Genomic DNA, 144,179 nt, shown 5'->3' with positions numbered 1-144,179 from the left:
CCTCCAGATTCCACACTACAACACTTGCAGCCACAACACTTGCAGGGATTGCTTGTTTGTTAGGCAATCTTCGCATTTGTTGCAGTTGTCGAACAGCCACGAGACATGCAGTGGGGACTCTAATTTATTATCTGAGCACGCCAAAAACACTCGATTAGCACACGAGGATGCTCAGATAACACCTTTTCCAAGCATGTTCGCTCATCATTATTTACTATAAAGATCTGCCTGAAGTAATTCCTAACTATCCAAAAAATCTATATACTCTTTCATTGAGCAGCATTGAAGAGGCAAAATAATATTTTATAGCACTTCACTTATTTATAGCGTTTAGCAGATATGATAAAATTAGAATTTGACAAATCACTCTATTTCCAGGGAAATACAATTCACAGTGAGGTTATTCTTTGTGAATCAAGTGTCCTTTATTATGCTCTGGGGTCTCTATAGACCTCATGCACAATAAATGTAAGATGTAAAAAAACCACCTTATGCTCACCTCAATGCTCACCTGCCCGTGGCATCCCACTGCTTGCACCCGTCGTCTGGTCCTCAAAGCTGCTTCTTGTTCCCTCCTTCACAAGTCGCATCTCCCAGACTTTTCATCTCAGGCTGGTCCTTCCATCCGTGACTAGGCCTTTGAGTTAATTTTGTGTTGCCCATCGTGATGCCATGGAATTGCCACGTTCAGTGACCTCTGAGGCCTAATTACAGCAAAGAATCTCGACCTGAACAGGCTGGAGCGTCAATAGCATAAATAAGAGTGCATAAGAATCCTCTATCATCATTCTGTAAATACAGGCAAAATGTCATGTATTATATGTAGACCAAATTGGACATGGTGTCAGCAGACATTTACATTGTAAACCAATAAGTTCTCTACTTAAAAATTTGATCTGATAAACACTGACATTTTCTTTCCAGTTTCCCTCGTACATTTAGTTTGACTTGTTCTCTAATTCTCAGAGGCTTATAAATATATGTATATTTTTAAACCCAAAGTGTGAAGCACCTAATTAATGAATCTGGCTTTGAACAGATGGTATGTTTTATTCATTGTGTATTTTTTTTTCCTGTTCTACCCCCGTTCTGTGTAACTACCAGTTGAAATCCTTATAATTAAACCCTTTTGCATTCGAGTCGATGGGGGTGAGTATTTTAATGAGACGAGTAAGGGGTCACTTTCTTGATCATTACCTGCAGATAGTGTTTTCTTTTTTTTTGTTACGTAGTGATAAAGAACAATGAAACTGTAACATAGCAAATGTGTGAAAATGATAGAATTGGAAAATGGGATATGAGGAGTGAACAGATGGAGATAAGAAATAAACATAAGTCAGTGCTACATGATAAGATCATTTGTTAAGTTTCTGGAAAATATGTGTAATGCTTGTTGTTATATCCAAGCCCATGCCTTGGCACTGAAATTAAAGTGCATAATTGTATGTGTATGTTCGTGTGTTTCAGTACTTCTTTTGGATTTGTTGTATATTTTATGCAGCCCTAAGAATAAGTACAAGTAATTGAATTAGCAAAGATAATCCATTTTGGATATAATCAATAATGACTGAAGTTCAGATTGTACAGTATAGTTTAAAGGGGTTGTCCACTTCTTGGGCCTTCTCAATCCATATACTTTTCCCCTAGTAAAATAATAACACTTACACCATTTCAGCAGTGTAGGCACTGGCTCTCCTAAGGATCACGTGACATTGTTATGGCTTCCGATCCATGTGGCCAATTAGCGTTGGCTTCATTCTCCGTAATTGGCATCCAGAGGAAGTAAGAGAGCCTGCCACTCTCACTTCTTCCAGATGTCTTGATTTGTCCGAATTGGGCAAGAGTATAGCCACCCCTGATTTTTATGCCATGCAAGCCCCTGGAGAGCCATTACTGACACTGATGGAATGGCCTTGGCACAGGATATGAATGTAAGGGATATTATTTTACTGGGTGGAAACATAGGGATACAGAAGGAGTTGTCTGAGTAGAGGACATCCTCTTTAAACAATTATGTAGCTAGAGCGTTGTAGCAACTCACCAGCCCGTTGTCCCTAAATGGAAGGAGTATATGTTTATTTATTTACCAAGCCTAGGACTGGCCGAGAGGAGAACAGGGGAATCCCCCGGTGGGCTCCAGTGCAGAAACGGGCCCCCAACCCCAAATCTATGGGTAGTACTTGACATAAGTCACATAATTTACTATGTACAGAAAAAAAGCAGCATGTCATTAACCAAACTACCCAGAGATATAGGCAAATTTGTGACAGGGTAGCATTTGTATGCAGGTTAAAAGTCAATGTTACCAAATGGCCCTTGCCACCCCAGTTCAACATTGTATTTAACTATCTTTCTTACAGCTATCTATTTAAGGTGTTACTCTGTGCATTTGCAGGTTATATAGCCAACCCGTAGTTTGTCAAGACACATGAACGTGGAACTTTTTCAGATTCTGCCATACTGCATAGACTGCTAGAGATCTATTCCCATGTGAACTTATATTATGCAGCTCTGACATACCATGTGTGTATTTATGCTCACGTCAAACAGATCATCCAATTTGACCTCTTCTGTTGATAGTTACCCTTTAGGCTGCCGTCACACTATCAGTATTTGGTCAGTATTTTACATCAGTATTTGTAAGCCAAAACCAGGAGTGGGTGATAAATGCAGCAGTGGTGCATATGTTTCTATTATACTTTTCCTCTATTTGTTCCACTCCTGGTTTTGGCTTACAAATACTGATGTAAAAAACTGACCAAATACTGATGTGTGACGGCAGCCTTATACTTACCATCATGGATTATTTACATGTATAACCCTCTGGTTATTATTATCACATAAGCAGTGCTCTCGGTCCCTTCATCTCTGGATTATTTGTCACTGCTTTACCCTTATATCTTTTTGCCCATCATTAACGTATTTTTGTGTTTGTAATTGTTATTTTAATAAAATACATGTTTTTATCAAGTAGCATGGTCTCAGGTTTCTCATTTTTTTTGCATATCTAACAGCATTGCTAACATATTCATTTTGGGGATTTATTTGCATATCTATATACAGTATGCATATTTAACAAAATGTTTTATTAGAGAGTATTCAGTATGTATAAAAAAAAAGTACACATATTTGATATCATCGCATCCAAAACAACCAGGCCTATAAAACTGTCACACTAATGAAAGTCGTCAGTGAACATCGTAAAAAAAAAGTTTGAAAAAACTATGCTTTTTCATCATACTGCAAAAAAAAGTAGTATAAAATGTGATCAAAAAGTTGAATGAAAATAAAAATGGTATCTCTGAAAACATCATCTTGTCCCACAAAAGAGAAGCTGCCATACAGTTCCAACAGTGGAGAAATAAAAAACTATAGCACCTTTGAAGGTTTCTTCTGTTTTGGCATTTCAGGGGTCCTTGAATGTAACATGACATCTGCAATCTATCCAAGCGAAAATTGCTCTCCAGAATTCAAATTGCGTTACTTGCCTTTTGAGCCTTGCCGTGCACCAAAACAGTAGTTTATTACCACATGTGTGGTATCGGTGTGCTCAGGAGAAATTGCACAACAGATTTTTGGTTCATTTTCTCCTTTTACCCTTGTGAAAGTGAAAAATTTAGGGTAAAAGCAACATTTTTCTTTTTAAAGTAAAATGTTCATTTTTTTTCTACCACATGTATTGTATTCCTAAAAAGCACCTAAAGGCTTAATACGTTTTATTTTTTTAATGTGATTTTGAGGACTTTGATGGGTGTAGTTTTTAAAATGGTGTTATTTGAGAGCATTTTCTGGCATATAGGCCCCTCAGAGTCACTTGCAATGTGATGCTGTCCTTAGAAAAAATTGCTTTTATGAATTTTGAATAAAAAATTAGAAATTGTTGGTAAACTTTAAACCCTTTTAACTTTTTAACAAAAACAAATTACCGTATATACTCGAGTATAAGCCGACCCGAGTATAAGCCGACCACCCTAATTTTGCCACAAAAAACTGTGAAAACTTAATGACTCGAGTATAAGCCTAGGGTGGGAAATGCAGCAGCTACCTGTAAATGTCAAAAGTAACAATAGATACCAATAAAAGTAAAATTAATTGAGACATCAGTAGGTTTAGTGTTTTTGAAAATCCATATTGAACCAGGAGCCTCATATAATGCTCCATAAAGTTTATGCTAGCCCCATAAGATGCTCCATATTAAAATATGCCCCATATAATCCTGCATAAAGGTTAATAATGGCCCCATAAGATGCTCCATATACACGTTTGCCCAATATAATGCTGCACAAATGTTGATTATGGCCCCATAATATGCTCCATACAGACACTTACCCCATATAGTGCTGCACAAACGTTATGGCCCCATACAGACACTTGCCCCATATAGTGCTGCACAAACGTTATGGCCCCATACAGACACTTGCCCCATATAGTACTGCACAAACGTTATGGCCCCATACAGACACTTGCCCCATATAGTGCTGCACAAACATCATGGCCCCATAAGGTGCTCCATACAGACACTTGCCCCATTTGCTGTTGCAATAAAAAAAATAAAATCACATACTCACCTCTCTGTCGCTCAGGCCCCCGACACTTGCAATATTCACCTGCTCCTTGTTCCGGGTGCCGCTCCATCTTTAGCGTCTTCTTCCCTGACGTTTGGGCAGGGGACGCAAACTAACCACGTCACCGCGCCCTCTGACCTGAGCATCACTGCAGAAGATGCTGAAGATGAAGCGGCGCCGGAACGAGGAGCAGGTAAATATCGTGCAGTGCTCCTCTATCCGTTATACTCACCTGCTCCTGGCGCTGTGTAGTCCCTGCTTCCCTGGCGCTGCAGTTTCTAACTGTACTGAGCTGTCACAGTTACCGCTCTTTACAGTAATGAGTATGCGGCTCCACCCCTATGGGAGGTGGAGCTGCATATTCATTACTGTAATGAGCGGTACCATGTGACCGCTCAGTGCAGGAAGAAGCTGGGGCGCCGGGAAGCCAGGGACCTGCAGGGACCATGCCAGAAGCAGGTGAGTATTATTAGACAGCCCCCCGCTCCCCCTTCCCTGCCGACCCCTGGGTATGACTCGAGTATAAGCCGAGAAGGGGACTTTCAGCCCAAAAAAATGGGCTGAAAATCTCAGCTTATTCTCAAGTATATACGGTATGTTTCAAAAATTATGCTGATGTAAAGAAGACATGTGGAAAATGTTATTTATTAACTATTTTTTGTGATATAATTATCTGGTTTAAGTGCATAAAAATTAACAGTTTGAAAATGACAATATTATCAACATTTTCATGAAAATGTCAATCTCTTCCAACACAGAGCAGTCACAGATCACTCCTGCCGGTGTTTCAGCAGCGTCCGCTGATGTCACTTCAACAGGGCAGTGGCTTCTCTTCTGTGGCTTCTCTTTTGCTCTGTTGATGGGGAATCACTGCTGATGTCATGCTGATTGACACTCAGTGGCAATCTGGCTGCCAACCATCATGACATTGGCAGTCATGCTCCATTAACAGAGCAACTCAGAAAAGGAAGAGCTGCTCTGTTCATGCGGAGCAGCTGAATTGCCAGCAGGAGCAGACAGTGACCACAATGTGCCGGGGCAGGTAGAGCAGGTAGGTAGTTGGTCACTACCTGCTTGTTAGTGTCTAGGGCCATATTGAAAAAAAAAGTCCTGGACACGTCCTTTAAATGAGCGCCTAACGACTTGTTATATAGTCAGTCAGTGCTCTCTAAATAGGACTTGTCACCAGGTCAATAGTAACCAGTTTTTTTTAACTTATTTTATTCCCATTGCTCGTCTGTGTATTATTCTTTTATGTTTTTTTTTTTCTTTTGTACTATTACAAAGAAATGTGCCTTTTTATTTAGTGCTAATTTAGTGCAAATTTTTATGGTATTTACCAATGGGGCATGCTTCGTAGGATAAAAATAGAGAGGAGCCTAAAGACATGCCCTCAAAGAATTCTGTGAGCAATGCCACATTGGCTGAGACCATAAAAATTAATATAAAATATAAAGAATAATATCTCTGGAATGAGCTAAAAAAATAAAAAGAAGATTACGTAGGGTATCAGGGGATCAATAAGAATAAAATTCTAGCAATGTCCAGCCACTTTTGATCTGATGACAGGTCTTTTTAAGGTAAAATACAAGACAGAACCAACACGTGTAACCTCACCATAGGGCTTTGACCCTACCTACAATTACCCATAATTGTGTATTATTTTTAAGCTGAACATTTCAAAAGCTTCAATTGCAAAGAAACACATTACTGAAATAAGAGGCTGATATCATAGCTCCTTGATTTTCTTAAATTCTTTGTTCTTACATGTGGCCAGCCCAGGAGTAACTGGCTCTGTTTTTTTCATGGAGGTCACTGTAATAAATCCCGGAAGATTTGTCACTTTGCAGTTTTATAACGTAGAATCCCATGAAAGTAAAATGAGCTGCAGAATGCCAGTTTTGAACTTATTTCCTTATTATCTCCCTTAAACAGTATTTTTACAGGCGGTACAAACCTTCACTAAATACAGGCTACAATACCTTCCTTTACGCATGTTTGCTGAGGTAGTGTTAACTTGAAAGACCATTTTTTTCAGTGACCTACAAATTATTTCCTTATAGACTGAATAATATTTAAACAGAAAACTTTTTGGCTTTACTTAGCTATAATCCAATGCTGCTTGGACAGCTCACTAGCTGCTGCTTGTAAGAGGATTACTTAGAAAAAAAAAAGGAAAGGGGGAATTCAGATACACTTTTTGATTTCTAAAGCTTAAGAATCTATAAGAAAAAGAAACAATGGCATTATATTAATTCATGTACAATATAGAATACAATACATGTCTTTCCAGTAAAAGAGGCATTCACATTAGCAGAAATTATTTATCCAGTAGACAGTTGATAACTTCAATATCAATGGAGGTCCAACCATTTGTAAAACTATCAATTTCCAGAATGTGAAATTTTTATTGTTAACCCCTTTCCGACGTTGGACGTAATAGTACGCCCATTTCAGATTCCCCCTGTTCTGGGCACATGTCAGCTGATCTATACAGCTGACATGCGCCTGCAACAGCCGCGGGTGGAATAGAGGTCCACCCGTGGCTGTTAACTAGTTAAATGCCGTTGTCAATTTCTGACAGCAGCATTCAAATTGCCTCTTCTGAGAAAAAGAGGACTTAAACTCTATAGCGCCACCTGTTGGAAGTAGCGATCCTACAAGTCACAATCAACCCTTTAACCCCTTAAGCCCCGAGGGTGGTTTGCACGTTAATGACCGGGCCAATTTTTACAATTCTGACCACTGTCCCTTTATGAGGTTATAACTCTGGAACGCTTCAACGGATCTTGGCGATTCTGACATTGTTTTCTCGTGACATATTGTACTTCATGTTAGTGGTAAAATTTCTTCGATATAACTTGCGTTTATTTGTGAAAAAAACGAATATTTGGCGAAAATTTTGAAAATTTCGCAATTTTCCAACTTTGAATTTTTATGCCCTTAAATCACAGACATATGTCACACAAAATACTTAATAAATAACATTTCCCACATGTCTACTTTACATCAGCACAATTTTGGAACCAAAATTTTTTTTTGTGACGGAGTTATAAGGGTTAAAAGTTGACCAGCAATTTCTCATTTTTACAACACCATTTTTTTTTAGGGACCACATCTCATTTGAAGTCATTTTGAGGGGTCTATATGATAGAAAATACCCAAGTGTGACACCATTCTAAAAACTGCACCCCTCAAGGTACTCAAAACCACTTTCAAGAAGTTTATTAACCCTTCAGGTGTTTCACAGGAATTTTTGGAATGTTTAAATAAAAATGAACATTTAACTTTTTTTCACACAAAATTTATTTCAGCTCCAATTTGTTTTATTTTACCAAGGGTAACAGGAGAAAATAGACCCCAAAAGTTGTTGTACAATTTGTCCTGAGTACGCTGATACCCCATATGTGGGGGTAAACCACAGTTTGGGCGCATGGCAGAGCTTGGAAGCAAAGGAGCGCCATTTGACTTTTCAATGCAAAATTGACTGGAATTGAGATGGGACGCCATGTTGCATTTGGAGAGCCCCTGATGTGCCTAAACATTGAAACCCCTAACAAGTGACACCATTTTGGAAAGTAGACCCCCTAAGGAACTTATCTAGATGTGTGGTGAGCACTTTGACCCAACAAGTGCTTTACAGAAGTTTATAATGCAGAGCCGTAAAAATAAAAAATCATATTTTTTCACAAAAATGATCTTTTCACCCCCAATTTTTTATTTTCCCAAGGGTGAGAGAAGAAATTGGACCCCAAAAATTGTTGTGCAATTTGTCCTGAGTACGCTGATACCCCATATGTGGGTGTAAACCATTGTTTGGGCGCAGGGCAGAGCTCGGAAGGGAAGGAGCGCCATTTGACTTTTCAATGCAAAATTGACTGGAATTGAGATGGGACGCCATGTTGCATTTAGAGAGCCCTTGATGTGCCTAAACATTGAAACCCCTAACAAGTGACACCATTTTGGAAAGTAGACCCCCTAAGGAACTTATCTAGATGTGTGGTGAGCACTTTGACCCAACAAGTGCTTTACAGAAGTTTATAATGCAGAGCCGTAAAAATAAAAAATCATATTTTTTCACAAAAATGATCTTTTCACCCCCAATTTTTTATTTTCCCAAGGGTGAGAGAAGAAATTGGACCCCAAAAATTGTTGTGCAATTTGTCCTGAGTACGCTGATACCCCATATGTGGGTGTAAACTATTGTTTGGGCGCAGGGCAGAGCTCGGAAGGGAAGGAGCGCCATTTGACTTTTCAATGCAAAATTGACTGGAATTGAGATGGGACGCCATGTTGCATTTAGAGAGCCCTTGATGTGCCTAAACATTGAAACCCCTAACAAGTGACACCATTTTGGAAAGTAGACCCCCTGAGGAACTTATCTAGATGTGTGGTGAGCACTTTGACCCAATAAGTGCTTCACAGAAGTTTATAATGCAGAGCCGTAAAAATAAAAAATCATATTTTTTCACAAAAATGATCTTTTCACCCCCATTTTTTTATTTCCCCAAGGGTAAGAGAAGAAATTAGACCACAAAAGTTGTTGTGCAATTTGTCCTGAGTACGACGATACCCCATATGTGGGTGTAAACCATTGTTTGGGCGCATAGCAGAGCTCAGAAGGGAAGAAGCGCTATTTTACTTTTCAATGCAAAATTGACTGGAATTAAGATGGGATGCCATGTTGCGTTTGGAGAGCCCCTGATGTGCCTAAACATTAAACCCCCCCACAAGTGACACCATTTTGGAAAGTAGACCCCCTAAGGAACTTATCTAGATGTGTTTTGAGAGCTTTGAACCCCCAAGTGTTTCACTACAGTTTATAACGCAGAGCCGTGAAAATAATTTTTTTTTTTTTTTTCACAAAAATGAAATTTAGCCCCCAGTTTTGTATTTTCACAAGGGTATCAGGATAAATTGGACCCTAAAAGTTGTTGTCCAATTTGTCCTGAGTACGCTGATACCCCCTATGTGGGGGGGAACCACTGTTTGGGCGCATGACAGAGCTCAGAAGGGAAGGAGCGCCATTTGGAATGCAGACTTAAATGGATTGGTCTGCAGGCGTCACGTTGCATTTGCAGAGCCCCTGATGTACCCAAACAGTACAAACCCCCCACAAGTGACCCCATATTGGAAACTAGACCCCCCAAGGAACTTATCTAGATGTGTTGTGAGAACTTTGAACCCCCAAGTGTTTCATTACAGTTTATAACGCAGAGCCGTGAAAATAAAAATTATTTTTTTTTTCACAAAAATGATTTTTTAGCCCCCAGTTTTGTATTTTCACAAGGGTATCAGGATAAATTGGACCCTAAAAGTTGTTGTCCAATTTGTCCTGAGTACGCTGATACCCCCTATGTGGGGGGGAACCACTGTTTGGGCGCATGACAGAGCTCGGAAGGGAAGGAGCGCCATTTGGAATGCAGACTTAAATGGATTGGTCTGCAGGCGTCACGTTGCATTTGCAGAGCCCCTGATGTACCCAAACAGTACAAACCCCACACAAGTGACCCCATATTGGAAACTAGACCTCCCAAGGAACTTATCTAGATGTGTTGTGAGAACTTTGAACCCCCAAGTGTTTCACTACAGTTTACAACGCAGAGCCGTGAAAATAAAACATATTTTTTTTCCCACAAAAATGATTTTTAGCCCCCCAAATTTTTATTTTCCCAAGGATAACAAGAGAACTTGGACCCCAGAAGTTGTTGTTCAATTTGTCCCTAGTACGCTGATACCCCATATGTTGGGGTAAACCCCTTTTTGGACGCACGGGAGAGCTCGGAAGGGAAGGAGCACTGTTTTACTTTTTCAACGCAGAATTGGCTGGAATTGAGATTGGACGCCATGTCGCGTTTGGAGAGCCCCTGATGTGCCTGAACAGTGGAAACTCCCCAATTCTACCTGAAACCCTACCCCTAACCTCACCCCTAACCGTTTACTGAACATTTTCTGACAGTCATAAGTGCCACGTATATAAGTGCCACGTATGTAAGTGCCACGTATGTAAGTGCCACGTATGTAAGTGCCACGTATATAAGTGCCACGTATATAAGTGCCACGTATTTAAGTGCCACGTATTTAAGTGCCACGTATTTAAGTGCCACGTATTTAAGTGCCACGTATTTAAGTGCCACGATATTTCAGTGCCACGTATTTCAGTGCCACGTATTTCAGTGCCACGTATTTCAGTGCCACGTATTTCAGGCACTGAAAAATACGTGGCACGTAAATACGTGGCACGTAAATACGTGGCACGTAAATACGTGGCACGTAAATACGTGGCACTTAAATACGTGGCACTTAAATACGTGGCACGTAAATACGTGGCACGTAAATACGTGGCACTTAAATACGTGGCACTTAAATACGTGGCACTTAAATACGTGGCACTTAAATACGTGGCACTTAAATACGTGGCACTTAAATACGTGGCACTTAAATACGTGGCACTTAAATACGTGGCCACTGAAATACGTGGCCACTGAAATATCGTGGCACTTATATACGTATATAAACGTATATTTCAGTGCCACGTATTTCAGTGCCACGTATTTCAGGTTAGGGGTAGGGTTAGGGTTTTTTGTTTTTTTCTTGTTTTCTTGTGTTTTTCTATAAAAACGCATGCGTTTTACCGCGTTTACATGCATTTTTTCACACATGCGGTTTTTTAAAAAAACGCATGCAGATAAAAACGCAAGTGTGAAACCAGACTAAAAGACGCTTTTTATAGCAAAAAAGTTTTTGCGTTACCACATTTTGAGACCTATAATTTTTCCACATTTTGGTCCACAGAGTCATGTGAGGTCTTGTTTTTTGCGGGACGAGTTGACGTTTTTATTGGTAACATTTTCGGACACGTGACCATTTTTTATCACTTTTTATTCCGATTTTTGTGAGGCAGAATAACCAAAAACCAGCTATTCATGAATTTCTTTTGGGAGAGGCGTTTATACCGTTCTGCGCTTGGTAAAATTGATAAAGCAGTTTTATTCGTCGGGTCAGTACGATTACAGCGATACCTCATTTATATCATTTTTTTTATGTTTTGACGCTTTTATACGATAAAAACTATTTTATAGAAAAAATAATTATTTTGGTATCGCTTTATTCTCAGGACTATAACTTTTTTATTTTTTTGCTGATGATGCTGTATGGCGGCTCGTTTTTTGCGGGACAAGATGACGTTTTCAGCGGTAACATGGTTATTTATATCCGTCTTTTTGATCGCGTGTTATTCCACTTTTTGTTCGGCGGTATGGTAATAAAGCGTTGTTTTTTGCCTCGTTTTTTTTTTTTTTTTCTTACGGTGTTTACTGAAGGGGTTAACTAGTGGGCCAGTTTTATAGGTTGGGTCGTTACGGACGCGGCGATACTAAATATGTGTACTTTTATTGTTTTTGTTTGGTTTTTTTAGATAAAGAAATGTATTTATGGGAATAATATTTTTTTTTTTTATTATTATTTATTTAGGAATTTTTTTTATTTTTTTTTACACATGTGGAAATTTTTTTTTTTACTTTTTTACTTTGTCCCAGGGGGGGACATTACAGATCGCTGATCTCACAGTGTGCACAGCACTCTGTGAGATCTCCGATCTCACTTACAGCCGTGCAGGCTGCAGCTTTCATCTGCAGCCTGCTCCGACCCGGAAGTGCTCCCTGCAGGACCCGGATACAGCCCCTCGGCCATTTTGGATCCGGGGCCTGCAGGGAGAAGACGTTCGGTACGAGGTGAGTACATCACCTTGTACCGATCGTCTCAGGGAAGCCCGCAGGGAGCCCCCTCCCTGCGCGATGCTTCCTTATACCGCCGGTACACTGCGATCATGTTTGATCGCGGTGTGCCGGGGGTTAATGTGCCGGGGGCGGTCCGTGACCGCTCCTGGCACATAGTGCCGGATGTCAGCTGCGATATGCAGCCGACACCCGGCCGCGATCGGCCGCGCTCCCCCCGTGAGCGCGGCCGATCGCGTATGACGTACTATCCCGTCACCGGGAATTAAGGCCCACCCCACCTCGACGGGATAGTACGTCATACGGGCTTAAGGGGTTAACGAGTCTTGCAATATGACTTAGGATAAAAGCCAAATCAGTATCTCAATTCGCAGACACGGTGTTTCGGGCTGTTGGCCCTTGTCAGTGCGAAACATGAGAACTGATTTGGCTAGGTGAGAGGCTCTTTACTGTGGTCTAAGGGGTAACGTTTCTCCTTATGGAGAGTAACATACCAGCTGGCTTGTCAAGGTAAGGAGGCTTATTCGCCGTGCAATGCTCCTCTGGGAAATCAAATATTCAAATTGCCTCTTCTGAGAAAAAGAGGACTTAAACTCTATAGCGCTACCTGTTGGAAGTAGCGATCCTACAAGTAACTCACGCTTTTTTGTTAGGGAGTTATAAGGGTTAAAATTTGACCAGCGATTTCTTATTTTTAAAACACCATTTTTTTTAGGGACCACATCACATTTGAAGTCAATTTGAGGGGTCTATGTGATAGAAAATACCCAAAAGTGACACCATTCTAAAAACTGCACCCCTCAAGGTGCTCAAAACCACATTCAAGAAGTTTATTAATCCTTCTGGTGCTTCACAGGAATTTTTGCAATGTATAAAAAAAAATTAACATTTAACTTTGTTTTCTCAAAAAATTTCTTAAGATCCAAATTTTTTATTTCCCCAAGAATAACAGGAGAAATTGGACCCCAAAAGTTAACCCTAACTTTAGCCCCGACCTTAACCCTAACTTTAGCCCTAACCCTAGGATGTATTTTGTGAGGACAAAATACTTTTCCACTTCTATATCTATGTGTAAACATTTGTTCATTTTGTTATCTAGCCCACTGAAGAGATATTTCATGCCTTAATAAGCTGCACTCTGTAGACAGTCTTGGCTTCAAATGGAATTTGAATTAGATCTGTCACTTCCCATTTATACGTAATTTCCTCTATATTAACTGTTTAAATGGTACTAAATTAAATAAAATTTAACTTTTAATATTAGTATTTAAAATCAGTATAGACAAGAACAGCAACACAAAAAAAACCGCACACCACCAAAGGTAGTAAAAGATACCCACAGAATAAAATCACCTATTGGGTGTATCAACAACAGTTCACTCGGATAAATTAACAAGTCTCAATCTCTCAGCATGTAAATCCTTATAATCCGAGCAGTAACAACAACACAGCAGTGTCCTTGGGCGTCATACGATTGGTATCAGTAACCTTAAAAACAGAGAGTCTAACTGTACCATGTCAATATCATATATCATATAGCTGCCATAATGTTAGAAAAGACATCTGCTTAAATAATGGAACAGTCTCACCCAGGTAGATAGTGCATATGTTCCTCCTGGTCTCTCAGACAGTTCCAAAAGGATGCTCCAAGTTGATCCCAGAATGTGGGGAAACGGGTGTATCACAATCCCCGTAATATTGAAAACCCACCATTAGGATACCCAAGCTTCCAAGATTAACCCCGTTGCCTCCCGACGCGTTTCATTGTTCCAAATCATCAGGGGAGGAATAGATGAAAAGATACATTGCCAATTTGGGGACTGAAGGGGTTTTCCCCGCAAAGAATAAACCACCTCCTTGCTTACAATCATCCAGCGATCTCCCAGATTGTGATACACCCGTTTAAAAAAGTTAAATTTTATTTAATTTAGTACCATTTCTATCCTGCTGTATTTAAAAATTTATTGGGATTGGTAGAATTTTTTTGATTAAATAACCTCTATATTAACTGGGCAATTCTATTTTAAGGCAACTTAGATTGCAAGTGTGGCACCCCAGGAGTTCAGGTACCACAGTGGTATTGCCTTCCTCTTGGGGAGGGTGATGCCATGCCTGGAAACGAGGAGGATCCCTTTGACAGGTAATCTGTACATGCAACATGTTCTGACTCCAGGGCAGAAGGGGGAGCTCTAGACCTGGTTTCAGGGGAGCTTCCCTATATATATATATATATATATATATATATATATATATATATATATATATATATATATATTCTGGCTTGGAGGAGGAGTTTGTTAGTTCAGTCTGGAGTTTGTGTGAGACAGAGAAGGAGGAAGGAGTGCAGGAGAAGTGAGGAGCAGGAGGGGAGCTGCGACTAAGCTCCCTCCACACTGGAGCACAGGAACTGGACACCGGGAGTCCGAGGCTGTGTGGGACTGTATGCCCCACAGCAGAAACTGGAGGGCAGGAGATTGAAAGTAACTTGCCCACAACTACACACTGAGGTACAGCAACATACAGAGCCCAGAGTCACCTTATATAGAGATTCCTATAAAACGGCTCACATTGCCTACCATGCAGGAACTGTCTGAGGACAGAGAGTGAGAGGGGACCTTGAAGGAAACCGTAGGCAACAAGGGACTATCATACAGTGCGTAGAGGAAGGCTCCCAATCTGACCTGGCAAAGGGAATTCAACTCGTTACAGGCTGCCTGGACTCTACCGTCACCTGTTGCTCGTACCCTGGACTGTGGCCGTAAAACATCAGTAAACCAGGTAAAGAGACTGCAACCTTGTGTCCTCTGCTTTTTTCTGGCACCACACCATCTTTGCCAAATAAATCGGGAGCCCTGAGGACCCAGCTTCACCTGTGGAAAGCCAGACCATCCTTGCTGCAGTGCCATCACTCCCCAGAAGACCCCTTTAAGCAGAGTTGGTCACCCTGACTGAATACCACAGGTGGCGTCATAAACATTCTTATTTCTAATAACCCCTTTAAAGACATTTCCTTTAATTTGGACTCCCAGGGCCAAGGACCGGGTTGCTACCACTGTGACTTCCCCTTTAATGACCACCGGACCCGGTACCGAGTACCCCTAGGCCCTGGCGGGTGTTCCATAATTTCTTGTCCTAATGAAAAAGATATAGAGGAGGAGAGAGGGGGTGAATGCCCCCTCACTAGCGGCTTCAGGGATCTTAATATTTTATATGACAGTATGCAAAAAGAATTTAAAAAATGTAGATTATTTGACAGGACTACATTAAGGACAGTGAGGAAAAAAAGAATCACAACCGTGCATGTGTCCTACGGCAGTCGAGTGCTGATCACTGACAGTCAGGTAGCATATGCCCTAAACCCATTCCCAGGAGACCTGCATGCTGTGCGCAGGTCCTGGGAACAGACAGATGTCGAGGGAGCATGGATGGGTAAGTCTCTGCAGGGGAGAAGGAGAGGACACGAGCAGGGACGCCGGCGATGTCCTATTAGATAGTTTGAGTACTGGCTGTTTAATTTCTGGTCTCTAAGCAGTTGACAAGGTAAGAGTACTCTCTTTACACTCTATCAACCTCCAAGAAACAGTAGCCTTTGTGTCTGATTTAAGGAAACCTATTAGAAAAAGATGATATGACGGGTAGAAGCTATACTGATGATTTAAAATCACCCAGCAACTAGAGGGGTTACAATAGTTACAGTAGACAGAGAGTGATAAGCCCGGGCCCAGGTGATACTGGGAAGTTAGTATGTGGGCCCCTGAGAGATGCAGGTCAGGACACAGGACTAATGGAAGTGCTAGACCTGTCTGGCTGTAATGGCTAGTGCAGAGCAGCTATTGGCAGAAGTGGAGAGACAAGTCAGGAGCAATCTGTTTTGTAACAGAAAAGAGTGCTAGTTATGACTCAAGGTGGACTCTTCCTCCCTATCTCACTGCCTATAAGGTATTGTGCACTGCGCTATGTATGGACACTGAAGAGAAGTGATTCTGTGTGATAAAAAGAAGTTTGAATAAAATCCATGCGATCCATTTCAGCTCAGAACCATGTCTTAGATGTGAGCCTGTAGGCTATTGTTTCAACTCTACTGTGAAGGATTCTAATTAATGATCATCTTGAGTAATATTCCCATGTTCCTTTGCATTGTCTTCATGTATTGAGCGGCATGCATGCAACAATGAGAAAATCAATTCACAGGACCCTGGTCCAGTGGCCATGCCAGTAGTTCATAATGACAGATGAAAAACCTGCGAGCCTCCTTCTATCCGACCGAATCCCGAGAAACTCTTCTGATTAGTTGGAGATACAGTAGACAAAGATTGTGTACTTTCTAACAAGACTTTTGCCTCCCTCCAAAGTTGGATTTAAAGGCACACTGAACAGTGACCGCAGCCCAGGTACTACACATACACAACCTATTGACTTGAATAGAGGGCAGATGAGCTGTACACGGCCACTATACAGTTGGCAAATCTGTTCTGTGTAGCTCCGTAACTGAGCAGTTCTGGCCACCACCAACACCGACAGCAGATTGCTTTGGGGATCTGAAGCCGGCTAACCAATCTATCTGCACATTTAGGTTGGTTAGCCCTGCACTGAATAGCTCCACTCTAGGCTGGGCACATTTACATGGACACTCCTTTCTCACTGATGCCGCTCACCCTCTCTTCCAGCCTGAGAGGAGCTGAGGAGCTTCTGGGCAGATGCCATTAGAGACTGCCTGCATGGAGAATGCTGCGGAGATGGAGAGGTGGCTCATTGGCAGTGGTAAGATGATCAATCCCTTACTGAGTAGCTGCATTTTTCATCACCACTATACTTTCAACGGAATGGCTATGCAAAATGCGTCCAATAGGGCAGAAGTGTCAATTAGTAGCTGACTATTTACAAGGGAAGTGAGGAGGGAATTAGTGTGGTCTTACTTCCTGGCCCATACAGAAGTGTCACACATATGGATTTCTCCCAGCCAGTGTATGAAGGTTAGAGGAACTTACCCGATTCAGAATATGTAGACATTTTTAAAGGGACTAAGGGCCCTGGAAAAAAACAATCAGAACCTCCCTCTCCTCTGCTGCACACATTAGGGAACCAATGGAGTAAGCTGATGGAAGGATGAGGGATTGATTAATAAGAAGAAAGAGGAACAACGCTTGTTTTTTGCAGGAGGAAAATTAAAAAGAGAGGTGCAGGAAGGGAGCAACATATTTAGGACCACACTGCCAGAAGATGCTTTAGAGCATGTGTGGCTCCCCTGAGGGTTCAGTCGCCACAAAGTACTGCACCTCACCCAAAGGTGTGGTAATCCACTCTCAGGTAAGGAGGGGACATCACCCATGACTCTAAGGGTACTGTCACACAGTGGCACTTTGATCGCTACGACGGTACGATCCGTGACGTTCCAGCGATATCCATACGATATCGCTGTGTCTGACACGCAGCAGCGATCAGGGAACCTGCTGAGAATCGTATGTCGTAGCAGATCGTTTGGAACTTTCTTTCATCGCTGGATCTCCTGCTGTCATCGCTGGATCGTTGTGTGTGACAGCGATCCAGCGATGCGTTCTCTTGTAACCAGGGTAAACATTGGGTTACTAAGCGCAGGGCCGCGCTTAGCAACCCGATGTTTACCGTGGTTACCAGCGTAAAAGTAAAAAAAAAAAAAAGACGTACATACTCACATTCCGGTGTCCTTCAGGTCCCTTGCCGTCTGCTTCCCGCTCTGATTGACTGCCGGCCGGAAAGTAAGAGCAGAGCACAGTGGTGACGTCGCCGCTGTGATCTGCTTTCACCGGACACCGGAATGTGAGTATGTACGGTTTTGTTTTTTTTACTTTTACGCTGGTAACCAGGGTAAACATCGGGTTACTAAGCGCGGCCCTGCACTTAGTAACCCGATGTTTACCCTGGTTACCCGGGACCTCGTCATCGTTGGTCGCTGGAGAGCGGTCTGTGTGACAGCTCCCCAGCGACCACACAACGACTTTCCAACGATCACGGCCAGGTCGTATCGCTGGTCGTGATCGTTGGAAAGTTGCAGAGTGTGACAGTACCCTAACACCCGCATCTAACACATATCAGTTCAGTCTGGGCATTTGGACGTACCCTAAGGGAGGAAGGTCTCATATCAGGCTGGATAGGAAAGGGTGTTGGGAGTGGGTGGGGAATGTAGGTAATGGGAGGAGCTGACTAGTGAGTTGGAACAATCGAGAAGCAGACAGTGAGTCTTCAGGGAGAAGGAGAACAGAGCAGATGTGTGACAGCAGTTGGTCCTGAGGAGACCAAAAGAGAAAAACATTGCAAAATGGAACTAAAGAACGAACAGAGAGAGATAAACAGAAGCAAGCTCCTGGGAGGAAAGAAGGGGTCCTGGAGGCACAAGTAGTGAGCAATCCACCAGTGGGGCTCGTATCCAGAAGTGGAGGGACCAGGTCACAGTGAGGGACCGGCCCTCAAAATAGTGGAGAAACTAAGGACTCAGCTAGCTAACCAGAGGCTGTGGTATCTATATATGCCACAGTCACATCCACCCATACTTCGCCAAAAAGGCAGCCATATAGAAGCAAGGGGACTCAGAGGAGGTTGCCTGACAAGGTCTGCGGCTGCTGGCTTGGGACACTGTGTGGAGAGATGCTGGGCAGGGAAGTGAAAGCAGGTGTAGTGAGACGGCCAGTGAAAGGCATATGAAAGGAGTTCTGGAAAGGTGCATCCCAAACTACCTGGGAGTTTGCTGGACCACTTACCCAAAGAACATAGCTTCCAACTGGCATGTGTATGTGTACTATGGATATAGCAGTCCTATATAAATGCACTACGGATGTAGTAGAGTTGTGTGAGCGAACTATGACTGTAGCAGAGCTGTGTGTATACTATGGCAGTAGCAGAGCTGTGCTGGTATACTATGACTGGAAAAGAGCTGTATGTGTGCACTATTGTTGTACTGTGTGTACTGTCACTGCAGCTGAGCTGTGTATTGGCACACATGCAACAGATATAGACTTATTTGTGTGCAGGAGGAGTTTACACTTTTCTGACAGTAAATGGTGATGTTGTTACTGTTATATGCTTAGTTGAATGTAATGCATATACTTGTTGTACTTTGGTTTCATTTTCTCTCTGGTAAAAGGTCTTTCAGGCTTCCTGTTATGCTGTATTAAGAAGCTGATGCATGTACCTCATGTGCTGTGTGGATAAATGTTGAACTATCCCATATAATCTACTCTCACAAGTTTCTTCTGCGACCAAAGTATGCAACACGTTTCCCCTTGAAGACATGAGCACAATGAGCACAATTTCCAGGAGGAATGTCTGGTAGGCATGAGCTTGCAGCAGTAGCAGATCTCAGGTCAGATTGAGAAGCAGAACCATGTGCAGTAGGTGTCCTGTGGCAAAAGAGAGAGACAACTGAGCAGATAGTAAGGTCCTACAGAGACGGGAGTCGCAGCCCAGAGTTGGTTCAGAGTAAAAGGAAAGTATGAAATATCGGGAAGCAGGAAGCCTAACGGTAAAAAGGAAGGACAAGTGAGATGAAAAAGAAAATCCCTGTCTTGTGGTCCAGACTCCAGAGGCATCAATAGATCAAGAAGCTCAGTAACAGGCATGTTGGCATAGAAAACACTCCTAAGGGGAGTAAGACATGGAACCGCAGTTGGAAGTATAGAGCTCTTGCTTGCTGGACTGCAGTGCTATAATTGGGGGATGAGGAGACTCCAGGAGTTGTGTGCTTAGCTGTATTGAGACAGAAGAGCTAAGAGAAATGAAAAGCAAATGAGACTCCAGGAAAAGAGAGGAATAATTGTATGACAATGTACCATGTCATAACTAAAACGTCCATGAAGATGAATGCCTGCGACCTGCTGTACATAGTTCCTCAGAAATTTTCAGTAAAATATGTTCATTTATGAACTCTCATTGAACTCTGCAACACCAGGTCCTGGCTGGCCAAAAACAATGGCATCATACAGTGTGCAATGGCCCAGCTGAAGTTCACACACCCAGCCAGGACCCACATTTTCATGTAGAATGCTGGGGCGTAAAATACGATTACTTAGTCCACAGCTAGTGCCCCGTGCCATGTTACACAACCATATAAAGCTTTACTCTTTTACTGTATTGGCAGCGCTTGAATGCAATGGATGTGGACCACAGAGCTGCAGAACTGTTCATTGTAATCAGTAAAATGGTGCCGCCCTGACACTGTATGTTACTGTGCACAATCCTGCTGACAGGTTCCCTTTAAGAGGTGTTTATCTCCCTTGATTGATTCCCCACCCAGCACCAGCCACTTTAGCATGATTGACATCTCACTGTAAGATTTTTCTGTCACCTGCCTTTCTTGCCTGGCCCTGATATTACACAGACAATGAGGAACAAGTTCTGGAGGCAGAGGATCTTTAAGTGTTATGTAACACCCAAAGCACTTTAAGCCTCAACATCCTTTTTGTCTCGGGAATGCATCAACAGATATACATCTTGAAGACCTATATGCACTTTTAGGGGGAGAAGTGGGTTGATCTTATTGATAGGTGTCATTCATACCCACAATATGCCCAAAGGGGGAATAATGTCTGATCACTGAATACAAAAGGTTTAAGGATTTAAAATAATGTTAACAATAAATGTAGTAAGGGAACAAGAACTGAGTATTCCAAATGGCTAAATGGAATTTACTTTGTTACAAGAGGCAGTGAGTACACCAAACAAAACTAATATTGTGCTTGATTGTGGTGTTAAGTAGAGCAATTCACTCAGCAAATCAGTGTTACCTTTAGAAACATCATTAGCCCAAGGCTTATGCTTAAAATATGTACCTTCTTGGTGAAGTCTACCACCTTCTCATTGTCTGTCTCGAGTGCATTAGTCAACACACACCGCCTGGCTGCTGAGCAGTTATAAGATGGATGTATTTGTGCTCTAATGGCTGAAACTAAAGTCTCGGCTTTTTTCTTTGTTTTAAGGAAAAAAGTTAGATAAATTATAGGAAATCAGATGAAGAATGTGAAGAAAGTTTTTGACATACCATAAGGGGAAAACAGTAAACAAAAATTAATAAAAAATACCCTAAGGGAAGAAGAAGCAGATGAAATTGTAGCACTGAATTAAAAGGCTGAAACCACTGCCAAGCATCTAAGTGTATCATTATAATGCATGGTTTTATGTTAAAGTTCCTTTAAGTTGAAGTAATTTGAAAGTTGGTGAGTGAGCCTAAAGTTGCTTATTGTTTTGAAATTGTTCTTTAAATTCTGCCACTTTTTCAATACATTGTTTCTCATTGAAAACTTCCTTTGCTACCCCTTCACACTGAGGCCATTTTTCATTTTTTCGTTTTCATCTTTTCCTCCCCTTTTTCAGAGAAAGTGCAATTTCACATTTGTTTTTTCGGATTTTTGTTTACCATGTTCACTTCAATGATAAAAGTGAACTTGCGCTATGATTCTCCAGGTCAATACGCCTTCCTCAACGCATCCAGTACCTCCTGGATCTTCTGCTGATGACTTACCCAATCCAAGCTGAAAATCAAAATATCATCCAGATAAGCAGTGGCATACTTCATGTGAGGGGCTAGGATCCTGTCCATGGCCCTCTGGAAGGTGTCTGGGGCTCCTTGGAGCCATAAAGCCATTTTGGTATATTGCAAGCAACCGTCAGGTATGGAGAAGGCTTTCTTCTCCTTGGCATTTTGGGACATGGGAATTTGGATTAAAATAATCAGGCTTACACTCACCCATGTGCCGGTGCCATTCTCGCGGTGTTGGCACTAGCTCTCTTCAGGGCTGTGATGTGTTCTGACACATGACGCGGGCGCCCAATTAGCGCTGGCATCACTGTCTCCACCTTAGTACAAATTAAACACGAATAGGAAGCCAGAGCTACAGCTAATCCCAGACTTCCTCTTCATGTTCAGTTTGTCTGAAGGTGGAGACAGTGAGGCCAGGGCTAATTTGGTGCTGGGCATCATGTGTCATTTCACTGCATCACAGCCATTGGACAGCGAGTGCCAACACTGCTGTAATGGAGCCAGCTTGGAAGGGGAGTATAGGCTTTATTATTTTATCAGGCTGAACAGTTAGTTTCAGAAGGGGTTGTCCTAGTCGTGAACAATCCCTTTATGTTGAGTGTGGTGATGTATGTGGCTGATCCTAGCCTCTCAATGAGTTCATTGACATAGAGCATCGGATACTCATCGAACTTGGACACCTCATTTCACTTCCTATAATCATTACAAAAGCACCATTCTCCATCGGGCTACAGCACAAGAACAATGTGACTGGACGATCCACTCTTTGACTCCTCAATGACGCTCAGGTTCAACATTCTTTTCACCTCCTTCAAAATCACCTAGCAGCAGGGTTTGGGACTTCGATAAGGCTTTAGGTTTATCTATACATGTGATTTTTATCAGGATTTTGTGATCGACGATCTGTGTACATCCTGACATATCTGAAAACAGGTCTTGGTTCCACTAAATCAGTTCTCAGCACTGATTTTCCTGAGGCAGTGACAGTGTCTGCCAACTTGGTTTCCTTGATCTTGACTTCGGAATTAGCCTTCAGGCTCGTAGTTTCCACCAGTTCCCTTTCTTGCCGCGGTTTAAGCATGATGACGTGGTACACCTGATAGGGTTTTATTTTCTCTGGCTGATGGACCTTGTAGTTGACGTTGTCTAGCTTTTTGACCACTTCATAAGACCCCTGCCACTTGGCCAGAAATTTTGCTTCCACTGTGGGAATCAGCACTAACACCCTATCTCCATGGCTAAACTGTCTCACCCTTGCTGACCGATTGTAGACTCTTGACTAAGCTTCTTGTGCGTTAAAGAGGCTCTCTCTCACAATCTGCATCACCTCCGCAACCCTTTTCTGCATCTAAGCCACATGTTTAATTATGCTCTGGTGGGGTGAAACCTCTGTTTCCCATGTCTCCTTTGAAAAATCCAGAAGTCCCCGAGGGCCCGACCGTACAACATCTCTAATGCTAAAAAACCTACAGAGGCCTATGGAACTCTTCTAACAGAAAACAGCAGATACGGGAGTAGGCATATCCAATCTTGGCCATCGTTCTCCATGACCTTCTTGGGTATGGACTTCCAGGTCTTCTTGAACCTCTCCACCAAGCCGTCTATCTGTGGATGGTACACCAATGTCCTCCTTTGTGTAATCTTGAGAGCCGGGCGCAACTTCTTCATCAATCTGGACATGAAAGAAGATCATTGGACTGTTAGAATCTCCTTTGGCAGGCCGCATCCGAGGATAAATATGAACTCACTCTTGGGCTATACTCCTGGTGGAGTAGTTTCTCAGTGACAACACCTTTAGGTATGGTGTTGCATAGTCCATGACCACCAGGATATATTAGTGCCCTCTGGTGGACTTAACTAGGGATCCGACAATATCCATGGCAATTTAGTCAAATAAGACCTCTATAATGGGTATTGCCACTATGGGACTATATGATTGAGAGACTGGAGCAGTTAGCTGACAGGTGTAACAGGACCTTCAATAGTTAACAATCTCTCTTTGATATCCAGGCCTGTAGAACCTCTTTAGGACCCATTCTTGGGTTTTGTCTACTCCCAGATGACCACCAAAGACATGATAATGAGCCAGGTCTAACAATGTATGAAAATAGGGTCCTGGTACTAACAGTTGCTCTATTACCTCCCCACCTCAATTTAGTAACCCGCTATAGCAAATCCTCATTTAGCACAAAGTATGGAAACCTGGGCTCAGCCATTGGCTCTTAAGCAAAACCACTTAGAACAGTAAAATTATCAAATCTCCATTTTATGTAAGGTAGTTCATTTAAGCAAAAATTCCCTCCAGAAACCCCCAACTCAGGAATGTTGGCCTCATGCATTAGTCTCATCCTCATTGCCAGCAATAACACACAGCAGGGAAACTCATCCGCCTCCACCTCCGCCTTCAATGGGTATTCTTTATAGTTGAATGTGCTCTTATCTTAATAACTTGGCACTACTACCTTTCATCATGAGTCCCAGAATAAGCTAAATTCCCACCCTATTATTGCTGGGTGTAGCAGGTCTTTAACTATTCTAATCTCATGGAACTCAGTGCCACAGTTCATTTTTATTTTTAGTATCACAACAGGGTTTTCCTTGGCATCCTTGTGAATATAATGTATGCCCACTAGTTTTCAAGGGGTTAAACTGATAGGAGTGTGTGACCCTTACCAGGGTTATCAGACTCCCTGAGTTCAAGAGTTCTGGTTTCTGAACTCTTATGATCACAGGACATGCCTGTGGCACCTCGACAAGCTGATAGTCTACACTGCAAGCTGGATAAGGATAATGCGAACAGCGCCTCCAGCACCAGCATATTACTCCAGCATCTCTGCCCAATCCTCCAATGGCAGCTTCTCCCACTCTGCTACCCTTTCAAATATGGTTAAAATTGCCTTGAAATCAACACCTGGGGTCATCTTTTGCATAGCACGTCTTACCACCTTTCAGACCTATGAGTCCTCAACTGTACTTGGGAGAGAGGCAGTGCGATCGGATAAAGTGGGTCACCTCAATCAGGAACGCCAACTGCTACTGTTGGAATTGTTCCTGCTGCCGCTGCTGCTGTTGGAGCTGTTCCTGCTGACACTGCTGCTGTTCCTTTTGCCATTGCTGCTGTTGCTGCTGTAGATTAGCCTGCAGTAGCTTCTTTAACATCTCCTCCATCTTGTTTGCTTTTAATCCTGCATCCGCCTTTTAGAAAGACCTCAGAAAATGTATTATAGTAGACACACATCAAAAGACCTACTGAACTCAATAAACTACAGAAACCATGCTGGCTCATTTTCTAATTCTTATTGTTTCTCATAAACTGAAGTAATCTGATGATATTCTTGTGACTAAGATTACTACTGACTTAAGAGGGTCTAGTTTAATAGACAAAAGCTTATTATAGAAATGCCAATGGGAAAGAGCCATATTATGATGTCTTCAGTGGATCAGGAGAAGGATATAGTATTTGATCCATGGCAGGCAACTTACAAAACCTGACTTGGAGCACAATGGAGGGCAGCAGAACTAAGGGAAGTAAGCAGAATCCAAGATACCCAGGACAGGTGTGTACCAGTTGCTTTTACTTAGCCATAATATGGGAGAAAATTATATTTTACAATTTTTGCAACATTCCCATAATCCAATCCCCTAACTTTCAAAGGTTCTACAAAACTGGTCTTAGCTCAATATTGGTTCCTGTGGAGATCTCATTCCAGCTCAGTAGAACTTTTGGCAATCCATTTGGTGATCAAAGCAGCTTTCTTCTGAAAAGTAGTTCTCTTCCAATGGTAGTTTATAGTACCACTGAAAGACAATGTAATTTTATCTAAAAATTGCAATTTTCAAGAACATTTGTTTGCTAACCTTACTTGGGTGCAAACTTCAGTATATTTGGCATCTGGCAAGCTAAAGCCTGAGTATATGATTCACAGGTAATACATGGAAAGATTATTAAGCACAGTCACAAATAGTGTTGAGCGATACCTTCCGATATCGGAAAGTATCGGTATCGGAAAGTATCGGCCGATACCGTCAAAGTATCGGATCTAATCCGATACCGATACCCAATCCCAATGCAAGTCAATGGGACGAAAATATCGGAATTAAAATAAACCCTTTCTTTCCTTGTAGGTTAATTCTACATGAAGGAAAACAACTAAGAATAATGTAGGATGTATTGGGGGAGGTGGCGGAGACATTAAAGGCACAGAGGTTTAGCCCAAACAAATAGAATAGCAGGTTTTTTTGTTTTTTTTTATGACGTTCGGCGTTAGAAAGATTTTTTTGACTATTTTTTTTTTATTTTTTCAGATATTGATGTTTCACTACTTCCACGTTCTTCACCTTCTTTTTTACTTCTCCCACACTTTCTTCTTCATTATCCTCATCATCAGCTTCTTTGACATCAACTATCTTCACCTTATTCATCTTCTTCTACCTCTAATTTTTTTTTTTTACATTCTTCATATTCTTTTTATTTAACTATTATCTTTTTCATATTCAACTTCTTCATCATATTCTTATTTGTGACAGGCATTCCCGTAGTTGTTATCTATAAAAGTTTGAAGATTACACCTTCCGTTCTGCCTGTCACAAAAGAGGTACATTTGTCCGTGTTCAGTTTGGCCTGCAGCATCAGGCTTTATCCAGGGGCACCACGAGGAGGAACGGACTCACCCCCATACACTGCTTAGTCTTCTTCTGCTTATAATTTAGATAATATCTTTTGCTCTGATATTTAGTCTTATGCTTAATGTTCTTCTGCTCTTTGTTCTGCAGCCTCTTGTTCTTCTGCTTCTCGGTCTCCCATGTCGTCGTCGTCTCCAGGGTCGTCGTCTCCGGGGTCGTCGTCATCGGGGTTGTCGTCATCGGGGTCGTCTTCAGGGTCATCGTCTCCAGGGTCGTCGTCATCTCGGTGGTTGTCGTCTCTGGTGTCGTCATCATCTTAGGGGTGGTCTTCCGGGTCATCGTCTTTAGGGCCTTGAACTTGGAAATGTAGCAGAAGGTACAAGAAGGCTGAGAAAATGCAGAGAAACAGCTGATGTATCTGGAACTCGGATGGCTACCCGAAGGTCCAAGAGCCAATGGACCACTACCGTGGACCAGCTGACGTTACTGGAACCCGGTTACTAAGCAGGAGGTACCCGTGCCTGAAAGCACTACCAAGGACCACCTGACGTTGGTGGAACTCGGATACCCAGAGGGAGGCACCTAAGCCAAAGGCTCTGCCCGGAACCAGCTGACGGTACTGGAACCAGGATGGGGAGCAGAAGGTACAAAAGCAAAAGACACTGCCGAGAACCAGCTGACGGTACTGGAACCCGGATGGGTAGCCGAAGGTCCAAGAGCCAATGGAACTACCGAGGACCAGCTGACGTTACTGGAACCCGGTTACTAAGCAGGAGGTACCCGTGCCTGAAAGCACTACCAAGGACCACCTGACGTTGGTGGAACTCGGATACCCAGAGGGAGGCACCTAAGCCAAAGGCTCTGCCCGGAAGCAGCTGACGGTACTGGAACCAGGATGGGGAGCAGAAGGTACAAGAGCAAAAGACACTGCCGAGAACCAGCTGACGGTACTGGAACCCGGATGGGTAGCCGAAGGTCCAAGAGCCAATGGAACTACCGAGGACCAGCTGACGTTACTGGAACCCGGTTACTAAGCAGGAGGTACCCGTGCCTGAAAGCACCACCAAGGACCACCTGACGTTGGTGGAACTCGGATACCCAGAGGGAGGCACCTAAGCCAAAGGCTCTGCCCGGAACCAGCTGACGGTACTGGAACCAGGATGGGGACCTATTCAAGCTTGTCTTCCTAGAGCCCCAACTGGTGGTGTTAGAGCCCAGGGTCAGCAGAAGGAGGAGCAGGGGGAGGGGAGTGTAGGCCGAAGCCTGCACTGGCGGCAGCTTTGGGTCTGTTGTGCCTGCGTGGCGGTCGCAGGACACGTTGCCGGCTACACAGCAGGGGAACAGCTGGCGGTGCTGAACCCCACTGACACATTGGCGAGGTGTTTGGCTCTGTGCAGCCAGCACTTCCGGACAGCAACTAGCGTTGTTGGAGCCCGGGCTCTGCCGGTGGAGCAGAGTGTAGGCCGAAGCCTAATTGAACTGATTTCAAAGGTAACCTTTAACCCCCCCTCAGGGGTTACAAACTAGAAGAGCCACAGCTTATGCAGCAGTAGTGCCGCACAAGTCAAAGGTTGCTCTTTTAATTTTTCTCCTTGCACACGCTGAATGAATCACATATAACATTTAGCCCTTTATACAGTCAAACTGTGTTGGAGGCGCGAGTTCCCTTCGTAATGAGATGCAGCACAGATGTCAAGAATCCCACCTTGGTGCTGGGTGCAGCCTCCTGAGCATTGATATTTGCTGTACAGGAGTCTGCGCTGTCGTGTTATCCCTTGGCCTAGCGCTGTTAGCGCTGCCCATCTTCTGACATCATTTAATGTCGGCCGTTGCAGTTCGCGATGACCATGAATCCCAGCCCCGCAGTGTCTTAACATTGTTAAAACACTGCGGGTCTGGGATTCATGGCCTGGCGCAGTACATATGTTCGCCTCTCGCACTCCGGTCCTTACACCCGCTTCAGACTGTGCGGCGTCAGCTGATCCCTTATCGCATGCCACGGCCATGAAGCCGCACAGTCTGAAGAAGGCGGAAGGAGATGAGTGACAACAGGCGAAGATATGCACTGCTCATGCCCATCAATCACACCCTCGCAGTCCAAATAAATAAGACACCGAGGGGCGTTGTGTGGGTCAGGGCGGCCGCAGAGGCGCAGGCAGCCAAACAATGATGCCAGAAAACGGGCAGCGCTACCAAGGGGGTTGCAGCGTGTCATTACAAAGGAAAGTCACACCACCGGGACGGTTAAATGGTCACACAGAGGACACATTTTAGACGTGTTTTCAGTTCCACATGTGCGAGGAGAATACGTTTATGAGCCACCTTGCACACATGCAGCATTACCGCTGTACGAGGTGGCTGTAAAACGTACAAACGCCTGGGGGAGGGGGGACAGGTTCCCTTCAATTTCAGTTCTTGTGTCTGCGTGGCTTTTGCAGGACACGTTGCCGGCTACACAGCAGGGGAACAGCTGGTGGTGCTGGACCCCACTGACACATTGGCTGGTGTTTTTCTCTGTGCAGCTAGCAGTACCGGGCCCAAACTGGCGGTGTTAGAGCCCAGGGTCAGCAGGAGGAGAGAGAGCAGATTGTAGGCCGAAGCCTGCACTGACGGCAGCTTTGGGTCTGTTGTGCCTGCGTGGCTGTTGCAGGACACGTTGCCGGCTGCACAGCAGGGTAACAGCTGGCGTTGCTGAACCCCACTGACACTTTGGCTGGTGTTTTCCTCTGTGCAGCTAGCAGTACCGGGCCCCAACTGGCGGTGTTGGAGCCCGGGCTCTGCAGGGGGAGCAGAGTGTAGGCCGAAGCCTAATTGAACCAATTTCAAAGGTAACCTTTAACCCCCCCTCAGGTGTTACAAAGTAGAAGAGCCACAGCTTATGCAGCTGTAGTGCCGCACAAGTCAAATGTTGCTCTTTTAATTTTTCTCCTTGCACACGCTGAATGAAACACGTATAACATTTAGCCCTTTATACAGTCAAACTGTGTTGGAGGCGCGAGTTCCCTTCGTAATGAGACGCAGCACAGATGTCAAGAATCCCACCTTGGTGCTGGGTGCAGCCTCCTGAGCGTTGTTATTTGCTGTACAGGAGTCTGCGCTGTCGTGTTATCCCCTGGCCTAGCGCTGTTAGCGCTGCCCATCTTCTGACATCATGTAATGTCGGCCGGTGCGGTTCGCGATGACCATGAATCCCAGCCCCGCAGTGTCTAAACATTGTTAAAACACTGCGGGTCTGGGATTCATGGCCTGGCGCAGCACATATGTTCGCCTCTCACACGCGGGTCCTTACACCCGCTTCAGACTGTGCGGCGTCAGCTGATCCCTTATCGCATGCCACGGCCATTAAGCCGCACAGTCTGAAGAAGGCGGAAGGAGATGAGTGACAACAGGCGAAGATATGCACTGCTCATGCCCATCAATCACACCCTCGCAGTCCAAATAAATAAGACACCGAGGGGCGTTGTGTGGGTCAGGGCGGCCGCAGAGGCGCAGGCAGCCAAACAATGATGCCAGAAGACGGGCAGCGCTACCAAGGGGGTTGCAGAGTGTCATTACAAAGGAAAGTCACACCACCGGGACGGTTAAATGGTCACACAGAGGACACATTTCAGACGTGTTTTCAGTTCCACATGTGCGAGGAGAATACGTTTATGAGCCACCTTGCACACATGCAGCATTACCGCTGTACGAGGTGGCTGTAAAACGTACAAACGCCTGGGGGAGGGGGGACAGGTTCCCTTCAATTTCAGTTCTTGTGTCTGCGTGGCTTTTGCAGGACACGTTGCCGGCTACACAGCAGGGGAACAGCTGGCGGTGCTGGACCCCACTGACACATTGGCTGGTGTTTTTCTCTGTGCAGCTAGCAGTACCGGGCCCAAACTGGCGGTGTTAGAGCCCAGGGTCAGCAGGAGGAGAGGGAGCAGAGTGTAGGCCGAAGCCTGCACTGGCGGCAGCTTTGGGTCTGTTGTGCCTGCGTGGCTGTTGCAGGACACGTTGCCGGCTGCACAGCAGGGGAACAGCTGGCGTTGCTGAATCCCACTGACACTTTGGCTGGTGTTTTCCTCTGTGCAGCTAGCAGTACCGGGCCCCAACTGGCGGTGTTGGAGCCCGGGCTCTGCAGGGGGAGCAGAGTGTAGGCCGAAGACTAATTGAACCAATTTCAAAGGTAACCTTTAACCCCCCCTCAGGTGTTACAAAGTAGAAGAGCCACAGCTTATGCAGCAGTAGTGCCGCACAAGTCAAAGGTTGCTCTTTTAATTTTTCTCCTTGCACACGCTGAATGAAACACGTATAACATTTAGCCCTTTATACAGTCAAACTGTGTTGGAGGCGCGAGTTCCCTTCGTAATGAGACGCAGCACAGATGTCAAGAATCCCACCTTGGTGCTGGGTGCAGCCTCCTGAGCGTTGTTATTTGCTGTACAGGAGTCTGCGCTGTCGTGTTATCCCCTGGCCTAGCGCTGTTAGCGCTGCCCATCTTCTGACATCATGTAATGTCGGCCGGTGCGGTTCGCGATGACCATGAATCCCAGCCCCGCAGTGTCTTAACATTGTTAAAACACTGCGGGTCTGGGATTCATGGCCTGGCGCAGCACATATGTTCGCCTCTCACACTCGGGTCCTTTATCTTGAGTCTGCCAGGCGCCTGAATCCTAGACAGGCGCGCTGGTCGTTATTTTTCTCTCGGTTTAATTTTGTGGTTTTTTACCTACCGGGTTCTAAAAATGTGAAGGCGGATGCCCTTTCTAGGAGTTTTGAGCCTGATTCCCCTGGTAATTCTGAACCTACAGGTATCCTTAAGGATGGAGTGATATTATCTGCTGTTTCCCCAGACTTGCGACGGGTCTTGCAGGAGTTTCAGGCGGATAGACCTGATCGTTGCCCGCCTGGTAGACTGTTTGTTCTGGATGATTGGACCAGTAGAGTCATCTCGGAGGTCCATTCTTCTGCGTTAGCTGGTCATCCTGGAATCTTTGGTACCAGGGATTTGGTGGCTAGGTCCTTCTGGTGGCCTTCCCTGTCGCGAGATGTGCGAGGTTTTGTGCAGTCTTGTGATGTTTGTGCTCGGGCCAAGCCTTGTTGTTCTCGGGCTAGTGGATTGTTGTTATCTTTGCCTATTCCGAAGAGGCCTTGGACTCACATCTCCATGGATTTTATTTCTGATCTCCCTGTTTCTCAGAAGATGTCTGTCATCTGGGTGGTGTGTGACCGTTTCTCTAAGATGGTCCATTTGGTCCCCTTGCCTAAATTGCCTTCCTCATCCGAGCTGGTTCCTCTGTTTTTTCAAAATGTGGTTCGCTTGCATGGTATTCCGGAGAATATCGTTTCTGACAGGGGAACCCAATTCGTGTCTAGATTTTGGCGAGCGTTCTGTGCTAGGATGGGCATTGATTTGTCTTTTTCGTCTGCTTTCCATCCTCAGACTAATGGCCAGACCGAGCGAACTAATCAGACCTTGGAGACTAATTTGAGGTGTTTTGTGTCTGCGGATCAGGATGATTGGGTTGCCTTTTTGCCCTTGGCGGAGTTTGCCCTTAATAACCGGGCTAGTTCTGCCACCTTGGTTTCTCCTTTCTTCTGTAATTCGGGGTTTCATCCTCGTTTCTCTTCCGGTCAGGTGGAGTCTTCGGATTGTCCTGGAGTGGATGCTGTGGTGGAGAGGTTGCATCAGATTTGGGGGCATGTGGTGGACAATTTGAAGTTGTCCCAGGAGAAGACTCAGCAGTTTGCCAACCGCCGTCGTCGTGCTGGTCCTCGTCTTTGTGTTGGGGACTTGGTGTGGTTGTCTTCTCGTTTTGTCCCTATGAAGGTTTCTTCTCCTAAGTTTAAGCCTCGGTTCATCGGCCCGTACAAGATATTGGAGATTCTTAACCCTGTGTCCTTTCGTTTGGACCTCCCTGCATCTTTTTCTATTCATAATGTCTTCCATCGGTCATTGTTGCGCAGGTATGAGGTACCGGTTGTGCCTTCCGTTGAGCCTCCTGCTCCGGTGTTGGTTGAGGGTGAGTTGGAGTACGTTGTCGAGAAGATCTTGGACTCCCGTGTTTCCAGACGGAGACTTCAGTATTTGGTCAAGTGGAAGGGCTACGGTCAGGAGGATAATTCTTGGGTGACAGCCTCTGATGTTCATGCCTCCGATTTGGTCCGTGCCTTTCATAGGGCTCATCCTGATCGCCCTGGTGGTTCTGGTGAGGGTTCGGTGCCCCCTCCTTCAGGGGGGGGTACTGTTGTGAATTTGGTTTCTGGGCTCCCCCGGTGGTTACTGGTGGTACTGAACTTGTGTGCTTCATCTCCTCTGTTCACCTGTTTCCATCAGGATGTGGGAGTTTCTATTTAGCCTTGCTCCTCAGTCATTTCTATGCCGGCCAACAATGTTACCAGAAGCCTTTATGTTGCATGTTCCTGCTCCTAGACTACTATCAGCTAAGTTGGACTTGTAGTCCTAAGATTGTTTTGCATTTTTGTTCCAGTTCTCTGTGTTTGAATATTTCTGAGGCTGGAAGCTCTTGTGAGCTGAAATTGCCACTCTGGTGTCATGAGTTGATATTAGAGTCTTAAAGTAATTTCAGGATGGTGTTTTGAAAGGGTTTTCAGCTGACTGTGAAGTTCCCTTTTCTGTCTTCCTACTATCTAGTAAGCGGACCTCAATTTGCTAAACCTATCTTCATACTTCGTATGTCAATTTCCTCTAAAATCACCGACAATATATGTGGGGGCTACTGTCTGCCTTTTGGGGAAAATTTCTCTAGAGGTAAGCCAGGTCTGTATTTTCCTCTGCTAGGGTCAGTCAGTCCTCCGGCTGGCGCTGGGCGTCTAGGGATAAAACGTAGGCACGCTACCCGGCCACTGTTAGTTGTGCGGTAGGTTTAGCTCACAGTCAGCTCGAGTTCCCATCTTCCAAGAGCTAGTCCTTTTGTATGCTTTACTACGGTCTCTTGCCATTGAGAACCATGACAGGAGGGATTGCCACACACACAGCAGGGGAACAGCTGACGTTACTGAACCCCAATAACAGAGGAGGGACTGTCGGGACTGTGCGTACAGCACTACCAGGCAACAACTAGCGGTGTTGGAGCCCAGGGACAGGTGGAGGAGGGGGAGGTGGAGGAGATAGGAGGGATTGCCACACACACAGCAGGGGAACAGCTGACGTTACTGAACCCCAATAACAGAGGAGGGACTGTCGGGACTGTGCGTACAGCACTACCAGGCAACAACTAGCGGTGTTGGAGCCCAGGGACAGGTGGAGGAGGGGGAGGTGGAGGAGATAGGAGGGATTGCCACACACACAGCAGGGGAACAGCTGACGTTACTGAACCCCAATAACAGAGGAGGGACTGTCGGGACTGTGCGTACAGCACTACCAGGCAACAACTAGCAGTGTTGGAGCCCAGGGACAGGTGGAGGAGGAGGAGGTGGAGGAGATAGGAGGGATTGCCACACACACAGCAGGGGAACAGCTGACGTTACTGAACCCCAATAACAGAGGAGGGACTGTCGGGACTGTGCGTACAGCACTACCAGGCAACAACTAGCGGTGTTGGAGCCCAGGGACAGGTGGAGGAGGAGGAGGTGGAGGAGATAGGAGGGATTGCCACACACACAGCAGGGGAACAGCTGACGTTACTGAACCCCAATAACAGAGGAGGGACTGTCGGGACTGTGCGTACAGCACTACCAGGCAACAACTAGCGGTGTTGGAGCCCAGGGACAGGTGGAGGAGGAGGAGGTGGAGGAGATAGGAGGGATTGCCACACACACAGCAGGGGAACAGCTGACGTTACTGAACCCCAATAACAGAGGAGGGACTGTCGGGACTGTGCGTACAGCACTACCAGGCAACAACTAGCGGTGTTGGAGCCCAGGGACAGGTGGAGGAGGAGGAGGTGGAGGAGATAGGAGGGATTGCCACACACACAGCAGGGGAACAGCTGACGTTACTGAACCCCAATAACAGAGGAGGGACTGTCGGGACTGTGCGTACAGCACTACCAGGCAACAACTAGCGGTGTTGGAGCCCAGGGACAGGTGGAGGAGGGGGAGGTGGAGGAGATAGGAGGGATTGCCACACACACAGCAGGGGAACAGCTGACGTTACTGAACCCCAATAACAGAGGAGGGACTGTCGGGACTGTGCGTACAGCACTACCAGGCAACAACTAGCGTTGTTGGAGCCCAGGGACAGGTGGAGGAGGAGGAGGTGGAGGAGATAGGAGGGATTGCCACACACACAGCAGGGGAACAGCTGACGTTACTGAACCCCAATAACAGAGGAGGGACTGTCGGGAGTGTGCGTACAGCACTACCAGGCAACAACTAGCGGTGTTGGAGCCCAGGGACAGGTGGAGGAGGAGGAGGTGGAGGAGATAGGAGGGATTGCCACACACACAGCAGGGGAACAGCTGACGTTACTGAACCCCAATAACAGAGGAGGGACTGTCGGGACTGTGCGTACAGCACTACCAGGCAACAACTAGCGTTGTTGGAGCCCAGGGACAGGTGGAGGAGGGGGAGGTGGAGGAGATAGGAGGGATTGCCACACACACAGCAGGGGAACAGCTGACATTACTGAACCCCAATAACAGAGGAGGGACTGTCGGGACTGTGCGTACAGCACTACCAGGCAACAACTAGCGGTGTTGGAGCCCAGGGACAGGTGGAGGAGGAGGAGGTGGAGGAGGTAGGAGGAGGTAGGAGGGATTGCCACACACACAGCAGGGGAACAGCTGACGTTACTGAACCCCAATAACAGAGGAGGGACTGTCGGGACTGTGCGTACAGCACTACCAGGCAACAACTAGCGGTGTTGGAGCCCAGGGACAGGTGGAGGAGGAGGAGGTGGAGGAGATAGGAGGGATTGCCACACACACAGCAGGGGAACAGCTGACGTTACTGAACCCCAATAACAGAGGAGGGACTGTCGGGAGTGTGCGTACAGCACTACCAGGCAACAACTAGCGGTGTTGGAGCCCAGGGACAGGTGGAGGAGGAGGAGGTGGAGGAGATAGGAGGGATTGCCACACACACAGCAGGGGAACAGCTGACGTTACTGAACCCCAATAACAGAGGAGGGACTGTCGGGACTGTGCGTACAGCACTAACAGGCAACAACTAGCGGTGTTGGAGCCCAGGGACAGGAGGGGGAGGTGGAGGTGGAGGAGATAGGAGGGATTGCCACACACACAGCAGGGGAACAGCTGACGTTACTGAACCCCAATAACAGAGGAGGGACTGTCGGGACTGTGCGTACAGCACTACCAGGCAACAACTAGCGGTGTTGGAGCCCAGGGACAGGAGGGGGAGGTGGAGGTGGAGGAGATAGGAGGGATTGCCACACACACAGCAGGGGAACAGCTGACGTTACTGAACCCCAATAACAGAGGAGGGACTGTCGGGACTGTGCGTACAGCACTACCAGGCAACAACTAGCGGTGTTGGAGCCCAGGGACAGGTGGAGGAGGAGGAGGTGGAGGAGGTAGGAGGAGGTAGGAGGGATTGCCACACACACAGCAGGGGAACAGCTGACGTTACTGAACCCCAATAACAGAGGAGGGACTGTTGACTGTGCGTACAGCACTTCTGGACAGCAACTAGCGGTGTTGGAGCCCAGGGACAGGAAGAGAAGCAGCGGAACACAATGTAGGCCGAAGCCTGATTGGAGAAAGTCGAAAGGGAACCTTTAACCCCCCCCAAGGCGTTTGTAGCTGAAAGAGCCAGCTTGTGCAGCAAAAAAGATGCAAAAGGAAAAGGTGGCTCTTTTCATGATGCTCCTTGCAAACACAGAACTAAACACTTATAAAATGTGTCCCCTGATACCGTGTGACCATCCAGGAGGTGGGACTTTCCTTCGTAATATGACGCAGCACAGCCGTCATTCCTACCCCCTTGGCGCCATGCCCCGGCTCCTCAGCGTTGTTTGATTCCGTCCCGGAGCCTGCGCTGTTATGTTATCCCTTGGCCAGGCACACTTAGCACTGCCCATCTTCTGACATCATTTGGTGTCAGGCTGGCTGCGCCTGTGCGGCCGCGCTGGCCGAGAGCCAGTGTCGTCTAATGTAATCCCACCGCGGGCCTGGGATCCATGGCCATGCGCAGTGCATATCCTCGCCTCTCACTCCCCTCCCTACGGCTTCTTAAGACTGTGCGGTGTCACGGCCGTGGCATGCTATTAGGGACCAGCTGACACCGCACAGTCTGAAGAAGCCGTAGGGAGATGAGTGAGAGGTGGAGGTTCAGATATGCACTGCGCATGTCCATGGATCTCAGGCCCCCAGTGAGATGAAATCAGAAGACACTGCGAGGCGGGCTCTCGGCCAGCGCGGCCGCACAGGCGCAGCCATCCTGACACCAAATGATGTCAGAAGACGGGCAGCGCTAAGTGTGCCTGGCCAAGGGATAACATAACAGCGCAGGCTCTGGGACGGAATCAAACAACGCTGAGGAGCCGGGGCACGGCGCCAAGGGGGTAGGAATGACGGCTGTGCTGCGTCATATTACGAAGGAAAGTCCCACCTCCAGGACGGTTTTACGGTATCAGTGGACACATTTTATAAGTGTTAAGTTCTGCGTGTGCAAGGAGCTAAACAAAAATAGCTACCTTTTCCTTGTGCAGCATTACTGCTGTACAAGGTGGCTCTTTCAGTAACAAACGCCTTGGGGGGGGACAGGTTCCCTTACATTTCAGTTGTTGTGTCAGCGTGGCGGTCGCAGGACACATTGCCGGCTACACAGCTGGGGATCAGCTGACGTTACTGAAACCCAATAACACTGGGTCGTATGTTTTGACTGTGCAGACGGCACTTCTGAGCCTCAACTGGCGGTGTTGGAGCCCAGGAATTTAAGTTCGGGTGGTAGAAAGATGAACACAACAGGAGACCTGGATACTGTAGACAGTCACCTAATTATTTAATCAGGAAGAGGAGTGGCAAATTCCTGCGAGATCCAGGCCTTGTTCATTTTCAGGAAAGTAAGCCGGTCAACGTTATCGGAGGATAGTCGCATGCGACGGTCAGTTAGTACACCACCTGCAGCACTAAAGACACGTTCCGATAATACACTGGCCGCAGGGCAAGACAGCACCTCCAATGCATACTGGCTTAGCTCTGGCCATGTATCCAGCTTTGAGACCCAAAACTTGAAAGGGGAAGAGCCGTCTGGGAGTACAGCAAGAGGGCAAGACATGTAGTCTGTCACCATCTGACGGAACCGTTGCCTCCTGCTGACTGGAGCCGTCTGTGATGGTGTAGACTTTTGTGGCGGGCACAGAAAACTGTGCCACAGTTGGGCCATACTGGTCTTGCCTTGGGCAGAGGCACTGCTTCTGCTCCCTCTTTGTGCAGAGCCTCCACCACTGCCTGGACGCACTGAGCTGCTTTGGAATGCACTAGCAGCACTTCTCTCACTTGGAATGGAGAAGATGATGGAATTCACCAGTGTGTCTTGGTACTCCCGCATTTTTCACTCCCGGTTCAACGGTGTGATGAGGCTTTCTACGTTGTCCCGGTAGCGAGGATCGAGGAGGGTGAACACCCAATATTCAGATATGTTGAGAATGTGGGCGATGCGGCGGTCGTTTCTCAGGCACTGCAGCATGTAATCCACCATGTGCTGCAGACTGCCAACTGCCCAAGAAACGCTGTCCCCTGCAGGAGGCGTGATCTCTGCCCGCTCGTCATCACCCCACCCTCGCTGTACACACTGAGTACTGGACAATTCTGTAACTCCCTCCTCTGGACGGATGTCTTCCTCCTCCATTGACTCCTCCTCATCCTCCTCACAAACTGTCCCCCGCCTACGCGTTTGTGAGGAACCACGTGGTGCTGACTGTCCAGAAGATGATGGAAATGCTGAATCCTCATCCTCCACCTCTTCCACAACATCATCCCTTAGCGCTTGCAGTGATTTTTCAAGCAGGCAGATAAGGGGGACAGTCATGCTGACTAGTGCATCATCTGCACTCGCCATCCGCGTGGAATAATCGAAGGGACGCAAAACCTGGCAGACGTCATTCATAGTGGCCCACTCTGTGGTTGTGAAGTCTGTACGGTGCTGACTGCGACTTCTTTGCGCCTGAAGCAGCTGGTACTCCATTACAGCTTGCTGCTGCTCACACAACCGCTCCAACATATGTAACGTGGAATTCCACCTGGTAGGTAGGTCACATATGATGCGATGTTCCGGCAGGCGGTGTCGGCGCTGCAGAGCCGCAATGCGCGCTTTTGCCGTGCTGGAACGCCGCAAGTGAGCACACTCTAGGCGGACCTTGTGCAGCAGTGCATCAAGATCCGGATAGTCCCTCAGAAAACTCTGCACGACCAAATTGAGCACATGTGCCAGACATGGGATGTGAGTGAGGTTGCCGAGGCCCAGAGCTGCCACCAGATTTCGGCCATTATCACACACTACCATGCCTGGCTGGAGATTCGCTGGCACAAACCACACATCGCTCTCCTGCTTGATGGCATTCCAGAGCTCCTGCGCTGTGTGGCTTCGATTCCCCAAATAAATTAATTTCAAGACGGCCTGTTGACGTTTGGCCACGGCTGTGCTCATGTCGGTCGTAACAGGTACACGTTCATCACGGGTCCATGTGGAGGTGGACTGTGACGGCTCCTGCAGCGATGATTCTGAGGAACTGGTGTAGGAGGAGGAGTCAATGCGTACAGACTGGATTCCTGCAATCCTTGGAGTGGGCAGGACACGTCCTGCGCCACTCGCACGGTCTGTACCCGGCTCAACGACATTAACCCAATGGGCAGTGAGGGAAAGGTATCGCCCCTGTCCATGGTGACTGGTCCACGCATCGGTGGTGAGGTGGACCTTGCTACTGACGGCGTTCAGTAGCGCGTGTTTTATGTGTCCCTCCACATGCTTGTGCAGGGCAGGGACGGCTTGCCTGCTGAAGTAAAAGCGGCTGGGCACATTGTACTGTGGGACTGCCAATGACATCAAGTCACGGAAGCTGTCAGTCTCCACCAGCCTGAATGACAGCATTTCCAGTGACAGAAGTTTGGCAATGCCTGCAGTCAGAGCCTGTGCTCGTGGGTGGTTTGACGAGAAAGGCCGCCTTTTCTCCCATGCCTGTACTACCGATGGCTGTAGACTGGGCTGGGAGTGTGTGGATGACTGGGAAAGTGGTGCTGCGGGTGGAATTACAGCGGGTCTCTGGACAACAGGGCCAGAGGTTCTTCCACGGCGATCCTGGGAGGAAGCCGAACCAGCTGCGTGTGAGCTGGAGGAAGAGGCAACACGAGCTGAAGAGGTGGTAGCTGCCGCTGTTGGTTGGCCTAGCTCTTCAGTGTGTTTTTCTAACAACGCCGCGTGCCTGTTGCACACATGTTTCCACATGTTGGAGGTATTGAGGCTGCTGACATTTCGACCTCTTTTGACTTTCTGATGACACACCTTGCATTTGACATAGCAAATGTCATCTGCAACTGTGTCAAAAAAGGCCCAGGCACTGCAAGTCTTGGGAGCGCCCTTTTTGGCTTTTGGAAGAGACATGCTCCTAACGGGTGCCAAAGCGGAGGCTGCAGGATCCGCAGTCTTCCCCCTCCCTCTCCCTCTTTGGGCCGTACGGGGAATCTCTTCCTCAGAGCTGCTCCCACCACCTTCCTGTCCCTCACACCAAGATGGGTCAAGGACCTCATCATCTACACTACCCTCTGCCCCCAACTGCTCCTCCTGGGTAGTCTCAGCAGCAGAGCACACACCAGTAAGTGGCACCTGAGTGTCATCATCAGCGGATGCGGCCTGCGATGTGGTGACCGGAGCCACTGGCCCACCCGCCTCTTCAGAGGAAGAGAGAAAAAGCTGTTGGGCATCACTGCACCCTGCCTCTTCTTCCATTTCTCCAATGCTGCTTGGCTGGCCCCCTGTTTCCGAGCCAAGAGATTCAGAGAACAGAAGTAGAGACGGCTCCTGTCCTGGGCTCTCTCTCTGCCTGGGCAATTTGGCAGGTGGTGAAGAGACAGATGGCTGCTCTCCAGTGCTCTGTGTCTGAGAGGATGTGGCACTAATTGAAGTTGATGCATTAGCTGCCATCCATCCGACAACGGCTTCAATTTGGTCTTCACGCAGCAGCGGTGTACGGCGCTCTGCGACAAAGCTGTGCATGAATGACTGTTCCCTTGTGAAAGTGGGTGCTGATGAGTCACCGGTGCCCGCAGCAGGCACAGAATCCCCACGTCCCCTCCCTGCTCCGCGCCCATGCCCACGCCCACGTGCCTTACTCACTGCCTTCTTCATCTTGGGTGACTGATAAAGATAAGCAGAAAAGTACTAACGGCTTTGTGCGCTTATTCCTGAACAACTCCTCCTAACAGGTATAAGAAACACTAATTTTCTAAAGTGTGGACTAGACTTTAATATGAGCTAATGTGGCCTACAGAAATGTAAAGTGGTGTCACTGGTGTGTTTGGTGAACTTTATTATTTATTTATTTTTTTGGGGCTGAACTGACAACAGAGAGAGCTGCAGTCACACGGAGACCGTGCAGACCGCCGTAAACGGCGCTGCAAGGCCCAAAAACCCTCCTCTACGTTATCCTATGTAGTGTTTTTCCACAAATTAGCTGGAGACGGGTGGAAAGACACTAATAGGAATTTTTTTAAAAAATGTGCAGCAGCCTGCACTACTTAAAACAAAATGAAAATTGATTTTGCGGTATGACGCAGTGAACAACCCTGAGCTGGAGACAACCAGGCTATGGCTGCTCACAGACTACAGGGCGAGCTGCAGCCACACGGAGACCGTGCAGACAGCCGTAAACGGCGCTGCAAGGCCCAAAAACCCTCCTCTACGTTATCCTATGTAGTGTTTTTCCACAAATTAGCTGGAGACGGGTGGAAAGACACTAATAGGATTTTTTGTTAAAACTTAGCAGCAGACTACACTACTTGGAAAAAAAAAAAAAAAAAAAGAACAGTATGAGGCAATGAACCACCCTCCCTGAACTGAATACAACCAGCTATGGATGGCCTATGTGGCTGCACTCAGACTAGAGAGTGGGCTGCACTCACACACACACACACACACAGACCTTGCAGATCGCTGTGAAAACAGCGCTACAAGGCAAAAGCAAGGTGAATAGTAGGTGAACACAGCGGTTGCTAAATTAGCCTTTGGAAAGCAAAAAGAAGCAAATCGCTATCTCTAAACTGGCCCTCAGTCAGCAAACAGCGTCCTGTCACTAACTGAATTCACAGCAGAGTAATCGCAAAATGGCGCCAGCGACTTTTAAACTGCATCATGACATCATTTCAGCAGCCAATCACAGCCATGCCAGTAGTTTCATGCCCTCCATGCTGAACAGGATGTGCCCACACTTGAAATCATTCTCATTGGCTGAATTTGTGCATTTTGAATCTGGGAACTTCCGATTCCGGTATCCGATACGCGGCAAGTATCGGAATCCCGGTATCGGAATTCCGATACCGCAAGTATCGGCCGATACCCGATACTTGCGGTATCGGAATGCTCAACACTAGTCACAACCCATGAATAGGTTTTGTTCAAATGTCTGAAAAAAACAATTTGCAGATTTCTACCAGTTTTGATGTTATTTTGTTGCATGATTTCATTGAGTGCATAAAGGCCAAACACATTCATAGTGAAAAGAGGGCTATTATTTTGGAATGGACACATCTTGACAAGTTGGTCAGATCGAAATACCAAAGCATCTTTTTTTTGCTGTATACTTGACCCTGCAAGGTTAAAGAAATGCATAATTAACTAAACTTAAACAATTCGGCTAGATTGTAGACCTTTCAGAATTTCTAATAAACTGTGAAAGAAATAGCTGGATGCTTGCTAATAGCAGTAAACTGAAATAATAGCTATGATTCATGGAAATATTAAGCAATGTTAGAAAGGCATTATGCAAATAAATTAAACTCCAGTATTTGATGATTGCTCAAGTGTTTCATATACTGCATTATTGTTTTTAGATCAAAGACATCCTAGGCCAAATATATGAACAAATACTTCTGGACTGGTTCCAAATTTCCTCAGATGGCTTACGATAATATATAAAGAGCTCAGAAGCGTATAAACTAAGACATATCTCCATTTTTCATTACAACTAGCAGAATGCAATAGGGCTACCATCTCTCGCCAATGTTGTTCACCATTACATTGGCCAAACTTATTAGCGATAATGACAAGAGAGGAGCAAATTGATTTACAACTAATTGAATTCATTACAAATTTCCGGAAACTATTTCAGGATTTGATTCTCACAAATCATAGAATAATAGCTAGCTGCCATTTTGCTCTATTCTTTATAGAGCAGGAAAGATGTAAAAAAGTAACTAATGATTAAACTCATCTGTCCTAGCCCACACCTCACCTGTTCTGCTGCTGCATATCCCTACCCATTCCACAGCTCATTTTTCTTGGGATTTTAGTTGTTGATTTTGTTTTAGTTTTCTAGCACTGAATATGCATTCCTTAGTCAACACCAAAGAGAAAACTGAAAAGAAGACAAGAAGATTGATGATAGATGAGTAGAGGACTTACCGGGAGACCGCAGAGACAAAAAAGGTGAGGGATAGGTCTAGGAAGATTGAATATCATCTTTTAATAAGTTTTATCCCTATCCTGGTCCTTGTTATATAATCAGCCCAAATATAACCAAATTTGCCCAAAATGAATTTCAGGAGATTTGCTCATTTCTAGTACTGGACAGGTCTTCATTCTTTGCTTCAGTCTCCTTTTCAATCTCACCAGTGTAAGCTCAATATGACATGTGGGACCTGATTAGTGCCAGATGACATAAAAGATGACCAAAGATAGACAAGAAGATCAAAGAGAAGAGAGAAAATGACGCGGAGGGAAGTTACAGCCTATTCTTCCCAGCCATCCATTCATTAAGCTTTAAGATCTTTAATAACACCAAAATATAATAAACATTTTTTATTATTTGTTGAATCAAACTTTAGGAGATTTACTTATATCTAACAGGTGTATGTGTTTTAGCAGAAAAATCTACTTTTCTTTAATAAGCAAGTGAGGGCTCTTCGGGGCACGTTTGGCATGGCCTATTGATTGGTGCACTGTTACGCTCTCTAAATTGCATGTAACCATTAGTTCCTTGTGAAAATTGATAACTCTCACTTCTGTGCTTGTGCACTGACACTGGATGAGCCCAACCTTGTGCTCACAGTGTCACTGTGATTGTGAGCAAAATGTGGCTGAAGGCGCCCTCTCATACTTAGCTCCTACCTGTCTGCAGTCGCCTCACTGTACACCAGAAAGAGAAGAAAGCAAATGACTTCCCAGAAGGAAGGGCAATAAAGACTTGTGACTTGTCGCGGCTCCTGCTTCCTGCCTCTTTTCCATACACTTTTAACTACAAAGAGCAGACAGCTTTATTTGACGAATGACAACATTTTTTTTCAGGTAGATTCCACCTTGATTTGCTCAAAAACTGTAGCAAAATACAATGCCCAGCAATGGAAAATACCATTGTGGTGCACATGTTCAGTCTTACATTACTTCTTTTAACAATTTGAGGGTTTAGAAATCTTGAAAAGTAGTAACACATTCATTCTTCGAGTGGCTTTGTTTGAAGGCCACCTGGTCTTTATAGTTGAAAGCACTGGGAAAAGGCGTCATAATAAAAGACAACAAAATCGCAAGCAAAATCGATTCACGAAAAAGACCGCCAGCTTCTTACTTTAGGAAAAATTCAACTGTTTTACCGGCATCTTAAATCGTCATGTAGATATACCCTCATTTCTTTTAGCTGCTTCACGATTTCCAAACATTGTTTTTGTGGTTGTTTTGCGTAGCTTTTTCAGGCAAATTCCATGCAAAATATGGAAATGGTATCGTGCAGACATAACCTAAACATATTTCTGAAGGATGCTAAATAGAGCGTTATCAGGAATCTAAAACTTTACTCAAAGAGGCACCATAGCTTCTTGGTCCTTTATAGTTCATTACGATCTGAAATCCTCCCATTTATTATTAATGGGTCCATCAAGTGCATTTTGAAACTATTCCATGTTAATAAGAGTAGAATGGAAATGATGTTTCTAAAGAAGTCTAAGAAACTGATAAAACATGCTTGTCTGCCTTTAGAAACTTATTTTTAGCTGAAATAAAATGTGTTTACTCACGGATTTCATATTTTGTCAAACTTCACCATGTTACAGAGATGACAGAATGACATTAAAAAACATTTCCAGATGGTAGAATGGTTTCCGGTACAGCAAGGTTCATTGATGCCAGAAGATTCCATGATCTGTGGCTCCCAGTCCTGTAGTCTAAGTGCAATGACTAAGATTGTACCTAACCCCTCTAGTTGACCACAAAGTAGAAAAAAACTGAATAGTTTTACTAACATTTGAATTTAGTTAGTAAACTTTATAAATTGCAGTTTAATTACTCTGTTTTCTGGCAATTAAACCTCCCCCTTGAATTTTGAGCACTGATTTTATTACTTAGATTTTGCAATATTGTTGCAATATCAGAGAATCACTCATGATAACATATTAGGTTTTTTTCAAAACCAGCGGTAAGTACTATGTCTGCATTGATTAAGTTTTGCATTGATTACAACACCTCTCTAGTTTTTTTTTTTTTAACGCTGGAGTGTCGCTTTAAATGTAAGGCCCCTGGCCTAGGTCATATACTCACCCTCCTGTGTCTTCACCATTTTTTGGCCGGAAGTCAGAAGTTAACTCACACGCTTTAAAGGCAAGTCTATGAGAGCCAGAACGAGGCTTTCATCGACTTGTCTAATCGACCAGCAGGTCACTGTTTGCCGGAGACCAACAGGAGCGACGCTGAAAAGCGATGAAGGCGGCGGCAGGTGAGTATGAGACAGGGGGCAGGGGAATAACATTTAAAGCACCACTCCAAAAAAAAACACTGGAGTGGTGCATTAAGTGTTGGAGGCATGCTAAAGGTATACGTAGTAGAAATCAGTGGACAATTTGAAATTTTAATTTATATGGAGCAGCTAAATCATCGGAAAGAACGGTCTGTGACCTCACTGAACCAGCGCCGAGTACAAGAGTTATGCAGTGTCTGTTAGTTGTTAAGCACATAGTGAAAAAAATTGTAGATATCCTCTTTAAGGCTCATATCTCAAAGGAGGTGCAAGCTTATTACATGTCCATATTCATCATCACTTTTTTCTTTCTTCCCTTCAGAAAATTGTTAGTTAGAAAACTCTTTTGTCTCTTATGCCCGCTTCTCTGAATTCCTTATTATTATTATTCCTTATTGCTAACTGTCTGATACCATGAGATATAATGTATGACAGCGTACTGCATGTTCTTGCTTCCAGTCACCAGTATGTGGAAACTTATTTCTAAAAGAAGGTGTATATTTTACTGAGATTTAAAAAAAAAGATGTATTTTTGGAATTCTTTACACATCCCTCGTTTTAACACTTAAAATCTAAATAACAAATTTGTGTATGTGTGAAACAAGCAAGGGAATTCTTGTCAGCCCTAAACCAAAGAAAAATAGACCAAATGTTGCCTGCAGATAGACGTCACATTGACTTTTAATTTTTTGCTTTTCTTCTAATTAAACAATATTTAATCCTTACATGGTATATAGAATTCATTTCCATTACTCAAGTCCTGACATGAGGATTCTAATCATCTGCCACATATAGAACAGATTTTTAAACATCATTGGTATCATTGAAAAGGCAATTATTTTTACAACCAAGATTTGACTTGTTCTCTTTGCGGCAAAATTATTATATTTCATTTTTGCGTGATTATGAAACTTTATCCTATAAGGTCTGATTAATCCATGTTTAAATAAAGGAATAGCTAGTATCGTAAAGTAATATATATATATATATATATATATATATATATATATATATATATATATATATATATATATATATATATACAGTTAGGTCCATATATATTTGGACAGAGACAACATTTTTCTCATTTTGGTTATAGACATTACCACAATTTAATTTTAAACAAAACAATTCAGATGCAGTTGAAGTTCAGACTTTTAGCTTTCATTTGAGGGTATCCATATTAAATTTGGATGAAGAGTTTAGGAGTTTCAGCTCCTTAACATGTGCCACCCTGTTTTTTAAAGGGACCAAAAGTAATTGGACAATTGACTCCAAGGCTATCTCATGGACAGGTGTGGGCAATCCCTTCATTATGTCATTCTCAACTAAGCAGATAAAAGGTCTGGAGTTGATTTGAGGTGTGGTGCTTGCATTTGGAAGGTTTTCCTATGAAGTAAACATGCGGTCAAAAGTGCTCTCCATGAAGGTGAAACAAGCCATTCTTAAGCTGTGAAAACAGAGAAAAAACCCATCCGAGAAATTGCTACAATATTAGGAGTGGCAAAATGTACAGTTTGGTACATCCTGAGAAGGAAAGAAAGCAGTGGTGATCTCATCAATGCAAAAAGACCTGGGCGCCCACGGAAGACAACAGTGGTGGGTGATCGCAGAATAATCTCCATGGTGAAGAGAAACCCCTTCACAACAGCCAACCAAGTGACCAACACTCTCCAGGAGGTCAGCGTATCAATATCCAAATCTACCATAAAGAGAAGACTGCATGAAAGTAAATACAGAGGGTTCACTGCACGGTGCAAGCCACTCATAAGTGTCAAGAATAAAAAGGCTAGACTGGACTTTGCTAAAAACCATCTAAAAAAGCCAGCACAGTTCAGGAAGAACATTCTTTGGACAGATGAAACCAAGATCAACCTCTACCAGAATGATGGAAAGAGAAAAGTATGGCGAAGGCTTGGTACAGCTTATGATCCAAAGCATACCACATCATCTGTAAAACACGGCGGAGGCAGTGTGATGGCTTGGGCATGCATGGCTGCCAGTGGCACTGGGTCACTAGTGTTTATTGATGATGTGACACAGGACAGAAGCAGCCAAATGAATTCTGAGGTATTCAGAGCCGCCATACTGTGTGCTCAGATCCAGCCAAATGTAGCAAAACTGATTGGTCGTCGTTTCATACTACAGATGGACAATGACCCAAAACATGAAGCCAAAGCAACCCAGGAGTCTATTAAAGCAAAGAAGTGGAATATTCTTGAATGGCCAAGTCAGTCACCTGATCTCAACCCAATTGAGCATGCATTTCACTTGTTAAAGACTAAACTTCAGACAGAAAGGCCCACAAACAAACAGCAACTGAAAACCACCGCAGTGAAGGCCTGGCAGAGCATCAAAAAGGAGGAAACACAGCGTCTGGTGATGTCCATGAGTTCAAGACTTCAGGCAGTCATTGCCAACAAAGGGTTTTCAACCAAGTACTAGAAATGAACATTTTATTTAAAATTATTGAATCTGTCCAATTACTTTTGGTCCCTTTAAAAACAGGGTGGCACATGTTAAGGAGCTGAAACTCCTAAACCCTTCATCCAATATATATGGACCTAACTGTGTATATATATATATATATATATATATATATATATATATATATATATATATATATAAATTCAAGACTGGTTATGAGTGGTTGGTAGGGAGGGGATTGAATTGAAGTCGAAATTTTGAAATTTGCAAATTCCAAATGAATTCGAGCACTTTGAGATTCAATTTGAGCACTTTGAAATTATCGTATCTTGCACAGTGGTGGTCAGTACCTGGACCATCACAGATCAAAAGTTCTCAGTGGAGCACAGTTTGTATGGCAGAGTCCTTTTCTTTCTTCAGAGTCATTGGGTAAGTCTTTCTTCTCTGTAGTCCTCTTCCTCTCTGAAGAGACAATTTGCATATTTCCCAGAGGAGCATTGCGGCTTTAAGTCTCCTCACCTCGACATGCTTATCATGTCACTCTCCGCAAGGAGAAACGATACTTCTTGGATCCTGGTCAGACGCCTCTAAATCAGCCAAACCAGATCTCCACTTTGCACTGACGAGGGGCAGTACCCCGAAACACAGTGTCTGCAAATTGAGATTCCGGTTTGGCTATTATCCTAAGTCATGTGACAAGGCTCGTTAAAGGGTTGACATTGACTGTTAGGATTGCTACTTCCAATAGGTGGCACTAGAGTTCTAGTCCTCTTCCTTTCTGAAGAGACAATTTGCATATTTCTCTGTGGAATGTAATCTCTTATGACTAGCTGTACAGTGTAAGCCTTTCTGATCCATGAGGTCTGCTCTCTCTCTTTCTCCTGTAGAATTTTAGCACTTATGATCAGATGGGTTCTTTCTCGCTCTCTTTTGTAGTATGTAAGCTGTTCAACACAAAACTCACAAAGATTAACATCTATTGGTGGCCAAGAGCACAGATTTATTAAGTCTCTTCCCGTATTTCTGTCTATACATATGAGACAGCGTAGGATACTCCCTAAACTATAAAACACCAAAAAACGGAGTATATAAATCCCAAAACACATTATTAGTATAAATAATATACTTTTATTAGGGGCGGTGAGCGGAGCCGTTTGAGACACTTGGAACCTGATGGGTAAGCTGCTATTTGATAACTAGTATGAGGTAGTTGGTCTAAGATGCACTGTGACACTTTATCGGTGGATATAAGTTGATACTATGGCATTTCACCAGGTATAGTGGAGTGTTGACAATTGTACTCTGGTATACATAGTTTTATTTGCCATCGCCGGTCTGAGGCACTTAGCCTAAGGGCGCACTGTGACACTTTATTTATTAGTGTAGGCTGGCATTATGGCACTTTACTTTATTAAACTAACTATCTCTATAAATAATGGATATATGTATGCTTAAGCTATCATGAATTATATATTAGCAGTTCCTGTGGTGTTATATGGTCTCTAACTGCTCCCCCACTGTCATCTGGTTCCTCCTTGGCATTTTATCCTGTGATAGATATTTTGTAGTACTGTCTCACTTGAGTGTTACTGTCTTGATTAAATTAATAAAAGTATATTATTTATACTAATAATGTGTTTTGGGATTTATATACTCCGTTTTTTGGTGTTTTATAGTATGTAAGCTGTTATGCTTTTGCCTGTAGAAAAGAGTCAGTTTTATTTGTCCTGTTAACTTCCATATCATAAAGCCAGTTCTAAATCCTCTTGTAACATCTTTTATTGGCCAGTTATCATATTGTGTATGCTGCTCTTGTGCCCTTAAATGCCCTTGATATTCTGGTTACCGAAACACCACATTTGTTCCACGCTGTTTAACCTTTGCATGCTTTTTTGGACCCGACACTTAGACCGCATTGATGAATTGCCTTTTGTATCTGGTTAATATAACTGTGATCGCACTTCAAGTGGTCAAATTGAATCTCAATGTGCTCGAATTCATTTGGAATTTGCAAATTTCCAAAATTCAACTCCAATTCAATCCCCTCCGGATAAACCACTCATAACCAGTCTTGAATTTATATATTTTATTATTTTAAAATAAATATTACTTTACCATACTAGCTATTCCTTTCTTTAAACATGGATTAATCAGACCTAATAGGATAAAGTTTAATAATCACGCAAAAATGAAATATAATAATTTTGCCGCAAAGAGAACAAGTCAAATCTTGGTTGTAAAAATAATTGCCTTTTCAATACAGGAAAGAAATATATCTTGGTACCGTGTTAGCCAGTAGATAGAAAAATATTTAGAATTGAGAGTCCTCAGTGGTTGATACCTTTTAATGGCTAACTGAAAAGATGGTAACAAATTGCAAGCTTTCGAGACTACATACATCTCTTCATCAGGCAAAGACTAAAACAAATTGTGAAGAATCACATATTTATGCACAACATAGTATAGAGAAAAAAAAAAAAAAAAAAAAGGGGGAAAAAAAACCATGGATAAGCTAGGTGACATGAAGCAGAATTACCATGGGTGATAAACAGTTACGTCCATAAATATTGGGCCAATTCTTAGATAAGGATTGTTTTATTGTCCTGTGATTAGGGTCTCGTTCTGTTGTGATGACCCCACATGGTCTGAGGGGCAAGTTCATTAGTTGATGTAAAAAGACATAAATCCGTGTGACACATTCATTCCTGCATTTAGAGTGTCAAAGGTCGTCATCAGTTTATACTCCCAGACTCTTCTGTCTCTCTGAGTTTTGAAGTTACTTTTCAATACAAGTAATTTCATGTCCATAATGCTATGATTTGGGAGACAGAAATGTATTGCCACAGGTATATCCATTCTTTTTTCTTTTATTGTATGGCGATGAGAGTTCATCCTTGTTCTCAGTTTCTGCCCTGTCTCCCCCACATACAGACCCCCAGTTGGACATTTAGTACAAATAATTAGGTACACCACATTAGAAGTGACGCAGCTGAAGGTACCTGGTATCTTGTAGTCCTGATGTGAATTGGGGATCTTTATCTTGTCCGTGGTCATTATAAATGGACAGGTTTTACATTTTTTCTGATTGCAGGGAAAGGTACCTGCAGCTGTTGGAGAGGACAGGGAGCTTCTGACAATGATGCTTCTTAGATTTGGGGGCTGCCTAAAACACAGTAGTGGGGGGTCTGGAAACATGGATTGTAGTCGGGCATCTTTTTGCAGTAAAGGTTGTAATTTCCGTGCAGCTCCCCTTAGTGCCTCCAGATTTGGATTGTAGGTAACTACTAGAGGTACCCGGTTATTTTCTTCTTTAGTTTTGTAATGTAGCAGGTGATTCCTTGATATTCTGGTGGCTCTTGTGATCTGATTTTCAATTGTTCTTGGATGGTAGCCCTGATTCAAAAAGGTCTTTCTGAGGCGACCCAGGTGTTCATCTCTATCCATTGGGTTGGAACATATACGATTGTATCTGATGGCTTGGCTGTAGACAATGGAGTTTTTTATGTGTTTTGGATGGAAACTGTCCCATTTAAGGTATGTTGGACGGTCGATTGGCTTCTGATACAGGGATGTCTCTATTTTATTGTTTTGCAGCTTAATGATGGTGTCCAAAAAGTTAATTTCAGTGCAGGAGTAGTTGAGTGTCAAGTTGATGGTAGGATGAAATTGATTAAACTGTTCATGGAACGACTTTAGCTGTGGCTCAGACTCCGTCCAGATGATTAAAATGTCATCAATGTAGCGGTAGTACGCCAGAGGCCTGATGGGACATGAGGACAAAAAGTCGCTTTCAAGCTTGGCCATGAACAGATTTGCATACTGTGGGGCCATTTTACTTCCCATTGCTGTGCCAGTCTGCTGTAGATAGATCTTCTTGTCAAACTCAAAGTAATTGTGGGTGAGGATAAATTTTATAAGTTTCACCACAGAATTTGCATCAGTCCCTGTGTTTTCCAGGAAGAATTTGCAGGCATTTAATCCATCCTGATGTGGGATATTGGAGTACAAAGATTCCACATCCATGGTGACCAGGATGGTTCCTTCTGGTAGAGGACCAATTGCTGATAGTTTATTCAATAGGTCAGTTGTGTCCTGAATGAAGCTGGGTGTATCTTTTACTAGGGGTTTAAGAATACCCTCTACCCATCCAGATACCTGCTCAGTAAGGGTGCCCACACATGAAATAATTGGTCTTCCTGGGTTTCCAGATTTGTGGATTTTGGGAAGCATGTAGAATGTCCCTGTTCTTGGACTTTCTGGTATCAGGTCATTGGCTCTTATGGATACGTCAGGCAGACAAGATACTAACTTGTTTAGTTCCTTGTAATAGTCCTGTGTAGGATCCGACTCCAATGTTTTGTAGTAGCGTGTGTCCATAAGTTGTCTGTTTGCTTCCTTCATGTAGTCTGATGTGTTCATCATGACTAGTGTTGAGCATTCCGATGCTGCAAGTATCGGGTATCGGCCGATACTTGCTGTATCGGAATTCCGATACCGGGATTCCGATACTCTTGTGGTATCGGGTATCGGGTATCGCAACAACATTAATGTTAAAATGTGTAAAAGAGAGAATTAAAATAAAAAATATCGCTATACTCACCTCTCCGACGCAGCCGGGACTTCAGCGAGGGAACCGGCAGCGTTGTTTGTTTAAAATTCGCGCTATTACTTGGTTACGTGAATTCCCGGCTTGTGATTGGTCAGGTCGGCCACGTTGCCGGGACGCGGACCAATCACAGCAAGCCGTGACGAAATTACGTCACGGCTTGCTGTGATTGGTCCGCGTCCCGGCAATATGGCCGCCCTGACCAATCACAAGCCGTGACGTCACGGGAGGCTGGACACGCGCCCATTTTAAAATGAGCGCGTCCAGCCTCCCGGCTTGTGATTGGTTGACCGCGGCGCAACCAATCACAAGCCGTGACGTCACGGGAGGCTGGACACGCGCCCATTTTAAAATGAGCGCGTCCAGCCTCCCGGCTTGTGATTGGTTGACCGCGGCGCAACCAATCACAAGCCGTGACGTCACGGGAGGCTGGACACGCGCCAATTTTAAAGTGAGCGCGTGTCCAGCCTCCCGTGACGTCACGGCTTGTGATTGGTCAGGGCGGCCATATTGCCGGGACGCGGACCAATCACAGCAAGCCGTGACGTAATTTCGTCACGGCTTGCTGTGATTGGTCCGCGTCCCGGCAACATGGCCGACCTGACCAATCACAAGCCGGGAATTCACGTAACCAAGTAATAGCGCGAATTTTAAACAAACAACGCTGCCGGTTCCCTCGCTGAAGTCCCGGCTGCGTCGGAGAGGTGAGGATAGCGATATTTTTTATTTTAATTCTTTCTTTTACACATTTATATGGTTCCCAGGGCCTGAAGGAGAGTTTCCTCTCCTTCAGACCCTGGGAACCATCAGGAATACCGTCCGATACATGAGTCCCATTGACTTGTATTGGTATCGGGTATCGGTATCGGATTGGATCCGATATTTTGCCGGTATCGGCCGATACTTTCCGATACCGATACTTTCAAGTATCGGACGGTATCGCTCAACACTAATCATGACTATTGCACCTCCCTTGTCAGCAGGTTTGATGATGATTTCTTTGTTGGTTTTCAGAGACTGTATGGCCTTTCTCTCCTGGGCACTGATGTTGAATGCTTGTGTCCTGTTAGTATCTATGATGGTGGATTTTATCAAATGTCTGAAGGAGTCTATATAGTTATCCAAATGAGGGTTGCGTCCCGGTGGAGGTGTCCAGTCTGACCTCTTTTTGGTTGTTAGAATCCCTTTTCCTTCAGTCTGAGTGTTTTCTGAATCTTCTGTATCATTGAAATATTCCCTCAGACGCAGTCTCCTGAAAAAATGTTCCATATCACTGCAGAGTTCAGTTTTATCCAGGGCCTTAGTAGGACAAAATGAGAGTCCTCTGGAAAGCACAGCCAGCTCCACTTTGTTGGGTTTATAATCTGAGAGATTCATGACACAGTTATTTGTGCCTGGAATGGAGTGGTTGTCCAAGTTGTCAGGTTTAGGCTTTGTTTTGTATCTGTTTGCATAGAGGCCTGAATTGAGGCGCAATCTGTGCAGTTTCTTTTCCTTGTTATGAATTAGATGGGTCCGTAGTTTGTTGTAGTATTGTTGTAATTTTTGCTCTGTGTCTGCTGTAAGTGTTTTCCTCAGGGTTTCAAACTAAGTAACTTCAAAACTCAGAGAGACAGAAGAGTCTGGGAGTATAAACTGATGACGACCTTTGACACTCTAAATGCAGGAATGAATGTGTCACACGGATTTATGTCTTTTTACATCAACTAATGAACTTGCCCCTCAGACCATGTGGGGTCATCACAACAGAACGAGACCCTAATCACAGGACAATAAAACAATCCTTATCTAAGAATTGGCCCAATATTTATGGACGTAACTGTTTATCACCCATGGTAATTCTGCTTCATGTCACCTAGCTTATCCATGGTTTTTTTCCCCCCCTTTTTTTTTTTTTTTCTCTATACTATGTTGTGCATAAATATGTGATTCTTCACAATTTGTTTTAGTCTTTGCCTGATGAAGAGACGTATGTAGTCTCGAAAGCTTGCAATTTGTTACCATCTTTTCAGTTAGCCATTAAAAGGTATCAACTAGTGATGAGCGAACACTAAAATGTTCGGGTGCTCGTTGTTCGAGTCGAACATCTCCCGATGTTCGAGTGTTCGTTTCGAATAACGAACCCCATTGTAGTCAATGGGAGACTCGAACATTTTTCAGCGGGACCAAAGCTCTGCACAGGGAAGGTCGCCTAAAAACCTGGGAAGCTCAGAAAATGATGGAAACAACACTGGAATGGACAGGAAACAGCAGGGGCAGCATGCATAGTTGCCTCTGAGGCTGCCCAAATGCACCATTACGCCAAATTATGGCCAACAGCTTTGTGGTGACAGAGTGACCCACTTTGATGAGGTAGCAGGTGAAACACACCGAAATTGAGCCTGACACAGCATGGCAGCTATGGGCACGGCATGCGGAGGCAGCATCAGGCCGGAGAGCGGCACAGTGACGGACCCTTGAGGAGGCGGCAGCAGCATCATTCCTTACACATTGAGGCCACAGAGTGGCACAATTACATAGTTTGGAGGTAGCGAAGACCCAGCATGTGGAGGCGTCAGCACGGAGAGTGGCACGGTGACGGACCCTTGAGGAGGCGGCAGCAGCATCATTCCTTAATCCTTACACATTGAGGCCACAGAGTGGCACAATTACATAGTTTGGAGGTAGTGAAGACCCAGCATGTGGAGGCGTCAGCACGGAGAGTGGCACGGTGACGGACCCTTGAGGAGGCGGCAGCAGCATCATTCCTTTCACATTGAGGCCACAGAGTGGCACATTTACATAGTTTGGAGGTAGCGAAGACCCAGCATGTGGAGGCGTCAGCACGGAGAGTGGCACGGTGACGGACCCTTGAGGAGGCGGCAGCAGCATCATTCCTTACACATTGAGGCCACAGAGTGGCACAATTACATAGTTTGGAGGTAGCGAAGACCCAGCATGTGGAGGCGTCAGCAGCGTCAGCACGGAGAGTGGCACGGTGACATGACAGACTTCAGTTTGAGCTGCTTTAACACGGTGGCGAGTGGAAATCTGTAGAAATCCATGCTTTATTCATCTTGATAAGCGTCAGCCTGTCAGCGCTGTCAGTTGACAGGCGTGTACGCATATCAGTGATGATGCCACCAGCTGCACTGAAGACCCGCTCTGACAACACGCTAGCGGCAGGGCAAGCCAGCACCTCCAAGGCGTACAGTGCCAGTTCTGGCCACGTGTCCAGCTTTGAAACCCAGTAGTTGTATGGAGCAGAGTGATCATGCAGGACGTTGGTATGGTCACCTAGGTAGTCCTTCACCATCTTTCTGTAAATCTCGCCTCTACTCTGTCTAGACTGTGGATTGGTGGCATACTCTTGCATGGGTGACATAAAACTGGCAAAGGCCTTGGAGATTGATCCTCTGCCAGCGCTTGACAAGCTGCCTGCTCCCCTCCTCTCCCTCGCTTGTTGGCCCTCAGAACCACGTCCTCTGCCGCTAGCGGTGTCAGATGGGAGATGGGAAGGCTATTTTCAGCTTGTGCACCAGGGCCAGTTGGTATTGATGCAGTCTCATACTCCTTTCCTCTATAGGAATTAGAGTGGAAAAGTTGTGCTTGTACCGGGGGTCCAAGAGGGTGAACACCCAGTAATCGCTGGTGGAAAATATTTTTCTCACGCGAGGGTCACGGGAAAGGCAGCCTAACATGAAGTCAGCCATGTGCGCCAGAGTCCCAACATGTAAGAATTCCCCCTCCGCAACAGGCCGACTCTCCATTTCCTCCTCCTCCTCCTCCTCCTCCAACTCCTCCTCCTCAGCCCAAACACGCTGAACTGAGAAGAGGGAATGGGTACCGTCTTCAGTCTCGCCCACAGTCTCCTCCTCTTCATCCTCATCTTCCTCCTCCCCCTCCTCAGTTACACTCTGAGAAACAGACTGGCTGGTGTTCTGGCTCTCAGTCAACTCTTCTTCCCCCATCTCCTGTGACAATCGATGCGCCTCAGACTTCATGCTGAGCAATTATTTTTTCAGCAGACAAAGCAGCGGGATGGTGACGCTGATTATGGCGTCATCCCCGCTGACCATCAGTGTTGACTCGTCAAAGTGGCTTAACACCTTACATATATCAGACATCCACGTCCACTCCTCATTGTAGATTTGAGGAAGCTGACTAACTTGACTACCGGTTCTGGTGGAAGTGGTCATCTGACAGTCTACAATGGCTCTGCGCTGCTGGTAAACCCTGTTTAACATGTGTAGGGTGGAATTCCATCTCGTTGGCACGTCGCACAACAGTCGGTGAGCTGGCAGTTGTAAGCGCCGTTGCACTGCCCTCAGGGTGGCAGCATCAGTGGTGGATTTGCGGAAATGGGCACAGATGCGTCTCACCTTGGTGAGCAAATCTGACAGATTGGGGTAGGTCTTGAGGAACCGCTGAACCACCAGATTGAACACGTGGGCAAGGCATGGAACGTGTGTGAGTCTGCCCAGTTGCAGAGCCGCCACCAGATTACGCCCATTGTCACACACGACCATGCCTGCTTTCAGGTTCAGCGGCGCCAGCCAAAGATACGTCTGAGCCGTCATGCCCTGTAACAGCTCCTGGGCAGTGTGCCTCTTGTCACCTAAGCTCAGCAGTTTTAGCACCGCCTGCTGGCGCTTGCCCACTGCGGTCCTGCTGCGACTGCAGCTGCCGACTGAAGGTGGCGTGTCCACGGATGGAAATTTACAAGTGGTGTTTGTGGAGGAGGAGGAGGAGGAGGAGGAGGAGGGGGGAGAAGTATAGTAATCCTGGGAAACAGTCACCGAGGTAGGCCCCGCAATCCTGGGTGTGGGCAACACATGAGCTGACCCCGGTTCAGACTCTGTCCCAGCCTCAACCAAATTAATCCAATGTGCCGTCAGGGAGATATAGTGTCCCTGCCCCCCAGCACTGGTCCACGTGTCCGTGGTTAAGTGGACCTTTTCTGTAACCGCGTTGGTCAGGGCACGGTTGATGTTCTGAGACACGTGCTGGTGTAGTGCTGGGACGGCACATCGAGAAAAATAGTGGCGGCTTGGGACGGAGTAGCGAGGGGCAGCCACCGCCATCAGGTTGCGGAATGCCTCCGTCTCCACCAGCCTGTAGGGCAGCATCTCCAAACTCAGGAGTTTGGAGACGTGGACATTTAAGGCCTGTGCATGTGGGTGGGTGGAGGCATATTTGCGCTTGCGCTCAAATGTTTCATGCAAAGACAGCTGAACACTGCGCTGGGACACATTGGTGGATTGTGGGGGGGATGGTGAAGGTGCAGGGGTGGTTGCATGGCGGGAGTCGCTGGTGCCGGGCTCCTGGGCTGGGGAGTTACTGGCAGAGCCAGCATGTGACACAGGGGAAGGAGCAGCGGTGCGACCAGAAGGAGGTGAACGGCCTTGATTCCAATGAGTTGGGTGTTTAGCACTCATATGCCTGCGCATGCTGGTAGTGCTTAGGTTGCTAGTGGTGGCTCCCCTACTGAGCTTGGTGTGGCACAGGTTGCACAACACAGTCCGTCGGTCCTCCTCACTTTCTTTAAAGAAGCTCCAGACTTTAGAACACCGAGGCCTCGACCAAACTGGTTCACTTGTTGAACCTCTGTCTGATGAAATTACTCTGGCCCTGCCTCTCCCTCTGGTCGCACGTCTACCTCTTGCAACGTTTTCTGATGTTACACTTGCCTCCCCCTCCGAAGCACTCTCTTGACTAGGCCTAACAACCCAGCTGGGGTCAGTCACCTCATCATCCACCGGCTCCTCCTCCTCCCATTCATCAGCCTGCTCCCCCCTGGGAATTACTGCACTGACAAGCACCTCACTGTCTGACACCCGTGTCTCATCCTCAGACACCTCTCCACAGACTATTTGTAAATCCCCACTTTCATCACCCACAGACTGGGAAAGCTCTCTATTTTGGGCATCGGGACAGACCCACTGGTCAGGTTGCTGCTCAGCAGTGCTTTGTGAATTTAGGAAGGGTTGGGAAAACAGTTCCTGGGAGTATGCAGGATTTGAATCACTAATTTCCAAGGAGGGGCCAGGCTGGGCGGGAGGAGGTTGAGCTGAAAGATCCTGAGGTCCACTCCCTTGGCTAGCGTTGGTGGACTGCGTGGAAGACTGGGCGGTGGATAAACTACTGGATGCATTATCCGCTATCCAGTTGATCACCTGTTCGCACTGCTGGGGATCCAATAGGGGTGTGCCACGTGACACTGTAAATTGGGACAGGAAGCTAGAAAAGGGTACTCTGCGGCGTTCCAGTGTTCCATCAGAAGCAGGTACTGTGTCACCCTGCCCAGGACTACGGCCTCTGCCTGCAACCTCACTTTGACGCCCACGACCACGTCCTCGTCCTCGTCCCTTACCCCTGGGGTTCACCATTGTAAAGGTTATGCTAGAAAAGCTAGTTATGAAGGTGAAATACACTCTATTTGTCCAAACAGAGGATATATTGCGTGTTGCAAAAAGGACTATTCGGTAAAGAGCGTATTTTATGCAACCAAACCTTGGTTTACAGCAAACTGATGTGTATCAGTAACAGATATAAAACTGTGTTTTATATTTGTGGTATTTCTTCAGATCAAATACCCCTTCTTTATGTAACTATTAGATATGGCGTGCACAAAACTGGCCACAGGCCTAGTCACTAAATACAGAGCTTATTTTTGGACCACAAAACTTGGGTACCAGTAACAGATATAAAACTGTGTTTATATTTGTGGTATTTCTTCACATCAAATACCCTTTATTTCTTTAACTATTAGATATGGCGTGCACAAATCTGGCAACAGGCCTAGTCACTAAATACAGAGCGTATTTTTGAACCACAAAACTTGGGTACCAGTAACAGATATAAAACTGTGTTTATATTTGTGGTATTTCTTCACATCAAATACCCTTTATTTCTTTAACTATTAGATATGGCGTGCACAAATCTGGCAACAGGCCTAGTCACTAAATACAGAGCGTATTTTTGAACCACAAAACTTGGGTACCAGTAACAGATATAAAACTGTGTTTATATTTGTGGTATTTCTTCACATCAAATACCCTTTATTTCTTTAACTATTAGATATGGCGTGCACAAATCTGGCAACAGGCCTAGTCACTAAATACAGAGCGTATTTTTGAACCACAAAACTTGGGTACCAGTAACAGATATAAAACTGTGTTTATATTTGTGGTATTTCTTCACATCAAATACCCTTTATTTCTTTAACTATTAGATATGGCGTGCACAAATCTGGCAACAGGCCTAGTCACTAAATACAGAGCGTATTTTTGAACCACAAAACTTGGGTACCAGTAACAGATATAAAACTGTGTTTATATTTGTGGTATTTCTTCACATCAAATACCCTTTATTTCTTTAACTATTAGATATGGCGTGCACAAATCTGGCAACAGGCCTAGTCACTAAATACAGAGCGTATTTTTGAACCACAAAACTTGGGTACCAGTAACAGATATAAAACTGTGTTTATATTTGTGGTATTTCTTCACATCAAATACCCTTTATTTCTTTAACTATTAGATATGGCGTGCACAAATCTGGCAACAGGCCTAGTCACTAAATACAGAGCGTATTTTTGAACCACAAAACTTGGGTACCAGTAACAGATATAAAACTGTGTTTATATTTGTGGTATTTCTTCACATCAAATACCCTTTATTTCTTTAACTATTAGATATGGCGTGCACAAATCTGGCAACAGGCCTAGTCACTAAATACAGAGCGTATTTTTGAACCACAAAACTTGGGTACCAGTAACAGATATAAAACTGTGTTTATATTTGTGGTATTTCTTCACATCAAATACCCTTTATTTCTTTAACTATTAGATATGGCGTGCACAAATCTGGCAACAGGCCTAGTCACTAAATACAGAGCGTATTTTTGAACCACAAAACTTGGGTACCAGTAACAGATATAAAACTGTGTTTATATTTGTGGTATTTCTTCACATCAAATACCCTTTATTTCTTTAACTATTAGATATGGCGTGCTATAAAAATGCAATTTTTATCTAATGCGGTTTTTTGGACACACAAAACCTTGGATTAGAATGTAGGGTATTCTATACTATATATATATATATACTATATATGTGGCAGAATTGCGTATTCTGTACACTGCGCTTATGTGTACGCTAAACAAATATTTTTGGGCCAGGTGTGGTATATCTGTATCACTCAAAAATGCATTTTTATATCTTATGCGGTTTTATTTTTAGGCCGCAAATATTTCCTTTTTTAATTTATTAATTATTGTTATTAATTAATATTATTATTATTAAATGAGGTGACAGCGTGTGCTGTACCACTCTACGGAGTCTGAGGCACTACAAGTCCCAGACAGCAGCACAAATGAGGTTACAGCGTGTGCTGGAGTCTGAGGCACTACAAGTCCCAGACAGCAGCACAAATGAGGTTACAGCGTGTGCTGGAGTCTGAGGCACTACAAGTCCCAGACAGCAGCACAAATGAGGTTACAGACAGCGTGTGCTGGAGGCTAAATGGAGTCTGAGGAACATCCAGCAGCCGATATTCTAATAGTGCGGCGTTCGCCCAAAATGGCGGACGCCGCACTATAAAGCCCAGCCTAATGCACACACGATCCCTGCCTAATGCCTAATGCCTATAAAGATTGACTTGGAGACTGAGATTGAGACTTGGCACTGAGACAGTGAGTGCGCAGCTAAGATGGCGGCCGCTGCACTCCTGGTCCCAGCTGCCACACAGCTAGCCAGCAAATACAAGAGAGGACTAGTAGTAGTAAACGTAGATTAGCCCTGACAAGGGCTGTTGATTTCTGCACCCTGCCTGCCTGATTAATTCTGGTCTTTGTCCCTGCTCTAGTCCCTATCAATTCCCAGTCCCCCCAGCACGTCTGTCCCTATGCTCTTTCACACTGCAAATGGCTGAAAGCGCCGAACATAATGAAAGCAGTCTATTGGCTGGTCAGGTCACCTGATCTGGCCAGCCACTCACTGCTCTCGTCTTGTACATGTCCCTACGTCATGCTAGTAGCTTAGAAGGCTCACCTAACATGATTGGCTCCTTGAAAAACCGCCAAAAATGAGAAAAACAAAAACGAGATTTCACTCGAGTACCGCGAGATGTTCGGCCGAATACCGAACACCTTCGAACGCCCTAATGTCCGATCGAACACCAGGTTCGAGTGAACACGTTCGCTCATCACTAGTATCAACCACTGAGGACTCTCAATTCTAAATATTTGCCTTTTCAATGAAACCAATGATGTTTAAAAATCTGTTCTATATGTGGCATATGATTAGAATCCTCATGTTGGGACTTGAGTAACGGAAATGAATTCTATATACCGTGTAAGGTTTAAATATTGTTTAATTAGAAGAAAAGCAAAAAAAAAAAGTCAATGTGACGTCTATCTGCAGGCAACATTTGGTCTATTTTTCTTTGGTTTAGGGTTGACAAGAATTCCCTTGCTTGTTTCACACATACACAAATTTGTTATTTAGATTTTAAGCGTTAAAACGAGGGATGTGTAAAGAATTCCAAAAATACATCTTTTTTTTAATTAAAATCTCAGTAAAGTATACACCTTCTTTTAGAAATAAGTTTCTATATTCTGGTGACTGGAAGCAAGAACATGCAGTACGCTGTCATACATTATATCTCATGGTATCAGACTGGTATCAGACAGTTAGCAATAAGGAATAATAATAATAAGGAATTCAGAGAAGCGGGCATAAGAGACAAAAGGGTTTTCTAACTAACAATTTTCTGAAGGGAAGAAAGAAAAAAATTATGATGAATTTTGACATGTAATAAGCTTGCACCCCCTTTGAGATCACTGAGCCAGTGAGGTCACTGACCATTCTTTCCGGTGATTTAGCTGCTCCATATAAATTCAAATTTCAAATTGTCCACTGATATCTACTACGTATACCTTTAGCATGCCTCCAACACTTAAAGCACCACTCCAGTGATTTTTTTGGAGTGGTGCTTTAAATGTAATTCCCCTGCCCTTGTCTCATACTCACCTGCCGCCGCCTTCATCGCTTTTCAGCATCGCTCCTGTTGGTCTCCGGCAAAAAGTGACCTGCTAGTCGATGAGACAAGTCGACGAAAGCCTCGTTCTGGCTAACATAGACTTGCCTTTAAAGCGTGTGAGGTAACTTCTGACTTCCGGCCAAAAAATGGTGAAGACACAGGAGGGTGAGTATATGACCTAGGCCAGGGGCCTTACATTTAAAGCGACACTCAAGCGTTAAAAAAAAAGCTAGAGCGGTGTTGTAATCAGTGCAAAACTTTATCAATTTGTGGAGTGGGATTAATCTTTAGAGATTCAAAATTAGCAATTTATTTTCTCAAATGTATTATGGATATTGCACCAATTGCATGTTTCATATTATGCTCTGGGGTCTTTCTAGACATCAAAATAATAAAACTGTAGGATGTAAAATTAAAAAAATAGTCAGCTCACCTGTCTCACCTGGGTCAAGCTAGACAGGAACAGGAAACTGTACAAACATATACTTGATGTTGTCAGAAAGCCCAATACGAAACCAATGGTGAAGGGTTTGCATTCCACTGAGAGTCTATAGACCAGTGCCAGAGCTCAGACCAGTACTCCTCAGCAGTATTTTGCCTATGGTGTATGGCTCCTTATTTACTTTCTTTGAATTTTTAATCAGTCAGGGTCATCATACAGGAGCCAAGGGGCCTCAAAGAATGAGTCAATGCAGAGAGAAATCCTGGCACTCATGTCTAGAATAATTGATTATTTAATCCAGTGAATAGAAATCTAAACAAATAGAGGTATTTCAGCCCATCTCAGGCTTTTGGCATTGCTACTTCCCTCCACTTACCTCATGATTTTATGGAGTGCCGGCCATTGTTCTATTACTCAAAGAATGAGTCAAATGGAGAGAGTTCTGGAGCATAGGGAGAAGGCCTAAGCTTGGGGGATCACCCTGCAGAAAGGAAATAATGCCAAGTCTGAAGTACAGACAACAAAGGTACTAAAGGTAACTAACTTTCTCTGAGTCCCAAAGATACTGTAAATAAATGTTGAATGTGTAACTCATTAATCAGGTGAAAAAACCAAGATGTAATCCAGATAGACAACTGCATATTGACCACTTACATCTCTGAATATGTTATTAACAAAATTGTGTAAAACAGCCATTGTGTTAATTAGCACAAAATACATAATAAAATACTCCAGGGTATTAAATGTTAACTTCCGCTCACCCCTTTCCTTGATACAGATCAACTTATTTCTACCCCTGAGTTCAAGCCTTAAGAACCAATGGTCTCCTAACAGCTGGTTGTAAAGAATCAGTATCCTCAGCCGCTCTTCCATCAACAACACATCAGACATATACTGACTGTACTTCAAAGATTTAGAGACAATTCTTTGTATGCTAAATTTGAAAAAGTGATCAAGAGGTAAACTTCATGTGTAATAGACTGACCTGCAAAGGTTTATGAGTGAATCCCCTTAAGGTTAAAACTAGGGTTGAGCGAAACAGATCGGCCAATTTCAAAAGTCGCCGACTTTTGGCAAAGTCGTGAAACCCGACCCGATCTCATTGTGGGATCGGGTCGGCAGTCGGCGATCTTCGCTCTAAAGTCGGGTTTCGTTTTTTTTATATATATATATATATATATATATATATATATATATATATATATATATATATGTCATTGAGACACATATATACAGTATATATATATATATATATATATATATATATATATATATATATATATATTTATATTTACTTCAGAGCGATATAGCACAAAAGCCGGTAATTCAATTGCCGGCTTTTCATTTCTCCAGCCTAAACCCGACATGATATGAGACATGGTTTACATACAGTAAACCATGTCATATTCCCCCTTTTTTTGCATATTCCACACTACTAATGTTAGTAGTGTGTATGTGCAAAATTTCGGCGCTGCAGCTATTAAATTTAAGGGTTAAATTGCGGAATAAATTGGCGAGGGCTCCCGCGCAATTTTCTCCACCAGAGTGGTAAAGCCAGTGACTGAGGGCATATATTAATAGCCTAGAGAGGGTCCATGGTTATTGGCCCCCCCTGGCTACAAACATCTGCCCCCAGCCACCCCAGAAAAGGCACATCTGGAAGATGCGCCTATTCTGGAACTTGGCCACTCTCTTCCCACTCCCGTGTAGCGGTGGGATATGGGGTAATGAAGGGTTAATGTCACCTTGCTATTGTAAGGTGACATTAAGCCTGATTAATAATGGACAGGCGTCAATTATTACACCTATCCATTATTAATCCAATTGTATGAAATAGTTAAAAAAACACACACACAATATTGCAAAGTATTTTAATGAAATAAACACACAGGTTGTTGTAATATTTTATTGCTCTCTCAATCCATCTGAAGACCCTCAATCTGTAACAAATTAAAAATAATAAACCAACAATATACATACCTTCCATAGATCTGTAACGTCCCACTATGTAAATCCATCTGAAGGGGTTAAAATATTCTACAGGCAGGAGCTCTGCTATAATGCAGCTGTGCTCCTGCCTGTAAAACCCCGGGGAATAAAGGTAATGTAGGTCAATGACCTGTAGTTACCTTCATTCGCGGTGAGACGCCCTCTGCTGGATGCCCTCATGAACTGCAGCCTGGTAAAAGTTCCCACGCTCGAGGTCATATGAGGACATCCAGCAGAGGGCGCATCACCGCGACTGAAGGTAACTATAAGTTTCGTGAAACCCGACTCGACCTCAAAAAAGGAAAAGTCGCTCAACCCTAGTTAAAACTATTAAAGATGAGGTAGATTGCATTGTTTTACTATCGTTAATTTGTTACAAATTTCTACAATAAATTTTATCGCAATGTACATTGTCTCTGACTCAACGCCAACCATCCTTCTTTTTATCAAAGTTTTCACCTGCTGAGACAAATTACAAAATTGGTATTCTCCACTTACTAGAGGGTGCTAAACAAAAGGTTACTGTTATCGTGATCTCAAATATTTAACTTTTCAAGAATCAGCAAAAAGATTAACCCCTTAGTGACGGAGCCAAATTTTTGAAATCTGACCAGTGTCACTTTATGTGGTAATAACCCTGGAACGTTTCAACATATCCCAGTGATTTTGAGAATGTTTTTTCGTGACACAATATACTTTATGATAATGGTAAATTTAGGTTGATATGTTTTGTGTTTATTTATCAAAAATATTAGTAATTTAAGAAAAATTTCAAAAAATTAGCAATTTTCAAACGTTGAATGATTATCCCTTTAATCCAGATAGACATACCACAGCAAGACATTAATAAATAACATTTCCCACATGCCTGCTTTACATCAGTATCATTTGTAAAATGTTCTTTTATTTTGTTAGCATTTTAGGAGGTTTAAAAATGTAGCAGTAATTTTTCATTTTTTCAAGGAAATTTACAAAATGTATTTTTTTAGTGACCTATCCATGTTTGTAGTGCCCATTTTAAAATCAGCCCCCCCCTGACATATTGAAAACTGCAGTCAGGTAGTTTATTAACCCTTCATGTGATTTTCAGGAATTAATGCAAAGTGGCATGACAGAAGTGAAAATGTGTATTTTTACCACCTAAATGCCTCTAACTTCTGAACAGGTTACAACAGCCATCAGACTCTGAGGCCGCTATTTGGCCATGAATTGCCATCACAAACATCAGTACACAATCATGATCTGAGGGTGCTGATGGGGAAAAAGAGGAAGCCCCCACACTCTGTTAACCGTTTATATAATATAGTCACTATTGACAGCAGCATCTAAGGGGTTAAACAGATTTGGACGGCGCAAACACTGATTGTGGCTTATACAGAAAGATGTCAGCTATAGTGTACAGCCAACAGCTGCTGGATTGTCACCTGTATGGGGAGGCTATTCTCTTATATCTCAGGTCAGTTAAAAGACGTATTGGCGGTCATTAAGGGGTTAAACCCAAGATTAGATTGATGGTACTAAAAATGTAAACGTCGGTGCTCTCACCCAAATCATTTTTTTTTCTCAAACCATGGACTAATTCTAGCTGAGTGTCCTTTGTCTTCTAGACCTTGTTGCAGAGATCTGTATAACTTAATAGTTAGCCTCTGATAATACTTACCTAAAATGTATTTGTTCCTCCTCAGTGTTATGCCAGCCACTCGCACACCTTCTAAGCGCTACCCTACTCACCACACATTTCAGTACCTGACCACCGCTCTGAGCTGCCATGTGCTGTCTTTCAGTGCGGCTGATTGTGTGTCATGGGGGGCATGTTCGAACTCTGCAGGAATTTGTATCCTCCCTTTCCTGCACATACTAGCTTCCCCGCATTATCACCTCCCAGCAAGCATTATTTTAGGCAAATACACCCTCCATTCCTAGCCTGAACTTAGGTTTGAAGTAACTTATCTCTAGTTCCTGTTTCATATTCATTCTGTCTCTCTTGTTATTGACCCGGCTTGTTAACCAATTATCATGATCTCTCCACTTCTGACCTCGGCTGCGTATATTAAACCTGTGCTGACTGCCCTGACCTTGGATCATCTGACCTCGCTTTTGTCTTGCTCACCTATACCCCATACCCAAGTCTCTGACCCTCTGATCAGCTGCTGTACTCCCGTTATTTGCTCTGAAGTAGTTCCTGGTGTCTACCAGCGGTCCAACCTATTCTAACCTCTAGTAAATACCCAGTAGACACTTAATCATACCCTTCCAGGGTAAACCCAGCCCATGATGCAGTGGGTCCACACCCACCAGCGTTACACTCCGTTTCATCTGCGAGTATTTCATAAGTTTTTGGAGTCTGTCTCAGTTGATCACCCTTGCGTTTACAATGCTATCCAACTGATAATCAGGAATTTTAGTGTCCATATGTTTTTCATGGGAGGGCAAAAAGAAGAGGTGCAAATGACTGGACTGGCTGTGGAGTTAGTGAGACAGGTGAGTGGTGAGTTGACTATTTTTTTTAATTTACATCCTACAGTTTCTATATTATGAGGTCTGGAAAGACACCAGAGCATAATATGAAATATGCAATTGGTACAATTCAAATATCCAAATACATTTGAGAAAATAAATTGCCAATTTTGAATCTCTACAGATTAATCCCTCTCTAGAAAAGGAGCAAATTTTTGGACTTTTTTTTTTTTTTTTAATAATGTGTCACTGTGCTTTATTTATTAAGTGGACTGTTTATTACTACCAGGTTGACATCCTTTTCTATTTTGAGGTCACTTTGACAATTCTTATGCTGTGTTTGCAAAAATGAGCTTACAATTGGTTAGATAGAGTCCTTGGAGATGTTGGAGTGTTACATTTTTTTCAGGGCAATTGGATGTTTGCTGGATTGTGATTTGTGGTCAATCAATCAGTTTCAAATCATATTTTTGGGAAAAATTGGTTAAAACTATCAAATTTGACTTTCAAAACGACAACCAGCCCTAATCTTGAGTCATGATAGGGATGATATTGACATTTAAAATTTCCACTGCCAGCATATGGCACTACAAAATACTTTGTAAACCCAAGAACATGGCCCTGTAGCTGAACAAGGAGACGGGAATGGCATCTATAAAACATTTAAGCCATATCATCTGAATACGCCATAAATGGTTGAGCTTTGAATATCCCTTTAAAATTGGCACTGAAAGCTTACATAGTATAAATAGTATATAGCATAATATATTATAGTAGAGGGTTTATAAAATTCCTGGTTACTTTATTTTTTTGCAAACATTTTTCTTCAAAAGGAAGTTATTCTTTAAAGTACAGCAGCCATTAGCAGTCGCTAATGGCAATCTAAGTGATTGACCATTTGCAGTCATTGTTAAATGCTATAATTTAATGACTATACATAATTTTTTATTTATTTGAAAATACATGTTTCCTATGTAAAACAGAGATCAAAAGAAAAATGAATCTGTAATGCTTCAACTAGCATTTTTATCTGAAAAAAAAACACATTATGAGTAGGTTTCATTATAATAGAGTCATCATGTTACAGACATGTTGCGGAAAGTCACAAGAATACTATTATTGCATTTAATTTAGGGCAGAGAAGCTTTGGAGTTAGAATGATCCAGAAAAAGGAAGAAATTACTAATGGAGGAGAAAATGGAGCCTCAATACTATAAATTACATATTATATTCTTTCTATAAGAACATATTAAAAATCACATGCATATTTGAAAGGTTTCATGCTTACTATAAATAATAATAAAGAATTTTATGCTAAAGAATTGAAACTTAGCTATACATTTTATAGTTGCGACTTTGATCTCTTGGAGCTGGGTCAAGCAAAAAACTAAAATCAACCTTTTCGAGTACTTGTAGTCACCATCATTGAGTCACTCAGACTGTATATAAATCATATATATGTAAAATCACATAAGATGTATTACAATAGCAAAAATTTACTCTTTATAGAAATAGTTTCTGAATCAATGGTCTGTAAAGGCAAATTCAAATTGCTTACCAAAGTATTGTTATCACAGATCTTGCCCGAGGAAGTGAACAGAAACATTAGCTACAACTTTGCTCAGCCAACATCAAAGACCTTCCAGACTCACGGAAGCATTGGCAAATCTTTCAGGCACCCCCACGTCCTCCTGAAACTCTCAGAGACCAGCAATTCCAGAAAGTCTCTTGTGTTCTAGCATCATTGTGTAGAATCCTCTAAAATGAACATCAGTATCGGAGAACAAAGATTGGAAAAGTAGGCAAGTGCATAATGTGTGAATTGATTTGATGTAAATTAATTTTGTTTCAAATTTTATTAAATTTGCAGGTCTCAAAAAATTCCAAAAAATTGTAATTTCATTGGTGCAAAAAGCCAAATACAGTGCGTGAAATAAGTATTGAATATATCACCAAATATACCTCTAAAGGTGCTATTGGCATGAAATTCTCACCAGATGTCGGTAACAATCCATCAAATCCACACACATAAAGAAACCATAGATGCCCGTAGCTTAACTTATGTATAACAATGAAAAATGACACTGGAAAAAAGTCTCAAACACACTTACTGAAATGTATTTAATACTTCTTACAAAAGCCTTTGTTGGTGATAACAGTATTAAGATGCCTCCTTTATGGAGAAACTAGTCGCATGCATTGCTCAGGTGTGATTTTGGACCATTCTTCTACACAAACACTCTTCAGATACTGAAAGTTCTGTGGGCTCCTCCTATGAACTCTAATAATAATAATCTTTATTTTTATATAGCACTAACATATTCCACAGCGCTTTACAGTTTGCACACATTATCATCACTGTCCCCGATGAGGCTCACAATCTAAATTCCCTATCAGTATGTCTTTGGAATGTGGGAGGAAACCGGAGGAAACCCATGCAAACACAGAGAGAACATACAAACTCTTTGCAGATGGTGTCCTTGGTGGGATTAGAACCCAGGACTCCAGCGCTGCAAGGCTGCTGTGCTAACCACTGCACCACCATGCCACCCATACTCTGAACTTTAGTTAATTCCATACATTTTCTACTGGATTTAGGTCAGGCGAAAGGCTGGGCAGTTCTAGCAGCTATATTTTCTTTCTCTGAAGCAACGAGTTTCCTTGTGTTTCTGAAATGTCCACCCTCATTTCATCTAAATCATTCTGGTAGATGGCGGCAAATGTTTATCAAGAATGTCTCAGTACACTTGTCAATTCATCCTTCCTTCAACCATTTGAAGTTTTCTAATGCTGTATGCTGAAACCAGACCCACATCATGATGTTGCCACCTACAAACTTCACTGTAGGTATGGTGTTTTAGGATGATATACAGTGCATTTTGGTCTCCAAACATGGAGTGAATTATGGCATCAAAAGAGTTAAATTTTGGTCTCATCTGAGCAGACTATATTCGACAAGTATTTTTCAAGCTTGTTTAAATGCTGTTGAGCAAAGTTTAAATGCCTTTGAACATGTTTTTTTCAGCAAGGGTGTCTTGTGTGGTTAGGACGCATACAGGACATGGAGGTTAAGTGCATTACTTATAGTTTTCTTTGAAACAATTGTACCTGCTGATTTCAAATATTTCTGTAGCTCTCTACAGGTGGTCCTTGGATCTTAGACAACTCTTACGATAATTCTTTCCTCTCCTTTGTCTGAAATCATGTGGGGAGCACCTGGTCGTGGTCAGTTAATTCTAATATGATGTTCTTTCCACTTCTGGATTATGGCCCAACAGTGCTCACTTCAACCTTCAGTAGTTTTGAAATTCTTCTGTAACCAATGTCATCAGTATATTTTGCAACAACATTACAAAGGTCTTGAGTCAGCCTGTTGTGAATTCTGCTCTTGGGTTCCCTCCGGTGGTTGTTGGTGGTAATACAGTTGTCCCTGGGTTGCAATCCTGGGCAGGTGTCCCTGCTGATTTCAGTGCTGACTGGGGTATTTAAGGTTGAAGGATTCATTAGTCCTTGCCAGTTGTCCATTGTTTTTGGAAGGTTTGGATCTCAGTCTGGTTCCTCCTGCCCTGCTGCCAATTCAGCAAAGATAAGTGTCTGGTTTTTGTTTCTGCAGCACACATGCTGTGTGCTTTACAGATCAGTGCTATTCATTGTTTTTTCTTGTCCAGCTTAGACTGTGCCAGGATTTTTCCAGTCAAGTTGGATTCTCAGGAGATGCAGATTTATGTTCCATGTCTTTAGTTAGATGGTGGAATTTTTGTATTATCTGCTGTGGATATTTTCAGTGTTTTATTACTGACCGCTTAGCATTCTGCCTATCCTTTCCTGTTTAGCTAGAGTGGCCTCTTTTGCTAAACCCTGTTTTCTGCCTACATGTGTCTTTCCTCTAATACTCACAGTCAATATTTGTGGGGAGCTGTCTATCCTTTGGGGTTCTGCTCTGAGGCATGATAGGATTCCCATTTCCATTGATAGGGGTATTCAGTCCTCCGGCTGTGTCGAGGTGTCTAGGATTGTTAGGTACATCCCACGGCTACTTCTAGTTGCGGTGTCAGTTTAGGGATTGCAGTCAGTATAGGTTCCACCTACTCCTGAGAAAGTCTCATGCGGCTCCAAGGTCACCGGATCATAACAGTACAACTGGCCAACAATGAGTTAAATGCATCTCAGAAGAAGGGAAGAAAGGTGTTGAGCCATTTTTCTTTCTGTAGCCTGCTTTGTCTTTTCTTCCCTCTTTTTCTCTGGGTGGCTGAGGAGTCTGGTGCTAGCATGGATATTCAGGGATTAGCTTTTTGCGTAGACCAGCTTGCTGCTAGGGTACAGGGTATTTCTGATTATATTGTTCAGACTCTGGTTTTAGAGCCTAAGATTCCTATTCCTGATTTGTTTTTTGGTGACAGGTCCAAATTTCTGAGTTTTAAAAATAACTGTAAACTGTTTTTTGCTCTGAGACCTCGATCCTCTGGTGATTCCATTCAGCAGGTTAAAATTGTCATCTCCCTGCTGCGTGGCGATCCTCAGGATTGGGCATTTTCCCTGGAATCTGGGAATCCGGCCTTGCTTAATGTAGACGCCTTCTTTCAGGCTTTAGGATTATTATATGATGAACCAAACTCTGTGGATCAAGCAGAGAAGACCTTGTTGGCCCTGTCTCAGGGTCAAGAAGCGGCAGAATTGTATTGTCAGAGATTTAGAAAATGGTCTGTGTTGACTAAATGGAATGATGATGCTTTGGCGGCTATTTTCAGAAAGGGTCTTTCTGAATCCGTTAAAGATGTTATGGTGGGGTTTCCCACGCATTCCGGTCTGAATGATTCTATGTCTCTGGCCATTCAGATTGATCGGCGTTTGCGAGAGCGCAGAACTGTGCGCGCTGTTGCGTTGTCCTCAGAGCAGATGCCTGAGCCAATGCAATGTGATAAGATTCTGTCTAGAATGGAACAACAAGGATTCAGATGTCAGAATAGGTTGTGTTTTTATTGTGGCAATGCCCTTCATGTCATTTCAGTCTGACCTAAGCGTACTAAGAGGATCGCTAGTTCATTTACCATCAGTACTGTACATCCTACATTTCTTTTATCTGTGTCCTTGATCTGCTCATTGTCTTCATTTTCTGTCATGGCATTTGTGGATTCAGGCACCGCCTTGAACTTAATGGATTTTGAGTTTGCCAGGCGTTGTGGTTTTCCCTTGCAGCCTTTGCAGAATCCTATTCCTTTAATGGGGATTGATGCTACACCTTTGGCTAAAAATAAGCCTCAGTTTTGGACACAGGTGACCATGCACATGGCGCCAGACCATCAGGAAGATTGTCGATTCCTTGTGTTGCATAATTTGCATGATGTTATCGTGTTGGGTTTTCCGTGGCTGCAGGTACATAATCCTGTGTTGGATTGGAAGTCTATGTCTGTGACTAGTTGGGGTTGTCAGGGGGTTCACAATGACGTTCCTTTGATGTCAATCTCCTCTTCTTCCTCTTCTGAAATTCCAGAGTTTTTGTCTGATTTTCAGGATGTATTCGATGAGCCCAAGTCCAGTTCCCTTCCACCGCATAGGGACTGTGATTGTGCTATTGACTTGATTCCAGGCTGTAAGTTTCCTAAGGGCCGACTTTTCAACCTGTGTGTGCCTGAATATACCGCTATGCGGAGTTATGTTAAGGAGTCTTTGGAGAAAGGGCATATTCGGCCATCTTCTTCACCTTTGGGAGCTGGATTTTTTTTGTTGCTAAGAAGGATGGCTCCTTGAGACCCTGTATTGATTATCGCCTCTTGAATAAGATCACGGTCAAGTTTCAATACCCTTTACCTCTGCTTTCCGATTTGTTTGCTAGGATTAGGGTGGCTAGTTGGTTTACTAAAATTGACATTCGGGGGGCATATAATCTTGTTCGTATTAAGCAGGGTGATGAATGGAAAACTGCGTTTAATATGCCCGAAGGCCATTTTGAATATCCTGTGATGCCATTCGGGCTCTCTAATGCTCCATCTGTTTTTCAGTCCTTCATGCATGATATCTTCCGGACTTATCTTGATAAATTCTTGATTATATATTTGGATGACATTTTGATCTTTTCCGATGATTGGGAGGCTCATGTGAAGCAGGTCAGGATGGTATTTCAGATCCTTCGTGATAATGCTTTGTTTGTGAAGGGGTCTAAGTGTCTCTTTGGAGTGCAGAAGGTTTCTTTTTTGGGCTTCATTTTTTCTCCCTCATCTATCGAGATGGATCCAGTTAAGGTTCAGGCCATTCATGATTGGATTCAACCCACATCCGTGAAGAGCCTTCAGAAATTTTTGGGCTTTGCTAATTTTTATCGCCGGTTCATTGCTAACTTCTCCAGCGTGGTTAAACCCTTGACCGATTTGACGAAGAAAGGCGCTGATGTGGCGAATTGGTCCTCTGCAGCTGTCTCTGCCTTTCAGGAGCTTAAGCGCCGATTTACTACTGCCCCAGTGTTGCGTCAACCGGATATTTCTCTTCCGTTTCAGGTTGAGGTTGACGCTTCTGAGATTGGCGCAGGGGCCGTTTTGTCCCAGAGGGATCCTGTTGGTTCCTTGATGAAACCATGTGCTTTCTTTTCCCGTAAGTTTTCGCCTGCCGAACGCAATTATGATGTCGGCAATTGGGAATTGTTGGCTATGAAGTGGGCGTTTGAGGAGTGGCGACACTGGCTTGAGGGAGCTAAGCACCGTATTGTGGTCTTGACCGATCATAAGAATCTGATTTACCTTGAGTCTGCCAGACGGCTGAATCCTAGACAGGCTCGATGGTCCTTGTTTTTTTCTCGTTTTGATTTCGTGGTCTCGTATCTTCCAGGTTCTAAGAATATTAAGGCTGATGCCCTCTCTAGTAGGGTTGAGCAAAACGGATCGTTCATTTTCATAAGTCGCCGACTTTTGGCAAAGTCGGCGTCTCATGAAACCGACCCGATCCCTGTGTGGGGTCTGCCATGCGGTACGCGACTTTCGTGCCAAAGTCGCGTTTCAATTACGCTAAAAGCGCCATTTCTCAGCCAATGAAGGTGGACGCAGAGTGTGGGCAGCGTGATGACATAGATCTCAGTCCCCACCATCTTAGAGAAGGGCATTGCAGTGATTGGCTTGCTTTCTGCGGCGTCACAGGGGCTATAAAGGGGCATTCCCGCTGACCGCCATCTTACTGCTGCTGATCTGAGCGTAGGGAGAGGTTGCTGCCGCTTCGTCAGAAGCAGGGATAGTGATAGGCAGGGTACATTCACCCCCAAACCGCTTGTGCTGTAGCGATTTAAACTGTCCAACACCACCTTTTGTTTGCAGGGACAGTGGAAGCTACATTTTTTTTTCCTCAGCGCTGTAGCTCATTGGGCTGCCCTAGAAGGCTCCCTGATAGCTGTGTTGCTGTGTGTGTACGCCGCTGTGCAAACCAACTGCTTTTTTCAAAGCACAAATCTTGTTGTTCCTTCCTTTCTGCACAGCTATCTTGTGTGTTTGTCACCACTTTTGTGTGCAGCAGTCCTTTTTATAGCTGCCTGCCATACTTTCCTGAGATTACTGCAGGGAGATAAAGATTGGCAAGTCTGCCTCTGTGCCAGTCCTGTGTGTGGCATCTGTCTCTCATTGTGTGCCACCGAAAACCACTCTGTAATACTGGGCTTTTTTTTTTTTTTTTTCTAAATTCTCCCTTTTAAAAAAAAATAATTAGTGGGAGATAAAGATTGGCAAGTCTGCCGCTGTGCCAGTCCTGTGTGTGGCATCTCTCTCTCATTGTGCGCCACCGAAAACCACTGTGTAATACTTGGCCATTTTTTTTGGGGGGGGGGTAAATTCTCCCTGTAAAAAAAAAATAATTAGTGGGAGATAAAGATTGGCAAGTCTGCCTCTGTGCCAGTCCTGTGTGTGGCATCTGTCTCTCATTGTGTGCCACCGAAAACCACTGTGTAATACTTGGCCATTTTTTTGGGGGGGGTAAATTCTCCCTGTAAAAAAAAAAATTATTAGTGGGAGATAAAGATTGGCAAGTCTGCCTCTGTGCCATTGCTGTGTGTGGCATCTGTCTCTCATTGTGTGCCACCGAAAACCACTGTGTAATACTGGGCTTTTTTTTTTTTTTTCTAAATTCTCCCTTTTAAAAAAAAATAATTAGTGGGAGATAAAGATTGGCAAGTCTGCCGCTGTGCCAGTCCTGTGTGTGGCATCTGTCTCTCATTGTGTGCCACCGAAAACCACTGTGTAATACTTGGCCATATTTTGGGGGGGGTAAATTCTCCCTGTAAAAAAAAAAATTATTAGTGGGAGATAAAGATTGGCAAGTCTGCCTCTGTGCCATTGCTGTGTGTGGCATCTGTCTCTCATTGTGTGCCACCGAAAACCACTGTGTAAAACTGGGCTTTTTTTTTTTTTTCTAAATTCTCCCTTTTAAAAAAAAAAAAAATTAGTGGGAGATAAAGATTGGCAAGTCTGCCGCTGTGCCAGTCCTGTGTGTGGCATCTCTCTCTCATTGTGTGCCACCGAAAACCACTGTGTAATACTTGGCCATTTTTTTTTGGGGGGGGGTAAATTCTCCCTGTAAAAAAAAAAAAATATTAGTGGGAGATAAAGATTGGCAAGTCTGCCTTTGTGCCAGTCCTGTGTGTGGCATCTGTCTCTCATTGTGTGCCACCGAAAACCACTGTGTAATACTTGGCCATTTTTTTTTTCTAAATTCTCCCTTTTTTAAAAAAAATAATTAGTGGGAGATAAAGATTGGCAAGTCTGCTGCTGTGCCAGTCCTGTGTGTGGCATCTGTCTCTCATTGTGTGCCACCGAAAACCACTGTGTAATACTGGTCTTTTTTTTTTTTTCTAAATTTTCCCTTTTAAAAAAAAATTATTAGTGGGAGATAAAGATTGGCAAGTCTGCCTCTGTGCCATTGCTGTGTGTGGCATCTGTCTCTCATTGTGTGCCACCGAAAACCACTGTGTAATACTTGGCCATTTTTTGGGGGGGGTAAATTCTCCCTGTAAAAAAAAAAAAATTATTAGTGGGAGATAAAGATTGGCAAGTCTGCCTCTGTGCCATTGCTGTGTGTGGCATCTGTCTCTCATTGTGTGCCACCGAAAACCACTGTGTAATACTGGGCCATTTATTTTTGGGGGTAAATTCTCTTTTTTAAAAAAGAAATAATTAGTGGGAGATAAAGATTGGCAAGTCTGCCTCTGTGCCAGTCCTGTGTGTGGAATCTGTCTCTCATTGTGTGCCACCGAAAACCTAGTGTGTAATATTGTTTTTTTTTTTTTTTTTTACATTCTCCCATAAAAAAAAAAATTGTGGTAGATTAAGATTGGCATTTCTGCTTGAGTGCTGGTCCTGTGTGTGCCATCTGTCTCAAATTATTGTGGCACAGAAAACCTAGTGTGTAACATTGGGCCTGATTTTCCATTCAGTGTCAGGCACCTATAAAGGTATATATAAATCCAACAGAAGTTTGAGTTCACCTTATAAGTTGTTTTACAGTAACAAATACCGTTACTTTGGTTACGTTTTGCAAACAATGAGGAAGTCTAGTGGAAGAGGTCGTGGCCGTCGGCGGTCATTGTCAGCTGGTAATGATGGTAGTGGTGGTGGAGCATCAGGTGGTCATGGTAAAAGCAGTACAGCACCTAAGTCTCGAGTTGTTGAGCCAAAAACGTCATCTGCCTACACAAGGCCTCGAACGCTCTCTTTTCTGGGAGTAGGAAAACCACTTTTGAAGCCGGAGCAGGAGGAACAAGTATTGGCTTTCATTGCTGACTCTGCCTCTAGCTCTTTCGCCTCCTCCTCGGAAAGTGCAAAATGTCAGAGCAGTGCATCGTCAGTGGATGCTCCCGGTCAGGAGCAAGTCGCTTCCTTGTGTCCTTCACCCAGAACAACAGTGAAGGATGCGTCAGTCGACAGAACAGGTTACTCCATGGAGCTCTTTACACATACCGTTCCTGGGTTAGACAGTGAAACAGTTAACAGGCCATGCCCATTCGAAGTTGAATCGGACATGGAGTGCACAGATGCACAGCCACAGCCAGATTACTATGCTGTTCCTTTGACTCAGACCAGAACATTGCCCTCGCAGTGTACTGAGGCAGAATCAAACCCAGCGGAGACTATGGTGCCCCGTCACGAACGCAATACCACCGGCTTACACGGTGACACAGACGAAGTTGCACACGACATAGAAGAGGAGGTCATAGATGACCCAGTTGTTGACCCCGATTGGCAGCCATTGGGGGAACAGGGTGCAGGCGGCAGTAGTTCTGAAGCGGAGGAGGAGGAGCCACAACAGGCATCAACATCACAACAGGTTCCATCTGCCGGGCCCGTATCTGGCAAAAAACGTGTGGCAAAACCAAAAGCAGTTGGAGGACAGCGTGGCCATCCGGTTAAAGAAGCTCAGTCTGCAATGCTGAAAAGGTATCCGATAGTAGAAAGAGTGCAGTCTGGCATTTTTTTAAACAACATCCAAATGATCAGCGCAAAGTCATCTGTCAAAAATGTTCAACTACCTTAAGCAGAGGTCAGAATCTTAAAAGTCTAAATACAAGTTGCATGCATAGACACTTATCCACCATGCATTTGCAAGCCTGAACTAACTACCAAACGTCCCTAAAGGTTGCAGCACCCTCGCCAATGAAGCTAGTCAGCAACGCTACATCCCTTCCCTCCCTGTAAGCCCACCATTTCCCGCACCACCTGCAGTATCTGTGCAGCTTTCGTCGCCAGGCCAAAGCAGTCAGGGAATCACCAGGTTAGTAGTAGGAAACACTGCATGTAGGGCACCGGCAAGAATACCATCTCCAACCCTCTCTCAGTCACCCATGTCCACCGGCACCACCGCTAGTTCCACGATCTCCAGCTCTCCAGTCCAGCTCACCCTACATGAGACTCTTGTTAGGAAAAGAAAGTACTCATCCTCGCATCCGCGTACACAGGGTTTGAACGCCCACATTGCTAGACTAATCTCATTAGAGATGATGCCCTACCGGTTAGTTGAAAGCGAAGCTTTCAAAGCGCTGATGGACTACGCTGTACCACGCTACGAGCTACCCAGTCGGCACTTCTTTTCTAGAAAAGCCATCCCAGCCCTCCAACAGCATGTTAAAGACCGCATCGTCCATGCACTCAGGCAGTCTGTGACTACAAAGGTGCACCTGACAACAGATGCATGGGCCAGTAGGCATGGCCAGGGACGTTACGTGTCCATCACGGCACACTGGGTGAATGTGGTAGATGCCGGGTCCACAGGGGACAGCAATATTGGGACAGTTCTGCCTAGCCCACGGTCAAGGAAAGAGTTGGCTGTAGGCGTTCGCCCCCCCTCCTCCTCTTCCTCCTCCTCCTGCAGAAGCGAGAGCTCGTCCACAGACCGCAGTCGCCCTACCACTCCATCCACAGCTGCCAGTGTTGCACACGAGGTGTCCCATTATGGGACAGCTAGTGGCAAGCGACAGCAGGCTGTATTGGCAATGAAGTGTTTGGGCGACAACAGACACACCGCGGAAGTTCTGTCCGAGTTCTTGCAGAAAGAAACTCAGTCATGGCTGGGCACTGTACATCTTGAGGCAGGCAAGGTAGTGAGTGATAACGGAAGGAATTTCATGGCTGCCATAGCCCTTTCCCAACTGAAACACATTCCTTGCCTGGCTCACACCTTAAACCTGGTGGTGCAGTGCTTCCTGAAAAGTTATCCGGGGTTACCCGACCTGCTCCTCAAAGTGCGCAGACTTTGCTCGCATATCCGCCGTTCGACCGTACACTCCAGCCGTATGCAGAACTATCAGCGTTCTTTGAACCTTCCTCAGCATCGCCTAATCATCGACATTGCAACAAGGTGGAACTCCACACTGCACATGCTTCAGAGAGTGTGCGAACAGAGGCGTGCTGTTATGTATTTGTGGGAGGATACACGGGCAGGCAGTTGGATGGCAGACATGGAGTTGTCAGGTGTGCAGTGGTCGAAGCTACAAGACCTGTGTCAAGTCCTTCAGTGTTTTGAGGAATGCACAAGGCTGGTTAGTGCAGACAATGCCATAATAAGCATGAGCATCCCCCTAATGCATCTGCTGATGCAAAGTTTGACGCACATAAAGGAGCAGGCATCTGCAGCCGAGGAAGAGGAAAGCCTTGATGACAGTCAGCCATTGTCTGGTCAGGGCCGTGTAGAGGACGCGGTAGCGGGCGAAGAGGAGGAGGAGGATGAGGAGGATGATGGGGATGAGTACTTTTTTAATGAGGAAGCTTCTCCTGGGCCAACAGAAATTAGTGGCGTTGCAAGGCCGGGTTCTGTTTTTTTAAGGGAGACAAGTGACGTAGATTTGCCTGTAACTGCCCCTCAAACCAGCACAACCGCAGATTTGCCAACTGGAACTTTGGCCCACATGGCGGATTATGCCTTACGTATCCTCAAAAAGGACCCACTGTATAAAGCTGAGCTTCAACATTCTGGCTTTCGGCCTATAGTATCAGATATTAAACTGCATTTGGCCTTCAACTTTGGTTACGGCCTACTAACGGTGTCTGCCACTCCCTGGTGTTTTCCTCAACTGAATAAATCTGAGCTTCAACCTTCTGGCTCTCATTAAGTGCTGTTTTTTAAAAAATTGGTGGTTAGGGCCTACTAACGGTGTCTGCCCCTCCCTGGTGTTTGTCCTCAACTGTATAAAGCTGAGCTTCAACCTTCTGGCTTTCGGCCTATAGTATCAGATATTAAATTGCATTTGGCCTTCAACTTTGGTTATGGCCTACTAACGGTGTCTGCCGCTCCCTGGTGTTTGTCCTCAACTGAATAAATCTGAGCTTCAACCTTCTGGCTCTCATTAAGTGCTGTTTTTTTAAAAAGCTTGGTGGTTACGGCCTACTAACGGGGTCTGCCGCTCCCTGGTGTTGTCCTCCACTGTATAAAGCTGAGCTTCAGTCTTTAGGCTTTTGGCCTATAGTAGCAGATATTAAACTGCATTTGGCCTACTAGTAAGGTTGGGCCCTTAAAACAGTGTCTGCTGCTCCTGGGTTTGCTCCTCCACTGAACAAAGCAATGCCGCCTGTTTAGTCCTGTTACCAATTTTGAACTGCATTTAGCCTACTTTATTCTTTGACCCTATATCTGTGTTTCCTCCTCATCCTGCCCATTGCCCAGCCACTGCTAGATGAGTCTGCTGGTACATTGACCTAGACCACTACATTCCCCTTGCACTCTACACAGCCAGAATCTGACCCTGCTGAAAGTAAGGTTCCCCTTCCCGCATGTTATACCACCTTACACAGGGACAAAGAGGAAGGTGCAGATGAAAGTGCAGGTTCCTTCATCAGGTGGGGGGGCATACTCGTTGGCGACGTCACTGGCACAGGGCTCCTCAGAGTACGCAAAAGTGTCGCTGCTGGTGGGAGGCACCCCCGCCGTGCAAACACACCACTGTACTTTGAGGGGCCATGTGCCAGTGCCAATGCCAACGAGTGGGCCCCCCCTGCTTGCTTAGGATCACAGCACTTGCAAACTTGACATACTTACCTCTCACTGCTCCACCACCGTGATGTAGTCCACGTTTCCTGGGCCCACTAAAACCTTGAACCAGCCCTACCCCCCCCCAACTTTTGCCAAAAGACCCCCAATTTCCAATGCCCAACTATTATTATAAAGTTAATTAAGATTGACAAGCTTCAGTAAACAAGAATGGATGTTTTTGGCATTAAAATGGGCACTGTAGGTGTTTTCCTGGCCTCCACTCACTGCCGACTATGCTTCCCCATTGACTTGCATTGGGTTTCGTGTTTCCGTCGATCCCCGACTTTTAGCGATAATCGGCCGACTGCACTCGACTCGACTCTGGACAAAGTCGGGTTTCACAAAACCCGACTCGATCTTAAAAATATGAAAGTCGCTCAACCCTACTCTCTAGGAGTTATTTGCCTGATTCTCCTGAGGTCCTTGAACCAGTCGGCATTCTGAAAGAAAGGGTGGTCCTCTCTGCCATTTCCCCTGATTTACGACGGGTTCCTCAGGAATTTCAGGCTGACAAACCTGACCGCTGTCCGGTGGGGAAACTGTTTGTTCCTGACAGATGGACTAGTAGAGTGATTTCTGAGGTTCATTGTTCTGTGTTGGCTGGCCATCCTGGTATTTTTGGTACCAGAGATTTGGTTGGTAGGTCATTTTGGTGGCCTTCTTTGTCACGTGATGTGTGTTCTTTTGTGCAGTCCTGTGGGACGTGTGTGCAGGCCAAGCCTTGTTGTTCCCGTGCTAGTGGGTTGCTTTTGCCATTGCCGGTCCCTGAGAGGCCCTGGACGCATATTTCTATGGATTTTATTTCTGATCTTCCGGTTTCCCAGAGGATGTCGGTTATTTGGGTGGTTTGTGACCAGTTCTCTAAGATGGTTCATTTGGTGCCTTTGCCTAAATTGCCTTCCTCTTCAGATGTGGTTCCGTTGTTTTTTCAGCATGTAGTTTGTTTGCATGGCATTCTGGAGAATATTGTGTCCGACAGAGGTTCCCAGTTTGTTTCTAGGTTTTGGCGGGCCTTTTGTGCTAGGCTGGGCATTGATTTGTCTTTTTCTTCAGCATTTCATCCTCAGACAAATGGCCAAACCGAGCGAACTAATCAGACCCTGGAGACTTATTTGAGATGCTTTGTGTCTGCTGATCAGGATGATTGGGTGATTTTCTTGCCATTGGCCGAGTTTGCCCTTAATAATCGGGCTAGTTCGGCTACTTTGGTTTCGCCCTTCTTTTGTAATTTTGGTTTTCATCCTCGTTTTTCTTCAGGGCAGGTTGAGCCTTCTGACTGTCCCGGTGTGGATTCTGTGGTTGACAGGTTGCAGAAGATTTGGGCTCATGTGGTGGACAATTTGGTGTTGTCTCAGGAGGAGGCTCAACATTTTGCTAACCGTCGCGGTGTGTTGGTTCCCGGCTTCGGGTTGGGGATCTGGTTTGGTTTTCTTCCCGTCATGTTCCTATGAAGGTTTCTTCCCCTAAGTTTAAGCCTCCGTTTATTGGCCCTTATAGAATTTCTGAGATTATTAATCCGGTGTCTTTTCGATTGGCGCTTCCGGCCTCTTTTGCTATCCATAATGTCTTCCATAGATCTTTATTGCGGAAATATGTGGTGCCCGTTGTTCCCTCTGTTGATCCTCTGGCCCCGGTGTTGGTTGATGGGGAGTTGGAGTATGTGGTTGAGAAGATTTTGGATTCTCGCTTTTCGAGGCAGAGGCTTCAGTACCTTGTCAAATGGAAGGGTTATGGCCAGGAGGATAATTCTTGGGTTTTTGCCTCTGATGTCCATGCTGCTGATTTGGTTCGTGCCTTTCATCTGGCTTGTCCTGATCGGCCTGGGGGCTCTGGTGAGGGTTCGGTGACCCCTCCTCAAGGGGGGGGTACTGCTGTGAATTCTGCTCTTGGGTTCCCTCTGATGGTTGTTGGTGGTAATACAGTTGTCCCTGGGTTGCAATCCTGGGCAGGTGTCCCTGCTGATTGCAGTGCTGACTGGGGTATTTAAGGTTGCATGATTCATTAGTCTTGCCAGTTGTCCATTGTTTTTGGAAGGTTTGGATCTCAGTCTGGTTCCTCCTGCCCTGCTGCCAATTCAGCGAAGATAAGTGTCTGTTTTTTGTTTCTGCAGCACACATGCTGTGTGCTTTACAGATCAGTGCTATTCATTGATTTTTCTTGTCCAGCTTAGACTGTGCCAGAATTTTTCCAGTCAAGTTGGATTCTCAGGAGATGCAGATTTATGTTCCATGTCTTTAGTTAGATGGTGGAATTTTTGTATTATCTGCTGTGGATATTTTCAGGGTTTTATTACTGACCGCTTAGCATTCTGTCCTATCCTTTCCTGTTTAGCTAGAGTGGCCTCTTTTGCTAAACCCTGTTTTCTGCCTACGTGTGTCTTTCCTCTAATACTCACAGTCAATATTTGTGGGGGGCTGTCTGTTGTGAACTCTGTTTTTAGGCTCCCTCTTGTGGTCACAACTGGTACTGTGTGAGTGCTGTCTTTGGGCTCCCTCTGGTGGTTCTTTGTGTCATTCTGCAGGTCTGAGGCAGGATCAGCTGTCTCGTTATCTCTTAGCTGGTTTCCTATTTAGTTCACCTGGACTCTCAGTTGTGTCCTGCTGTCAATGTCTTCAGTGCTATTTTGGAGCTCTCCTGCAGTCCTTCATTATCAGTCTCTTCAAGAGAAGCTAAGTTTTGCTTGGTTCATTTTTTGACCATCAGTGGTCATATGTTTCTTGGTTTATTTTTGTCCAGCTTGCTAATATGTGATTTCCTTGCTTGCTGGTAGCTCTAGGGGGCTGAGTTTCTCCCCTCACACCGTTAGTTGGTGTAAGGGTTCTTGTATTCTCAGCGTGGATATTTTGCATAGGGTTTTTTACTGACCGCACAGTTCCCTATCTGTCTTCTGCTATCTAGTATTAGCGGGCCTCATTTGCTTAATCTGTTTTCATTTCTACATTTGTGTTTTCCCCTTACCTCACCGTTATTATTTGTTGGGGCTTCCTATATCTTTGGGGTGATTTCTCTTGAGGCAAGTGAGGTCTTACTTTCCCTCCAGGAGTAGATAGTTTCTCAGGCTGCGTCGAGACGTCCAGGATTTTAGGCACGTTCACCGGCTTCCTTTAGTGTGTTGGTTGGGATCAGGTTTGCGGTCAGTCCAGTTACCACCTCCCTAGAGCTCGTGTCTATGTTCATAAACTTAGGTAGTCCGTTTTGTGATCCTCAGCCACTAGGATCATAACAGCTGTCTATCCTTTGGGGTTCTGCTCTGAGGCAAGATAGGATTCCCATTTCCATCTATAGGGGTATTTAGTCCTCCGGCTGTGTCAAGGTGTCTAGGATTGTTAGGTACATCCCACGGCTACTTCTAGTTGCGGTGTCAGTTTAGGGATTGCAGTCAGTATAGGTTCCACCTACTCCTGAGAAAGTCTCATGCGGCTCCAAGGTCACCGGATCATAACATCAGCCCACTGGTTTTAACCATCATGAGATGTTTCTTGTGTGGGCCATTAGTAATGAGACACCTTTTTATAGACCATTAGTTAATGCAGCTGTTATTATTTTTCACCAGTAGCAAAATTGCTTTCTAATTACTGAAAGATTTCAGCGGGTGTCATGACTTTCCATTGCTTTTTGCACCTTTCTTTCTTCATGTGTTCAATACTTTTTCCTCCTGTCATTTCTCATTATTACTCATAACTTAATATATGGAAATGTATGGTTTGATTTCTTTGCCTGTGTGGAGTGAATGGCTTGTTACTGACATCTAGTGAGAATTTCATGTAAATAGCACCTTTAGAAACATATTTACTATGAAAGTTGGAGATGTGTTCAAAACTTATGTCACCCGCTGTAAATGTTAGTCAACATTTTAAAACATTGCAGAAGATTGCTTTAGTCACAGAAGGTTCACATGGCATCAGTCACAACCACATAGGCTTCCCTAAAATGCCTTGCAGCTATTACCTCACATCATGCATCACAGTCAATTAGGAGGGACTGTCATAGCCTGTATGAAAGCCAAAGCAGGGAATGCACTTGCCATCTTATGGTGATTTATGATTGTGGAAGGACATCAAAGCTAGCAGCTCAGCAATAAAGATAAGAAAAGGCCTAAATCATTAGAGAAATACTCCAGACAAAAATTGTGTTGTACAGCTGCAGAAGTGAAAAATGTGTGTTGTAGTCTGCAAATAGTACAGAGTTTCAATTGATAAGTGGTGGGAGAGATAGGAGAAGTGACAGCAGCAGTAGTGCCTAACTCAGTGGGATTAATCAGTGATATTGTGCAAAGGGCATTTGTCCTGTTGAATACTGTTTTACTAGTCCACATGCTGCCAAATTTTCCTTTCTGTATACAGTTAGGTCCATATATATTTGGACAGAGACAACATTTTTCTAATTTTAGTTAGAGACTTTACCACAATGAATTTTAACCCCTTACTGACCTCGGATGGGAACAACGAAAAATCCCATAGTCATGAAGGGGTTAAGCAAAACAATTCTGGTGCAGTTGAAGTTCAGACTTTCAGCTTTCATTTGAGGGTATCCACATTAAAATTGGATGAAGGGTTTATGAGTTTCAGCTCCTTAACATGTGCCACCCTGTTTTTAAAGGGACCAAAAGAAATTGGACAATTGACTCCAAGGCTATTTCATGGACAGTTGTGGGCAATCCTTTTGTTATGTCATTCTCAATTAAGCAGATAAAAGGCCTGGAGTTGATTTGAGGTGTGGTGATTGCATTTGGAAGGTTTTACTGTGAAGTAAACATGCGGTCAAAGGAGCTCTCCATGCAGGTGAAACAAGCCAAACTTAAACTGCGAAAACAGAAAAAGACCCATCCAAGAAATTGCTACAATATTAGGAGTGGCAAAATCTACACTTTGGTACATCCTGAGAAAGAAATAAAGCACTGGTGAACTCATCAATGCAAAAAGACCTGGGTGCCCACGGAAGACAACAGTGGTGGAAGATGGCAGAATAATCTCCATGGTGAAGAGAAACCCCTTCACAACAGCCAACCAAGTGAACAACACTCTCCAGGAGGTCAGCGTATCAATATCCAAATCTACCATAAAGCGAAGACTGTATGAAAGTAAATACAGAGGGTTCACTGCACGGCGCAAGCCACTCATAAGCATCAAGAATAAAAAGGCTAGACTGGACTTTGCTAAAAAAATCTAAAAAAGCCAGCAAAGTTCTGGAAGAACATTGTTTGGACAGATGAAACCAAGATCAACCTCTACCAGAATGATGGAAAGAGAAAAGTATGGCGAAGGCGTGGTACAGCTCATGATCCAAAGCATACCACATCATCTGTAAAACACGGCGGAGGCAGTGTGATGGCTTGGGCATACACGGCTGCCAGTGGCACCGGGTCACTAGTGTTTATTGATGATGTGATACAGGAATGAATTCTGAGGTATTCAGAGCCGCCATACTGTGTGCTCAGATCCAGCCAAATGCAGCCAAACTGATTGGTCGTCGTTTCATACTACAGATGGACAATGACCCAAAACATAAAGCCTCAGCAACCCAGGAGTTTATTAAAGCAAAGAAATTGAATATTCTTGAATGGCCAAGTCAGTCACCTGATCTCAACCCAATTGAGCATACATTACACTTGTTAAAGACTAAACTTCAGACAGAAAGGCCCACAAACAAACAGCAACTGAAAATCACCGCAATGAAGGCCTGGCAGAGCATCAAAAAGGAGGAAACACAGCGTCTGGTGATGTCCATAAGTTCAAGACTTCAGGCAGTCATTGCCAACAAAGGGTTTTCAACCAAGTACTAAAAATAAACATTTTATTTATTAAAATTATTGCATCTGTCCAATTACTTTTGGTCCCTTTAAAAACAGGGTGGCACATGTTAAGGAGCTGAAACTCCTAAACCCTTCATCCAATTTTAATGTGGATACCCTCAAATGAAAGCTGAAAGTCTGAACTTCAACTGCATCTGAATTGTTTTGTTTAAAATTCATTGTGGTAATGTCTATAACCAAAATTAGAAAAATGTTGTCTCTGTCGAAATATATATGGACCTAACTGTATGTACCTACCTATTAAGCTTTTCTTGCTAATTCCATTTTGGCAAGAGTTCAATAATTGGAATTGAAAAGACTGCCAAAAATTAATTATAATTACCTGAGGCCAATACGTGCACTGCAGTTTGTACACAGGCCATATTTCACAGACGTCTGAATTCAGCTTAAGGCCACTTTTGCATTTTCAGTATTTAGCCAGTATTTTACATCAGCCAAAACCATTAGAGGAGCAATGAGAGCAAAAGAATAATAGAAACATGTCACCACTTCTGCATTTGGCATCCACTCATGATTTTGGTTTACAAATACTGATGTAATATACTGACCAAATACTGAACATGTGAATGTGCCTAAAACTAACAATGTAAATCATGCTGTCAACTTTTTGGATTGAAAACAGGTAGCTCCTTGCTTTGTGTTAATACCAGAAGCAACGATTGCGTTCATCCACCAAGCGACAGGACTGCCTCTGCTTGTGATAGGTTGCCATTGCTAGGTAGATATTTTTAGGATTTTTTTATAGATATGTGTCTAAGTCCCCTTGACAAGGCAGCCTATCATTAGCAGGCATTGTTTATGCTTCTAGTGAGTGTGATTTATTTTGTTATATGTATAGAATAAAGGTTATAAGCAACTTTTGCTCTGATAACCCCTTCAACTGCATTGTATCCAAATGACTATGCTCAACATCTGAAAAGCATACGTGTTCATTTTTACCACTAATTTCCTTATATGGGGATGACTAAACAAGTGCCAACTCATAAATTCCACGATCGGAGCATGGATGTTATTTCTGCAGCCCCATATTACTCTAATAGTCAAAACAGAAGCCATTTCATAGACCAGAATGTTAATGATAGGTCAGTAAAGAAGGAATGTATGCTAATTGAAACATCTTCAAAACAGGAAGTATAATATACTCATTAACCCAAAATGGCCACAGTAAGGAGAGTCCTTATGTTTCCTCATTTTAGAAAACATCGATAAATTCACTAATAAGCAGAGTTACTATTTTTGTTTAGTAATCACAGAGATCCCTTGCCAGATGCAGCTGTCCTCAGGAACATTACTTTGGGCATAGCTTTTATATGTTGCGCTACACGATGCTATAAATATAACAGAGCCAGCCAGCAAATATGCGTAAAATTACAGTAATTTAAGATATGATTTTTCACAGAATTACCTCTGAAAATGCTTCAAAACTCACACTTAATATAGGAAAGTAATGCATCATGCTGGAATCAGTTTAGCAGAACTGTGATTTAAAGGCATCACACATTTTTCACTCATAATCTCCCTTTTGCTTTACAATGCCTAGTACATGCAAACAATTTTTAAAGAATTTTTCAAACTTGCATTATAAATTGCATTATAATATTCAAAATCATGATTACTCACAGTGCTGTATGTCAAAATTCACTAATACGAGAAAGGTTCAAAATCCACAAAAATTGCACACCAGCTTACATCCACAAAGCTATGAAAACATTGACTGTCATAGATTACTTATGTGACTGATTACTCCTCAATGGACATGACATTACTGTCTGAAGGGCCAGCAACAAAGTAGGGAGTGGGCCACAGTGCTGGAAAGAGTCTTTTTTCAAGATTTTGAATATATTGAAAATATCTCAGTTATTTGACATCCTGTGAAATAAATGAGTTTACCTAATTCCATCTAGATTTTAGGAAACCTCTTTAAGAAATTCAGAATTTCCAAGAAAATTTGATGGGCTTCTTGATGACTGGGTCAGGTTTTGGCCAAATTCTGCAGCTGGTCAGCTTCATTTTACTGCCCATTGAAATCCACTTTAGGCTGGTGTCACACTTGCGAGTGTAATGCGAGAAACTCGCATCAATACCCGGAACTGCCGCCAGCACTCGGGACCGGAATGTGCGGCTGCATGTATTTCTATGCAGCTAAACGCTCCGGTCCCGAGTGCCGGCGACAGTGCCGGGAATTGATACGAGAGTTTCTTGCATTGCACTCGCAAGTGTGATACCGGCCTTAGAGTGCTAGTAGCTCTCAGTCAGATGCCAATGTCCATTGAGAAAAAGAGATATTCTGGCTCAAGTTCGGTTACAGTTCTGGTCCCCAAACCGAACTTTGATATAAAGATCAAATTGGGTACCAGAACACAAACTTCCATCGGTCAGCTCATCCCTACTCCCAAAATTTTCATTACCTTTCAGAAAAGCCCACATTCTTGCTAAAGTGTACAAACCCTGCCCATTTTATCACCTTTTTCCTGGGACAATCCCCCCAAAATGGGATGGTTGGAGGGATTGCTTTCTGCATATTTATTTATACACCTCTCTTTGGAAGCTTTGTGAGCCTACATGCATGGACCACCAAGGTATATTTAACATTCTTATCAACTCTCCTAAAACAACCAGTAGGTTACCGGGAAAAGGACCATCTTGACTGTCAAATGTCCGAACATTGACAAAGCCTATGAACAGTGAAAACAGGTTTTCAGAGGCTTTATATTTATATTTATAATTATATGTATTTAGATACATATTCATGGAGGATGGTAGAGGCGTTGGAAAAAAGTTGGCCTGTAAAAGGAGTCAATTTTATAAGAAAAGTAAAATAATAATCAATTTCCACCCATATGGATACTTGTAAAAGTTGGGAAGTATGATAATTAATGATTACCATGCCACCTTGGAAATCACAATGTTGTAAATTTATGACATTTGTGGAATGAAACAAAACCCATTATCGAAGTAATTAACAGCTTCTGTAGAGGGAGATCATCATGACAGGTATTTTGTTATGTAACACCTGTCCTTCTGATATAAGCCATGCATTTGAATCTTCCTAATTGCTCTGTTAGTCCCTTTTTAAATTTGGCAAGTGTTAAAATCTCCAGTTAAATTAGCAGCGATGTTTACAAGTGTAAGGAGTCCTCAAACACAGATCTCTTTTTAACCTAGTACACTTTTAACACTCCTTATCTTTCAAATGCCATTAAAGCCATTTTTTGATCTTACAATTAAATAGGTTGTTCAGCTCTAGGGATGTTGGGGTTGCAAACCTCCTAGGAATATACATTGATAGTTTGTTAGACCTTTCCAGAGTTGCCAACCATCCAAAAATTCCAACCCAGTCCGCAAAAAAAAATTAAGGCATTCATAATTATTTTGAAATTGAAGAAGCTTATGCAGATTATTTTGACTGTAGTTATAATCACTTTTCAGTTTACAGTAAATGCAGATAATGAATTTATGTGAGAATTATGGACTGCAGACATTTATCACTTATAATATAATAGTTTATTATGGTTTTCTAATGTGTCCGTAAAAAATATTGCCTGTCCGTGATTTTTTGATAAGCACTCTAGAAAAATAAAAAGTGAAGTTGTCAACCATTTACAACCTCTGCTCCCACTGTTTAACAGAACTATGATGGCTCAGAGAGTGAGTGGAGACTGATATAATGCTTAGCTTCGTCCTGAAACTCAGCCAACCCTATTTCATCAAGCTCCTAAAAGATACCTCTTTCTTGCTCACCATCAGGGCCGGATTGGCCATCTGGAAATTCTGGCAAATACCAGAAGGGCCTGTATGGTTGTGGGCTGCCTTGTCTGCAACATTGTTAGCAGAATTAGTGTTCTCAAGACACCCATATTGTTAAGAGTTGTAAAGGAGCACAAAGTCGCTCACTCCGTCACTCACCCCAACAGGCCAGTATCATTAGAAATATTGGTCTTGTAGTGAATCTTGCTTTCCTCTATCCAGGGTAATATTTGCAATATATCCCATCTAAGGTTGGGGATCTGATAGCATGGGCCTGTGTGATTCCAAATGTCAGGTTTGAATTTTAGCCCCAGTCCGTACCTGCTCACCAGGAATGTTGTCATTGGTTGAATACCAATTTCCATGCTTTAGTATATAGTTTTTAATATTTACGGAAAACCCCCTTAAAAACTTGCTTGAATGGAGCAAAACTTTGCACTGTTTCCACATTGAAATTCAGCAACCAATCTTACTTAGTGAGTTTATCAGCCTAAACAGATAAAAAGGGGCAGAAACATGTGCCATGCAGCGCGTCCAGTGGCAAAAACACAAAATTTCGGGACAAGGCCAACTCTACTAACATGAGCTATTAAAATATGTATTCTGCATTTCACCTACTTTTATTATTTTGAATATTGTTTATATAAAAACATTTTAGTTCAGCAAAAAGATTTGTAGGACCCTGATCCAGTAGCCAAGTCAGTCTTTCATAGCCCTGGACCAAAGTACTGTAAATCCCTTACTACTATCCGAGGCAAATCTTCCGATTAATAGACTTTCTTCACATCTTGCATATGCTGCTCCACAACATGTTGATATTGTGAGGCCTACTTGTTGGAAGAGGAATGAGGGATGCCAAAGAGTGTAGGAAGGGAGGTTCATAGTCCTACTACAGCCATGGACTCCCGACATGGCCACCAGACTTCAATTTTTTTATATCTACACAGAAAAATGTTTAAAGAGTAGCCAAATGCTTCATAGACCTAAGCCAAAGTCTACTAGATGTGTATCATTTCAGAAAATCTAGATTAACAAGGCTGTACTTACTATTAAAGAGATTTTCTCATGAACAAGAGTTCACTTTAATCAATACAGTTTGGAATAATAATAACTTCCACAATTTGATGTGCCTCAATAAAATGTTCTTGTGCTGAGATAATCTTATACATGTGCCCCTGCTATGTGCTGTGTAATGGTTGTGTCTGCTCCTGCAGGAACATGGTCTGATCATACAACAGCTCCTGGGCAGGGGAGGAGAGTATACAGACAGGATAAGATGGGATCACAGCTGATTCTTTTTGTGAGGTAAAACATTTCCCTTCCCGTTTGTTAAACAATGTTTTACCTCAAAGAATGAATTAGCTGTGATTCTGCAGCGCCCCAGGGTCCTGGTCGTTGCAGTAGTATCATTCTCCTCTAGGGGGGAGTGATGTTAAGTTTGGAGGCAATAAAGGAGATCTCTTTACCAGGTACCACCAACATACAACACATTTAAAACTCCAATCCACCAGGGGGAGCTATGCTTCTATTTATTAGGGCACTCTTCACACTTAAGTAAAACTGGTGGCCTGGAGAGGAAGTTAGGCAGTTGCTAGCTGAGCTTTGCTCAGGTAGTTGGTCCCTGACAGGGGTGGGATCCTGTCAGAGGCCTAGACAAAAGGTCACGGAGCTGCGCCTGCCCCACGTGCGGCAGTTCCTAAGAAAGGACACGAACAGAGAACTGTATTGTAGAGAGGGTGAGAAAGAAGTCATAGCAAAAGGAGTGGAAACCAGAAGGAGTTCTGCCCTGCATGGGCTGCCTCCTTCTGAGGCGCAGGATCCCGGTAGCCGGAACACCGAGGGAGCTACAGTCCTTTATGCCTTGCTCCAGAGACCGGCAGGACAGCTAATTTCAAGTTACTGATCCGCCCCATACCCAGGAGGCAAGGTGGCACCCACGAGAGGCCGGGGCATGATAGAGTCCCTGTAAAAAGCCTCAAGCCACTGGTCATACAGGTTGTCCTATCCATCTGGGGGACAGAGAGAGAGAGACATAACATCTACAACATCTGTGAGGACCTTATGAGAGGCTCAGCAATAAGGTACTACAACACTCAGGAACTAGAGGAAGGCTACTGATTTCCACCTGGGTAAGGGGACTCTGGATTTGCCTCCAAACTGGCCAGGACTCAGCCTGGCCTGTGATCTGTGCTCTGGACTGTGGATGCTGAAGCCTTCAGTAAAGGTAAAGAGACTGCAACCTTGTGTTCTCGTTCTTCACTGCGCCTCACACCATCCACCTTTTACACACTGAGAAGCCCTGAGGATTCACTTCACCTGTGGGAATGTATACCATCTAGCTGCCATAACATCACCCCAGCGGACCCCCTTAAAGCAGCGTCAGTCACCCTGACCGAATACCACAGGTGGCGTCACAAATATTTCCCCTTTAAAGACCTTTCCCTTTAATACGGATTTCCCTAGGGCCACGGACCGGGTCAACCACAGTGACATCCCCCTGCGAACCAAAGGACCCAGTACCGAGTACCCCTAGCCCTAGACGGGGTGCTCCAATTCCATGCCGTCCTGTCTGTATACCCTCTTTCCTTCCCCCTTGCCCAGGAGCTGTGGTATGATCAGGCCATGTTCCTGTATGGTCAGACACAGCCATTACACAGTACACAGCAGGGACACATTTATAAGATTATCAGAGCACATGAACATTTTTTTAAACACATCCAATTGTGGAAATTATTATTATTCCAAGATCTACTGAATAAAATGACATTTTCTCCATGAAAAAAACCCATTTAAGACAGACTATGTCTATAATACAGGGCCAGGCTTTGTTTGGTCTTACTCCCTTTTAAACTGGTCGCAAAAAACACATGTAAGACCTCCCTCCCTAAAAAAAACTGAAATGAAACAAAAGGTGCATATTGAGCCCAAGAGTAATGTTTAGAGTTTAAAAGGATGGGCAAAACCCATTTCTTGTGTCTTGGTGACAAAATCAGCTCACTTTTGCAATTCATGTTACAGTATTTACACTACTGCTATCTGACAGTATATTCTGATTCTCTTTATAAAAGTTTCATTGCTAAATTTATCAGTTGTCAGAAAAAAATGCTAATTTTAAAAATAAATTCTGTTTTGATTGGAACATTAAAAAAAATAATAAAAACCTGTTTCCAAACCAAGTCCTGTCAAACACAGCTAATGCATCCTTCCTATCAGCGTTTGCTTGCTCAAACTGTTTCATGACTACATTCTCTCTGTTCCTAAGCGTACATTGGCCATGCAGCCTTTCTGGGCTGGAATCCACAATCACCTAACCAGGGAATTTTTGGCAAAGGACTACGAACACATCTTGGCATAAATAAATTGCTGCTTAGCTAATTAAAATAATGCAACTCAGCAGCAAAGCGAATCGTCTTCACTTGATTTTGTGTTAAACAGCTGCGGGGTTCATCAGTTGCATTAGTAATTTATTTCTGCAAAACAGTTTTAACAGCCCAGAAAACACATCATTCAGTTACTTAAAACAGACTTCTTTTTTATGTCCTCTGGATTAATTTGCTATGGTAATGTAATGTGTTCCATAAATAACAATACACATAAGGTGAACAGACTTTAAGTATTTTAGTCTGAAAGTTTATGTAAAGGAAAAAAAAAGGAAAAAACAACTTCTGGGTCTTCAACAAACCATTTCAGATCATGTTATTGGAAATATCATTCACTTCAGAATACTTTTCTAGCTAATTTTGTCTAAGCCCTTAACCCCCAGAAGAATTTTCTTTTTTGCGTTTTTGTTTATCCCAGAGCCATAACTTTTTTAGTTTTAGGACAATATGGCCATATGGGGGGGCTTGTTTTTCGTGAGACAAGTTGTACTTTTGAACAACACCATTGGTTTTACCATATCATGTACTAGAAAACGGGAAAAAAAATCCAAGTGTGGTGAAATTACAAAAAAAAGTGCACTTCCAATGTTGCTTTTTTCTTTTTTACCGTGTTCAATAAATGCTAAAACTGACCTGCCATTATGATTCTCCAGGTCACTACGAGTTCATTGTCAGGAAACATACAGTGGGTACGGAAAGTATTCAGACCCCTTTAACTTTTTCTCTGTTTCATTGCAGCCATTTTGGTAAATTCAAAAAAGTTCTTTTTTTCCCATTAATGAACACTCTGCACCCCATCTTGACTGAAAAAAGCAGAAATGTAGAAATTTTTGCTAATTTATTTAAAAAGAAAAAAAATATCACATGGTCATAAGGAATCAGACCCGTTGCTCACACACTCATATTTAAAGGGAACCTGTCACCCCGTTTTTTGAAGATGAGCTAAAAATAGCGTTAAATAGGGGCAGAGCTTGGCGTTACATTAGTGTCTTTTGTGTGCCTTTATTACCCACCTATGCTGCTGAAATACCTTTGCAAAGTCGCCGTTTTCTGCTGTCACTCACGCTGGTCTGGTCCTATGGGTGTGGTGACAGCGCTGTTTCTCCCCCAGATCAGGCTCATCATTCCGTTGGTGGCGTAGTGGTGTGCGCATGTCCAACAGAGAATATCCACTGCCCAGGAGATGAAAAAGAGCGCGATCTGCGCTATTCAGCCGTTTACCGGTGGGCGCGGCCATCTTTCCTGTGGCCGCGCGTGCGCAGATGGAGGGCTCTGCTGCCCGGGGCTTCAGGAAAATGGCCGCGGGATTCCACGCGTGCGCAGATGGAGATCGCGGTGGCCATTTTCCTGAAGCCCCGGGCAGCAGAGCGCTCCATCTGCGCATGCGTGGCCACAGAAAGATGGCCGCGCCCACCGGTAAATGGCTGAATAGCGCAGATCGTGCTCTTTTTCATCTCCTGGGCAGTGGATATTCTCTGTTGGACATGCGCACACCACTACGCCACCAACGGAATGATGAGCGTGATCTGGGGGAGAAACAGCGCTGTCACCACGCCCATAGGACCAGACCAGCGTGAGTGACAGCAGAAAACGGCGACTTTGCAAAGGTATTTTAGCAGCATAGGTGGGTAATAAAGGCACACAAAATACACTAATGTAACGCCCAGCTCTGCCCCTATTTAACACTTTTTTTAGCTCATCTTCAAAAAACGGGGTGACAGGTTCCCTTTAAGTCACATACTGTCCATTTCCTTGTGATCCTCCTTGAGATGGCTCTACTCTTTCATTGGAGTCCAGCTGGGTTTAAATAAACTGATAGGACTTGATTTGGAAAGGCACACATCTGTCTATATAAGGCCTCACAGCTCACAGTACATGCTGGATGCATGTGTTGAATGCCACTATCAGCTGATATGTGCCGATAAAGATGTGGGCTCAGCGCCAGAGCCTACATCAAAGGGAGGGTGTCCAACATTGGTGTACTATTACTTCTGATGTCGGAAAGGGGTTAAAATCATCATGGCTTTTTTTTTGAGGAGGAAGGTTGCAAAGTTAATATAATAGGGCACTAGGTAGCATTGAAAGTCTAGGCACATACAGTAGCAATATTTCTAGATTAGATCAGGATTTGTAAAAAGGAGAACGTGCAAGGCATAAACTATGTGATGGGGCATTAAGGTGGCTCGGTGGTTATGATTGTTGCTTTGCTGAATGAGCAATTCCTGGGAATATGCCCAACCTTACACGTTTCGAACTATCATAGTCTTAATCACAGTAGTTGCCATACTATGATTAAGAACTAGGGTTGATCGATCACCCTAAAAATCGGATCAGAAAGGATCGGTCCAATCACACTTGAAAATCGGCGATCGGGAATTCCGATTTCCGATCCTCATTGAAGTCAATGGGGATAAAAAAAATCGGAATTCCTAAAACACCTATTTTACATTGTGGTGTTTTCTAAATGACTTAAAAAAACAAAATAACATGTAGAATTGGTAATTGGAGGCAGAAGAGCCAGAGAAATCAAATAATAATGGGCACAAGTACTGTTTTTAGTATGAATAGCGGTTATAATGGGGCACATTTGGTCTACGGGTCAAAATAATAACATAATACATGGCAAACTCTTTGGAATTTACTTTTTCTTCATTCATTTCATTTTATTCTTCAACAGTGGGCATGGCGTTGTAGATACCATTATCATGCCTGTGGATCTCCCAGGCCGAGGTGCCTGCTTCGCTCTTTTTTCCGCTAAGATCAAGGGCAAAAACGGTTCTTAAATGATTGTCTGTCGCTTCCGCTGCAATCTACGCCTGAGATGCAGGGAGGCCATACACTGGAACCATCGGGGAAAACCACAAAATTCACTATAGATACTGATGACCCGAAATCACACCAACATCTTTCTGACCCACGTCGCACACAACAAGATGCTGGAAGGCTCTAGTCTACAGCTAACGCCCAGTCGCCACAGTCAATAAAAATGTTGAAGAGATCTAAAGCTGCGCACCACAATCCAAAATAGAGTGTGCTGTAGCAAGAGTCCTGCCTACTTTTTTGTCTGCACATCATTCCGCAGCAGCAGCATTGATGCCATGTTTACTGTTCCTTGCCCTGGGTACAATAAATGGTACCGAGTTCTCCCCTCTAGTAATTTCAATTTTTTTTTGTTACCTTTCATCCTTCTTTTTTAAATAGCTCATTCTGATTTTTTAAGAAAATGTGTTTATTGTTAAAAAAAAGAAAAAAAAGAATAATAATTTTGCTTCCCCTATTCCTCTGTTGTGTTGGAGTAGGTTTAAATATACTTTGCATGGTTTAACGACTTTTGAAAAATACACCTTCCAGGAGGCCTGTCTCAGTGGACTCTCACTGGGAGAGGTCCGCTTTCAGCTTGCCCCACAGCAGCAGGGAGTCTCCAGGGGTACCACGAGGAGGAATGGACTCACCCCCATGCATTGTTTCGTCTTCTTCTGCTTAGACTTATTTTTTCTTCTTCTGCATTTTATCATTCTGCTTATTCTTATTCTGCTTATTTTTTTATCCTGTTCTTATGGTATCTGGTTCTTCTGGTTCTGGTGCTTTGGGTACTGGTGCTTCTGGTTCTTCCATTTCCTAAACCTTTGCTTCATCTTCTTCTTCCTCTGGTTCTTCTTCTTCTTCTGGGTCTTCTTCCTCTTGTACCGGTTCTTCTTCTGCTTCTTCTTCCTCTGGTTGCGGTTCTTTTTCTTCCTCCTCTTGTTCCGGTTCTTTTTCTTCTGGTTGTTCTTCTTCCTCTGGTTCCGGTTCTTCTTCTTCCTCTGGTTCTTCTTCCTCTGGTTCCAGTTCTTCTTCTTCTGGTTGTTCTTTGTCTGGTTCTTCTTCTTCTAGTTCTTCTTGTTCTTCTTCTTTTGGTACTTGTATTTATAATTGTAATTTGTGAAGCATGTAGTTCAGGTGCACGGAGGAACAGCAAGAAATACCAGTGTCTGAAAGCACATTTTTGGACCAGCTGATGTTCATGGAACCCGGATACACAGTAGAAGGAACCTGTGGCAAAGACATTATCGAGAACCAGCTGGTGGTGCTGGGACTCTGTTATTAAGCAGAAGGTATAAGTGCCATTGGCACTAGCGAGAACCATCTGGTGCTGCTGGAACCCTATTACTAAGCAGAAGGTATAATTGTCATTGGCACTAGCGAGAACCATCTGGTGCTGCTGGAACCCTGTTACTAAGCAGAAGGTATAACTGCCATTGGCACTAGCGAGAACCATCTGGTGCTGCTGAAACCCTGTTACTAAGCAGAAGGTATAAGTGCCATTGGCACTATCGAGAACCATCTGGCAGTTCTGGAACTTATATTGGACTGCAGGGTTAACGTGTGTTACTAACCACCAAAATAAAGGACAGCTTCTGTTACTGGAACCGGGAGCCACAGCAGGAGCCGCCTGGACTACCTGCACTCTGGAGACCCAGCTAACTCTACTGGGGCATGGAGCAGAAGCAGATCAAGTTGTGCATCTCCCCGATTACCAGTCTACATTACCGGAACCTGGAGCCAAGCTAGGAGGCAACTGTTCTGCCCGCACTCTTGAGAACCAGCTACCAGAAGGCTTCCAGAAGAAGGCACGCACGCCAAAACGCGTGTAGGGGTGGTGGCGCCGCAGGTCTGAGGTAGATATGCTGTATGAATAGTTATAACTCCCTTGATGTTTTCCGCTGTGCTGTTGCTGGATGTTTTTACCAGCTGAGTGTACTAAGTTCTATTTTCAATGAACTCACTATGCACATGTGCTATGATTAATTAAGGGCATCTGCAATGTTATATACATATTTGTAGCCTCTGACCTGTGGCTCCTGTGTAGCTGTCATTTATCAGAGTATCCCATAGATTGTTAGGTAATTTTTTTACTCTTTGTTTTGTTTAAATAAAAATATTTTGCTTGATCTTGATCCCGGTAGTGCAATTTTTTCTATGTAGGGTTAAATGCGCGCATTGTGTACGCTCGAACGGCGCAAGTGTGCGCACTCGCCACGGACCTTGTGCAGAAGATCTTCAAGATCCGGATAGCTTTTACGAAAACTCTGCATAACCAAATTTAACACATGTGCCAGGCACGGGATGTGTCAGATTGGCTAGACCCAGAGCTGCCACCAGGTTTCGCCTATTATCACCATGCCTGGCTTGAGGTTGAGCAGCCCAAACCACTGGTCGCTCTGCTGCTTGATGGCATTCCACAGCTGCTCTGCAGTGTGGCTTGTATCCCCCAAACTAATTAATTTCAACATGGCCTGTTGACGTTTGGCCACGGCAGTGCTCAACTTGGTCGTGTCAGTGGACGGTTCACCAATCCATGTGGATGTAGATGGTGCCAACTGCTGTGCGGAGGAATCTGAGGAAGTGGAGTAGGAGGAAGAGGCAATGAGAAAGGACAACAGTCATGCAATCCTTGGCGTTGGCAGGACCTGCACAGTGCCACTATCCACTTCTGTACCCGGCTCCACCACATTTACCCAATGGGCAGTGAGGGAAATGTAGTGTCCCTGACTATGCTTACTGGTCCACGCATCGGTGGTTAGGTGGACCTTGCTGCTGATGGCGTTAAGTAGCACACTCTTAATTTTTTCTCCACATGCTGTTGCAGGGCAGGGACGGCTTTTCGACTAAAATAGTGGCGGCTAGGAACACAGTATTGTGGGACTGCCAATGCCATGAGGTTGCAAAAGGCATCCGTGTCCACCAGCCTGAATGATAGCATTTCAAGGGCCAGAAGTTTTGAAATGCTAGCATTGAGGGCCTGTGCTCAGGGGTGGCTTGCAGGGAATTTCCTTTTTTGAGCCCATAACTGTGGGACAGATGGCAGCAGACTAGACTGGGACTGTGAGGATAACTGGGATTGTGAGGTTGGTGGCATTGTGACAGTGATGATGGCTTTCTGTACACTACTGCAGGAGGACGTTCCCTCTCTCTCCTGGGAGGAACAAGCTACAACGTTAGCGGAAGCGGTGGCACATGGAGCTGCAGGTTGGGCAAGATTTTTTATGTGACTTGTCCGCGCCTGTCTAGGATTCAGATGCCTGGCGGACTCAAGGTAAATCAGATTCTTGTGATCAGTCAAGACCACCACCTGATGTCTAGCACCCTCAAGCCAATGATGCCACTCCTCAAATGCCCACTTCATAGCCAAGAGCTCCCGATTACCGACATCATAATTTCGCTCGGCGGGCGAAAACTTTCGAGAGAAAAATGCACATGGTCTCATCACTGAGCAATCGGGACTTTTCTGCGACAAAACCGCCCCCGCTCCAATCTCGGAAGCATCAACCTCAACCTGAAAAGGGAGCGAAACATCAGGCTGGCGCAACACAGGGGCAGAAGAAAAGCGGCGCTTAAGCTCCCGAAAGGCCTCCACAGCCGCAGAGGACCAATTGGCAACATCAGCACCCTTCTTAGTCAAATCAGTCAGAGGTTTAGCAACACTTGAAAACCCAGTTATAAATCGACGATAGAAATTAGCAAAGCCCAAGAACTTCTGAAGACTCTTCAGGGAAGTAGGCTGCGTCCAATCACAAATAGCCCGAACCTTGACAGGATCCATCTCAACAGAAGAAGGGGAAAAAATATACCCCAAAAAGGAGATCTTCTGAACCCCAAAGATACACTTTGAACCCTTTACAAACAGAGAATTGGACCGCAAAACCTGAAAAACCTTCCTAACCTGTTGAACATGCGACTCCCAGTCATCCGAAAAAATCAAAATATCATCCAAATACACAATCATAAATTTATCCAGGTATTTACGGAAAATATCGTGCATAAAGGACTGAAAGACTGAAGGAGCATTAGAAAGACCAAAAGGCATTACCAAATACTCAAAATGGCCCTCGGGCGTGTTAAATGCAGTTTTCCACTCATCTCCCTGCTTGATCCGCACCAAATTATACGCACCCCGAAGATCAACCTTAGAGAACCACTTTGCCCCTTTAATACGAGCAAATAAATCAGTCAGTAGTGGCAAAGGATACTGGTATTTGACTGTAATCTTATTCAACAGGCAATAATCAATACAGGGCCTCAGGGAGCCATCTTTTTTACCCACGAAAAAAAAACCTGCTCCTAATGGGGATGAGGATGGACGGATATGTCCCTTTTCCAAGGACTCCTTAATATACTCTCGCATAGCAGCATGCTCAGGCACAGATAGATTGAACAAACGACCCTTGGGAAACTTGCTGCCCGGAATCTAGTCTATAGCACAATCGCAATCCCGGTGAGGGGGGAGAGAACTAAGTTTAGGCTCCTCAAAAACATCACCATAATCAGACAAAAATGCCGGAATTTCAGAGGGAGTAGATGAAGCAATGGAAACCAAAGGTACTTCCCCATGAGCCCCCTGACATCCCCAGCTTAACACAGACATTGTTTTCCAGTCAAGGACTGGATTATGAGTTTGCAACCATGGCAATCCAAGCACTAAGACATCATGCAAGTTATGCAACACAAGGAAGTGAATCACCTCCCGATGGTCAGGAGTCATACACATAGTCACTTGTGTCCAGAACTGTGGTTTATTCCTAGCCAAAGGTGTGGAGTCGATACCCTTCAGAGGGATAGGAACTTCCAAAGGCTATAGCCTAAACCCACAACGTCTGGCAAAGGACCAATCCATAAGACTCAAGGAAGCGCCAGAATCCACATAGGCATCCACAGTAATAGTTGATAATGAACAGATCAAAGTTGCAGACAAAATAAACCTAGACTGTAAGGTGCCAATTGCAAAAGACTTATCAACCTTTTTTGTGCGTTTAGAGCATGCTGATATAACATGAGCAGAATCACCACAGTAGAAGCACAACCCATTTTTAAGCCTATAATTCTGCCGTTCACTTCTGGACAGAATTCTATCACATTGCATAATCTCCGGTGCCTGCTCAAAAGACACCGCCAAATGGTGCACAGGTTTGCGCTCCCGCAAACGCCGATCAATCTGAATAGCCATAGTCATGGATTCATTCAGACCTGTGGGCGTAGGAAACCCCACCATGACATCTTTAACGGCGTCAGAGAGACCTTCTCTGAAATTCGCCGCCAGGGCGCACTCATTCCACTGAGTAAGCACAGACCATTTTCGAAATTTTTGACAATATACTTCAGCTTCATCATGCCCTTGAGAGAGGGCTAGCAAGGCCTTTTCAGCCTGAATCTCCAAATTAGGTTCCTCATAGAGCAACCCCAGTGCCAGAAAAAACGCATCCACATTGAGCAGCGCAGGATCCCCTGGTGCCAATGCAAATGCCTAATTCTGGGGGTCACCCCGCAACAAGGCAATAACAATTTTAACCTGCTGAGCGGGGTCTCCAGCGGAACGAGATCTCAGAGAAAGATACAATTTACAATTGTGCTTAAAATTCAAAAAGCGAGATCTATCTCCAGAAAAGAACTCAGGTATAGGGATCTTGGGTTCAGACATAGGAGCATGTATCACATAGTCTTGGATATTTTGAACCTTAGAGGCAAGAGTATTAAGATTAGAAGCTAAACTCTGGATATCCATTTCTCAACAGCAGAGATCTGAGCCATTCAGGGGTTAAGAGGAGAGAAAAAAAACAAAAAAAAAAACAGCAGATTGCAATTATGGCTAGACAGAACCTCTGAGTAAAAAAAAAAAAAAAAAAGTGTCAGAAACTTCTTTTTTTTCTCTCCTTCTTTAGCCAATACCTTTAATACATTATGGCCGGCAATACTGTCATGATTCCCAATGGCAGGGACATGGGCAAAAACGGACTAGCTCTAGGAAGATGGTATCTCAGGTAACCGCGATGCTGAACCTAACACGCAAATAAAAGTAGCCAGGGGGTGTGCCTACGTTGTATCCCTAGACACCTCGCGCCAGCCGGAGAGCTAACTACCCCTATAAGAGGAATACACAGACCTGGCTTGCCTCCAGGGAAACCCCAAAAGTTATAGTAGCCCCCCACATGTAATAACGGTTAGGTAAGAGGAAAACACAAACGCAGTATGAATATAGATTCAGCAAAGTGAGGCCCTCTGACTAGATAGATGAAAATACAAAAGAGGACTTCGCGGTTACCTCAAAACCCTAAGCAGCCATCCTGAAACTACCTTAACTCCGTTATCAACTCATGACACCGGAGTAGTAATTTCAGATCACTAGAGCTTCCAGCAGCAAGAGAAATATAAATGCATGCTGGAAAAAACAAACACAAAAAGCCAAAGATTTCAACTTAGCTGAATTGCAGACTTGGAGCAGGTAGCAAGCAACAGAGATGCTCTGGTAACATTGATTGCCGGCACTAGAGTGACTGAGAAGCCAGACTAAATAGGAAACTCCCAATTTCCTGATGAAAACAGGTGCACTGGAAACACAAGACCAAAGTCAACCAGTACCACCAGTAGCCACCAGAGGGAGCCAAAAACAGAATTCACAACAGAGCACCCCTTGCACTAGTTTTTGCATGGGTCCTGCTCCTTCCGGGTGCCGAAGTGGAGGCAACAGGCAACCAACTCCCACCCCTCTCTCTACTCCCTTTTTTGGCCCTCTGCTGCTGTACTGTTGTGAGAATCTCTTCCTCTGAGCTGCTACCACCACTTTGCTGTCCCTCACACCATGATGGATCAAGGACCTCATTATCTGTTGGACCCTCTTCCAACACCTCAGACGATTGCTCCTCCCAAGTCAATGAGGAGTGTCATGATCTCTGCAGGCAGAGATCATAGCAAGCCTATAGAGGGACAAGCTCTCGGAAGATGGAACTATACTGACCATGAACTAAGCCTGCCGCGCAACTAGAAATAGCCAGGTAGCATTTCCTATTTATCGCTAGATGCCCAGCTCTGGCCTAAGACCTAAATAGCTAGCAGAGGGAAATATAAGACCTGGCTCACCTCTAGAGAAATATTCCAAAGAAGACAGTAGCCCCCCACATATAATGACGGTGAGTTCAGATGAAACAACAAACGCAGCAGGAAAATAGTCTTAGCAAATTTGAGGTCCGCTTACTAGATAGCAGAAGACAGATAGTATACTTTCATGGTCAGCAGAAAAACACTAACAAAACACCATCCAGAGATTACCTTAAACTCTGGCATTAACTCATAACGCCAGAGTAGCAATCCCTGATCAACGAGAGCTTTCCAGACACAGTAACAAAACTTCAGCTGTGAACTGGAACAAATAGGCAAAACAAAACATGGACAAAAGTCCAACTTATCTAGTAGTTGTCTAGAAGCAGGAACAAGCACTGAGAGGCATCAGATAACATTGTTGACCGGCAAGAAACCACCAGAGAAATGAGCTTAAATAGCGACACCCACTACTGATGGAACCAGGTGAAACAGGAAAGAGGATGACAAGTCCAATTCCACAAGCGGCCACCGGGGGAGCCCAGAATCCAAATTCACAACAGTACCCCCCCCTCAAGGAGGGGGCACCGAACCCTCACCAGATCCACCAGGGCGACCAGGATGAGCCCTATGGAAGGCACGAACAAGATCAGAAGCATGAACATCAGATGCATTGACCCAAGAATTATCCTCCTGGCCGTAACCCTTCCAGTTGACCAGATACTGGAGTTTCCGTCTGGAAACACGAGAGTCCAAAATTTTCTCCACAACGTACTCCAACTCACCCTCAACCAACACCGGAGCAGGAGGCTCAACTGAAGGTACAACAGGTACCTCATACCTGCGCAATAACGACCGATGAAAAACGTTATGAATGGAAAAGGACGCAGGGAGGTCCAAACGGAAAGAAACAGGATTAAGAATCTCCAATATTCTATAAGGGCCGATGAACCGAGGTTTAAACTTAGGAGAAGAGACCCTCATAGGGACAAAACGAGAAGACAACCACACTAAATCTCCAACACAAAGCCGAGAACCAACACGACGATGACGGTTGGCAAAACGCTGAGTCTTCTCCTGGGACAACTTCAAATTGTCCATAACCTGCCCCCAGATGTGATGCAATCTCTCCACCACCGCATCCACTCCAGGACAATCCGAGGATTCCACCTGACCGGAGGAAAATCGAGGGTGAAACCCCGAATTACAGAAAAACGGGGACACCAAGGTGGAAGAACTGGCCCGATTATTGAGGGCGAACTCTGCCAATGGCAAAAAAGCAACCCAATCATCCTGGTCAGCAGAGACAAAACACCTCAGATATGTCTCAAGGGTCTGATTAGTCCGCTCGGTCTGGCCATTAGTCTGAGGGTGAAAAGCAGATGAAAAAGACAAATCTATGCCCATCCTAGCACAGAATGCCCGCCAAAATCTAGACACAAATTGGGTACCTCTGTCAGAAACAATATTCTCAGGAATACCGTGCAATCGGACAACATTCTGAAAAAACAGAGGAACCAACTCAGAAGAAGAAGGCAACTTGGGCAGAGGAACCAAATGGACCATTTTAGAGAAACGGTCACAGACCACCCAGATGACAGACATCTTCTGGGAAACAGGCAGATCCGAAATAAAATCCATCGAGATGTGTGTCCAAGGCCTCTTAGGAATAGGCAAGGGCAACAGCAGTCCGCTAGCCCGAGAACTACAAGACTTGGCCCGAGCACAAACGTCACATGACTGCACAAAGACTCGCACATCTCGTGACAGGGAAGGCCACCAGAAGGATCTTGCCACCAAATCCCTGGTACCAAAAATTCCGGGATGACCTGCCAATGCAGAAGAATGTACCTCAGAGATGACTCTGCTGGTCCAATCATCCGGAACAAACAGTCTATCAGGCGGACAACGATCCGGTCTATCCGCCTGAAACTCTTGCAAGGACCGCCGCAGATCAGGAGAAACGGCCGACAAAATTACTCCCTCCCTAAGGATACCTGTGGGTTCAGAATTACCAGGAGAGTCCGGGTCAAAACTCCTAGAAAGGGCATCTGCCTTAACATTCTTAGAACCCGGTAGGTATGACACCACAAAATTAAAGCGAGAAAAAAATAAAGACCAGCGCGCCTGTCTAGGATTCAGGCGTCTGGCAGTCTCAAGATAAATCAAATTTTTGTGGTCAGTCAATACCACCACCTGATGCCTAGCCCCCTCGAGCCAATGGCGCCACTCCTCAAACGCCCACTTCATGGCCAAAAGCTCCCGATTCCCAACATCATAATTCCGCTCTGCGGGCGAAAATTTGCGAGAAAAGAAGGCACAAGGCCTAATGACGGAGCAGTCGGAACCTTTCTGCGACAACACTGCCCCAGCTCCGATCTCCGAAGCGTCAACCTCAACCTGAAAAGGCAGATTCACATCAGGCTGACGCAACACAGGGGCAGAGGCAAAACGGCGCTTAAGCTCCTGAAAGGCCTCTACAGCATGAGGGGACCAATTAGCAACATCAGCGCCTTGTCTGGTCAAATCAGTCAGTGGTTTAACGACATCCGAAAAACCAGCAATAAATCGGCGGTAAAAGTTGGCAAAGCCCAAAAATCTCTGAAGACCCTTAAGAGAGGAGGGCTGAGTCCAGTCACAAATAGCTTGCACCTTGACGGGATCCATCTCAATGGAAGAGGGAGAAAAAATATACCCCAAAAAGGAAATTTTCTGGACCCCAAAAACGCACTTAGACCCCTTCACACATAAAGAATTAGACCGCAGAACCTGAAAAACTCTCCTGACCTGCTGGACATGAGAGTCCCAGTCATCAGAAAAAATCAGAATATCATCCAGATATATTATCATAAATTTATCCAGAAAATCGCGGAAAATATCATGCATAAAAGACTGGAAAACTGAAGGGGCATTAGAAAGACCAAAAGGCATGACCAAATACTCAAAGTGGCCCTCGGGCGTATTAAATGCGGTCTTCCACTCATCCCCCTGCCTGATCCGCACCAAATTATACGCCCCACGAAGATCAATTTTAGAGAACCACTTAGCACCCTCTATACGAGCAAACAAATCAGTAAGCAATGGCAATGGGTATTGATACTTAACAGTGATCTTATTCAGAAGCCGATAATCAATACATGGTCTCAAAGAGCCGTCTTTTTTTGAGACAAAGAAAAACCCAGCTCCCAAGGGAGAAGAAGATGGACGAATATGTCCCTTTTCCAAAGACTCCTTTATATATTCCCGCATAGCAGCATGTTCCGGCACAGACAAATTAAACAAACGACCCTTTGGATATTTACAACCCGGTATCAAATCTATGGCACAATCGCACTCACGGTGCGGAGGTAACGACCCAAGCTTGGGTTCGTCAAAGACGTCTTGATAATCAGAGAGGAACTCAGGGACTTCAGAGGGAATGGACGACGAAATAGAAACCAAAGGTACGTCCCCATGAATACCCTTACATCCCCAGCTCAACACAGACATTGCTCTCCAGTCCAAGACTGGGTTGTGAGACTGCAACCATGGCAATCCCAGTACCAAATCGTCATGTAAATTATACAGCACCAGGAAACGAATAATCTCCTGGTGATCCGGATTGATACGCATGGTTACTTGTGTCCAGTATTGTGGTTTATTATTAGCCAATGGGGTGGAGTCAATCCCCTTCAGAGGAATAAGAGTCTCCAAAGGCTCTAAATCAAAACCACAACGATTGGCAAAGGACCAATCCATAAGACTCAGAGCGGCGCCAGAGTCAACATAGGCGTCCGTGGCAATGGATGACAAAGAGCAAATCAGGGTTACAGACAAAATAAACTTAGACTGAATGGTGCCAATGGAAACAGACTTATCAAGCTTCTTTGTACGCCTAGAGCATGCTGATATAACATGAGTAGAATCCCCACAATAGAAACACAATCCATTCTTCCGTCTAAAATTCTGTCGCTCGCTCCTGGACAGAATTCTATCACACTGCATACTTTCTGGCGTCTTTTCCATAGACACCGCCAGATGGTGCACCGGTTTGCGCTCCCGCAGACGCCTATCAATCTGAATAGCCATTGTCATGGACTCATTCAGACCTGCAGGCAAAGGGAACCCCACCATAACATCCTTAACGGCATCAGAGAGACCTTCTCTGAAAGTTGCCGCCAAGGCGCACTCATTCCACTGAGTAAGCACAGACCATTTACGGAATTTTTGGCAGAAAACTTCAGCTTCGTCTTGCCCCTGAGATAGTGCCATCAAAGTTTTTTCTGCCTGAAGTTCCAAATGAGGTTCCTCATAAAGCAAGCCCAAGGCCAGAAAAAACGCATCCACATCGCGTAACGCAGGATCCCCTGCTGGCAATGAGAAGGCCCAATCTTGAGGGTCACCCCTGAGCAAGGAAATCACAATCCTAACCTGCTGAGCAGGGTCTCCAGCTGAACGAGACTTCAGGGACAAATAAAGCTTACAATTATTTCGGAAATTCTGGAAGCTAGCTCTATTCCCTGTGAAGAACTCCGGCAAAGGAATTCTCGGCTCAGATACCGGAGCATGTACCACAAAATCTTGTAAATTTTGTACTTTCGTGATGAGATTATTCAAACCCGCAGTTACACTCTGGAGATCCATTATTGTCAGGTGCACACAGAGCATACAGAGATTAGGAGGAGAGAGAGAAAAAAGACTGCAGCAAGGCAAACTGGAGGAAAAAAAAAAAAAAAAAAAAAATTCCAGCAGACTTCTTATAACTCTCCTTTCTCAACCTGGGTCTTTAACACTTTATGGGCCGGTCAAACTGTCATGATCTCTGCAGGCAGAGATCATAGCAAGCCTATAGAGGGACAAGCTCTCGGAAGATGGAACTATACTGACCATGAACTAAGCCTGCCGCGCAACTAGAAATAGCCAGGTAGCATTTCCTATTTATCGCTAGATGCCCAGCTCTGGCCTAAGACCTAAATAGCTAGCAGAGGGAAATATAAGACCTGGCTCACCTCTAGAGAAATATTCCAAAGAAGACAGTAGCCCCCCACATATAATGACGGTGAGTTCAGATGAAACAACAAACGCAGCAGGAAAATAGTCTTAGCAAATTTGAGGTCCGCTTACTAGATAGCAGAAGACAGATAGTATACTTTCATGGTCAGCAGAAAAACACTAACAAAACACCATCCAGAGATTACCTTAAACTCTGGCATTAACTCATAACGCCAGAGTAGCAATCCCTGATCAACGAGAGCTTTCCAGACACAGTAACAAAACTTCAGCTGTGAACTGGAACAAATAGGCAAAACAAAACATGGACAAAAGTCCAACTTATCTAGTAGTTGTCTAGAAGCAGGAACAAGCACTGAGAGGCATCAGATAACATTGTTGACCGGCAAGAAACCACCAGAGAAATGAGCTTAAATAGCGACACCCACTACTGATGGAACCAGGTGAAACAGGGAAGAGGATGACAAGTCCAATTCCACAAGCGGCCACCGGGGGAGCCCAGAATCCAAATTCACAACAGAGGAGTTTAGGACCTCCGATGACGTCGCGGCTTGTGATTGGTCGCGTGAGCGGTCACATGAGCGGCACGCGACCAATCACAAGCCGCGACGTCATCGAGGGTCCTAAACTCCTCATTCTTAGGAATGGAGGCTGCCGGTTACAATCGGTAAGGTCCAGGGTCCGCCGGACGGGTGAGTATATCCATATTCTTTATTTTAATTCTTTATTTTTTACATGAATATGGATCCCAGGGCCTGAAGGAGAGTTTCCTCTCCTTCAGACCCTGGGAAAAATCCAGGATAGCTTCCGATACTTGTGTCCCATTGACTAGTATTGGTATTGGGTATCGGTATCGGCGATATCCGATATTTTTCGGGTATCGGCCGATACTATCCGATACCGATACTTTCAAGTATCGGAAGGTATCGCTCAACACTAGTGATGGCCTCTCCTTTGAATAAGTCATCAATGTCTTAAAATGAGGGAATAATACCCTCCAATCAGCTGCTCCAGAACTGCTTAGCTGCTAAGCTGCATAGCATTGTCGAATACTGGCCGCTGCCAGGTACTGCACATTTGCCCCACATTGATTTGAACAGGGGGCAGCCCACTACAGGGATGATGGAGCTGTGAGGTGCAGCTCCACAACTGAACAGTTCCTGCTTCCATAGACAGGGGGAACCGCTGATCAGCAGGGGTGCCTAGTATCGTACCTTCATCGATAACATTGATAGGTATATGCCATCTACTAGTGATGTGTCGTTCGCAAACAATCCGATACAAAGAGCCGGCTCCCTGCTGTGAACGATGGGAGTCGGCACCCCAGTGAGAGCCACTAAATTCTCTAAATGGCTCTCATTGGGCATAAAATCCCGGAATTAAGGAGGCATAACTCCGCCCACCAGAGCAAAACTCCACCCACTCATCAATTTAATGCGTTCCTGGCAAGTGGGTGGAGCATCTATGGTAGGTGGGCAGGGTTTCAGACGCCTGAACACGTCTTTAAATGGGATCTATTTAGGATCCAAAAACAGCTGGCTCTTTTTGGTGAGCGGAGCCATGACAGCTGGATTGCCAAAAAAAGCCAGACTGCCCATCACTACCATCTACAGTAAGTTAAAAACCAAGAAAATCCCTTTTACTAAAAGTAGAAATGTGAAAATCAATTAACTTAACATTTCACACAATTCACGTATTTTAGTGAATCCAAATTTTGGGGAATTTGATTTGTACTGTTTTTTGTGTACAGGAAATGGGTTAAAAACAATAGAATATCATACTCAACTAGCCCTTCACCTGTCCTTGCCATTAAGGTTTTGCACTGGACTTTCAAAGGCTTCTTAAGACACCTGCCCCCTGGCTAGTCTTCTCTTTAGAGATGGGTGGACTCCTGAATATTCTGGTACGGTGGGTTCAGCCGAAGAGTTAAAAAAAGTTTGTGCTCGGGAGACAAGACAGGACCTGAACCCAGAACTCATTCCCTTGAATGGGGGGCCCAAACATCAGGCATTTGCCATTCTGTCATGTGCATGACAGCGTAGCAAACACTGCTTCTGAATGGCGGGAAAATCATTATTTCCGATCAGACAGCCGGGTTCCCATGCTGTCAAATGACAGCATGAGCCTGCAGCTGTGATCGGAGGTAAAAAGTTTACCTCTTTTCACTGGTGTTGGCTGATGGGACTACTGCTCCCATCACATTATGGCTTCTGTCGCTACAAACAGCAATTGAATGGGACGACTGATGGGAATATTCAGCAGCAGCCTGCGCTCTAAATAAAGTTGTTTTCTTTAAAATGGTGTGGGATCCCATTAATTTTTGATAACCAGCTATGCATACTCACAGCAGTTGGCTGCAACCCTCAGGTGTCAGCTTTAGCAATGCTGGTTATCAAGAATAGAGGGGTCCCCACTCTGATTTTTTTAATTATTTAAATAAATAATAATAACAAAGGCTTTGGGGTCCTCCCTATTTTTGACAACCAACCAAGCTAAAGCAAACAGCTGTAGGCTGGAATTCTCAGGCTGGTAAGGAGACATGGACATTGGTCTCCCCACAGCCTAAAAATAGCAGCCCACAGTCACCTTGAAAAGGCGCATCTATTAGTTGGGCCAATTCTGGAGTTTTGCTTGACTCATTCTACTTGCACTGTGGTGGTGGCAAGTCGGGTTCATATTTGTGGTGTTGATGTCACCTTTGTATTGTTCGACGACATCATACCCAGGCCTCTTTATTACTAATCCTATAGTTGTATGGCTGCTATTCTTATTTAGAGGGCAATACCCATGGCCCATTGCCAGCCTGAGAATACCAGCTCCTAGCTCTCTGCTTTAGCTTGGCTGGTTGATAAAAGTAGCGGGATCCCATGCATTTTTTTATTATTTATTTATTTAAATAATTTGAAAAACAGCATGGGGACTCTCTATTATTGATAATCAGCCTTGATAATGGTAACAGCTGAGGTTTGCCTGGCTGGTTGTCAAATATGCAGGCACATTTGATAGATGCTCCTTTTCTGGGCAGCTGAGGGGGGCCAATGTCCATGGCCCTTTACCAACCTAAGAATACCACCACATAGCTGTCTTCTTTAGCTTGGTTGGTTGTCAAAAATTGGAGACCCCATGCCATTTTTTAAAATTATTTATTTTAATAATTTAATAAATTGGAGTGGGGACATCTCTTGATAACCAGCCTTGCTGAAGCAGACAGCTGAGGGTTGCAGCCCCCAGCTGTGAATTTCAGCTGGTTATCAAAATTACAGAGGAACCCACTCAGGATTTTTTTATTTATTTAGAGCATAGGCGCCGGCTGATGAAGACTCCCATCAGCCGCCACCTGCTCTCATTGTTATTAGCGGCACCAGGCGTAAGCTGATGGGAGAAGTAGTCTCATGAGCCGACACGAGTGACTGGAGGTAAACTTTGTATCTCTGATCACCTGCCGGCTCACACTGTCATTGGACAGCCTGGGAACCATGGCTCTTTATGCAGCGGTAATAATTTTACCACCAATCAGAAGCAGTGTTTGATGTGCTGTCATGTACATGAAAGTGCAAGAAACACCCAGTGTTCGAGGCGCCAAAACCCAAACAGTAACATCAATTTCTTGTTGAAGTCCGTGCCTGAACAATAGATATTTGGTATGGATGCCAAACTTTACTGTTCGAGTTTGACCATCTGTACTTTTCTTCACTGTAATCCAACAGTTTTTCAACCGGCTGGCTTTAATGTATATTCTGCTGTTATTAACTTCTAACATACATCTTCTCACACAGTCATTGGGGGCAACACATGGTATATATTCATAAGAGACATCAAGGCCTATCCTGCGCCAAAAGCATCAGTAAAGAGTGACGAGGAGACTGGCGCCAAAGATTGTGCCTCTGAGAAGCTAAAAGGACATGGACAAGTGAGGGGTGAGACAAGTATAATAATTTATTATTCTTTATCCCATTTCCAGCCCAAGTATTTTTAGTGCTTTTTCTACATGCCAATCACTCTCCTTCGATTTGCTTAAAATAAATCTGATGAAAATTAAATTTGGGTGAACCTTGCGAAATGCAGTGTCTACCAAAAAGAATAACAATATAAAATCTTCTGATGTAGATGTAGATGCTCCGATATATATAGACGTTCTAATGTATGTGTAGACATTCTGGTGCATCTTTAGGCGTTCTGATGCATTTTTTCTTTCTAAACACATTTTAGTTATTGGGAGCATAAATTCACTAGAAACGAGCATTTAAATGTATATTTCATCCTCACTGCTCTCTTCTAATGGTATGCCTTGTATGTATGACTGCTGAATATGTTTCAGTTTAGTCTTTCAAACACTGTCAAGGATGTTCAGCAATTATATTACAGGTGCCCCCTGACTCAATAAGCATTTGTAACACTGAATCTCCAATTCTGAGCTGAAATTTTCCAGCATGAAATATGTCAAGAGCAAATATGTATTCATCGGCTGATGAATTGCCTGTCATCTTTGTTTTCATTTAATTAGCATTAGCTCTAGATTTTACAAGCAGAAATGTCTGGGATCCTTGAAATTTTAAGTTCCAAAAACAACTGCAATGTCTGTGATTGTGTTCTGGAAATGATGGCTTTTCTTCCGTCTTTAGTGATCTATCACGTACTGTGCATATTATTTTACTATTCCGTGAATGTTATCAAATTTTACACTCCGGGTTTTCATCTATGAAGCTGGCAACAAACCATTCAGCCTTCTTAGATACTGAGCTAAATAACCTAACTTCAAGAGAAGCAAAAACCCATCTACAACTTTACAACGTTACTTTCATGTAGTAAAGAAGTTGCATCTGATAGAAGTTGCTTAATTAACTTCGAAAAAGATTTATAGACCTTTCATTTTGGTCACCAATTTGGACGAAAGTTGAATGAACAGAGTTGAAATTCTGGCTTGAGTTTTTTATTAGTTGTTAATTTGATTCCCTCCTAGATTCCATTTCATGTGTCAGTAAAAATTTATAATTTTACCAGGTTAGCCGTTAAAAAAATATTAAGATTTGAGAGTCTTCAGTGATTGTTGCCTTTTAATGGCTAACTGAAAAGATGGTAACAAATAGCAAGCTCTCTAGGCTACTTAGGTCTCTTCATCAGGCATAGAATAACCCAAAATCTGAAAAGTTTCTTACTTATACACAACAGGACATAAAGCAGTGCAGTAATAAGACAAGCGACATGAAGCAGAACTATCAATATTGGAAGGGAAGAAAACAGTTGTGGAAGTAAAATATTGTCGCAGTTGATAGATAAGGAGTTTTAATTTTTAATTGTCCTCTGATTCAGGTCTTTCCAAAAGTTGTGATGCCCCCAAATGGTCTTTGGAACACATTCCTTAATTGATGTAGGAAGATATAAAGCCATGCAACTTATTTCTACTCTGAGTGTCAAAGGTTTTCATAAGTTTGTACTCCCAGGCTCTTCTGTGTCTCTGTAACTTCAAATTTCAAGGAGACAAAAATGTCTGGGAGTACAAACTTATAACAACCTGTGACAAACTTGAAGCAGAAATGAGTGTGTGATTTATGTATTTCTAAATCAATTTCGGAATCTGCTCCTCAGATTATTGTGGGCATTGCAACCCTGCATCTGGTAATGTAACTTGAATCTGGTAAGCCCCAATGCAAAAACTCCACCGGGGTACGGGGGCTGTCCTTTAATAGTATTGTAATTTTCATAAGAGGTAATGGGACATTTTGGACCCGCTAGGCACCAGGGCCTGGGTGCATTTGCAACTCCTGAACTTATGACACTTTCACCCCTGCTGGGACCATACCTCAATCAGAGAACAATAAAACTTTCACACTTCTTATCTTTGAACTGATCCAATATTTACTGCCACAACTGTTTCTCTCCTTCCCATATTGATAGTTCTGCTTCACGTCTCATTACTGCTCTATTCTATGTCCTGTTGTGCATAAATATGTGACTCTTAAGATTTTGTGCATGCCTGATGAAGAGACTTGAGTAGTCACCTGTTATGATCCCTAGTGGCTGAGGATCACAAATAGACCAGCAAGTGATTAAACTAAGGACGAGCTCTAGGGAGATGGTAACTGGACTGATCGCAAATCTGAACCTATCCAACACAACTAGAGGTAGCCGGTGAATGTGCCTAAAAAATTCCTAGACGTCTCGAGCCAGCCTGAGGAACTAGCTACCCCAAATGAGAAACAAAGACCTCGCTTGCCTCCAGAGAAATAATCTCCAAAGATATAGAAGCCCCCAACAAATATTAACGGTGAAGTAAGAAGAAGGCACATACATAGGGATGAAATCAGATTCAGCAAAAGAGGCCCACTAGTACTAGAAAGCAGAAAATAGAGCAGGGGTCTATGCGATCAATAAAAAAACCCTTACAAAATATCCATCCTGAGATTTCAAGAACCCACACACCAACTAACGGTGTGTGGGGAGAAACTCAGTCCACTAGAGCAACCAGCAAGCGAGGGCATTACATTTTAGCAAGCTGGAACAGAAAACATAATAAACACTGCTGATCAAAAATGAGCAAACAAAACATAGCTTGTCCTGGATGGACTGGGAGCAAGGTAGACAGAAGGAATCTGAGTAGCACTGATTACATCAACAGCCGGCAACAAGTGAAAGTAAAACAGAGCTATATAGGAACCTCCCAGAGGATAACGAATCCAGCTGATAGCCAGAGACCAGCAGGCTAACAGACAAAGCCACCAGGGGGAGCCCAAAGCAAAAGTCACACCATACCACCAGTGACCACAAGAGGGAGCCTGAACACAGAGTTCACAACAGTACCCCCCCCCTTGAGGAGGAGTCACCGAACCCTCATGAAAACCACCAGGGCGATCAGGATGAGCCACATGGAAGGCACGAACCAAATCGGCCGCATGAACATCAGAGGCGACAACCCAAGAATTATCCTCCTGACTATAGCCCTTCCATTTAACCAAATACTGGAGCCTCCATCTAGAAATACGAGATTCCAAGATCTTCTCCACCACGTATTCCAATTCTCCCTCAACCAGCACCGGGGCAGGAGGCTCAACCGGAGGAACCACAGGCACCAAAAAGACCTGGCCACCAAGTCTCTGGTACCAAATATTCCAGGATGGCCCGCCAACACCGAAGAATGAACCTCGGAGATGACTCTGTTGGTCCATCTATCCGGGACAAACAGTCTCTCCGGTGGACAGCGATCAGGTCTATCCGCCTGAAACTCTTGCAGCACACGTCGCAAATCTGGGGAGATGGCAGACAAAATCACCCCTTCTCTAAGAATACCAGCTGGCTCTGAATCTCCAGGAGAGTCAGGCACAAAACTCCTAGAAAGAGCATCAGCCTTCACATTCTTCGAACAAGGCAGGTACGAAACCACGAAATCAAAATGAGAGAAAAACAACGACCAACGAGCCTGTCTGGGATTCAGTCGCTTGGCCGACTCGAGATAAATCAAATTCTTGTGATCAGTCAAGACCACCACACGATGCTTAGCTCCCTCGAGCCAATGTCGCCACTCCTCAAATGCCCACTTCATAGCCAACAACTCCCGATTACCGACATCATAATTCCGCTCGGCAGGCGAAAACTTTCTTGAAAAGAAAGCACATGGCTTCATCACAGAGTCATCGGAGCTTCTCTGCGACAAAACAGCCCCCGCTCCAATCTCGGAAGCATCAACCTCCACCTGGAAGGGAAGTGAGACATCTGGCTGACATAAGACCGGAGCCGAAGAAAACCGGCGCTTCAGCTCCCGAAAGGCCTCCACAGCCGCAGAGGACCAATTAGTCACATCAGAACCTTTCTTGGTCAAATCCGTCAAAGGCTTAACAACACCAGAAAAATTAGCTATGAAGCGACGGTAAAAATTAGCAAAACCCAAGAACTTCTGAAGACTCTTAACAGATGTAGGCTGCGTCCAGTCATGAATAGCCTGAACCTTGACCGGGTCCATCTCAATAGTAGAAGGAGAAAAAATGAAACCCAAAAAAGAAATCTTCTGGACTCCAAAAAGACATTTTGAGCCCTTCACAAATAAAGCATTGTCACGCAGGACCTGAAAGACCATCCTGACCTGCTTAACATGAGACTCCCAATCATCCGAAAAAACCAGAATATCATCCAGATACACAATCATAAACTTATCCAGATATTCACGGAAGATGTCGTGCATAAAGGACTGAAAGACTGAAGGAGCATTAGAAAGTCCAAAAGGCATCACCAGGTACTCAAAATGGCCTTCAGGCGTATTAAATGCAGTTTTCCATTCATCACCCTGTTTTATACGCACAAGGTTATACGCACCACGAAGATCTATCTTGGTGAACCAACTAGACCCCCTAATGCGAGCAAACAAATCAGTTAACAATGGCAAAGGATACTGAAATTTAACCGTGATTTTATTCAAAAGGCGATAATCAATACAAGGTCTCAGGGAACCATCCTTCTTAGCCACAAAAAAGAATCCCGCACCAAGAGGGGAAGAGGACGGGCGAATATGTCCCTTCTCCAAAGACTCCTTTATATAACTCCGCATGGCAGCATGCTCCGGCACAGATAAATTGAAAAGTCGTCCCTTAGGAAACTTACTACCAGGAATCAAATTTATAGCACAATCACAGTCCCTATGAGGAGGTAGAGAATTGAGTTTGGGCTCCTCAAATACATCCTGGTAGTCTGACAAAAACGTAGGGACTTCAGAAGGAGTGGACGAAGCAATTGGCACCACAGGAGCGTCACCATGAATTCCCTGACAACCCCAACTTGACACAGACATAGCTTTCCAATCCAGGACTGGATTATGAGTCTGCAACCATGGTAGACCCAACACGACCATATCATGCAAATTATGCAATGCAAGAAAGCGAATCACCTCCTGATGAACAGGAGTCATGCACATGGTCACTTGTGTCCAGTACTGAGGTCTATTCGTAGCCAATGGCGTAGAGTCAATTCCCCTTAGTGGAATAGGGAATTTTAAAGGCTCCAAATCAAAACCACAGCGCCTGGCAAATGACCAATCCATCAGACTCAGGGCAGCACCTGAATCTACAAAGGCATTAACCGGGTAAGATGACAGGGAACAAATCAGGGTAACAGACAGAATGAACTTAGGCTGTAAAGTACCAATGGTGACAGATTTATCAACCTTTTTTTTGCGCTTAGAGCATACTGAGATGACATGAGCTGAGTCACCACAGTAAAAGCACAACCCATTTTGCCGTCTATAATTTTGCCGTTCACTTCTGGTCAGAATTCTGTCACATTGCATAGATTAAGGTGTCTGTTCAGAAGACACCGCCAAATGGTGCACAGGTTTGCGCTCCCGCAACCGCCGATCAATCTGAATGGCCAGAGTCGTTGACTCATTCAGACCTGCAGGCATAGGGAACCCCACCATGACATTCTTAATGGCTTCAGAAAGACCTTCTCTAAAATTTGCAGCCAGGGCACACTCATTCCACTGAGTAAGCACCGACCATTTCCGAAATTTCTGGCAGTACACCTCTGCTTCATCTTGCCCCTGCGAGAGGGCCAATAACGCTTTTTCAGCCTGGTTCTCAAGATTAGGTTCCTCATAGAGCAATCCAAGGGCCAGAAAAAATGCATACACACTGAGCAATGCAGGATCCCCTGGCGCCAATGCGAAGGCCCAATCTTGAGGGTCTCCACGCAAAAAGTAAATGATAATCTTAACTTGCTGAACGGCATCACCAGAGGAACGAGGTTTCAAAGAAAGAAACAACTTACAATTGTTCTTAAAATTCAGGAACCCAGATCTATCTCCAGAAAACAACTCCGGAATAGGTATTCTAGGCTCAGACATAGGACTGTGAACAACAAAATCCTGAATACTTTGAACCCTAGCAGCAAGATGATCCAGACTGGAAGCCAAACTCTGGACATCCATGTCAGCAAGCTGAACTCAGAGCCACACCAAGATTAAGAGGAGGAGAGAAGCTAGCACAGCAGCAAGACACACGGCAACAACAAGAAAAAAAAAAAAAATTCTCAAGGCTTCTTTTCTCCTGCTTCTGCCATGCAATTAACACTTTGTGGGCCGGCTGTACTGTTATGATCCCTAGTGGCTGAGGATCACAAATAGACCAGCAAGTGAGTAAACTAAGGACGAGCTCTAGGGAGATGGTAACTGGACTGATCGCAAATCTGAACCTATCCAACACAACTAGAGGTAGCCGGTGAACGTGCCTAAAAAATTCCTAGACGTCTCGAGCCAGCCTGAGGAACTAGCTACCCCTAAAGAGAAAGAAAGACCTCGCTTGCCTCCAGAGAAATAATCCCCAAAGATATAGAAGCCCCCAACAAATATTAGCAGTGAAGTAAGAAGAAGGCACATACATAGGGATGAAATCAGATTCAGCAAAAGAGGCCCACTAGTACTAGAAAGCAGAAAATAGAGCAGGGGTCTATGCGATCAATAAAAAAACCCTTACAAAATATCCATCCTGAGATTTCAAGAACCCACACACCAACTAACGGTGTGTGGGGAGAAACTCAGTCCACTAGAGCAACCAGCAAGCGAGGGCATTACATTTTAGCAAGCTGGAACAGAAAACATAATAAACACTGCTGATCAAAAAATGAGCAAACAAAACTTAGCTTGTCCTGGATGGACTGGGAGCAAGGTAGACAGAAGGAATCTGAGTAGCACTGATTACATCGACAGCCGGCAACAAGTGAAAGTAAAACAGAGCTATATAGGAACCTCCCAGAGGATAACGAATCCAGCTGATAGCCAGAGACCAGCAGGCTAACAGACAAAGCCACCAGGGGGAGCCCAAAGCAAAAGTCACACCATACCACCAGTGACCACAAGAGGGAGCCTAAACACAGAGTTCACAACAGTCACCAAAGCTTGCTATTTATTTCCATCTTTACAGTTAGCCATTAGTGATGAGCGAACATACTTAGAAAAGGTATTATCCGAGCATACTTGTGTGCTGACCAAGTGTCTTCAGCGTGCTTGAAAAGTATGTTTAAGTCCCAGTGGCTGTGTGTCTTGCTACTCTTAGACAGCTGCTGGGATTGCCACATTGACTTGAACATATTTTTTGAGTACGCCAAAGACACTCTGTTAGCACACGAGCATTCTCAGATAACAACTTATGTGAGCACGCTCACTCATCACTATTAGCCATTAAAAAATATTATCCATTAATAACTCTAAAATTTTAATATTTTTCATTTTATGTGTGTAATGATAAATACTTGCTTAACCTAAAGGATAAAAGTTCTAGAGCAACATTTTTTTTACAACTCTAGAAGGTGCCCTTCCTATGTAAATTTACATCTACGTGTTACCATATCTCTTCTCACTTGGTCAGCACTATTCATTCTGATGGTAAAAACACAAAGCTTGAGGTGTTAGTGGTCAAGTTCCCGCGTCTGCACAGGGGGAATCTCAGGCCATCTCCGCTGTGGTCTCCCATTCTTCTCCTGCCGCAGGGGAGCCTGCTCAGCGGAGACGTTGGTCCCAGCATCTTGCTCAGTCTGACTCTGTACAGAGAGTTACTGCTGCTTTTCCTGCTTCTGCCATTGGAGTCAGTGCTGGGCAGTGGCGAGCAGACGCTTCTGGGACTAAGTCCTGCTTTTCTCATTCTGAGCATGCCCAGAGTAAGATCTATCAGTGGAGATCGAGGGTCACATGATCAGAAACTGCAGCTAAGGCCATTGGTCCTTCAGGAAGGTCCTGTAGGTGCTAACGCTCTGTGGCAGCCTCTCATTGGTCCTTCTAAGTTAAGGTCCTGTACATGCTGCAACTATTTAAGGCTCGCATGGCACCTCCGGCGAGGAGTTTGTATGTTTGTGTATTCAGGGACCTGGCTGAAATGGGCCCGTAGAATGCTGGCACCTCCGGCTAGGAGTTTTGTGTGCGTGCATGACCACTGACTGCTCTCGTTTGGGTAGTTAACCTGTGCCACTGTGAAGTCTAACAGGGTGCAGTGCTTTGAGTTCACGGCTACTCTGTGAAGTAACAGAGTTAGCTCATACCGCCATATAGTTCCGCCATTTGCTAGCAGCAGGTTCGCCTGCACGGTGGACCCCGGGCTGCGAATGCATCTATTATAATAAAGTCTCTATATTCATGGTGCATTCCGCTAGCCCTAACATAATACTAGCGCCAGGGTCTGGCTAGTAAATGGCGGACATTCAGCAATCTTTGCGGTATATCCAGCAGCTGGAGGGTAGGTTGGCGGCTCTCGAGAGCTCAACCTCAGCTGTGGATGTAACCGCAGGTGCTGTACAGGCTGCTAGCGTGGCTGCAGCAACCTTGTCCACTGCCTTCCCTGTTCCAACATTATCTCGCCTCCCTCTACCAGAAAAATTTTCTGGAGATAGCAAATCCTGTAGGGGATTCGTGAGTCAGTGCTCTATTTACCTCGAGCTCCTGGCTGCACGTTTTCCCACAGAGCGGGCTAAGGTGGGATTTATTTTGTCCCTCTTGTCAGACAGGGCGTTGGAGTGGGCTACACCGCTGTGGGAGCGTGGCGATCATGTGGTGCAGAGTGCTCAGTTGTTCCTGAGCACTTTGAAGCAGGTCTTTTTAGGACCTCGAGTCACCCATGACACGGCGCTCCAACTGCTGGCATTAACTCAGGGTGTGTCCTTGGTCAGCCATTTTGCCGTCCACTTCCGTACATTAGCTTCTGAGCTGGAGTGGTCGGATGAAGCCCTTATCCCCATATTTTGGAGGGGGCTGGCTGATCACGTTAAGGACGCTCTGGCCACTAGGGAGATTCCTGCCACACTGGAGGAGTTAATAACTGTCTCTACTCGTATTGACCTCCATTTTAACGAGTGGAGGTTAGAGCGAGCCCAGTGTAGGCAGAGGTTTCGGCTGGCTCCCACCTTCGGCAAACTTCTGGAATCTCCGGTCCTGGTTCCTGAGTCACATGAGGCCATGGAAGTGTCACGAGCAGGATCTAAGTCCCGGACCGCTTGTGCACTCATGGTCTGTCATGTCTGCCAGCAGTCAGGACATCTTGCCACCAGATGTCCCCAGTGGTCGAGGAAACATCAGCGTCTAGTGGTAGTAGGTGGAGGTACACTAGACACGGCGACGTTTGCCTCCAAATTGTCCTTTAAGGGGACAATCATTATAGGCTCATCCTCCCACTCGGTAGAGCTCTGTGTGGATTCTGGGGCGGAGGGCAATTTTATGTCTTCAGCCTTCGCCCAATGTCATGCAATACCCCTGGTTATGCTAGCTCGACCAGTAACGGTACGAGTGGTGAATGGGTCGACACTGCCCTCACAGATAACACACCAGACATCCCTTTTACTCTGTCCATATCACCATTTCATCAGGAGATTAAATCTCTGCTCGTCATTCCTGAGGGAATAGATGAGGTCCTGTTGGGGATACCATGGCTACGGTACCACTCCTCTCATATCGAGTGGTCCTCAGGCAGAATTTTGGGTTGGGGTGAATCTTGTGGGGGTGTCAGAGGGAGTGCATTCAGGTTGCTACTACAGAGGTACCCGCAGATCTATCCTCTCTTTCCCAAGCAATATTGGTCTTATGCGGACGTGTTCTCCAAAAAGGCAGCGGAGACCCTTCCGCCCCATCGCCCCTATGACTGTCCCATTGACCTCTTGCCTGGTGCTGAGCCTCCCCGGGGTTGAGTCTATCCGTTATCTCTCCCAGAAACGGAGGCAATGTCTCAGTACTAGTGTTGAGCGATACCGTCCGATACTTGAAAGTATCGGTATCGGAAAGTATCGGCCGATACCGTCACAGTATCGGAATCCAATCCGATACCGATACCCGATACCAATACAAGTCAATGGGACTCATGTATCGGACGGTATCCCTGATGGTTCCCAGGGTCTGAAGGAGAGGAAACTCTCCTTCAGGCCCTGGGAACCATATAAATGTGTAAAAGAAAGAATTAAAATAAAAAATATCGCTATACTCACCTGTCCGACGCAGCCGGGACTTCAGCGAGGGAACCGGCAGCGTTGTTTGTTTAAAAATCGCGCTATTACTTGGTTACGTGAATTCCCGGCTTGTGATTGGTCAGGTCGGCCATGTTGCCGGGACGCGGACCAATCACAGCAAGCCGTGACGAAATTACGTCACGGCTTGCTGTGATTGGTCCGCGTCCCGGCAATATGGCCGCCCTGACCAATCACAAGCCGGGACGTCACGGGAGGCTGGACACGCGCTCATTTTAAAATGGGCGCGTGTCCAGCCTCCCGTGACGTCACGGCTTGTGATTGGTTGCGCCGCGATCAACCAATCACAAGCCGGGAGGCTGGACGCGCTCATTTTGAAATGGGCGCGTGTCCAGCCTCCCGTGACGTCACGGCTTGTGATTGGTTGCGCCGCGATCAACCAATCACAAGCCGGGAGGCTGGACGCGCTCATTTTGAAATGGGCGCGTGTCCAGCCTCCCGGCTTGTGATTGGTTGACCGCGACGCAACCAATCACAAGCCGTGACGTCACGGGAGGCTGGACACGCGCCCTTTTTAAAATGAGCGCGTTTCCAGCCTCCCGTGACGTCACGGCTTGTGATTGGTTAATGGCGGCCATGTTGCCGGGACGCGGACCAATCACAGCAAGCCGTGACGTATTTTCGTCACGGCTTGCTGTGATTGGTCCGCGGCCCGGCAACATGGCCGCCCTGACCAATCACAAGCCGGGACTTCGCGTAACCATGTAAAAGCGGGAATTTTAAACAAACAACGCTGCCGGTTCCTGCGCTGAGGTCCCGGCTGCGTCGGACAGGTGAGTATAGCGATATTTTTTATTTTAATTCTCTATTTTACACATTTTAACATTAATGTTGTTCCGATACCCGATACCCGATACCACAAGAGTATCGGAATCCCGGTATCGGAATTCCGATACAGCAAGTATCGGCCGATACCCGATACTTGCAGCATCGGAATGCTCAACACTACTCAGTACATTCAAGAGAATCTGGCAAGAGGGTTCATCAGGAAGTCAGTGTCACCTGCTGGGGCTGGGTTCTTCTTCGTGCAGAAGAAGAATGGGGAACTACGTCCATGCATAGATTACAGGGGTCTTAACGCCATCACCGTTAAGAATAAGTATCCTTTGCCCCTGATTTCTGAGCTCTTCGATAGGCTTCGGGGAGCAAGGGTATTTACTAAGTTAGATCTGCGGGGTGCTTACAAACTGATTCACATCCGTGATGGGGACAAATGGAAGACGGCTTTTAACACCAGGGATGGGCACTATGAATATCTGGTGATGCCCTTCAGGCTCTGCAATGCCCCAGCCATTTTCCAAGACTTTGAGAACGACATCTTCCGGGATATGCTCTCCACCTCGGTCGTAGTCTATCTGGATGATATTCTCATCTACTCTCCAGATATTGACTCCCACCGGAGAGATGTTTGCAAAGTCTTCGATCTCCTACGGGCAAACTCCCTCTATGGTAAGTTGGAGAAGTGTGTGTTTGAGCAGGAGTCCTTACCTTTCCTTGGCTATATCATCTCCACAAAGGGATTGGCTATGGATCTTAAAGCGGTGCAGCGCTTTATGGGGTTCATTAATTGTTATCGCCAGTTCATTCCGCACTTCTCAACTTTGGTAGCTCCCTTGGTTGCCCTCACCAAGAAGGGAGCAAATCCCAAATTGTGGTCTGAGGAGGTCTCCAAGGCCTTTAACTCCATTAAGTCACACTTCGCTAGCGCTCCCATCCTACATGTCCCCGATGTTGATAAGGCATTTATCATGGAGGTGGATGCCTCATCTGTTGGTGCTGGAGCAGTCCTCCAAAAGGATGCTCAAGGTCGGAAGCATCCTTGCTTCTTCTTTTCTAAGACCTTCTCACCAGCAGAGAGGAATTATTCCATCGGGGACAGGGAGTTGCTAGCCATGAAGTTGGCTTTCTCGGAGTGGAGACATCTCTTGGAGGGAGCTCGTTTTCCCTTCCAAGTCTTCACAGATCATAAAAATTTGGTGTACCTGCAGACAGCCCAGCGGTTAAATTCTCGCCAGGCCAGATGGTCCTTGTTCTTCTCCCGGTTCCATTTCACCCTCCATTTTCTTTCTGGGGAGAAGAACATTCGTGCCGACGCTCTCTCTCGCTCTGTTGTGTCATCTGTGGAGGAGGAAGAGGAGCCTCGGCTTATTGTCCCCACTGAGAGCCTGAGAACTGTGGCCCCGGTTTCGCTAGAGTCTGTGCCTCCGGGCAAGACTTTTGTACCATCCAGTTTGCGACCGGAGGTTCTCTCTTGGGCACACTCGTCCAGGGTGAGTGGACATTTTGGTTCCAAAAGGACATCTTAGTTACTGGCGAGGACATACTGGTGGCCGCATATGGCTCGTGATGTTGCAGACTATGTCCGGGCGTGCGTCTCTTGCGCCAAGAACAAGTCCCCTCGGCAACGGCCAGCTGGGTTGCTTTACCCTCTGCCGGTGGCAGACAGGCCATGGGAGATGGTCGGGATGGACATTGTGATGGGCTTACCCAAGTCTCGTAACTGCACCATTATCTGGGTGAACACTGACCATTTTTCCAAAATGGTTCATTTACTGCCTCTTCCACAGCTACCTTCTGCATGGGCTCTGGCAGCCTTATTCATCAAGCATATCTTTCGCTTACATGGTATGCCGGACAAGATTGTCAGTGACCGGGGTCCCCAGTTTGCGTCTCAATTCTGGAGGGAGCTTTGTCGTCTACTCATTATTGAGTTAAATCTCTCCTCGGCTTATAATCCCGAGACAAATGGGTTGGTTGAGAGGGCCAATCAGACTCTGGTCACTTATTTACGACATTTTGTTTCTGCCAGGCAGGATGACTGGGCATCCTTGTTATCGTGGGCTGAGTTTGCTCTTAACAACCCTGTAGCCGACTCCACCGGTCAGACTCCTTTCCTCCTTAATTACAGCCAACATCCGCGGGTTCCTATGCCCATGCCCGTGTCCTCTCCTGATTCCAGGGTGGCAGACTGGGCAGTGGAGGCACGAGACAATTTGGGACCGCACTCAGGATGCTATCCGGGCCTCCAAGGAGAGAATGAGGTCCTCCGCCGATGCACATCGGCGCCCTGCCCCGACCTTTGCTCCTGGTGACTTAGTGTGGCTCTCCGCTCGTAACATCAGGCTGCGTGTTGAGTCCACTAAGTTTGCACCTCGCTACTTGGGTCCCTTCAAGGTCCTCGAACAGGTTAATCCTTGGTCTACCGTCTAGCCCTTCCTCCACGCCTAGGTATCAACGACACCCTTCATGTGTCCTTCCTTAAGCCCGTATACATGTCCCGGTTTTCTGAGTCATCTGCCGGGACATCGGGTTCGTCTACGGACGATTACGAGGTGAACGCTATTTTGGGGTGCAAGTTGGTTTGTGGCAAAAAATTTTATTTGGCGGACTGGAAGGGTTACAGTCCTGAGGATAGATCCTGGGAGCCTGCTGAGCACATTCGGGCTCCGCAGCTCATTGCTGCCTTCGAGCGTAGCGAGGCCCAAGGGGGGGGGCAATGTTAGGGGTCCAGTTCCCACCTCTGCACAGGGGGAATCTCAGGCCATCTCCGCTGCGGTCTCCCATTCTTCTCCTGCTGTAGTGGAGCCTGCTCAGCAGAGATGTCGGTCCCAGCGTCTCGCTCAGTCTGACTCTGTACAGAGAGTTACTGCTGCTTTTCCTGCTTCTGCCATTGGAGTCAGTGCTGGGCAGCGGCGAGCAGATGCTTCTGGGACTAAGTCCTGCTTTTCTCATTCTGAGCATGCCCAGAGTAAGATCTCTCAGTGGAGATCGAGAGTCACATGATCAGAAACTGCAACTAAGGCCATTGGTCCTTCAGGAAGGTCCTGTAGTATTGTTCTAAGTTTTGTTCTTTGCGCCAGTGTTGTCATGTATGATTGTGTTCAGGGACCCGGCTGAAATAAGCCTCTAGAATGCTGGCACCTCCGGCGAGGAGTTTGTATGTTTGTGTATTCAGGGACCTGGCTGAAATGGGCCCGTAGAATGCTGGCACCTCTGGCTAGGAGTTTTGTGTGCGTGCATGACCACTGACTGCTCTCGTTTGGGTAGTTAGCCTGTGCCACTGTGAAGTCTAACAGGGCGCAGTGCTTTGAGTTCACAGCTACTCTGTGAAGTAACAGAGTTAGCTCATACCGCCATATAGTTCCGCCATTTGCTAGCAGCAGGTTCGCCTGCACGGTGGACCCCGGGCTGCGAACACATCTATTATAATAAAATCTCTATATTCATTCGGTGTGTACCGCTAGCCCTAACATGAGGTTGATTCAAGTTTGTACACATGCAACACATAAACACATGTTCACATTGGCCATAAAACATACAAAACCTACAAAAAACAAAATAAGCAAACACCCTGCTGTAACTAAATAAGTAAAAAGCAAAAGTGCATCTAAATAACACAGGGATCTTAGTAATACTGTTTTTGATCAAAAATAGCATAAAAGCCATCCCACCGTCGACAAGGTGACCCTGATCGGGACAGTCTTACATTCTGATAGCGTTCAATCAGTGCTGACAGTATATGTAGGAACATACTTATTTAATAAATTGATAATTTGGTCATTTATTTCAAGAAGGATTACCACAGTGATATCACAATGCAGTGAACAGTACACCCATTCCAAAAATTCCAATTTTTAAAGATTACGGCACTGATTCATGAGTTGCATTTCTTTTAAGTCATATTTTTTTTTTTATCTAGAGGTGTTTGTTGACATTTACTACACCAAATTTATCAAAATGTCACATGCAATTCATAAATTTAGCACAAAATAAAAAAAAAAATTGGTGAAAAAGTTCTTCTTTCCTGTCTTTGACCATCGCTGCGACTCTTTCAGTAAATAGTGACATATTTTTCAGAAAAACGCTGAAAGATGTGACTTTTTGGAAAAAGATGTATAAAACTACACCAAGTTGTGGAGTGGGGCCAAAGTTGTGACTTTTTAAATGGATAAAAATGTCAGGTAATATTAAATCAAAGCGGAAGACAAAAAAAATAACTAGGAGGCGACATATGAAATAAATTTCCAAAAGTACGAAAGTGGAGTTAGGAATTTGATGCGAAAAAAAGAAGGAAAACAAGGAAAAAACAGATGCAAAGGGGCCTACGATTGTCCTTTATAACAAAATTGTCAGGAAAGATTGTAAAAACGTCTTCAAAATACACTAGTAGCACGGTATTCAAGAGAAACATTACAATGGGCATAAGGGTATTTTTACAAGAATCAACAGTTTTTGCTGTTTGTTCTTTGGTGGTGGGTGGGTCAAGAAAATCAAAAGGAACTGAACAAAGTGGAAGCATTACTGCAAGGGAGGCCATATAGCAGGGAATGGATTGCCGATGTTTCCGTAAGAAAAATCTATTGTAACTCTATGTCCTATCATATCAACTTTAAACCCATTGCTTTTCTGCTTGGATAAGGTCTTTCAAATAACCTTGAGAAAAGATCTGTACCCTTGAACGATGAAAAAATAGAGTTAAATGACTTTATGGAAGTTCATACCCCTTTGGTGTTTCTCAGAAATATGTACATCACTATAGAATGTTACAATATTGGGGAGCATGAATGGAAACCAATGGCTGGAGGAGCTTGAGTAGGGAACATCAAATGGTAGTAGAAGTCCTTGGAGTAGGAGTAGTAGGAAACAATCCAGAGAGGAGTGGGAGCAGTCTGAGTAAGACCGTTTTTAGGACTTGAAGATTGGAACTTGACTAAAAGTTACGCACAATATTTAAGCAGTGAGTGAATGTTCCATATATCTTCAAGTAGGCCCAAACAGGAAACAAGTCAGCTTCCACAATTCAGAATCTGCCATCTTAGTAAGGAGTGATTGCAGAACACAACAGCAACCTCCAATGGTAAGGAATGGAAATACAGCGAATTTATCAAGGGATAAAACAGCAGTCACTTGTTAGGGCTGACGGAAAGCACCAAATAATTATAAGGATGGTATAAGGTGCGTTCGTAGCCCAGGGTCCACCGTGCAGAGATGGAACCTGCTGCTGAGTGGAGGGACGCTTGCTCACACATGGGTTAGACATCATGCAGTGTGAATGGAAGCGAACTCTGTTGCTTCAGAGAGTCGCCAAATAAACACTGCACCCTGTTAGCAGTCACAGGGTGCAGCTGAAAGATGCTGGTGGGATCCCTATGAATCACCCCCACTAGACTGGTGATTTGACTCGCTCTGACCCTCGGTGGCTTTTGAGCCCACATCTGAGGACGCCCTGAGTCAGATGCAGAGTCCAAGCGGGAATTCCCACCCTACACTGACCGGTTGTCAGGACAGAACTAGGAATTTACTGCACAAGAGTGCGTGCAACACCGCTCTGGCGGACGCCACTAACCACCCAAACTTGGGCCAGGAAAGCACTCTATGAGCGCATGGTGCCACACTGGCGGTCACTGCTAACAGACACAGTATCATGTGCTAGACGTGCGGGATAGCACTGTCAGGCGCTAGGTAGCTTCCACCATTCGTGAACAGTCAACAACACTAGGGATGGGAATGATTCAGAGCTTTCATCCATCAACAGGCATACATCCACACACACACACATAGCTAGTTTATACTAGCACATGGCCGTGCGGCCATGCAAACCCTTTATAGAGGAAGTTCTCCAGGACCTTCCTAGTGATCCAATAGGAGCTGCTACAGGACCTGAGCATGTGACCCCTGTCCTCCAATGAGAGGTCATCCTTTGGGCATGCTCAGCAGAAGAAAAGCAGGACTTAGTCCCAGGAGTGCCTGCTCGCCACTGATCAGTACTGGTTACGATGGCTGAGCCTGGAAAGACAGCAGTAACCAGCCGCACAGTATCAGCTTGAGCCAGATGCTGGGACGGACGTCTCTGCTGAGCAGGCTCCACTGCGGCTGGAGGAGAATGGGAAACTGCAGCGAAGATGGTTTGAGATTCCCCCTGTGCAGCGGCAGGAACTCAACACCTAACAGTCGCTAGTGCTCAATGAGCAGGACAACAGAATCCTGCCAAAGAATAAACAAAGCAGTGGTGAATGAGATATAACTTTACTACTGGAAATTGGTGGTGATCTGACATGAAATAACTCACCAATGCAATCTTATCTTATGTGTACATGACTTATCAGAAGATCACTATCATTTGATCTCCACTTTAATACTGGCAGCATCAGATGAGTTAGCTGTTAGCTGAGTTTTTGTATGGCAGACAGCAATCTCTTCTGATTCCCCCATATACATGAATGCTTGGCTTCAACCTGGAGAGAACAGGTGTTGGGCACCTGCTTATCTGTCCTTAAAACAGCATTCTAATGAGTATGGAAGTATGATAAAGATAAACATTCTTATCTGCCCTGAAAACAAATGGATCTAGCGTTGAAAATTTCAATTTCCTGGTCTTTCTCTCTACCGACAAAATCGGTTGGATCAGAGTTAGGAAGCCTCAATTGACACCAGATGGTTCAAGTTCGGTGAAAATTGAGTTTAACCAACATTCTTCTTATGTGTATGAGGCCTCAAGATTAGGTTAAGAAATAGAATCATTCATAGAAATACAAAATCTCTGGTCATTTGGTAAGAACAATATAGACCCAAATTGACAATTCAAATCTTCCCTTTTGACAAAACTCTAAAAATATCACTTGTCTTTGCAAAAATTCAATTATGTAGTTTAATCCCCTTGACTTTATTTAAATTGCTGACATTTTAACAGAATGTCAATGTTAGTCACTCCACTCACCGCTGACTAACTCATCATCAAATTACTCACTTTTTTAATGATCACAGAGGTGTTAATGTTCTCCGTACACTTTTCCTGTGATACTGATCAAGAAACTTTGTAGCTCATTTTAAATAGCTGGTGAATGATTTAAACAGAATAGTTGCTAGATACATCAGACTGGGATCTGCACTGTTAAAAGCAACTATCTGTGAGTTATCCACCGCTTCTAAACATTCAGAAAGCTGTACTGACTTATATAACAACTCATTTAGAAATGTATCTGCTTGTAATGACATAAACTAGAAGCTCAAGTTATGATTTGAGGTTTTTACATTTTTTAGTTAAGATTAAGAAATTTTGAGTCAAACCAAAAAATTGTCTTTTTTTCTGCCCATAACCATTTTATATTTTAATTTTAAAAGCAAAAAACAGCAGATTTTGCAAAATAATTAGATTTTTAAGCTGGCGTATATGAATTCACTCATTGAAGTAGAGTTGCAAAAATTTTTGTAACTATTTCCAAATCTTGCATTTGATGAGTCGAACTTTCTGAAAAAGTCAAATTGATGTAAAACTTCCAGCAGAACACAATTTGTACAGCAAAGCCATTTACCACCTCCAAAGTCACTAGGTAAAGGCCCCGTCTCACACAGCGACGCTGCAGCGATACAGACAACGATGCTGATCGCTGCAGCGTCGCTGTTTTGTCGCTGTGAGGTCGCTGGGGAGCTGTCACACAGACAGCTCTCTCCAGCGACCAACGATCAGGGGAACGACTTCGGCATCGTTGAAACTGTCATCAACGATGCCGAAGTCCCCCTGCAGCACCCGGTAACCAGGGTAAACATCGGGTTACTAAGCGCAGGGCCGCGCTTAGTAACCCGATGTTTACCCTGGTTACCAAAAAAAACAAACAGTACATACTCGCCTTTCGGTGTCCAGGTCCCTTGCCGTCTGCTTCCTGCTCTGACAGTGCCGCTGTACACTGAGAGCAGAGCGCAGCGGTGACGTCACTGCTGTGATCTGCTCTCACTTTCCGGCCGGCAGTCAGAGCAGGAAGCGGACGGCAAGGGACCTGGACACCGAAAGGCGAGTATGTACTGTTTGTTTTTTTGGTAACCAGGGTAAACATCGGGTTACTAAGCGCGGCCCTGCGCTTAGTAACCCGATGTTTACCCTGGTTACCAGTGAAGACATCGCTGGATCGGTGTCACACACACCGATTCAGCGATGTCAGCGGGACCTCAACGACCAAAAAAAGGTCCAGGCCATTCCGACACGACCAGCGATCTCGCAGCAGGGACCTGATCGCTGGTACGTGTCACACATAGCGAGATCGCTACTGAGATCGCTGTTGCGTCACAAAACTTGTGACTCAGCAGCGATCTCGCTAGCGAACTCGCTATGTGAGACGGGGCCTTAAGTCTTTCTCCTCTGTAGAGTGTAAGCTTTTATGCTCAGCAGGGTTCTGTTGCTACCTCTCCTGTAGAGTAAAGTTTATTTTTATCAATAGGATCCTATCTTTCTTTCTCTCCTATAGAGAACGGCGAAATGCGCGTTGAGGAGGCAGGCTGGGGTCCAGGTCTCTCACCACATGTAAGCTATACGACCATATACGCACCTTATGTTTAAAATTACGTAACTTGGTATTCTTCACTCTCTTATGCTCTGCATTAAGTTTCCAGGCATTTTGCACATTATTATATTATAGGACAACTTGTGCAATAGCTCTTTACTATAGTAGTCTCATTTAGGTAGTTGTTAGCAGCTGTGTTGCAAAAAATTTATATGCACATGCACTTTATATATTCCTATATATGCATATGCAATGAGCCTTAACATAATTATATATATATATATATATATATATATATATATATATATATATATATATATATATATATATATACAGGGCCGGCTCCAGGTTTTTGAGGGCCCCGGGCGAAAGAGTCTCAGTGGGCCCCCCCCCCCCCCTTTTAACACATACCACGACTCATGATGCCAAGATACAGCAGAGAAATATAGGTATAGTACAATGCCAGATTTCACTTCTTACATGAGTGATAGCTATTGTAAATTCTGCAGTGTATATATACAGGACAGGAGGGGTGGTACTGTGCAGTGTATATATACAGGAGGAGTGGTACTGTGCAGTGTATATATACAGGAGGAGTGGCACTGTACAGTGTATATATACAGGAGGAGTGGCACTGTACAGTGTATATATACAGGACAGGAGGAGTGGTACTGTGCAGTGTATATATACAGGACAGGAGGAGTGGTACTGTGCGGTGTATATATACAGGAGGAGTGGTACTGTGCAGTGTATATATACAGGAGGAGCGGTACTGTGCAGTGTATATATACAGGAGGAGTGGTACTGTGCGGTGTATATATACAGGACAGGAGGAGTGGTACTGTCTGTGCAGTGTATATATACAGGACAGGAGGAGCGGTACTGTGCAGTGTATATATACAGGAGGAGTGGTACTGTGCGGTGTATATATACAGGACAGGAGGAGCGGTACTGTGCAGTGTATATATACAGGACAGGAGGAGTGGTACTGTGCAGTGTATATATACAGGACAGGAGGAGTGGTACTGTGCGGTGTATATATACAGGAGGAGTGGTACTGTGCAGTGTATATATACAGGACAGGAGGAGCGGTACTGTGCAGTGTATATATACAGGACAGGAGGAGTGGTACTGTGCAGTGTATATATACAGGACAGGAGGAGTGGTACTGTGCAGTGTATATATACAGGAGGAGTGGCACTGTACAGTGTATATATACAGGGCAGGAGGAGCGGTACTGTGCAGTGTATATATACAGGAGGAGTGGTACTGTACAGTGTATATATACAGGAGGAGTGGCACTGTACAGTGTATATATACAGGACAGGAGGAGTGGTACTGTCTGTGTAGTGTATATATACAGGACAGGAGGAGCGGTACTGTGCAGTGTATATATACAGGACAGGAGGAGTGGTACTGTGCGGTGTATATATACAGGAGGAGTGGTACTGTGCGGTGTATATATACAGGAGGAGTGGTACTGTGCAGTGTATATATACAGGAGGAGCGGTACTCTGCAGTGTATATATACAGGAGGAGTGGCACTGTACAGTGTATATATACAGGACAGGAGGAGTGGTACTGTCTGTGTAGTTTATATATACAGGACAGGAGGAGCGGTACTGTGCAGTGTATATATACAGGACAGGAGGAGCGGTACTGTGCGGTGTATATATACAGGAGGAGTGGTACTGTGCAGTGTATATATACAGGACAGGAGGAGCGGTACTGTGCAGTGTATATATACAGGACAGGAGGAGTGGTACTGTGCAGTGTATATGTACAGGACAGGAGGAGTGGTACTGTGCAGTGTATATGTACAGGGGAGAGGTACTGTGCAGTGTATATATACAGGAGGAGAGGTACTGTGCAGTGTATAGATACAGGAGGAGAGGTACTGTGCAGTGTATATATACAGGACAGGAGGAGTGGTACTGTGCGGTGTATATATACAGGAGGAGTGGTACTGTGCAGTGTATATATGCAGGACAGGAGGAGCGGTACTGTGAAGTGTATATATACAGGACAGGAGGAGTGGTACTGTGCAGTGTATATATACAGGACAGGAGGAGTGGTACTGTGCAGTGTATATATACAGGGGAGAGGTACTGTGCAGTGTATATATACAGGAGGAGAGGTACTGTGCAGTGTATATATACAGGGCAGGAGGAGTGGTACTGTGTGGTGTATATATACAGGAGGAGTGGTACTGTGCGGTGTATAGATACAGGACAGGAGGAGCGGTACTGTGCAGTGTATATATACAGGACAGGAGGAGTGGTACTGTGCAGTGCATATACACAGGACAGGAGGAGTGGTACTGTGCAGTGTATATATACAGGGGAGAGGTACTGTGCAGTGTATATATACAGGAGGAGAGGTACTGTGCAGTGTATATATACAGGAGGAGAGGTATTGTGCAGTGTATATATACAGGAGGAGAGGTACTGTGCAGTGTGTATATACAGGAGGAGTGGTACTGTGCAGTGTATATATACAGGACAGGAGGAGCGGTACTGTGCAGTGTATATATACAGGACAGGAGGAGTGGTACTGTGCAGTGTATATATACAGGACAGGAGGAGTGGTACTGTGCAGTGTATATATACAGGACAGGAGGAGTGGTACTGTGCGGTGTATATATACAGGACAGGAGGAGCGGTACTGTGCAGTGTATATATACAGGACAGGAGGAGCGGTACTGTGCAGTGTATATATACAGGACAGGAGGAGCGGTACTGTGCAGTGTATATATACAGGACAGGAGGAGTGGTACTGTGCAGTGTATATATACAGGACAGGAGGAGTGGTACTGTGCAGTGTATATATACAGGACAGGAGGAGTGGTACTGTGTAGTGTATATATACAGGACAGGAGGAGTGGTACTGTGCAGTGTATATATACAGGACAGGAGGAGCGGTACTGTGCAGTGTATATATACAGGACAGGAGGAGTGGTACTGTGCAGTGTATATATACAGGAGTGGTACTGTGCGGTATATATATACAGGAGTGGTACTGTGCAGTGTATATATACAGGAGGAGAGGTACTGTGCAGTGTATATATACAGGAGGAGAGGTACTGTGCAGTGTATATATACAGGAGGAGAGGTACTGTGCAGTGTATATATACAGGACAGGAGGAGTGGTACTGTGCGGTGTATATATACAGGAGGAGTGGTACTGTGCAGTGTATATATACAGGACAGGAGGAGCGGTACTGTGAAGTGTATATATACAGGACAGGAGGAGTGGTACTGTGCAGTGTATATATACAGGACAGGAGGAGTGGTACTGTGCAGTGTATATATACAGGACAGGAGGAGTGGTACTGTGCAGTGTATATATACAGGACAGGAGGAGTGGTACTGTGCAGTGTATATAGACAGGACAGGAGGAGTGGTACTGTGCAGTGTATATAGACAGGACAGGAGGAGTGGTACTGTGCAGTGTATATAGACAGGACAGGAGGAGTGGTACTGTGCAGTGTATATATATACAGGACAGGAGGAGTGGTACTGTGCAGTGTATATATACAGGGCAGGAGGAGTGGTACTGTGCAGTGTATATATACAGGAGGAGTGGTACTGTGCAGTGTATATATACAGGGGAGAGGTACTGTGCAGTGTATATATACAGGAGGAGAGGTACTGTGCAGTGTATATACTTCAACAGCCGCCCAGCCCAGGCCCCCAGCCTGTGTCCTGTATATATATTATATACACTGTATCTATACAGGCTGTGCTGGGGGCCTGAGCTGGGTGACTGCTGTAGTATATATATATGTCAGCTGCAGCCGCCCAGCCCATGGCTGCCCCAGATCACCCACACTGTCAGAACATACAGCGATATAGCATTGCATTGCACTCACTCAGGTGCTGGTAGGAACTCCGTCTCCTCCGGAATCTGCCTGTGCCTGATAAGTTCAGCACTGAGCAGAGAAGTGCTCTCTCCGCCCACAATGTCACGCTGGCTGTGTCCTTAACCCCTACGTGCCTGGCCCTGCACTGACAGTGAGAAGATGCTTGTGCCAGCTCAAATTGAAAGGGTAGAAAGGGTTAAAGCGGCCAGATGGATCTATGACTGTGTGAGTGGGCCCCCCTGTCTCGTCAGGGCCCCGGCACTTGCCCGGGTAAGCCGGGTGCTGACGCCGGCCCTGTATATATAACAATCTTGGATTGGTTATATTACTATAGTTACGGTCTTTATCAGTGAGTCTACATTTTAATTATTGGATTTTTACAATATAATTCATATTCTTATTCTGCTTCACATGGTGATTGTGTACCTCTCCTATCCTGCTTGGTTAGCTATACTCTGATTAATGACATTTGCATTGTATTTTGTTTAATAAAAGTACTAATTTTCCATAAGATACTCTGGATTTGGTCTCATTTGCACTTAGAGGTTCTTTTCTTTTGTGATATAATTTATGTAGAGATGGATTTATTCATTTTCATGATCTAGAAAGGTTTTTTTGTGTTTCTACTCTCCTATAGAGTGTAAGCTCTTATGGTCAGTGTGGCCCTTACTCTTTCCTACAGAATGTAGGCTCTTATGGTTAGTGCGATCCTATCTCTCTCTTTCTAACGTAGAGTGTAAGCTGTTATGATCAGCAGGGTCCTGTTTCTATCTCTCCTGTAGAGTGTAAGTTCTTACGATCAGTGGGATCCTCTTTCTTTGTCTCCTATAGAGTGTAAGCTCTTATGGTCAGTGTGGGCCTTAATCTTTCCTACAGAATGTAGGCTCTTATGGTCAGTGCGATCCTATCTCTCTTTCTCTCTTGTAGAGTGTAAGCTCTTATGCTCAACAAGGTCCTGTTTCTATCTCTCCTGTAGAGTGTAAGCTCTTATGATCAGCAGGGTCCTGTTTCTAACTCTCCTGCAGAGTGTAAGCTCTTATGGTCAGTGGGATCCTCTTTCTTTGTCTCCTATAGAGTCTAATCTTTATGGTCAGTGTGGGCCTTAATCTTTCCTACAGAATGTAGGCTCTATGGTCAGTGCGATCCTATCTCTCTTTTTCTCATGTATAGTGTAAGATCTTATGATCAGCAGGGTCCTGTTTCTATCTCTCCTGTGGAGTGTAAGCTCTTATGGTCAGTGGAGTCCTCTTTCTTTGTCTCCTATAGAGTGTAAGCTCTTATGGTCAGTGCGGGCCTTAATATTTCCTACAGAATGTAGGCTCTTATGCTCAGCGGGTCCTCTTTCTCTCTCTAATTTCCCCCATATGTATTACTGAGCAATTACATGATTTCCAGTGTTGAGATTCCAGAAACTATATCCACCACAAATCAAATTTGTTGTGAAAATTTACCTAAACTGGTGAATTTGAATTCCAAAAGTTTTGCTCATCTCTGCTTAGTTCCTGCAGCATCTCAGAGAGAAACATACATAATACATTAATGGAGCCAGTCTCAATATCGTGTTTCTCATTTTCCCCTTCAATGCTGCACCATAAATTTACAATGGAAAAATATTAAATTCAAGATTAATTTAGGGAACTTGGATCCTTTAGACTTTGCACACCAAGCTATCCTGTGCAAAACAAGATGTATAAAGCATTCAGTTTTAGCTTCAATGACCACTTTGTGCCTCCAGAAAGAGGAGGTACTGTGTAAGGCTTTAGTCTTGCCAGCATCCTAATTTAAGGGGTATTGCTAGAGATGAGCGGATCTTTTGAAATTCAAATTTGACAACTTAGCTGAATTTTCCTCACAAATATAATTTGCGGTCTATAATTTTGCGTGAATCTCATTACTGAAAAGCTTGTAATTGCTTGGAAAATGCACTTGAGAAGAGGAGAGAGAACCCTGCTGACCATAAGAGGTTACACTTTACAGGAGGAAGAGAGAGGGAGAACCCTCATTACTGTAAGAGTTTACACTCCATGGGAGACAGAAAGTGAGAGAGAGGACTCCGCTAACCATAAAAGTTTATACCATACAGGAGAGAGAGAGGACCCCACTAACCATAAAAGATTATTCTATACAGGAGAGTGAGACATACCCAGTGAATCCGGAGATGGAAAAATGACTCTGACATACAACCTGTTCCCCACTGGGATCTCTGATGGCCAAGGTACTAAGCACCATTGTACAAGATATGATAATCCGCAGATGTCATAGTTTCAGGGCATAATGGTGAACACAAAATTATGTTAGCCCGCTTTCCCATGCTTCAGCAGTCTGGGAAATGTTACCTGGCATGTTTTATTTTTCTCGCAAACCATGAATCGAATCTAGAAATGTTTGAATTCCCATAAAACCACAAATTTCTGAAAATTTGGCTCAAAATTGATCATCCGCAAATTGATGCCTCACCTCTAGGTATAACCATTTTGATGCACTTAATCGTTAATTTATGAAGGAGAACAAAACAGCTTATATTTTCTGTTCTGTGCTAGGTGACAAAATCATTTAATCTATGTACCTAAACGAACTGTATTTTTTGTCACAACTTTTATTTTTCTAACCTTTCAATATATTTTGTACCTTGACATATGAAGAACCGTATTATTATGTTTTATATCAGGATCCAATAGACTATCAGACTTTAGAATAAATTATTTGGATTATTAATTTGCTTTGGTTATTATAACTATATTTGTTGTAGTATTCGCATTTGCTAACAAAAAAAATACAGCACAAAGCGATTCTCTAAAGGCCGACAAGAACACACTGTTCTCTGAAAAAAAAATCCATAGTAGCAAATATTAGGCGTTGTATTATCAGTTTTGAACATAACACATTAAAACGGTATAACCACCTCCATAATATGTAACAGTTATCAGTGAGCAATACAAATGTTCAAATGACAGAGGATTGAAATCTTTTCATACAATGAAGAGGAAGGAAAGATAATCTCTGGCAAAGTATGTGGAGATAAAGACATATTGGAAGTTGCCAAGAATAAAGCAAATTGTGGTGGCCCAGATGAGGAGATACGGAGGGAACTGGAGGATTTAGAGAAAAACATTGTTGATGTTACTGTACAGAGATTTACGTGTAAGCGTTACAAGCAGCCATTTTCCAAGATGAAGATATTATAAGCAAAATGTGCTAAAACTGAATTTATCTCAAATTATTATTTAAGAATAAAAAGTCTTTTCATATTCAGAGCTTTGTTAATTTTTGGAAATCATTGTTTAGAAATAACGTGGACATGGCAAAATGAATTATTGAAGGTTGGACATGGGCAAATTTGCTTAAGTAGAATTGAATTGTACTCAAGATTTCTAAAAATCTGCAATCTGGAGAATATGTTGTTTTTTCGTAATTTAGCAAAATGGTGGTCAACTGTGGATGCTGTCTTGCTGAACAGTAGGGGCCAACAAAATATATATATATATAAAAAAAACATACCTCACCCCTCAACTTTCCAGAAGTCCACTGTTTCCTGCCTACTATCCAGTGCTGTATGCCTCCATCGCATCACATCTCCAGGCCGGTGTTTACTCTAGGCTGGACCTTCCTGACGCAAGTAGGCCCTGGAGTTCACTGTTCCTGCACCGGTCTAGACTGAACATCAGGTCAGAAATGCAATGTGATATAGGCACAGAGAAACGAGGGCAGAGAGCAGCAAGAGCAGAGTGCCGGAGATGTGACCGATGAGGTGAATATAAGTATTTTTTTCACATCTTGTATGTATCATGCTTCAGAGTGTAGGTGAACTCAGAACATAATAAGGGACAGTAAATTTGCAGATAATAAAATCTTTGAAAATCAAATTTCTATTCTGATCCAATCCTTTCTATTGATAGTACTTCAAACTTAGTAGCTCCTTGCTGCCGTTAACTACATGTAACATGATTATTTTGCCACTTGAAGATTATTTCTCTCCTCAGGCCACGTTCACACGTTCAATTTTTTGTCTGAATTTTCCATCACCCAGCAGTGGGTGAAAAAAAACAGATGTAGTGCACATGTTCCTATTATAGATCATTACTGATGAAAAACACAAAATATGGAATTTGTGAACGTGACCTTATTCTGCTCTACACTATGCTACTAAATACCTTGAAACATGCTATTGTATGAATGCTGTCTATGCAACTACTTGCCAATTTCTACAAATTATCTGGGTGGCTTCCAGGCACAGGGGAGGCCTCTCTACTCCCAAAATATTTCACAGGTCTCTCAGTCGCCCCTTAAACCTGGGAAACCAGCTTAGCTACAGTGGAAGAAATGAGTTATCACAACATGCTAATGAGGTCAACGATCCCAATCACAGATATGACTGTCTTCAGAATTTGATATTTTTTATCTCTATAATTTCTATAACTCACAGCTTAGAGGGATCCACAGGTAAGTAACTGACCACCTCAATTTCCATCACTGTGCCAGAGCGCCTCAGTGTCTAGTGACACATTAAAGGGCCAGAGATTTTTACATGGAAATTGAAACGATGTTCTCTTATACATCTAATATGTTTATTATCACTCATGCCTATGTATATGTTTCTGTAATACTTGGTGTTCACAATATTTGAATATATAAACACTCATTAACCTCCGATTCAAATGCACAACTAAATGTTTTGTTCAATATGCTCTAATGATGGAATGAGTCAAACTGCCGGTAGCAATATGTGTTTTCCAGTCTGATTTTAGTGTAAGTGAGAAATTCGGGTGCAAGTAAAATTTTTCCTCCATTGCTGTTTCACACTTAGTAACACAACCCTTTCATATAAAGCACACAGCAGAACAGATGGGTGTGGAGTTAGTAACTGAGAGGTAATAAGCAACAAGCTGGTAAACATAAGTGGGGTTTTCTTATCTTAAGCATTTACAAATTTTCCTCCATACAATAAATGCTTCAATTGTGAGTAACCCATCTCTATGATGTTCTCATTTAGGAAAAATTAAGACCTATCACTTGTCACTGCAGTCTCCTTACATATTAATGAGGAGGGTAGCCATTCTTCATTTAAGTCTATGGGACCTACAGAATGATGTGAGCCCTGGAGCAATCTCATCATTGAAACATGAAGCAGGCATTGGCCAGGAATCAGTGAAAAGGTATCATGGACCTCCTTTCTCCAAATATAGGCAAGTTATCCCTTTTTTCTGGCTTGGCTTGACATTTTCCAAGATGACTATCTTTGTATACTCTGTTGGGAGTTATTTATTCTACCCAGTGGTTGTGAACGATGACAGGATTAAAAGTCCTGGCAGAAAGTGAAGAGGCTGGAGATGCAGATGGAGACCAGAGGGTGGCAGGGAAGGTAAATGATAAGGTATTAGGGTTTTTTTTACTTCTTACATTATGCTTCAAGCTCAAAAGAGACCCCAGAGCAAAAGGATAAGGAGTTTTATTTCAAATAAAGGAGTCTTTGTGTTAATTTCAAATAAAGGACTTTATTCTGGCTGTGTCACTAACCTGTGGCCTTGATGCTGGCTGGCATTACAAAGCTAACATCAACCTCACAAATATTACCCCACTTGCCACCACACTAGTGTAAGTGGGCAGGCAGAGACGGGCAAAGGGCAAGAAATGGTGCATCTAATAGATGTGCCTTTTCTGGGGCAGCTGAGCATTGCTCTTTTTAGGCTGAGGTGGACAATATCCATGTCCCCTTGTCAGTCTGATCATACCATCCCCAAGCTGACTGCTTTAGCTTGGCTGGTTATCATAAATGAGGGAGGATTCCCACGCTATGTTTTTAAATTATTTATTTAAATAATTTAAAAAAATTGACATGGAACTCCTCTATTCTTGATAACCAGCCATGATAAAGCTGACAGCTGAGGGTTGCAGGCCACTGCTCTCAGTTTTGCCTGTGCTCGTTAGCAAAACTAGAAGGGACCCCACATAATTTTTCTTTTTATTTATTTATAGCACAGGCACAGGCTAATAAGTACTCATCATCATCATTATTTCAATTAAAGGATTTTATTTTGGCTGGGTCTTTTTTACAGTCTAGCTATGGGGACGCTATGGGGACGCTGTTAGCGTTGTAGTTTTGGACGCTGGAGCGTTCTGAATTCCATGTTAATGCGTTCTCTTTTTGACGCTTCTGCGTCATGGTTTGCACGTTACTGCGTTATCAATTTGACAGCCACGCCCCTTCACTTCCGGCAGATGCGGTCACTGTTTCTCTCTTCCCTGTTGCCGTACGGACCATTTTGGTCGCTGCACCTGCTCATTTCCTGTCCGGGAGCTTTTTAAACCCATGTGCACTCACTGTCTTTGCCCCCTGATGAAGGTGTGATCGCCGAAACGCGCGTTGGGGTGGAAGCGCGCCTCCAGTACTACAGTCCTCTGTGCGGTGGGTACCTTGCTTTACTAATATCTACTGTGTCGGTTTGATAGGTATGGGATTTCAATTAGGATAGCATTATAGCGGTTCTTGCACTCACCTATCTTATATGTGAAACAGTTGGTACTTGGCTTGGTATCCCTGACTGCAGTAGGATCAAGTTATTATTTTGGTTTATTTAGTTTTTTACTATTTGTTTCCTATTTTTGCTTATTTGTTTACTCTGATAATGTATAAGCCTGTAGGACTGTTATCTCTGGTGGCGCCCTTCCTGTTAACTTCATAACAGTGTTTTCTGTGCTTTACTACCTTCCCTCCGCTCACCTGGTTTTAATATTGTGGTTTGGTATTAATAAAGGTTATAGCATTTCTATTTATTGTGTGTGACCATTTTTCATCGTTTCCCTCTTGTGTCATGTGCTTATCTTGATGATAGGTCTTGTTGGTCCTTTTTCACCTATGGTACAGATTTTTGTCATATTATGAGTTACCATGGTGTTTAGTCTTATAAGTTGTTATTCATTTCTTGCTGTGTTTTGCACAGGGTTGCTTATAGGCATGGACTTCAGAGCCAAGGAAATAGCTTGGCGTTCACATATTGATCAGGTGTTCGGAGGTGATGTTTCCATCACACAGCAGGCTACCGATCGCAGATGGGAGGAACAAGTTATGGAGCTACAAAATATGGTGATAAAACGGACAAAACTTTGGTGGAACTGTAGCTTTTTGGAAGGGTACCAAAATAGAAAAATGATCCCACGTGGCCTTAGAGTTCGGGTTATCCCTACTTTTCCTGTGGAGGATGCGGCCTTCATTTCGGGTTGGGAGGAGGCGTGCAATAATTGTTCTGGTCAACTTATGAAGTTATTGGGAGATTATAATAAAGGTATCATTGAACAGTTGGATGCATCTATTAAAGTGGCAGAGGAGGAATTGAAAAAATGTGGGACTGTGGAACAACTTGACCTATGCAATAAACAAATTGAGAAATCCTTGGAAAATGTGGTTAAAAAAATTCAAGATACCCAGTCATCCAAAATTGGTAGAGATCGTCATGACTACGAGTGTAAAAGGGTGTACCTGTGGAGAAAAAGTAGACAAGGCGATGGACAGATGAGGCGGGCCCAGTCTCAGTCGTCCATCTCTTCTGTAAGTGATACTTCGGAACGATCTACATCGTCAGTGACCACACGGTCAAGAATGACCACACGGAACCAGAGAGAATTTATGTTTCATCCTTACAGACGAGATGATTCCTCCACGGAACCCCGTAAATATAACAACAAGGTAATTAACCTTAGCTCACATGATTTTACTGACATTGATTTAGAACTATTAGAGAAGGGCCTATCTTTTTCACCTGCAGCACCATTTGATGTATTTGAGGCTGTAAAAGATCTTCACCTCTTTGCCAGATCATTAATTTTCAAAAAATACTTCTTTGATGGTAATCTGGCTGCACTCTTCCCCACAGAGGAAGAACAGATAGCCCTTCGTACTTTGGAAGAGTTGGCAGTTGAACACGACACCCCTGAAGGAGGTATGATCCCAACCTCCATTCGTTCTAGATCTAAAAAATTCCCTCCCCTGTCTTCATGTCCAAATGTAGATTTATTTGTACAATTGGTTACCAAAGATTTTCAGGGAATCCCCAAACATATCTATAAAGATAATTTAACAGCTGAGGAGAGGGGGCGTCTTCGTGTCCTTCAAGATCTTGGGGATGTTGTGTTTAAGCCGGCGGACAAGGGGGGTAACGTGGTGGTGTGGCCTAACTCAATGTATGAGAAGGAGGCCTATCGCCAGTTAAACAACAAAGTTTGTTACAAAAAACTCACGTTTAACCCCTTGTCCGCCTTCTCTAAACAACTTGGTGATATTGTGAAACAGGCTAGAGATGCGGGTACCATTACCAATGAATTAGCATCAGCATTATTGACAAGTGATTCTACAATTCCTACATTCTATCTTCTCCCCAAGATACACAAGGACACAAAGACGCCCCCTGGGCGTCCTATAATATCTGGTAGAGGTAATTACCTCGAGAAGGTAAACCAATGGATCGACTCTAAGCTGCAGCCATTGGTTTTAAGTCTTCCGTCGTATCTTAAAGATACGGGTGAATTCCTGAGACTTATGGATGGGGTCAGTCTCGGGGATGAGGAATTATTAGTTACAGCCGACGTCGAG

Source organism: Ranitomeya variabilis, chromosome 5 (assembly GCF_051348905.1).
Source record: "Ranitomeya variabilis isolate aRanVar5 chromosome 5, aRanVar5.hap1, whole genome shotgun sequence".
Lineage (NCBI taxonomy): Eukaryota > Metazoa > Chordata > Amphibia > Anura > Dendrobatidae > Ranitomeya > Ranitomeya variabilis.
This window is presented reverse-complemented; position numbering follows the sequence as displayed.